We start from the raw sequence: 108913 nt of genomic DNA on the forward strand, positions 1-108913 counted from the left end.
AAATGCAGTGGCTTTTCCCTTCCTCATCTCCTCTATTTATGCTTTTCCCATGTGTAGAAAGTCCTTTCTAGCTCTCATTGGCTCACATCGTACCCGTCGCTCAGATCTGCATCCTCCTGGAAACCACCGTGACTTCGTTGACTCTCTAAAGCTTAGCTCTCTTCTGGAAGGTAGCGTCAGTCGAGGACTGATCTTCTAGTAATCACTTAGGATAAAATGCACCTGCGATTGCTTGAGAAAACTGTAATGCAAACATGACTTTTGTCTTGCAATACCTGGATGACAATGAACCTTGCTGTACCTGCAAAGTATTCTCTTAAATCTCCAGAAAGACCAAAGGATGAACAAGTTACGTTTCCTGATCAAATTAAAAACAGAGTTGTCACAGCTCATTGTTGGGGGAATTAAGTCTGTCTGCCCTGTTCGACTCCCACTGAGAGAGGACTCTTGGAAATTAGTGTTCTCTGTCCCTTGGACTTCATGTGCCTTTTTCCTTTGCTGATTTTGCTCTGTATCTGTAACGGAGGAGAACCCTAGGGGGCCCTTCCAGAACAGAACCCGCCCACCCCGACATGTCCCCTGCCTTCCTCTTGTCTGTAGAAAAACTTTAGCCTCTTAGGCCTTCCCCAAATTCTAAAGGGTAAATTTAACCAGAGAAGTGAGAAAATGCAGAAAGAAAGGAAAAGAGTCAAGCAAGAAAAAACAATAATATTTTAGCCATTAAACCAAGGGCAAGGGCTATAGATAATATTCTGAGCCATGTCTTTGAGCTGTTTTGCAGAGCCTGAAACCTCCACCAGGTGGAAGAAGTTAACTGTGTGCTGCCCACAAGCATGTAGACCCCAGACTTGTTGGAACCAGAATGTTGATGATGTTGACTCCCTGTTACCTCACCATGAAACAATCAGAAGAATGTCAGCAAACTGATCACACACCCCACGACCCTGGCCCTCACCCTGTCTTTAAAAACCTTTCCCTGAAAGCCTTCAAGGAGTTTGGGACTTTTAAACACCAGCTGCCTGAACTCTTTGGTTGGCCTGCAGTAAACGCTGCACTTTCCTTCACCACAACCCAGTGTCAGTAGATTGGCCAGCAAGTGGATCCAAGTTTGATCTGGCAACATATCCATTTGTTGTAATAAATCATAGCCATGAGTATGACTACATGCTGAGTCTTGCGTGTCCTCCTAGTGAATTATTGAAACTGGAAGTGGTCTTGGGGACCTCTAACACAAAAGGCAAATGAGCTTCAATGAGTGAATGAATAAACAAATTGTGGGGACTTCCCTGGTGGTGCAGTTGTTAAGAATCCACCTGCCAACGCAGGGGACACAGGTTCGATCCCTGGTCCAGGAAGATCCCACATGCCGCGGAGCAACTAAGCCTGTGTGTCACAACTATTGAACCTGCGCTCTAGAGCCTGTGAGCCACAACTACTGAGCCCGTGAGCCACAACTACTGAAGCCCACGTGCCTAGAGCCCGTGCTCCGCAACAAGAGAAGCCACCGCAATGAGAAGCCCGCTCACCTCAACCAAGAGTAACCCCCGCTCACCGCAACTAGAGAAAGCCCCTGCGCAGCAACGAAAACCCAATGCAGCCAATAAATAAATAAATAAATAAACAAATAAATTGTGGTACATTCATACAATGAAATACTATTCAGCAATAAAAAGGAACAGCCTGAATTGATGAAATAGCAGCAGCACCAAAGCGGCTTATAGGTGGTGAAAACCATTTACCTGTGATCCAAATTCTTTAATCTGTATCAGCTACATGGGCTGTGGCTTTGATTACCTTTGGACAAACTATAATGTTTAAGGAAGTTCTATATATGCTTCTTGCATAGCAGCACTTTCTAGACATGTTGACAGTACTTAGAGTGTGGTCCACACATAAGCCTCACCTGGAAGCTTGTTAAAAATGCAAATCTGGGGGCCCCATCTCAGAACCGTAAGAAATGTGGTTCAAGGAGGAGAGTAGCTCTTCACGGGCAATGAAAGAGGAGACAGCTCTTAAAGATACTACCATCTACCTAGAAGGAACAGGTATGATTGAATGGCTTTGTGGGGAAGGGGAAAGGGGAGCAGACGGGATCTAATGTGATTTCTGAGACCCAGACCACCCAGAACATAGGACGTTATTAGGTGATGGTATTTACCAATGTTAGATAACTTGTACAAATAGTTAAGTCAGGAGAAAACAGTAGGCCTGAAAAGAAGAGTGGGGAAGATGAGGAGCTCATCTGATGCATGTGAGGCTCCTGGTGAGACAATTATTTGAAAGATGCAGCTTGGAACAGAAATTCTAGCCTAGCCCCTAAAAGAAATTAGAGATATGAATTTTTGGGTTTTTTTCTTAGTGGTGATATTTGAAGCAAAGATGGTTGATGAAAAGCGTTCCTCTTCCCATTTGAGGGGATTTCCTATTTCCTGCTATTCCTATATTCTTCCTCTCGGGAAAAAGCTACTTTGCAACTGAGTTAGCCATGGTATGGCTAAAATTTAACTCCCAACCCAATCCATATGTCTATCCACAGGCCTAATAAGAATCTAAACATCATTATTTAGTGTTACGCTAAGCGCTTTTCTGTTCCCTAACAGACTATTTACAGCTCTATGAATGAGCTATCTGTAGCCTCCTTTTCCAGATGACAAACTGAGAGAGAGGAATATGGTGCGTGGAGCTGCTTGAAGCCACACCGTTAGTAGTGAAGTCAGAATTCAAAGCCAGGTCAGGCTAACTGAAGTCCATGCTCTTGGAAGTGCTTTACTGATGGCTTTTAATTTGTCCCTAGAAAAGATATGTTTTCCTGTTGAAATGTGTTCTCCCTTGTTTTCTCTTTTTTAGTTTTCAAATTTTTACATATCAGATGAAATTGCTCTGTGGCTCAGTAAAATGCAAGGCACTGATGACGGTACGCAAAGGGTTTAAGCTCCCCTTCGTTGATAAAATGCTCTCTTTGAAAATTTTGTTAGTTTCAGAGGCACTGAAGAATTTTTACCTTTTTAAAAAAGCGCAAACCAACAAAACATTTTAAAAAAAGAAAAAAAAAGAAAGCAAGCTTTGTCTTTTTTTGAGTGACGCAGCAGAGACCTCTTCTGGTCAAGAAGGAGAAGTCTTAGGCAGAGAACCAACTTGGAAAAGGTTAAGGTGGAGAGAACTGGTACAGGAGAAAATAGGATATGAGATAGGTTTCATAGAAGAGTTGATAGTTATGTTGGATATAAAACTCTGACAGCGGAACAGAGAGGAGTGCTTTCCACACATGTGGAGAAAAATACATGTTTGCTGTAATTTACAAAGATACGAGGATGTAATTAAGAATCATTTATAACTCCACGATCCAAAACTAATATTGTAAACATTTTGATGCACTGGCTTCCAGCATTGTTTTCTGGTCATATGCATTCTTTTTATTCACACTGGGTACACCTTGACTTTTCATCTAGTGTTCTATCACACACATTTTGCCACATTCTCCTTTTTTTCATTTTAACAGTTTTTAATGAAAGTTATATAGAAGATTACTTTATTCTTGCATCTTCTCAATTGTTTCTTTCTTATGTCTGCCCTTTTCCTTTCCTACCTGGAGAGATTTGACTTTACGTTCAAGGATCTTTTTTGTGGTCTTTGTCCAGTTTTAGTCTAGTGACAAGCACCTTGCTGGGGTGAATGCCCACATGGACAGTGCCATTAGCCTCCTCTCGCCGCACTCAGTCAGTATAGGTGACATAGTTCTTCCCGTAAGCCTGGGCTACATTGCCAATTTGCTGCCCTTTGCAGTGCCCTCGCGTAATCTGAACTTCCTCATCCTTTTGGATACGCATGGATCGAATACTGTACTTCTGTCTCAGCTCTTTGGAAAGAGGGGGAAGACATAATCTTCCTGTGAATGTGGGAGGTACATTGATGTGCCTTTTCTGGTTCTTGCTTTGATCAGAAGCCAGAAAGGGATTGAACTTCATCTTGGCTGCTGGTACTTCAGCAATGGTCACTGTTTTGGTCACATTCTTAAAAGAAGAAAGATGTTTTCTGACAGCAAGGCTTTTATTGGTAAATCACATAAAAGCCAGAGAAGTTTCAGTGAAGACTTTTGTACTGGTCCCCATGTTGCTGGGGGTCCCAGTTATGCACTGAGATGCACACAGCTTGGGGAGTGTAGTGCTGGCTCCATTCTAGCCACTGCTCACCTTCTCTGCCAGACGTCCCTGTGTGGGGTACACCTATTCACCTGCTCTTGGTGGCCCCTCAGGCTGACGGAAGCTAATCAGTAGAGGCCAAATATGATCACCTATATTCTCAGTATGTGAAAAATATATCCATTGGCATTTTTGACCCTGGAAATCCCAGAGATTTCCCAGTCACTGGGACTAACCCACCTGGGCCAAGATGCAGCATCATAATCTGCTCTCTTGCAAGGAAATTTACAGTCTTAAACTAAACCACAGTGGAATGGGGAGTTTTGAAAGGAGGAAGCCAAAGGTACAAATTAGAATTTACATTTAAGAGAGTGACATTAGATGAGGAATAATCTGAAAGAGAATCACTTCCTGGGACATAACTTAGGGGTCACACAAAATTAGAGAAAATTAAGTAGGACAGAATAATTGATACCACAGGGTGAGGAGACTGTCACTGGGCCAGACCTCACAATTAGCACAATTGGATGAGAACAATATACTCAGGTGTTTTCATGAGGCAAGAACCAAGCACTGTACATTGCTCAGTGCAACTCTTTTGTTGAAGGGTTTTTTTTTTTCAGTTTATTCCTAGAGATGTACAAAGACCCTACTCAAATGAGCTTCTGCAGTTCTAGGCACCCTTTCATAGAGAGGTGAACCTCTTCAGGATGTCCTGCAGCATTCCTATTCCTCATTGCTGTGAAATTGAGCCTCAGGTGTCACCTTGGATTTTAAATTCTAGTTGAGTGGTATAAACACAGAGAAGTATCTCGAATTTTAACTTAAAGATCTTGCTGATAATTATCCCACCACCAGCCAAATTTTGTTTTGTTTTCAATGGAAGAGAAAATAATGGAGAAATACTTGACAAGAACATAGTCCTGTCAATGCTTACTCTTGAGAAGAAGTGGGTTAGTTGGCTCAGGTCTATTTTAGAGGCAAAGTAGGGAATTACAGGAAGCAAAAATCTTCAATTTATCCTAAATAGCTTTTAAAATTCAGAACTGCTTTTTTCTTTTTTTCTTAAATTAGATGTATAAATTGTCCTCCTGGCAATTTCTCAAGTTTGGACTGAAGTGTGGGTAGAATGACATAATTATATAAATTATATTTCACAGTTTTCTTCCTCACATACCTTTATTTAGGCTCTAGTACTTGTCAGTTGAGGAGACAGATATATTCTTTTTGTTTTGTTTTTGTTTTCAATTTATTTGCTTATTTATTTTTGGCTGTGTTGGGTCTTCGTTGCTGCCTGCAGGCTTTCTCTAGTTGCGGTGAGTGGGGGCTACTCTTCGTTGTGGCGCACGGGCTTCTCATTGCAATGGCTTCTCTTGTTGCAGAGCATGGGCTCTAGTACGTGGATTTCAGTAGTTGTGGCATGCAGGCTCAGTAGTTATGGCTCATGGGCTCTATTGCGCAAGCTCGGTACTTATGGCACCCAGGCTTAGTTGCTCCACGGCATGTGGGATCTTCCCGGACCAGAGATCGAACCTGTGTCCCCTGCATTGGCAGGCGAATTCTTAAGCACTGTGCACCAGGGAAGTCCAAGACAGATATATTCTAGTATCTCTTCTAGTTCTTCGGACTGGGCTTTATGTTCTCTTGAGAACTTGGATCTAAAGGACTACGGGATTCCTTAGAACAATTTTTAAAAGGCTAGAGTTTCATTTCCAGCATGACAATGCGAGGAGCTCTTCAGACTCACTACCAAAAAAAAATCAGTAATAATTACAAAAGGACAGCCATTTAAAGTCTCTGGACGTGGTCCTGGGTGCATACAGCAAATGAAGAAATATTTATTTAATGAAATCTCCTAAAGCTCAGTGAACCCTGAGGTGTTTGATCCAGGACCCACTTCTCCCCTCTCCCCTCCCAGCTCACCATAGTGGAAACTCTACTGCAGACTGGTGCAGCCAAGAGCACAGGGTTCCTCTCCCCACAGATCCCAGGTAGAGGGCTGTCTTCCTAGGCAGGGCAGGATATCAGCATTTCTCATCCTGACCCCGGCTACCTGATTCTGAAGCTAAGTTCTATGCAAGTGTGGCCAAAAGGTGGGGGACTCCTTTTTTTTTCTGCTCAGCCCCAATTCATGGGATGGAAGCTCTGCCTTGGGCATAGAGGCTCTGAGAATACTGGGGCCCTAATTCTCCTTGTCCCAGATCATAAGGTGGTGGTTCCACACTGGGAGAGACAAGCTGAGAAGACCTGAAGCTGAAACCAAGCAGGACCCTGCAGAGCCTTCCTAGGTACAAAAGCCCCTCTGTGTCTCCCATTTCTTGTTTGTAGAAAAAGGCTTTGGTCTCCTAGGCCTTCCCAAAGTTCCAAAGAGCAGGCACAAGCAGTTATTAATTAGGGAAGTGAGGGAATGCAGAAACACAGGAAAAGCAGTCAAGAAACAATAGTTCAGCAGTAAAACAGAGGCCTACTTCCTCCTCAAGGGATATATACAACAATCTGACACATATCTTTGAGTTGTTCTGCAGGGACAAAGACTCCCACCCAGGCTGAGGATGGTGACTACATGCTGACCACAAGCATAGAGACCCCATACTGGTTGGAACCAGGTTGGTGAATAAGATTCCTGAAACACCACCCTGTTAACAACCACCAACCAATCAGAAGAAAGTCATACCCACTGCAACCCTCACCCTGAATGTTGCCTTTAAAAACCTTTCCCTGAAAGCTATCGGGGAGTTTGGTTCTTTTGAGCATGAGCTGCCCATTCTCCTTGCTTGGTGCCTACAATAAATGCTGTATTTTCCTTCACCACAACCCAGTGTCAGTAAATTGTCAAGTGGACCCTGCTTCAGTTCAGTATCACTTAAATTATCTTCCTTAATAATTTATTGATGCTTTCTTTGCTGATTTTTAAGTTGTTATTAGATGGACAGCTCTATCTTTTTCTGTAATAGTTTCCTCGGTGCTGTTATCAGATATGAACACTTGGCTGAATGAAGCATAGCTTAGACCCACTATGGTCTTTTTAAAAAAAGAAATTCTGGTAAAATATATATGACATAAAATTAATGATTTTTACCCTTTTTGAGTGTACAATTCAGTGGCGTTAAATACATTCACCCTGTCGTGTAACCATCCATCTACAGAACTTTTCATGTCAAACTGAAACTCTTTACCCTTTAAATGATAACTCCCCATTCTCCCCTCTTCTGTAGCCCTTGGTAACTAACTACCATTCTATTTTCTATCTCTAAGAATTTGACTACTCTAGGTATCTCATATAAGTGAAATCACACAATATTTGTCTTTTTATGTCTTATTTATTCACTTAGCCTGTTGTCAAGGTTCCCCATGTTAGAACATGTAACAGAACTTCATTTTATGGCTGACTAATAATCCACTCCATTACATTCATATACCATATTTTGTTTATCTGTAGGGAAACAAAATTTGCCACCCTAAAATGTCTCTGGCATGTGGATTATTTCAAGCTGAAAACAATCAAGGCCCAGAAGACTCAGGAAGAATTTTTGACCTTCCCCCTAAGTGCCTAAAGGAATTTAGATAGAGGGCCGATTACTGGAATAGAGCTATCACCAGAGATGTCTGCAAAGAACATGAGCTAGATGTGGTGGGGGAAACTCTTAGAGATCACAGGCCACCCTGTGTCCCACTGTCTCTGCAGGCTCAGAAAACATTTACCAAACGTTTACTTTTCCATCTCCATGTCAATTGCCTTCCTCCCTTAGAAGTCCCAAATCACTATTCCCAAATCCTCTTCTGTCTTTAGCTGAAGGTGGTATTTAAAGTGAGGGTTTCAGGGACTTCCCTGATGGCTCAGTGGTTGGGAATCCGCCTGCCAATGCAGGGGAGACAGGTTCGAGCCTTGGTCCAGGAAGATCCCACGTGCTGCAGAGCAACTAAGCCCGTGCTCCACAACTACTGAGCCTGTGTGTCACAACTACTGAGCCCGTGCTCCTAGAGCCCTTGCTCTGCAATAAGAGAAGCCATTGCAATGAGAAGCCCACACACCGCAACAAACAGTAGCGCCTGCTCACCACACAACCAGAGAAAAGCCCGCACGCAGCAAGGAAGACCCAACGCAGCCATAAATGAATAAATACAATTTAAAAACAAAGTGAGGGTTTCAGTCATTTGGGTGAGTTACTCAGTTTTCCTGGGCCTCTCCCATGTATACATGTTATTTAACTTTTGTTTGACTTTCTCCTGTTAATCTGTCTCATGTCAATTCAATTCTTAAGCCAGTCAGAAGAACCTAGAAGGGTAGAGGAAAATTTCTTCCTCCCCAACAATCCATTCATCTGTTGATGGACATTTGACTTGTTTCCACCATTTGGATATTATAAATAATGCTGCTATGAACATTGGTGTACAAATATCTGTTCAAATCCCTGCTTTCAATTCTTCTGGGCATATGCCTAGAAGTGAAATTGCTGGATCATAAGGTAATTCTGAGTGTAATTGTTTGAGAAACCACCATACTGTCTTCCACAGTGGTGCATCATTTTTGCATACAGTGATTATTATGTCTTAAGTTATGTGAATCAATCCTTCACTATAGGAAATTGATACTTGGATACACTGAACCAATATGGAAACATATGTCTCAGCTAAAATTGTATGATGTATCACAGAGTTGTCTACTAACACTTCTAATAACCATGCTGATTAGCTGCCGGTCTCTATAGCCTTAGGGGTGTGTGTGTGGTGTAGTGGAGCGGAAGGAAGGGTGTTGGAGCAGTCAGAAAAGAAGCAAAAATAATTCCACATCCTGCAACTCTATTTCAGTTTGGCTTTCTTGACACTGAGCTTTGGAGGGAATGAATAATAAGGGTGGAATAAGAAGGAGAGAAAGGTAGAGGAGTGTGGTAAGGTTAGATGGTAGGACTGGATCCGTCTGCTGTTTCTTAACTACTTGGTGTGAAATTAATTTCAGTGAGACAGTTTTCCTTGTTCCCCCACGTCATCTCAGATATTCTCACAGCCTATTTCCTTTCTAAGCTAGTATAATTTAAAGAGTATGCAGTTGACTTATAGCCTTCGAACAAATTGAACCTATAGGCAAAATACAAATGTACAAGGACTTAAACATTATGGGAGAGAGAGAGAGGGAGGGAGAGACTGAAATACTTTATCATTTTATTCTTCTTTCATCAGATCAGTCGCCTCCTGAAGCCATGGGAAATCACAGTGCTTTGGTACTTGGAGAGAGGTGAATGCAGAGGCATATCTGCAATTTTTATTTCTGGTGGGATTTTCTTCAAGACAACTTTACGATCTTCCCCATGGCAAAGCCTTTCACTGTGATTCAAAAACAGAGAGTCTTCCAAAGGGCCAGCATGGATCCCACATGCTTCTGCATGCTAAAAGAAAAAAAAATATGCTCTATATCACACCAAAAATCACTTTATTAGGGACTTCCCTGGTGGTGCAGTGGTTAAGAATCCGCCTGCCAATGCAGGGGACACGGGTTCAATTCCTGGTCCAGGAAGATCCCACATGCCGCGGAGCAACTGGCCCTGTGCACCACAACTACTGAGCCTGCGCTCTAGAGCCCGCGTGCCACAACTGCTGAGGCCCGCGCTCCGCAACAAGAGAAGCCACCGCAATGAGAAGCCCGCGCACCACAGCAAAGAGTGGCCCCCATTCACTTGCTGCAAATGGAGAGGACCCTCGTGCGACGATGAGGACCCAACGCAGAGAAAAATAAATTAATTAATTTTTTAAAAACCCACTTTATTAGATTGAGATGGAAGTTGCCCAATAGTTTTTCTAACTGTTCCTGTTGAGAAGGAAGGTCTAGTGGGCAGAGCAATATCCCTTTTTCAAAAGCAGTGCTCTCTCACTTGTGTCTTCCGACCAACAGGAAGAGCCAGTGGTGTGGGCTGCAGACTATAAACTTGGAGTCAGATCACTGACTTTTAACTTCACTAGTTTTGTGTTCTTGTACAAGTCATTTACCTACCGTGAGACTCAGTTTCCTCAAACATAAAATGGGAATTATTAAAGGATTCTTTGAGTGTTGAATAAAACATTCTATGTGAATGAAAAAACTTTCGCCAACTACTAAGTAAAAGAGCTACACAGTATGCAGCTGCTGCTGCACCCTGCTGCTGGATAGATAACAGCTACTTAAGATTCTCTTAGTTGTACATCTATTTCTGATTCTTTGATACTGCTGAACAGCAGTCTGGCCTGGTCTTGGGGTGCCGCTCCCTCTCTCCTATGCTGTGTTCTTGTTTTTATGTTGTTAAAGAGCTATATCATCAGGAAAAATGGTAAAATGAAAAGAAAGCATAGCTAGCATTTATTCAGTGCACATTCACTTCACTGTAATTCTCATTTAATTTTCACTTTTACTCTGTATGGTAGAATATTCCATACATCAGTCACTAATTATATTTTTTAAGTTGTTAGGAACACTGTCAACTAAATTGGAGAAGTGAAATAACAATGAAAGAATTATGCTGACTTATAGCTCTAAAGAGTAAGGGCAAGACTAACAGAAATGCTTTGATGCATTCAAAACAGTTCTTCATTATTGACTTCAACTCTAAGTTTATACCCGATAGTTCTAGTAAATGAAAAATATAAAGTCAGTACTAATATTGTCACCATGCTAAAGCTACTTAGGACATTGAAAATGACTTGATAAGCCACTAAGTTACATGAAATACAGCCCAATATTAAGATATTAGAAAGTCTTAATAACCATACAAATTTGATGTTTAAGTCTGGTATTTGAATCGTGATTTCCTTAGTTTCATATTTGTTTTCAAAATATCAGATAAAAATACATATAAAATAATCATCTCAAGGCAAATGGCAGCCTCATTTATTACATTGTATGTATGCATTTTATAAGAAAATAATTGAGCCATATTTTTGTATTTTGTATATCATATAATATTCATATTTTGTAATATCTCTGTCTTAACAAAGTACATTCTTATTCAACATTAATTGCTTATCCTTTAGAAATTTGGAAATTAGTTATATAAACACATTTCTTCCTAGGAATCCTAACATGAAATCTCTTCTTACTGATTCTTACAAAATATTATAATCTCCTTTAAAGAAACAACTTACCTTTTCACAAGTGAATGGTCAATCAATCTGAATTTGGAAAATGTTTTGAAACTATTGACTACCGAATCAGAGCATTGAGTGAGCAAGGAGTCTTATCTGTAAATCTAGCCAAAGTGTTCCCATAGCTCTCAACCTGAGTGTGCAGTACAACTGTAAAAATACACGCTCTGTAAAGAACAGACTTGTGGTTGTCAAGGGGGAGGGTGGATGGGGGAGAGTTGGATTGGGAGTTTGGGGTTAGCAGATACAAACTATTATATATAGAATTGATAAACACGGTCCTACCGTATAGCACAGGGAACTATATTCAATATCCTGTGATAAACCACAATGGAAAAGAATATAAAATATACATATATATATGTATAACTGAATCACTTTGCTGTACAGCAGAAATTAACACACTGTAAATCAACTATACTTCAATTAAAAAAAAATACATGCTCTGTACGGTAGCTTTAATGTTAATGGCGCCTACTTCTGATGAACTTAACAGCTGTGAGTTGCCATTATGTAGAGAAAAAGGTAGACACATATTTATGAAATCTTTTGGTTTATCTATTTTAAGTTTGTAATTGGGTTATTTGAATAGATATTGCTATTTAACTTTTGTTTGCAAGTTTATGTGAAGGCGCATCAAATAGTTTTTGTCAGAACAGAATGGTGGTTGTCGGGGCCTGGGAGAAGGAAGAAATGAGACAAAGGGTACAAATTTTCAGTTTTAAGAAGAATAAGTTCTAACGGTCTAATGTTCAGCACAGTGACTATAGTTAATAATACGGTATTATATACTTGAAAGCTGCTGAGAGTAGACCTGAAGCATTCTCACTGCAAGAAAAAAAGAGTCAACAATGTAAAGTGATGAATGTGTTATCTTGATCTTGGTAATCACTCCACAATGTATAGCAAAGCATCACGTTGTATACTTTAAAGGTACACAATCATATTTGTCTATTATTCCTCAATAAAGCTGAAAAAATGAAAAATAAATTTCAAAGCAGCTTTTGTAGAGTTATATATGTCTATTCACAGATATATTAAATAGTATAGGTTTTTTATTATAAATACCTATAGGAAAATACCTTCAGATTCACAATCCTGAATTTCATGTTCTGTTTCCAAGGCATTACATAACGTCTTGGGATCATCCCATGCTTTAATGAAAACCGTGGCAAATGAATCTCACCACACCTGAAGATTAGGAAAAAGCAAGAAGAAAGGATATATTGTGAGCTAAATTCAATTATTTTAGCTTCATTTTACGGAATGGAAGCAGCTGTGTCTGTGAGGTTTGGACCCTCGCAGATGCAGCACAGAGCTGTGTCACTGTTTGAGGCTCACCTAGTAGATAACCAAGCCATTAAATCCCCGAGTATCACCAAGATCAAGAGTCTGGGCTGGGTATCTGTAGCTCTAACTGCACGCTGTCCTTTACAATTTGCTCATGATGTTCATTTTGGCCTGACTTTATGGGGGAAGACAGCACACCATGACCTACCTCAGGCCTACTCATTACCTAAAGGAATCACTGGCCACTCACAAAAACCAGTAACGAATTTAGCTTCTGAATTTAGTACATGCCCTACACTCAGGTCAGACTTGCTTTCTCTGCACACACGTTGTTTTGTTCTGGAACATAAAGCTTTCTATATAGATGCCAAGGGGAAGCACAGAATTAGCGTCCTCATCTATGTAGCTCCCAGATTGAAGACAAAGAAACAAAAAACAAACAAAGAAACCACCCCAAAACCCAGAACCCTTAAGTCCTCACTTATTAGCAGGCTTAGATGAATTCTCATTAGAACAGTTGTTGGTGAGTTTAGGTAAGATAGGACAAGTGTCTTTGCCTGAAGCCATCACTGCCAGTAGTGACAGGAATTCTCATCTAGAACTTCACTAGTCTACTAGTCTAATTATGATGTCATTGCTGCCTCAGATCTAACAATGTTTTGCTAATTTCATAGCAACCCATCGCAGTTACTTTAGAAGTTAAGAGTGTGGCACTTAGAGCTATTTTCGGTGTTTTAGTACACCTTGAGTACACCATCATTCTTATCACGAACACTTAAAAAATAAGGATGCTTGCAGATATATTACAAATTTGACAGATACTAGAAAATATACTGGACTAAAGAATTATTATTCACAAATAATCACTTCAAATTAACACTATTTACCCTTAGCTGATTTTCCTCTTTACATACTGCACGTGGTTGATATGTGTCCCATTTGTTTCACCATTACTTAGACACACTTCAAGGTGTAAATCAAACTTGCCTAAACCCAAACCAATCCAACCCATTTTATCTCCTAAGATTTGAGTTATATCGCAGAGTATTTTAGGTAACAAAACTCATTTTAATAAAGAAAGGTTATGAGTGAGGATGAGCACCTAAATTACTAGGCCAGAGACATGGAGGGTTATTACTGCTAATACTCCTAGCCAGAAGGAGGAAAAATGTTAGGCTGAGCAGGAAGAATGACTGCAATGTACACTGCCTTGGTGAGAGTATTAACTGAATACACACCCGGCAACAGTCTGGAGAGAACTTTCTAGATCTGGATAGTCAGAAAGGTTTAGAGAAGAGTAATATTAATACACAAAACTTTACAGAACCTTAAAAACTGAAGCACTGGTTTCTATATATAACATTAGGATGTACTACAATCCAGAAATCTGGTTTGCAAATGTTAAGGAAATAACAATTGATGAAAACAATCTGGGAAGCGGGGAATGAGGGAGGAGCAATCCATTGAAGATGAAGTAGCCTGAGGCATTAATGTCCCTCAAAAACTGTAACTTTCACTAGAAAAATTAGCAGTATTTACATGAGTAAGTGGCATTTAGATTTCTGAATGTTGATTATCTTTCCTGATATACTATACCTTTTTTTTTTTTTTTTTTTTTGCGGTACGCGGGCCTCTCACTGTTTTGGCCTCTCCTGCTGCGGAGCACAGGCTCTGGATGCGCAGGCTCAGCGGCCATGGTTCACGGGACCAGCTGCTCCGCGGCATGGGCATGTGGGATCTTCCCGGACCGGGGCACGAACCCGCGTCCCCTGAATTGGCAGGCAGACTCCCAACCACTGGGCCATCAGGGAAGCCCTACTATACCTTTAAAATCACCTTACATAAAATAATCTCAGGGACTGTGGTGATCATTTTACAAGGCATAAAAATACTGAATCACTATGTTGTATACCTGAAACTAATGTAATATTGTAAATCAATTATACTTCAATTTAAAAAAATTCTTTAAATAAATAAATAAATGGTTAAAAAATCTCAGGGATAATGTTTAAATACTTACCTATTTAAAATGTTTCTTTCCTAGGTTATAGCAATTTTATGAAAGAACACTTGAGATTAAAAAATAAAATCACTTGAAACTCATTAAGGACTGCCAGAACTCCACTTTTATTTTTGCATTCTTTACGAAAAAAACGTAACCAATTACCATTTCCTTTTCTTTCCCTGCTTACTTAGCTTCAACATCAATGATCATGTATTTCAGAAACTACTGAAAGACTTCAAGTACACTGCTGCAAAGAATAGCTAATAATTGCTCCCTACATATTTTTGCTTAATCTATTTTGTAAACTGTAGTCAACTCCTGGAACATCTTAAGTAAACTACCTTTATTTCCTTAAATAAAAATGAATAATTTTAAACATCATGCAGATGAAACATTTTTAATACCTAACTTCCTTAACATAAGGTAAAACAGTCTTAGGCAGGCTGTCACTGGGAATTTTTTAAATGTCATGATAATTATGCAGGTATAGATCATATTCAGTATTTAACATATGACCAAGGTAACTAATAAGAGGTCAAAAACAAAGTTAAAGTTAAGCACAGATACTTCTTTGAAAAGCTTCTGATGTTTATTTACTTCTGCACAAACAACTTAAGTGGGAAGAGCCACTAGTATAAACCTATTTTTAGTCTCTATTATTAAAACTGCTTAAGAGTTCTTAGAACACAGAAAAACTAAATTTGAATGCATTTGTAATAGCTTAACAATTTAGGTCTTAGGATCTTTTAATGGAATGTTTGAAACCAATCATAATTCACTGCAAAGATAAATCAGAAAAAGAAAACAAACTTTTGAATGCTATGTTATAATGACCTGGACAAAACTGATTATCAACTAGTAATGATTAGCACATGCAATAGACTGAGAAATTAAATCCTCTGCTATATACTTTGTCAGACATGAGAAAGTTTTAAATGTTCTTATTGCATTCATCTCCCACATATTCAATTTTATTTAAGACAACAGTTCTCTCCAGATTTTTGGGTTTATCAGTGCAAAGTAAAATAAAGCAATCTCAGTAGAAATGGATTATTACAATGTTATCTTAGAAAGGCTTATTTCTCAAAATGTCCTAAAAGATGTCCAAATCATGAGAATGATCAACCTCAATGGCTTCCTCTGCATCCAACTTTGTTTCTCCGTGTCCTTCCTGTGATTCATCAAGAGAGGCCAGGGCCTCATTTGTGTCACTTGCAAAAGTCTCTCGTGATGTATCATCATCTTCTAGAAAATTTAGGCTTTTAATAGCTTGTTTCATCTTTTTTCCCAACACTTGTGTTCTTCTCTTCTTAGCAGCTTTTTTATTTTCATATTCCTTTTGATTTTCAATGTAGAAAATGTCCTACAATAAAGGAACAACTTTAGTAAACAAGAACTACCATTTATTGAAAGCCTGTTGTAAGGCAGACTCTTTATATTATCTCCATTTTCCACACACAAAAAATATTAGATTCATAATTGAACACGGAGTCCAAGATATTTAATAAATCCTCATTGCAAGTTGAGAGGATGAAGCTATGATTCAAACTCAGCCTAGTGTTAGGTCTAGGGTCCATGCTTATTATACCATATACATCAATCTATAAAGGTTTTCTAAATAGAAATATACAGTAGAAAAATCATATTGTTTAGGATTTAAATAAAATATATTTTATCACAACAAAACAAAGTCTTTGGTATAATAATTTACTAACTCTGAAATGTCATCATAACCACATGTTATATGCTAAGAAACTGGCCAGGCCCGAACTGTGTGACTAAATATGATCATGTAACCTACACAACGTAAGAAAAATTCCAGCCCTTAAACACTGCTGTAATTAACATGTGAGACTATAAATCTCTGCCAAAAACTTTTATCACAAGGCATAAAAATGATATAGTCAGCACTTGGATTCCAGGGTGCCAGAAAAAGGATTTTATAGTATGACAATATGAGAATCTTCTACTACAGGGTTTTTCAAGTATGGCACTACTAAAACTGCAAACCAAGGAATTCTTTGTGTAGCAGTCTGCTGTGTGCATTGCAGGATGTTCAGCAGCCTACCTGGCCTCTACCCACTAGCACACCCACCCCACCGCCAAACGGTGACAACCAAAAATACCCCTAGACATTGCCAAATATCCTCTGAGAGGCAAAACTGCCAGTGAATGAGAACGGTTCAAGTAGAAAATACATTTCCATTAAAACACTACATGGAAAAACAAAATAACTTCTGGGAACCTTGATACAGATAGATAAATATAATTTTAGAGGGTACAAAAAAAAAGGTCAGGGATCTAAAGAGAAGGCAAAAATGATGATGCTAATACAAAAAAGATTCAAAGATTTAAAAGAGAAGCTAGTACAGGCAGGACACACTTTCGACATCCTATTATATTCTAGGAAGTGACTCTTAAAAGCTGTAGCCAAGGGCTTCCCTGGTGGCGCAGTGGTTGAGAGTCCGCCTGCCGATGCAGGGGACACGGGTTCATGCCCCAGTCCGGGAAGATCCCACATGCCGCGGAGCGGCTGGGCCTGTGAGCCATGGCCGCTGAGCCTGCGCGTCCGGAGCCTGTGCGTCCAGAGCCTGTGCTCCGCAACAGAAGAGGCCACAACAGTGAGAGGCCCGCGTACCGTAAAAAAAAAGAAGCTGTAGCCAAGTCAGTTCCTATTACATTCTTAAAGTGCATAAAGTGTAAATCCCTTCTTGTTTATAAAAAACAATATGGAGGATGGTGAGATAAAGGGGGCCCTCTGCTTCGCTAAATAGTAAAAGCAGCACATGGAATTAGCAGAGGAAGGAACCCCGAAATGAATGCAATAAGGGAAAGCGTCAGAATATGAGAGCTTTGATGAAGAGAAGGAATGAAAGTATTTGCTAAAGAAATGAGGATGGGGGTGGAGAAGGAGGGTACATATGTGAGAAAAAAGCGCAGGAAGGACAAAAAGGGTGAATTCAGAGGAAAATGAGGCCAGCTACCAATTCCTGAATGAGCACTTTTATGTGCCAGGCATTACGCTGAGAACTTTACACAGGTGTGAACTCTTTTCATTCACACAAGAACCTTATGAGGTGGGGATTATACTTGTTTTCAGATGAGGAAAGTGAGGCTCAAGATTAGAGCCAACAGGTAAAGGTATAAAGTCTAAACTCATAAATGATTTCTTCAAATCCATATTCTTAAACCTTAAACCTTCGCAAGACTGTGATAATTCACAATTTTTTTAAGAGTCTACTTACCTTCAAGTGGAGCAATAGTAGAAGTATTTTCATTTTATATGGAAGCACATCCAAACATCTTGATAAAAACAATTCTAACTAGTACAATGCTTGGCAACACTAAATAAAATTATGAAGTTCCCCTTTTCCCTCCAAATATGGCAATCCTTATTAAAAAGGAATGTCATTCTCATGGGTTACGAATTTAAACAGAACTGGGATGACCCAAAGAAATGTCTTTGTAGCATATTATTAATGTTGTTACAACAAATGCAGACAACAGATAATCTGAGAGCAACTTTTTTCTCCCATCCATCTCTTTGTATAATTAACTCTGCAAGTTAAGAATCTGAAGTGCATACTATTTTCGGAGGGAGAACGTTATAGGTGGACTTATTAACTTTTTTTTTTTTTCTTTTAAACATAGTCAATTTTATTCTCCTTAAACCACAAAATAGAGTCTTTGGTTGTAAAAACACCACTAGCTACAGTCTTGCCAGGAGGTCCTGGCTGGGGAGGGGGCAGTTAGCTGGCAGCCAGAACTCCTGAGGGGGGGACCTCTTTAAAATGCTGACAGCCAGGTGGCGGGGCCCCCACACCAAGTCGGGGGAAGCACCCCGACCCTCTAGGAGGGCACCGGGCCAGGCCCCGGCGCCGCAGCCGCATGGCACAGCAGCTGCTGCACAGCACCACCTCCTCAGGGTCTGCGGCGCCGGCAGAGGGCCTGCCCAGAAGCACCACGGCCACCTCTCCATCCTCCTCCAGAAGACCGGGGCTCAGAGATGGCTCTGAGGACCTCAGCTCCTCAGCAAAATCTGGGGACAAGCGTCCCGGAGAGGTGCTCGTCTGGGGGCCGAGGTCTTCCCAGGGGGTCGGTGATGGGGTGGGCGTGGGCGAGGGGGCCTTGGCCAGGCACCCCAGGGGTCCCCGCTTCGCAAATTAACTTCTAACTATTCTTACTTTTTCTTTCTTCACAAACTTTGTATTGTCTAAAACAAATTATAAGGCCATATACCGAAACAAAATCAAATGAGAAAAAGTTGAAAACAAGCCCACTCAGTTCAGTTTTGGCTTCCAAGTTCTACAGACTGTGATTGTTAGCAATATAGTGACTAAAAGAATAATTATAACACCATTATTTGGATGGCACATGAAATTACCTATAATAAAATTATATCTGTCTTAGGCTTTTCCCTCTAGTAACAAAGATAGTCAATCCACGCACATACAGAAAATTTGGTAAAAAAAAACCCAGAAAAATCTTAAAAGACAAAACATTTATAATCCCTCACAACAGACCAAATCATTGGTAATATTTTGGTGCTTTAACTGCCAGTCTATTGTCCCATGCCTCTTTTTCTCTATAAATTTGTACTTTGTCGTTTTAAAAAATTCAGTTATTATTGCATTTTCTAATTTTCTTAAAATTGCTTCACAAAAATAGAGGCTACAGGATAGTTGTTTTATGAATGTCCCTATTAGTCAACATTCCCCTATTATTAGATACTACAAACGTTTCTGTTTATTATAATGCAATGTTTCTTGTTGTTCAAGATAAAAATCTACTAACATTAAATCTCCTTCTCCACAATGAGTTAGAAGAAATGAATTTCAAAGATAGGTGATTCAGGTCTTCCCTGGTGGCGCCGTGGTTGAGGGTCTGCCTGCCGATGCAGGGGACACGGGTTCGTGTCCCGGTCCGGGAGGATCCCATGTGCCGCGGAGCGGCTGGGCCTGTGAGCCATGGCCGCTAAGCCTGCGCGTCCGGAGCCTGTGCTCCGCAACAGGGAGAGGCCACAGCAGTGAGAGGCCCGCGTACCACAAAAAAAAAAAAAAAAAAAGATAGGTGATTCAGTGAAAACAGCATGGGTTTGAAGTCAGAGTCCTTCCTGTGTGATCTCAGACCTATCCTTTTTATTGCTCTGCATTTGCATATCAGGGTAATACCCAATGATAGACAGTGCCAGGCTGATGGTGAATAAATGTTATTTTCTTCTCTCCCGCTTCTGGAAATTGTCCAAGTTTAGTTGACAAACAGCTTTTCTAGACATCATTTTATTTAACTCCTTTATAGCAATATTAAATAGGCAGGACACATATTAAAGTCCTCACTTTATAGATGAGAAAATCAAGGCTGAGGGAGAATAAGCAATCTGCTCATAGTCATATAATCACTAAATGGCAAAATTAAGATTAAAACCTAGATTTTGAATCTTAGAGAATTCTTTTCATCACATCATGCTATATCTTTGAAAAGAGTCACATTTTGCTATCTAACAAAGACCCAAGAAGAATGTTCCTTCTAAGTACACACTCTGATCAGGGGTTATACTGGGGGAGGAGGGAGAACATCATTAAGGTATAAGCTCTGTTCTACCACTCAAAAGTTGTGTTCCCAAGGAAATTCACATTGTTATAAATTTATTATCAAAATAATTGTTCCAATGAGGAAAAAAGTAGTTACAGAGTAGAGATTTCAAACGTGCAACAACAGTAACATTTCCTGTAGGAATTTCAGTAACAGATTTTTTTAAAAATGACTAAAAGTGAATAGCCAGAAAAAAGAAAAAAACATTGAGCAGATGCAAAATATGCTCACATGTAGCATCAGCTCAAGAGAAAAGGTTTTTTTTTTCTGTCATCATCAGCATTACATTAGTACGGCTAAAGCACATTCCTATGACCTTTATCACCCACTGTTATAATAAAGAGAATACAAAATTTCTCAAATATTGTAGCTGTGTTGCACATGTGTACCATCTCCTTCCTATGCAAGAAGACAGTTCTCAATTTTGATCACATGTGCTAAATGCGAGTCATGTTCCTTAATTAATAAATTAAAAGGTAACTGAATTCTGAGCTGTGAAAAACCCACAGTGTATAAGATTTCCCATATGACATTCTGGTAATACAAAAATGATACTAAAATGCCTGGCTTCCAGTTTGTGAGGAATGAACAAAACAAATGTGTGAGCAGACAACAGAATGTAGTATATTCTATAAGAGAGCCATAATGGACTCATCAAAAGGTCTAAATCATGGAGAAAAATGTAGGATTAAACAGATCAAAAGACATATAACAAATGGGATGTGGAAATCTAGATAGGATCCTGATTTGGGGAGGAAAAAAGCTAGAAAATACATTCTTGGGACAATTCAGGAAATTGGAATAAGGGCTAGATAGATACTGGGATGATGCTATGAAACTGTTCTTATTTTTCTTAGGTGTGGCTGTGTAGGATATTGGGAGATGCTTGTTGAAGTAATTAGGGCTGAATGTCATGATGTTTGCTCCTTATTTCCCAATGGTACAGAAAAAAAATTGTACAGGTAAAGTAAGAATGTCAACATGTTAACCACCCCTGAACCTAGGTGAAGGATATATGGGTATTCATCCTGTTGCTTTTTCATCTATTCCACGTTTGAAATTTTTCATTCATAAAAAGTTGTAGGAGTAGAAAAAAATAATTACATGCTAAGAGACCAGGAAAAATTGCCATAAAAGAAATCTTGACCTTGGCTCTGAAAGGGAAGAAAATGAGGAGGCAGAGCTTTACCAAAGGCACAAGGTTTACTTGAAATGAGACAATGAAAAATTGGTCAGTACAAGGCAGAGCAGGTAACATAGATCAGTAGAAAATGAAGCTAGAGGCTCAGTGGGAGTTAAATTATGATGGATCTCAAAAGTCAAGGACATTATTGTTTCTACCTTAATTTGTTCCTCACTGATACTAGGAGTGTTCTTCAGGAGATTCAGGAAAACTCCACCTGGTGTTCTTCTTCGACTACCATTCTACAAAAAGGAACAGAAAAATGATCCTGTGAAGACTCTTCCAGTGAATGGTCAAAGCAACTTTTAGAGACATTCCTAAGGAGATATTAAGGTCTACAGTACCACTCCAGTTTAACTGCAGTGTCCTTCTCTCCTCTCCAGACTTCCATTTGCTCTATTTCTTTTCCCATGGCATGTATCACTTCTTGGCATACTTGAAGATACTACATTTATTCTTTACAGACTGTTTCCCTCCCACCCCCTATTACAACATAAGCTTCCTGTGTCTAGAACAGTGCCTGGCACACAGCAATAAAGAACTGTACAAAGAAAGAATGCATGCACCAAAAGAAAGTGAATTTGGACTTGCATCTTCCCAACATTCAGTAGATTTCCATTAGCTCACTGGTTTTATTACTACTGTATTATTACTACAGTATTAAAATTTTGATATAGGGAATTCCCTGGCAGTCCAGTGGTTAGGACTTGGTGGTTTCACTGCAGGGGGCCTGGATTTGATCCCTGGTTGGCGAACTAGTATTCCACAAGCTGTGTGGCACAGCAAGAAATTTAAAAAAAAAAATTTTTTTAAAGTAAAATATTGATATAATCTATAACTTCGTGCTCAACTGAATGAAAATCTAGGTACCTTAAACAGTGACACAAACAGGGATGCCAGTATATTCATGATTATTATAATTTGTTTTGTTGTTAATTTCTGGAACCTATGTTCACAGGCTGTTTCCTCACCCAGTGCTATCACTTCTAACTGGTTTCTTTTCTCTCCATTTCCACAGCATAATATTTAGTCTCTTGTGATGTTATTATTCAAATTCATGAGGAACAAATAAGAAGGAAGCCATTCAATCTTCATCCTCACCCTGTGCTGAAAGCTCAATTAAATGAGATCTGCAAAACCATTCATTCTATGGGATAAACTGCTACTGCTTGTGATTTGGCCCAACCAGAGAAGTGCTCTTTATGCCATTCTGGAGCAATGAAGTATTTTTTAACTGTTTTTTCATTTTTGCTTTCTCAACCCCAGAAGCCTCTTTAGACATTTTGTTTCCTATTCACTCCTACCACCCATGAGATTTTAATACTCACAGATATACTTTATATTTATCTGTGCTTTTTACATAACAAGATTTTTGGTTTTTTTACCCCCAAGAACCAGTTTCCAAGAATGCATGAATTGGGCTTCACTGGTGGTGCAGTGGTTGAGAATCTGCCTGCCAATGCAGGGGACATGGGTTCGAGCCCTAGTCTGGGAAGATCCCCCATGCAGCGGAGCAACTAGGCCCATGAGCCACAATTACTGAGCCTGCGCGTCTGGAGCCTGTGCTCTGCAACAAGAGAGGCCACGATAGTGAGAGGCCCGTGTACTGCAAAGAAGAGTGGCCCCCACTTGCTGCAACTAGAGAAAGTCCTCACACAGAAACAAAGACCCAACACAGACATAAATTTAAAAAAAAAAAATGCATGAATTAAATGAGCCAAAAGTAACATTTCTTTTTTTTAAAAAAAATAAATTTATTTATTTATTTATGGCTGCATTGGGTCTTCGTTGCTGCGTGCGGGCTTTCTCTAGTTGTGGCGAGCGGGGGCTACTCTTTGTGGTGGTGCGCAGGCTTCTCATTGTGGTGGCTTCTCTTGTTGCAAAGCACGGGCTCTAGGGCATGTGGGCTTCAGTAGTTGTGGTGCATGGGCTTAGTTGCTCTGCAGCATGTGGGATCTTCCCGGACCAGGGCTCGAACCCTTGCCCCCTGCATTGGCAGGTGGATTCTTAACCACTGCGCCACCAGGGAAGCCCTGAATTTTTAAATTATTAATGAAGGTTTTTAAAAGTCTGAAACACACTGTAATAATTTATAAATAAGAGAACCAACAATCAGAGACAAGGGCATTTTATTAAAAAATCACATGAAATAATACAAAAGCAGAAAGAATGAAGCAGTTAGTCTTACCATTATAAAAAGGCCACCATTTTGTTCAACTTCAGCAGTTTCCATCAGAAGTTCAATTGCCTTTTTGTTCCCAATTATCCTCACTACTCGGGCTATCAAATCTTTCTTTGGTTCCTGCAACCTGATGAGGAACAAATGAAGTAATATTAAACTTTTTATTTGTTGCAAAAAGTTGAGGAAATCTACCTTAGTCTCCAATTTAGTTCCTAGCTAGAATTAACTTCTCATTTTAATAACATTTGCTTTCCAAAATCCCCAATATTTAACCTTGGAATCACTGACATGGAAACATTCCTATCTTGGGTCACCCAAGGAGATCATAACCTCCAGGATCCACCTCAAGTCTCATAACTGGCATCTTCACTTTGCCTTATTGGATTATGGCATATTTCAAAAGAAACATGCACACATAGCAAGGGGAATGCAAGCCTAAAAGCAAAAGAAGATACAACCAGTCTACTCTCATCAAAACAAATAGCAAACATATACCATGCTTTCTAAAAGTTAGCTCTCCTAACTCTAGAGATGTCTAAAAGCTTTAAAATGGATTGGATTTTTCCCTCTTGGGCTCCCTGCCTCAGAACAAGGAAATAGCTAATATTTACCAAAGGCTTATTATGGGATAAGCACAATCCTAAGAACTATACATGCATTATATCTCAGTTAACTCTCTCAACAACCTTATGAAGCAGGTATTATTATTTTCATTTTACCACTGAGAGGTAAAAACACAGGGAGCCTAAGTAGGTAGCACTTCTGACATCAGAGCCCATACTCCATAGAGATGAAGGAGCATTAATATTACAGAAGTCTTACCAGTTCCCTAACCAGCCCTGGCTTCTTTTGTTTCTTCTGTTGTGGAAAGAGCAGTAGACTAGGAACAAAGGGGCTAGACTTTAGTTCCAGGTCTGACACTTACTAAATTTGTAACTTTGAGCAAGCCACACAACTACTGGGCCTCACTTTCCTATTTGTAAAGTAAAGGCTTTGGTTTACAAAATCTCGAAGTTCCTTTCCAGAACTCAAATTCCAAACTCCCTCAGTATTTTAAAAAAATCCAGTATGAGTATTGACAGGCTTGCCTGGAAAGTAAATACTTGTTTTCCTACTAGCTATATTACTCTTGAACCTTACCTGTTTTCAGATTTGTGACACTGTTCACTAGTGATTTAGAGCTAATAAAAAAGTAAGCAAAATTTCAACTTTTTATTTATTTATTGACCTCCCCGGGAGGCTTGCAGGATCTTAGTTCGCCGACCAGGGATCAAACCCGGGCCCATGGCAATGAAAGTGCCAAGTCCTAACCACTGTACTGCCAGGGAATTCCCAAAATTTTAACTTTTAGTATTTCTTGTTAAAAATACATGAAATGGGCTTCCCTGGTGGCACAGTGGTTGAGAGTCCGTCTACCGATGCAGGGGACACGGGTTCGTGCCCCAGTCCAGGAAAATCCCACGTGCCGCGGAGCAGCTGGGCCCGTGAGCCATGGCCGCTGAGCCTGCGCGTCCGGAGCCTGTGCTCCGCAGCGGGAGAGGCCACAGCAGTGAGAGGCCCGTGTACCGCCAAAAAAAAATAAATAAATAAAAAATACATGAAATGTAAATTTACCATACATCAAGCAACTCTACTCCTATTTATCCAAAAGAAATGAAAATCTGTGTCCAAAGATGTGTACGTGAAAGTTCGTAACAGCATTATTCATAATTTCCCAAAAGGGTAACAGCCGATATGGATGTGTGCGTGCATATGCGTGTGCGTGTAAATAAACAAACTGTTGATTCCTGCTACAACATGGATGAATCTGAAAAACACTGCAGTAAGTGAAAATAGCCAGGCACAAGAGACCCCATACTGTGATTCCATTAACGTGAAATTTCCAAAAATGCAAATTGATAGCAACAGAAAGTAGATTAGCAGTTACGTGGGAATAGGAACAGGAACTAACTTTAAATGGGCACATGGTATGAGGGATCTTATAGGGTGATGGAAATGTTTTAAAAGTGCTTTATGGTAATCGTTGTACAACTGATAAACTTACTAAAAAAATCAACACTTGAAATGGATGAATTTTACCACATGTATACCATGCCTCAATAAAATTGTAAAAAAAAAAAAAATTCATGAATGCTTGAAAGCACTCCAAAAAACCTACATGATTTAAAAGGATATGTTTTTACCTAAAGAGTTCTATAGCACTAAATGGAAAGAGTTGCTCAAAAGTTCATAAAAATCTGCAAAATTATTCTATCAGGTCTGCCCAAATTTAAGAACACCCAGCTATATTCATATAACCACATAAGCCTAGAGTTCATGCCTTGAATTAAAAAATTTCAAAAAGGAACACCATTGTCAGTGTATTTGGAATCTGTGTTATTTCTCATAAATGGAAGACAATTGGTCAAGTGCTCACTTGTAGACAAATTTAAATACTCACCTAAAAGAAATTTCATCAGCCACTTTCTCTTGAGAATCGTCCTCTGTGATCTCATATCGGCCTTTATAGTTCATTTCTAGTCTGTCTCCTAGTCTGTCTTTGACAGGTCGTTTCCTTTTGAGATGACCTTGCCCATTTTCCTCCTCCTTTGATCCCGTTTTTTTGCCACCATGCATATATTCATCTAGCTCTTTGTCTAATTCTTTTGTATGCTCTTGGGATTCCCTCTTAAGTTTCTTAGCAAGCAAATAATTGTACGTCTCGGATTCTCTGCTTCTGTCAATAGTGCCCTCCATTCCCAAGATACCAAGTTCAGTGGCCACTGCATCTTGATTCTGTTCCTGCAGCACAGCACCCCATATGTTGTTAACCTTCTTCCCTCCAGCAATAGGCGGTTTCTGGCTGCTCTGGCCAAACTGAAAAGGCTCTGGTTTGGAAGGAGTGTTAAAACATTTTTGTCGTTTGCGCTTCCAGAGAGAGCTATCATCATCTGAATCCGAAAAACTCTCCTCACTTGAATCCACACTTTTAACAGTCCGATAATGTGATACCGGAGCACACACTGTTGCAGTACTCTGGAAGGGCCTCACTGCACAGTCCCCACCTAGTGCTTTCTGCAAGTGAAAGAAAATACAATCAATTCCATAAAACACATTAACTCCACACACCATGTGCTTTTTTTTTTTGCGGTACGCGGGCCTCTCACTGTTGTGGCCTCTCCTGTTGCGGAGCAGGCTCCAGACGCGCAGGCTCAGCAGCCATGGCTGACGGGCCCAGCCGCTCCGCGGCACATGGGATCTTCCCGAACCGGGGCACGAACCCGTGTCCCCTGCATCGACAGGCGGACTCTCAACCACTGCGCCACCAGGGAAGCCCCACCACATGCTTTTTAAAAAATTATTTAGGGATTCAGCTGGACCATTTTGAAGGAGAAATGATCTTCAAAGATCTCTGAAACCAACTGAGGCCCTGCATTTCTAAAGGTCTACACGGAATTTCCTTTTTTTTTTGCCTGTGCCGTGCGTCTTACAGGATCCCTGTTCCCTGACCAGGGATCGAACGCGGGCGGGCAGTGAAAGCACCAAATTCTAACCACTAGACCACCAGGGAACTCCCTGGAATTTCCATTTTAAAAGCCACAAATTCATATTTCTATATAGCTAATACAGCACGTAGTTCTAAGACCCCTTTTAAAAAATTTCCAAAGCTTTTAATTCTCACCTTTAGAAGATTTTCAATCTTTTAAGTTATTGTCAGAATGTTTGAAAATGACATACACGATGTTACTAGCAGTTAAAACAGAACTTGTTTTCTTCCTTTCCAAAGGTGCCTGCCATGCATTTGATTACATCAACTGTCTTTATATGGTTTTGTGACTATGTTCCTTTTAGACTAGACAGTAAACTCCTATGTGTAAGAATCTCCGACAAATTACTTTTAAAACTGCAGAGTCCGTGGCATTAAGTTTACCAAGTCATGGGTCAATCTATGTAAAACAAACTGAAAGAGACTGAAAAACAAAATATTTTGGTACCGATTTCCTAAGAAATTTCTATGCAAAAGGAATCACCTTTGCTTTTTCAACTAAACATTAAACAAAGTATTTGTTAAGTTCCTAATATGTGCTAGAAATGGGGGTGGGGTATTTTAAGTCTAGAAGGTAAGTCTTCCTATTTTGAAATAATAATGGCACTAACACTTGTCAGCCATTACTCAGGCTCCACTGAATCCTGACAGCAACCCTATTACTGTCGTACTATTATCATTCCTATTCTAAGATGGGGACACCAGGCTAAATGACCTGTCAGAGGTCACACAGTGGCGGCGCCAGGATTCGAACGCGGAGACTGGCACTAAAGCCTTCTCAAAAGAGCTTGCTACTCAGTAGGGCGGCCAAGACAAACGCCTACTTAGAAACCTGGGAAGCTAACACAAAACCCAGTGCCACATTATGGCATGACGAAGCTAGGTTCCAGGGGAATATGGAAGACCAGGCCTCTGAGCAAGTGATGAACTTCATCCCTGGTCCTCACTCCCTTTCTGCTCAGCGTGCACACCAGCGCCACAGGCTGTTTGCGGGCAGAGGTCCCCAGGTTCTACATTTTCGGCAAAAAAATGCCCTTCCGAGACAACCTAGCGGCGCCGAAGTGGGGAAGCCCGTAGGTTTAGAAAACGAGGAGCGGAGCACTGGAGGCGGGGAAGAGGCAGCCGCAAGCCCGCCTCCGGGAGACAGCCCGCCTCGCGGAACCCGCTTCGCAGCGATACGCCGGGCTAGGTTCGTACGGCCTCCTATCCCCGCAACCTCCCTCGCTCCGCGCGCCGGGCCGCGGGACGCCCGCCCGCCCCTCACCCTCCCCGCCGCACCGGCTCGCGCGCCGGGCCCGGGGACGACCACCCCTCATCGCAGCCCAGGCTCCGCGCTCCGCGCTCCCGGCCCAGAGTCACCCGCCCCCCCCCGCACTCACCGGCACCTGCAGCGGCCTGTCGCTGGGTGCCACCGTCATGTCGGAATCCGAGTCAGAAAGTTGCCCATCTTCCATGTCGCCTGCCTCCTGCGCCATCTTCCCGCGGCGCGGTGCAACGGGCCGAGAGGGCACTTCCGGCGGGGCGGCGGGCTGGTCTGGCTGGCTCTGACTGGTCGGGCGCCCCCGCGAGGGGGGCTGCTCCCGCCCCGGCGGCCGGTGGACCCAGACGCCTGGGTCGAGGCTCGCAGATGTTGCGCTCGCTTAACGCTATCCTGGGAGAATGAGTCCTCTGCTGCTGCGGCACTCTGGCGCGTTCCCTACCGACCTGTTTCCGGCAAACCTAAAGATGCGCATGGATGGCAGCCATGAGGGATTTCTCCCCCAGCCTCACAACCCTCGCCTGGATGCTCTGGGCAGGCCTTCCTGCTTCCATTCTTTCTCCTCTGTGATCCACCGTGCATGTAGCTTCCCGGGGAACCTTCCAGACGGGACGTGAGGTCACCGCCCTGCTCAGACTTTCCAGGGCTCTCCTCCGCACGATAAGGCTTGAGTTCTCAGTACTAACAGCGGAGCTGCGGGTGTGTGCCTGTCTGGTGTCCCCCTCCGGCTTTCCAGCCACGCTGGCGCTGCTCACGTTGTTCCTCAGGCACCCTTTGTCCTTTCCCGGCCCAAGGGCTTTGCAGTTGCTGTTCCCTCTGCCTGGCTGACTCTCCAACACCCGACAGCCCGTTGTTGCACAGGTTATGCTGTCTCATGATTCTGATTAAATGCCACCTTCTCAGAGAGGTCTCCTTCAACCACCCTCACTAAAACAGGGTCTCTCCTGTCACTCTCAAACCCTTTTTTTTTCCCTCATGGCATCAATAGTCATATGTGTATTTTAAAAATTTTTTGTCTGAGCTCCCCACTAAAATGTCAGTTTTATTCGCTGTTGTTTCTACCTGCGAACATACAAGACTTCTTGTATGTAAAGATGGTCAAGAAATATTTGATTTTTTTTTTTTTTTTTGCGTAAAGGGGATCTTGTTATTTGTACCTTTTCCTATTCTGCTATCTACTTTAAAAAAGAAACAATATTGGGGTCCAGAGGTTGGGACTCCGCGCTTCCACTGCTGGAGGCTGGGTTCGATCCCTGGTCTGGAGATAAAATCCTGCAAGTCGCGAGGCGCGGCCAAAAAAAACAATATAGAAGTTTATCTGGACACCTTTCTATACCAGAATATAAAGATCTAGCTCCTTCTTTTTAATGACTCCCTAGTTTTCCATTGCATGAAGGTAGCCTCATTTTTTAGTCTCTGATGGTGTGTTTTGCAATGAACGTGTCTTTTTACAAACTTGTTTTATTATTTCCTTAGGATATGTCTCTAGACTGTATGGAAAAAAATGAATTTAGATTTTTGAAATGTGAATTTAATACCTATAAAGGAATTTAGAAGTCACCTGGTCCAATTTATTTTGACAACTGAAGAGAGTTTACACAGCTAAGCTAGTGAAGACCTGCGTCTTGATTCCAGGTCTCCTAATTCTTAGACAACTTTATTATTTTACCTTTTCTGCATAGAATTACAATCCCCCTACAACTGATTTTTGTGCGTGGTGTGAGGTAGGAGTACATTTTCATGTTATTATTAACATTTTACTATGTGGTATGGGAGGCAGCTAAATACCGTAGAATGCATACAATAGCCAGCCCCTCACACTAGAGACTTTCTCCAGTGTTTTCCACCAGAAGAGTTTTAGTTCTTACCTTTAGGCCTATGGTCCATTTTGACTTAATTCTTATTATCTAGCGGGAAGTAAAAGTCAAGGTTCCTTTTTGTGTGTGTGTGCCTGAATATCCAAATAATATAGCACTATCTGTTGAAAAGACTATTCTTTCTCCCTTGAATTTCTTTGACACCTTCATTGAAAATCGACTATATATATGAAGGTTTATTTTTGAGTACCCTATTCTGTTCCATTGATCTTTATGTCTATCTTTACACCAATGTGACACTTTCTTGATTACTGTAGCTTTATAACAATTGTAAAATTGTTATAATAGTTGTTAAAATTAGGTAATGTAAATTTGTTCTTTTTTTTTCCAGAACTGTTTTGGCTATTCTAGATCCTTTGCCCTTCCATTTAAACTTTAGACTCTGCTTGCCGATTCTGGTATCTTGGTTGGGATTGCATTGAATCTACAGTTTAATTTGGACATTGGGGAGACTATCTTAGCCTGATGCCATTGAATGCAGGAATCATATACTGCTAATCAATAACTCTTCTTCTTCTAAATTCTGGGCTCCTAAACCACTAGATAGGTAGTATATACCCTGGGAGAGAATGCAGTGATTAGAGGATGTGAATGGTTGGTCCTTTCTGAGAATAATTTTCCCCATCAAGTAATAAGCCAGCATTTTAGTTGCAGCATCATTTTTTGGTTAGCTTGATTAATATGAGCCTGCCCAGAGCAATAGTTAGTGTCATTCACTCATGCTCTGTTAAATCAGATTCTGAGTTTACAATAATGAAATTTTATGTGATTTCTCCACTTTACTGCTGCCTTGGGGCAAGCATGCATTATCAGATCAAATCCCTCCGCCTTCTGGCCAGCTATTGTTGAAGAACAAAGACAGCTAGTATTCATGAAGACTTCCCAAGCACAGGTCATTTGTACTTATGCTGTGACTCCAAAGTCTTTGTTATAACCACCCTATGATGCCTTTGATAAGTCATTTGAAAAGCAAAATTGGCCATTTGCTAACTTCTCCACTTTTCATAGAGAATTGGATCAAGGTGTCCTGAGTTTAGTCAGTACATTTAAATTTCTATAGGGCTTTGCAGTTTTTACATATACTTTCATGTACGATCCATTTAATTCTTTTTCAAGTAGGAAATATGCTTTCATATGATTCATTTAATTCTATCTCTTCGTGCTTTGCCCCATCAAAATTCATCGATGGTGATTTTTCCTGACCTCTTATTGGCAGGCTAAGTGAGTTTTGAAAAAAGAAGGTAGAAGAGAGATGCAATCCCTATTTTCCATATAGGCAGTTGCTGGTGTCTATCATCCCAGAACTGGTTTAGAGAGACAGCCATGAACCTCTCTTCTTAGTGAAGAGAAGGAAGTTAACATTCCTTGAGAGCATTTATGTGTTGCTTCTAAAATTTAGTGCATCTGTAAATGCCTTTTCATTTTTTGAATCAAATGGAGGGGAAGAGAATGGAAGGATGTGGTGTTAGGATACGTGTACAAAGAATCTTACTGGCAGCCCAGAAAGTGAGGAGAATTAAATTCTCCATTAAAATGTTTGGGAATTAAAATGAAGGAAATTAGTTCTTCAGTCCTAGGGGTGGATGGAAAACAGTAGCTGGGTTGTTGATAGAGGTTACCAATGCTGGACAGGGTATCCTTGCTTTGTACCACAGAGGTGTGTTTATAGTTTCATTTTTTCGTTGATGTAAATGTATGTGAGCCTGGTAGGATGCTGGGAATTGTGGAGCCATGCAAGGATGAGTCAGAGATGGTCCTTGCCTTAATGGGGAAAAATATAACATTTTCAAATGGAAGCATCATTCAGGTATCTCCAGCACTTAACTACAGTTTCTGATAGGTGCTTGATACATGCCGATTTCAACATGGTTTGTTGAAATCATTTGTGTCATAAGGATGGAACAGATAAAGCTCAAGCATGAATGCAGAGATGGAAGGAAGGGTTTTACAGGTAGAGAGAACAGCAAGGGCAAAGACACTGAGAGGAAAACACAGGCTTTGTATAGAAACATACAATGACTGTCTGGTTGCAGTGTGGAAGGCCACAAGGCAAGTCCACTTGGAATCACTGAGACACCTTATTAATTCAATTGATTTGAGAGTGTGTGTATATTTTTAACTCATGCCTAAATCATGCTGACTGAGATGGTGCTATTTCCCTTATATAGAGTAAGCCCAGTTATTGTGGAATTAGATGGAAGATGGGATGGTGGAGGGGTGGGGTTGGGGTGGAAAGAATATTGCAGGAAGAGGTGGGATGAATTGGGAGATTGGGATTGACATATATACACTAATATATATAAAATGGATAGCTAATAAGAACCTGCTGTTAAAAAAAAAAAAGTAACCCCCCCCCCCAAAAAAAGTTGCAGGAAGATAGAAGAAATGGAGAATAAAGGAAATTGATCAAAACTGTCTTTGTTCTTCAAAAGCAAGAATATGCCCAGGCAGGATATTTAAAGGGAAATGCCACAATTTAATATTTTTCATTCTTTAGAAAACTCTAATTTATAATTTAACAAAGTGGCGAAAACAAAAAATCCTCTCTCCTCCACCAAAAACCCTCCTCCTTTGGCTACTCCAGGAAACAGCAGTCACCATCACTTTGGGAACTGGTTAGAAATACCGACTCTCAACTTACCTCAACATAATAAAGGCGATATATGACAAACCCACAGCCAACATCGTTCTCAATGGTGAAAAACTGAAACCATTTCCACTAAGATCAGGAAGAAGAAAAAGTTGCCCACTCTCACCACTATTATTCAACATACTTCTGGAAGTTTTAGCCACAGCAATCAGAGAAGAAAAAGAAATGAATCCAAATCAGAAAAGAAGTAAAGCTGTCACTGTTTGCAGATGACATGATACTATACATAGAGAATCCTAAAGCTGCTACCAGAAAACTACTAGAGCTAATCAATGAATTTGGTAAAGTAGCAGGATACAAAATTAATGCACAGAAATCTCTTGCATTCCTATACACTAATGATGAAAAATCTGAAAGAGAAATTAAGGAAACTCTCCCATTTACCATTGCAACAAAAAGAATAAAATACCTGGGAATAAACCTACCAAAGGAGACAAAAGACCTGTATGCAGAAAACTATAAGACACTGACGGAAGAAATTAAAGATGATACAAACAGATGTTCTTGGATTGGAAGAATCAACATTGTGAAAATGACTAAAGTACCCAAAGCAATCTACAGATTCAATGCAATCCCTATCAAACTACCAATGGCATTTTTCACAGAGCTAGAACAAAAAAATTTCACAATTTGTTTGGAAACACAAAGACCCCAAATAGCCAAAGCAATTTTTTTTGTTTTTTGCAGTACGCGGGCCTCTCACTGTTGTAGCCTCTCCCGTTGCGGAGCACAGGCTCCGGACGCGCGCAGGCTCAGCAGCCATGGCTCACGGGCCTAGCCGCTCCGCGGCATGTGGGATCCTCCTGGACCAGGGCACAAACCCATGTCCCCTGCATTAGCAGGCAGACTCTCAACCACTGCGCCACCAGGGAAGCCCAGCTAAAGCAATCTTGAGGAAGAAAAATGGAGCTGGAGGAATCAGGCTCCCAGACTTCAGACTATACTACAAAGCTACAGTAATCGAGACAGTATGGTACTGGTACGCAAACAGAAATGTAGATCAATGGAACAGGATAGAAAGCCCAGAGATAAACCCACACACATATGGTCACCTTATTTTTTATAAAGGAGGCAAGAATATACAGTGGAGAAAAGACATCCTCTTCAATAAGTGGTGCTAGGAAAACTGGAAAGCACATGTAAAAGAATGAAATTAGGGGCTACCCTGGTGGTGCAGTGGTTGAGAATCTGCCTGCCAATGCAGGGGACACGGGTTCGAGCCCTGGTCTGGGAAGATCCCACATGCCACGGAGCAACTAGGCCCGTGAGCCACAACTACTGAGCCTGCGCATCTGGAGCCTGTGCTCCGCAACAAGAGAGGCCGCGATAGTGAGAGGCCCACGCACCGTGATGAAGAGTGGCCCCCACTTGCTGCAACTAGAGAAAGCCCTTGCACAGAAACAAAGACCCAACACAGCCAAAAATAAATAATAAAAATAAAAGGAATTCCCTTAAAAAAAAAAAAGAATGAAATTAGAACACTTCCTAACACCATACACAAAAATAAACTCCAAATGGATTAAAGACCTAAATGTAAGGCCCGACACTATAAAACTCTTAGAGGAAAACATAGGCAGAACACTCTATGACATAAATCACAGCAGGGAGGGGGCTTCCCTGGTGGCGCAGTGGTTGAGAGCACTACGGTGGTTGAGATTCACAGCAGAATCCTTCCTGACCCACCTCCTAGAGAAATTGAAATAAAAATAAACAAATGGGACCTAATGAAACTTAAAAGCTTTTTTTTTTTTTTTTGGAGAAAATAATTTTTATTATCATTTTTTTCTTTTACAAATACACCGAAGAGTCATGCAATGCTGTCAGCATTGGACGCAATCCTGGGCCACAAGTCTGCACATTCCTTTGCAACTGGTCCTGTGATGACAGAACCTTTCATCTCGCCTTTATTGTTTACTATGACCCCTGCGTTATCTTCAAAATAAAGAAACACACCATCTATTCTCTGGTATGACTTTCGTTGTCGAATTACCACTGCTGGATGTACCTTCTTTCTGAGCTCTGGTTTGCCTTTCTTGACTGTGGCCATCACCACGTTACCCACACCAACAGCAGGAAGTCTATTCAGTCGTCCCTTGATCCCCTTCACAGAGATGATATACAGATTTTTGGCTCCTGTGTTGTCAGCACAGTTGGTCATGGCTCCAACTGGAAGACCCAAGGAAATCCAGAATTTCGCACCAGAGGACCCACCACGTCCTCACTTCGACATCTTGAACGCTGGAAAGGGACAAAAAGGAAGTAGGTATAAAGGACACTGAGATCTCAACTCCAACGCCCCGCCCAATCTGGTCACGTCGAAACTTAAAAGCTTTTGCACAGCAAAGGAAACCATGAACAAGACGAAAAGACAACCCTCAGAATGGGAGAAAATATTTGCAAATGAAGCAACTGACAAAGGATTAACCTCCAAAATATATAAGCAGCTCATGCAGCTCAATATCAAAAAAATAAACAACCCAATCCAAACATGGGCAGAAGACCTAAATAGATATTTCTCTAAAGAAGATATACAGATTGCCAACAAACACATGAAAGAATGCTCAACATCACTAATCATTAGAGCAATGCAAGTCAAAACTACAATGAGTTATCACCTCACACCAGTCAGAATGGCCATCATCAAAAATTTACAAACAATAAATGCTGGAGAGGGTATGGAAAAAAGAGAACCCTCTTGCACTGTTGGTGCGAATGTAAATTGATACAGCCACTATGGAGAACAGTATGGAGGTTCCTTCAAAAACTAAAAATAGAACTATCATACGACTCAGCAATCCCACTACTGGGCATATACCCTGAGAAAACCATAATTCAAAAAGAGTCATGTACCACAATGTTCATTGTAGCTCTATTTACAATAGCCAGGACATGGAAACAACCTAAATGCCCATGGACAGGTGAATGGATAAAGAAGATGTGGGGCTTCCCTGGTGGCGCAGTGGTTGAGAGTCCGCCTGCCGATGTAGGAGACACGGGTTCGTGCCCTGGTCCGGGAAGATCTCACATGCCGCGGAGCAGCTGGGCCCGTAAGCCATGGCCACTGAGCCTGCGCGTCTGGAGCCTGTGCTCTGCAACGGGAGAGGCCACAACAGTGGGAAGCCCGCATACCACAAAAAAAAAGAAGATGTGGCACATATATACAATGGAATATTACTCATCCATAAAAAGAAATGAAATCGAGTTATTTGTAGTGAGGCGGATGGACCTAGGGTCTGTCATACAGAGTGAAGTAAGTCAGAAAGAGAAAAACAAATACCGTATGCTAACACATATATATGGAATCTAAAAAAAAAAAAAGGTTCTGAAGAACCTAGGGGCAGGACAGGAATAAAGACACAGACTAGAGAATGGACTTGAGGACATGGGAAGGGGGAAGGGTATGCTGGGACGAAGTGAGAGAGTGGCATGGACATGTATACACTACCAAATGTAAAACAGATAGCTAGTGGGATGCAGCCGCATAGCACAGGGAGATCAGCTCGGTGCATGGGGATATATGTATATGTATAGCTGATTCAGTTTGTTATAAAGCAGAAACTAACACACTATTGTAAAGCAATTATACTCCAATAAAGATTAAAAAAATACAGCAGGAAAAAAAAAAGAAATACCGACTCTCAGACCCCAGTCTGGACCCACCAGATCAAAATGTTCATTTAACACGATGGCCAGGTGATTACTCGCACATTTCAGTCTGACAAGGCCTGCTCTAACCTACTGTATTGTAGAGCCAATATTTTGCTGAAAAAAAATTCTAGCTGCTGCCGCTGTTCCCAGCCTCTTTCACCAGATGGCAGTAGCCCGTTCACTTCCTCCCAGCCCCAGTGTTTCAGGCCGGTGTTAAGCTCCAGGTTACAGCTCCGGGCTCTTGCGGAAGATCCAAATAGGCAGGGAGACGCCGAGGGAAGGGGCGGACGCTGTGGGCGGGACCGGACCTGCCCAATGGGTTCCTCCGGGTGGGGGGCGGGGCCCTATTTCAGCTGCTCCTCCGAACGCAGGCGCAGTGCGCCTCCCTGGTTCAGTATGTGGCGAGTTCCCCGTCTGCTCTGCGTGTACGTTCCAAGGAAGAGCAAGCTCACGGGACCTTTGAACAGGCCTGCCGCCTTCATGTCCACTCTGCTCATCAATCAGCCCCAGTATGCTTGGCTGAAGGAGCTGGGGCTCCGCGAGGACAACGAGGGCGTGTATAATGGAAGCTGGGGAGGCCGGGGAGAGGTATGCGGGTGTCCCGGGCAATCTCTGCGGCCTCACTTCGCCCCGGGAGGCCGGACACGCACTGCCCAGCTCGAGTCCCCACGGACGCTGTCGGCGGTTGTACTGGGTGGGAAGTTTTGAAGTCCACAGTAAAAGTTTCCTCACGTAGAATGTCTTAAAAATACCGTTAGATTTTAGGTCCCGTGTGTTATGGAGAATCGAGTTCATTTTGGAGCTGGTTGGGGTTGAAGTTCCCCCGCATACTTGAAACCGTGCCGGCAGAGTTCGGCACTCTAGTGAGAACTGCCACACGCTTAGCGGTGGAAATTATCGGAATTTTGTGCTTGACTGTGGCTCCTCACATGTGAGGTGCGCCACAGGTACTGTTTTACAGTATAGTTTTGTCTTGTCTTTTCTGAAATCCTTTGGAATGCAAGCTCGGACTTGCTGAAATCCTATCATGTTTTCATTGGGCTCTGAGCTTCCTTGAGGGCTGGGTTTTCAGCGTTTCTCTATTTCCAGAGCCTGACACCGTGCTTGACACCCAGTTAATGTTCAATAAAATGTTTTATAGAGTAGTATGGAAAGGTTAGGTTATTATCACCTAGATTTTTTTGAGAGCTGCATACAAAAGAAGGCTTTTATAAGAAAATGTTATGTAACATTCTGATAGTTTGTTGAATGAACCTGCTTTGTTAGAGGAAACACATCTTTTAGTTATCTGTGACTGTAGGAGATGCAGGCGGTTTTAATTGTTCCCCAAATCCCCCCTCCCCCATTGGTGGTTTCAGCCTTTTTTTCCTGTGGTATCCAATCATTAGATTCATGGATAAATACCCTCTCCTGAAAGCCTTTTTTAAAGCTACACCTGGGGTCTTTCTTTATAATTGACCTCTCCAGTTTGTGTGGACACAGGCCTTTCCCATGGTTGTCTAGCTTTGGCCATTTCACCCCTTACCAGAGGGTGGGCAGAGTAAGGGAGAGAGGGAATAAGTTAAACTTGTAACTTTGCTCTGTTGTTAATGGAAATAGAGGCAAAATAATGGATTACATTTAGGCTTTTGTTTAAATACCTAGTATTTAGAATGGTGAAGGTGGGTTTTGCAGAAAAGGTTGTTCTGAATGTTCAGGTCAGAAATGAAAGCTCTGTAGAGTCGCTTATTTGTAACAAGTTAGTGTAAAGGTTCTGAATTTGAATATTGTGTCTTAGCCTCTTTTTTCCCCTTTTTTTCTTCCCCCATTTGATCTGCTCCCCCAGTTTGGGATTACATTTTCTATTTATGGTGGTCGTCTTTTTGTTTTAAGGTTATCACCACCTATTGTCCTGCTAACAATGAGCCGATAGCGAGAGTCCGACAGGTAAGTGGGTTTGTTTTTTTTTTAAATGCAGAATGCCCACTGGGAGTTTGTGCCAGTGATGACGAGCAATACAACTTTTCAAAGTCAAAGAATAATGTTTCTTTTTAATGTAACATTTAAGAATATCTGAGGGAGACTGTCGATGGGGGTGTGTGTGCCCCAGAAAAGGTGAACCCTAGAGAGGACTCGGGAGGGGGTCCATTGAAGGCCATGCTTCTGGATCACCTGGGTACTTTTGTTAGAATGAATGTTTTGACCTCTTGAATCTGGGTTGGAGCCTGAGGTTCTGAATTTCTAATACACGTCAGGTATTGCTCACAGATGAGGCTCCTGGACCTCGCTTTGAGAAGCAAGGTTTTAAAAAGCACAGATTCTGACTTACTGAATTCCAGCAAGTTTTTGGAAGTGTAGGCTGTGAAAATCATTTTAAACCACAAATCTTAGGGTCAACCAGAGATTTTACAATTCTTTTCCAAAAATCTGTGTTCTTAGAAGATCATCACTGCCCTTTCCTTTACCCTTTGTCTCCCTCCAAATCTTTATTTAGGCCAGCATGGCTGACTATGAAGAAACTGTAAAGAAAGCAAGAGAAGCATGGAGAATCTGGGCGGATGTAAGTATGGAGGCCATGGCACGATTACCTACTGTAATGACGGTGAGATAAGAGACATCTGATGAGCAGGCCAGTGCCCCCTTGCTGAAACAGGAGCTCCTGGGGGCTGCAACTATCTCCTCTGCCTTCAGTAATTTGGTGATTTTAAAGGGAATAGAACTCTACTAATGTAGCATAAATTTGATCTATGAACACTTTACTCTCCAACTGAAGTTACTTGAATTTATAATTAAGCAAAGAGAAAGGAATATCTATCCTAAAAATACCTGTATGCTCCTTCTCCCTGCCAGTTTTTTCGGGAGTGAGGGTATCTTAGCAATAGGTCGACATTCCTGGCTCAAATGGCAGTGGTGGCAGTGGCCCCTCTTACCGGGCCTAGGCTCCAGTTCCTCAACAGTCTGATGAGGCTTTGAGGCCGGTTCTGCCTTCTTTGTCTGTCTCCACCAGGAGTTCTGTGAGCTGGTGTAGGGATTTTGACTGGAGCTGGGCCGGGCCACAGTGAGCTATCACTAGATAAGGGCCTAGGTCTGGAGGAGGGGAGAGTAAAGAACTGGCCTAGTCTGGATCTCTCAGGCCTCCCTCACCTCCCCCACCCTGAATATCCCTTTTGGTCTTCAGCTGAAGGCCCGAAGCAGCAGGAATATCCGGTCGGTTAACCCAGCTCTGCCCCTGGGTATTTTACTTCACCTTAGTGTGCTTTGTCTTGTAAAAAGGGGAGACCAGGTGTGCTTACCTCTTGAGTTATTGTGAGGGTTAAATGAATTAATCATTTAAAGTGCTTGCAGATAGGGGCAAACCTCCGTACCCGTGAGCTTGATTTCTAGAACCATGTGCTGCTGGGTTTGTGACTGCTGAGCCTCAGTGGTTTTTTGTTTTTCTCCTGAATCTGTGATTGCTGTGGGGAGTTGGGGAAGGGCAGACTCTCCAGGAGAGCCCTGGGTTGGATGCAGGGTTATTGTCAGCCAAGAGACCACCTCTGTGCAAAGTAGGAAGAACATCTCTTTAATTCTGGCTAAGTTATGCTCAGAGTTCCATTATATACAATCAAAAATATCCTTCAACAAAGAAAATACCACTTCCAGAAGTAAGCAGTGTGCTGAGTAAAGTTCGCCTTAGCAGGTTAGAGAATTGTGACCAAAGCTGTGTCAAATTATTTTAAGTCAGCCGGTTCCACCTCTGCGGGCCTCACATCTGCAGATACGGAGTGCTGACTGTTCTCAGCCACTCTAAGTAAGGGATTTGAGCATCCGCAAGTTTTGGAATCCGTGGGGGTCCTGGAACCAATCTCCTGTGGATACTGAAGGACAATTGTACTTTTTTTTTTTTAATAGACTTTATATTTTAGAGCAGTTTTAGGGTGAAACTATAGGGGAGGAAAATTTTTTATTCTCTGCTAGGTTCTTTGGCTGTTCTAATAATTAAATCAGCATACAGCAGATTGACAGGAGAAAAACAAATTTTAATTTTGCGTGAGGGGGAGACACAAAGATATGAGACCCAAAGGCAGTTAGGCAGTTGAGGCTTATATACCATCCTGATCTAAGGAAAGGGGTGGGGGCCCTGGGGCTTCAAAGAAGAGGAGGACAAATCTCAGGAACGTGAGAAGAGCAAGTGTTTGGTAACAAATATTTTCCCTCATGCAGATAAGTCAGATATAAAAAGTTACCTCTGGCGATGGCTCCTGGTATAGGTCCACTTTCTAAGTTCTTGTAGGCGGTTAAGGAGGTGTTGGAAATCTTTTCCGAGTCTACTGTGCTTTGACTGCCTTTAGCTCAAAATAATGCCAAAGAACATGCCAGACGGGCCCATTGTGGGGTGGCTTGAACCCCTTCAACGGAAGGATGATCAGTAAGTGTAGAGTTCCTTACTCTCCATCACTTCTGCAAGTTTCCTGTATTAATACCCTGCATTAGTGTGGTACGTGTTAATTGGTGAGCCAATATAGACACATTAGTATTAACAAGTCCATAATTCACATTAGGATTCACTCTTTGCATGTACTATTTTGAATGCTAGTGAAACTTTTGACCAGAAACTTCCATTATATGTGTGTCTTTACCCACAGTAAATACAATCTTGTTTGAAAAAAGATTTGTGTGAATTCAGGGTCTTTTCTTTCCCTGAACTGGCTTTTAGGTTAGTCTTGGCTTTGCCCGAGGGGGTGGCAGCTGGCATTGTGATTCTTTCTTTAAAATCGTGCTGTACTTTGTTGTTGTTGCTACTTTTTGAATTCAGGTTCTTACTTGGTGCCTGCCCTTTACTCAACTGGGCCAGCCTCTGCACCTAACATTCTTACTATTTCTGCTTTTACTTGTTAGACCTCTCAGTAGAGTCGGGGTGCGAAGTGGGAACGGGTGGCTTTCCTGGGTGATGGTAAAATCAGTTGGGAATCCCACTTGTTAGAATCTGAGTTAAGCAATTGAGTCCAAAGTTTAGGGAAGAAGCAGAGCCTTTCCTAACTGTGCCTCTGGACTCCTGCCATCAGGGCTGCTGGTTCTCAAACAAGAACAGACCAAAGCTTGATCCCCTCCTGGTATATACACTTTTCCTCTTGGATGCTCACTCACGTGGGGCTACTTCTGCTTGGTCCTGACCTTTCTGGATGGCCTTGCCTGTGAGGACAAACCACGGTTTCGTTTAGTTCATTTGTGTTAAACCTGGAATTTTTCAAAGGGAACTTTGTCTCCTTTTTCCTTAAAAAAAAAAAAAAAGTATGAAAAAGTAGTTATAAAAACATTTCTTTCTCTTAGCTAAAACTAACCACAGGGAACCTGGTTGGAACTTCTCACTCTTGCTTTCTTTCATGAGCTGTTTAGTCTGAATGCCACCTGTTTCTGCCTCTCTCCATCCGCTGTGTGTGTCGTCATTTTCTCCATTTCTGGTGAGGAAGTGCCAGAGATGACAGGAACTGTGAATGGGGCTCCTCTAGCTGAATAAAAGGATACCAGATACTTGGTAACTCTTTAACATGGGTGGGTGTCTTTGTAGTACTTCCCCAGGGGCTCAGCTGATACTTCCTCGGTGGTCATAGTTGTCTCCTATGGCTGCCTTTGACGCTCATTCTAAATCTAACTTCACGGTGAGGTGTGTAGGGACAAGGGCTCTCGTTTGCCATCTCAGGAGGGTCTGAGGTTATTGATGCCCCATCACGCTGGGACTGATCAAGCCCACACGGGGAATATGGCTGTATTCCTGGTTTCCCGCTCCCGCCTCACATCCCTCACCTCACACCTAACCCTGCCTTTCTTCTCATCTCTTGCTGCTCCTACTAATCATCTTGGAAGCTGGAGGAAAAAGAAAAAAAAAGCCAGGTTTGAGTGGTCTGGGATGGAATGTAGTTTAAAGCGTGGGTGGTGGTTCTAATATGTAGCCAGGGTTGAGACTTGATCAATTACCAAGCCTTAAACACTTTGAATTATATTTCTCTCTATTGCTATTTTTGTGGTCCAGACAGCCACCATCTCTTGTCTGGCCTCATTTCCTGCCTGAGTCTTTTCTCCCTCCAATCCATTTTCTATACCACATTTAGAGTGGTATTTTAAAAAGCACTGTGATTTTTCTCCCCACCATATAAAACCCTCTAGTGATTTCCCCACTGCTCTTTGGATCCTTTACATAGTCCTTGGCAGTGTGGCCCCTACATTCCTCTCCTACCTCTTTGAAGTCTTTATAGTTTTCCAGAATCACCGTGTTCTCTTGTCTTGTAGCCTTTGCGTATGTTATGCTCCCTGTCCCCCATACTTTCTCTGCCTCTTCAGCTGGTGAACACCAGTCATGCTTTAGGTCTTAGGTCTCAACTCTAAACTTATCCTTTTTTTTTTTTTTGCGGTACACGGGCCTCTTACTGTTGTGGCCTCTCCTGTTGCGGAGCACAGGCTCCAGACGTGCAGGCTCAGCGGCCATGGCTCACGGGCCCAGCCACTCCGTGGCATGTGGGATCTTCCCGGACCGGGGCACGAACCCGCGTCCCCTGCATCGGCAGGCAGACTCTCAACCACTGCGCCACCAGGGAAGCCCTCTAAACTTCTTTAAAAAGCCTCCTTCTTCCCCACCTCCTTGCCCGCAAGTAATGCTAGGCTAACACTCATAGGTGGTCCAGTTGTGCAGTCTAGCTCCATCACGGTGCTTACCACATGAAATTGTAATCTCCTGTTTTGTTTCTACCACCCTCACTCGACCATTGGCTCTAGGGGGCATGAATCGTAGCTGACTTGTTTCCCTAGTATCCCGGGGGTTAGCACAATATCTGGCACATAGAACGTGTGCAGTAAGTGGTGGTCGAAAGACTGATAGAATAAATGTGCTTAGAATAGCTATGTGTACTGAGTTGGCCATTCTGAGTTGAAATTAACCAATTTGCTAAGTTTATAAATGTGTGGGCTAAATTCGATCAAAACATTATTAAACCCATTCCATGCCTTAGAAAATACAAAGGATCTGTGCTACTTCATTTAATGTTATAATTTTTGTTTACTGTTTCTGAAAGTGTGCAGGTATCGTAAAAATGGCAAATATCCACATACAAAATGTGGAGAATGAAAGTCTCTTATGATTCCATTTCCCAGAAATTACAACTGTTAATATCTTTTATATTCCTTCAAACTTAATGCATATGGTAAGTAAACTTTTGCTTATCTTGCTATTTTTATGGCTTTTAAAAGTTTTTCCTTATAAATCTATTCTTAGAGAGTGTCAAGCATTCCATTTTATGGCTATTCCATAATAAACCAATCATATACCGATGGACATTTAGCTGGTTTCTGTTTTCTCTACTGGAAACAGCACTGCAGTAAATGCTGTTGTACCTCTACTTTTGCACACTTATGTGTATACTCAATTTCCAAAAGTAGAACTGCCTATTCAAAGCAGGGGACATTTTAAATGTTAATAGCATACCAAGCTACCCTTGAGAAAAGCTATACTAAGACATTTGGGGTACATCTGGGAAGGAGAGAGAGCGAAGAAGAGCCCTGAGCTCACAGTCAAGCTCTGGGAGGCCTCTCTGTGAGGAGGGCATGGGGGGACTGGCAGCAGCCTGGGGGGATGGGAATGGTCCTGTTAGTTGCCTTTCAAGGGAGAGGTGGAATAAATCAGGAAGAGCTGGAAGGGAGAGAAGGGGTGACATCGTAGGTGGCGAAAGTATGTCTCCATTCATGCATCACATCTCAAACTTAATATGGCCCAACCTGTACTCCACCTCCAAAAGAAAATCCTGATGCTTCTTCTGAGTTATCTTCATCCCTGTAATTCTACTTCCATCTACCCAGCTATTCAAGCCAGAGACCTGGGAGTCATCCTTAGTGCTTTCATTTCCCATACCTGTTCCATTAGTGTGTTCTGTCCATTCTACTTCCAAAATAGATTCTGAATCCACTTTTTGTCTCCCCTGCTTCTATCTTAAGGCTCAGTCACCAGTATATTTTGCCTAGGCTAGTAGAACATGTTCTTAGTTGGTCTCCCTGCTTCTACTCTTTTCCCCTCCAACTTATTCTACACCCATCAAGGCACTGATCTTAGAAAAGTTCAAGCGAATCATCTTATTCTGCCTCTTAAAAACCATTAAAGACTTCCCATTGCACCTGGAGTAAAATTCAGACTCCTTAAAGCTCCTTCTAGCTGTAGGCGTAGTGTCCTCCTCAGTCAGCCCCTCATATATGATAGGCTTTTATTTTCCATGGGTCTCTTACACGTTTTTCTTTTTCTTGGGAAGAATATTCCTATGGTTGACTTTTCCCAACCTTAGGTTTCAGCTTAAGTCTCACCTTGGAGATTTGGGTTGACAGCCCTTTAGGTAAAGTAATGTACCGTTTATCCTCCAAGCCTGCTGTTTTCTCTGTCTTAGAACCCTCTTTATTTCCTTGGTCTTTATAGCCCTTGTGGCACTTCGTAATTATTTGTTGCCTCCCCCCGCCTGTTATTAGTACCATGACTGCTGCTAGATAATAATTATTAGCTCCATGAGTGCCTCACTTATTTTAGCCCCGGTGCCTAGTACTGCTGTTGTCACATAGTATGTAGGTGCTTAGAAGTATTTGGTGAGTGAGTGGTACTATTTGAATGGATTATGGAATACCAGCTTTGTAAGTAAGCTGAATTTAGGGTCTGGGCATGCAGTCAGTTTGACCCATATGAAAATACCTCTGGGAATCATAAAGGGTTACAGGTATGTAAGGCATTCTGAGCTTTCTGGAGCCATCCCCAAAAGTTGTGTTCAATCTGAATTTCTCTATGTACTTAGCACAGTCCTTGCCTCACCAAGAACGTATCATCTGGATATTTTTTTGGTCTGTGGTATGGGTTTTGGCGCCTGCCATGTCACAGTCTTGATGGGGTCAAAACAGTTGTCTTTGATGTGCTTGTACTTTGTTCTCTTATTGCACATTTATCTAATACTTACTGTGTTATAGACACAAGCTTACACTTTGAATCAGACACTAAAATTCCACTGTTTTCTTAGATTCCTGCTCCAAAGCGAGGAGAAGTAGTGAGACAGATTGGTGATGCCTTGCGGGAGAAGATCCAAGTACTAGGAAGCTTGGTAAAGTATTTTTGTAGTAAATATACAATCCTTCGAGTGAGGAATAAGGCTGTCGTGTCCTCCTGTGTATAAGATTGTGATTTTTAAGAAGAGTAATTAATATATTTCAAAAATCTTTTCTTTAGAGGGAAGATTAACAAGATGGACAGGAAAAAGTGAAGACAATTCTTGGGTTTTAAAATTCTTCAGAAAAATAAGAACACACTTGATGAAGTTTATGAGCATCACAAAACAAACAAAATATGTTTTGATTTCCCCACCATAAATTTAATCTTTAAAGTATGAATTCTCTTGGAAAAATACGGCTTGGTCTTTTGTATTTTTAGGTGTCTTTGGAGATGGGGAAGATCTTAGTGGAAGGTGTGGGAGAAGTTCAAGAGTACGTGGATATTTGTGATTATGCTGTTGGCTTATCTCGGATGATTGGGGGACCCATCCTGCCTTCTGAAAGTAAGCAATGAAGTCAGTTCAGCTAAGAGATTTTTTATTTTATTTTATTTATTTTTAAGAGTTTCATACTCTAATACAGAGAGCTCCAAAAATTTCTCTGGCTGTGAACAGTTTGCAAAAAAGGAATTTCAGGTAATACATAGATATGATAATAACTTTAATCTCTTTACTAAGAAAGGCAAATTAAAACAGACGAAGACATCAGATTAAAATGCTTAAACTTTAAAAAAAATTTTTTTAAATTGGCAAGTCCATGGGTGAGACAGACACTCTTTTATGGGGACTTTTGGCAATGTGGATCACCAGTCTGTCTGGGGAACAATTTGGAAAAATATCTATCCAAAGAGCCTTAAATACTTAATACCAGTTTCCAGAATCTAATTGAAGTAAATAATCTGAAATGTGACTGAGGTTCATGTGTGAAGATGTTCATTGTCCTATTCATAGGAAACGTTAGAAATGGCCTACATGTCAAATCATATGACAAAAGTTGAGTAAATAATTTTGGTAGTCTATTAGCAGGCATTAAAAAAATCATGAAGTTTGCTTTCCCCAACCCCAAATTTTATAGGAAAGTTGTATTTACTTATTTTTGAATTATTTTTATTTTTTTGAAGAGGTAATATATTCATATCACAAAATTAAAAAGGAATAAAAGGGTAAAGGATGAAAAGTTTTTGTCCTCCCCACGGGATACTCCATAGTATTTCCATGGAACTATCGAATGTTTCTGGTTTCTTGTGTATCTTTTTAGAGCTTTTATTCACGTGCAGGCAAATACATGTCTTTTAGGAACATAAACGTTAGCAAACTGTATGTTCTGTTCTCTACTTTTTTACTACTTAATGTGTCTTAGAAATTGTTTCATATTATTCCAATAAGGTACTTCCTTCATCTTTTTTATATGGTTATCTGTTTGTTGTAAGGATGGCCAGTTCCTAAAAGATGGATATTTAGGGTATTTTCAGTCTTTGGTTGTTAAACTGTGCTGCGGGGACCAACCTTGTACTTAATGATGAGAACAAGGAAAAGTACCAGGGTGGAAGTCTGCCAAAGTAGTCACGGCAGAATTATTGATGGTTGTTATTGTCTTCTTTATATTTTTCTATATTTTCCAAAGTTTCCACAATGGGAATTGTGTTACATTTATAATCAGGAAAAGAAATTTTTTAAAAAATTGTGTTTTCCTGGGCTTCCCTGGTGGTGTAGTGGTTGAGAGTCCACCTGCCGATGCAGGGGACACGGGATCGTGCCCCGGTCCGGGAAGATCCCACATGCTGCGGAGTGACTGGGCCCGTGAGCCACGGCCTCTGAGCCTGTGTATCCGGAGCCTGTGCTCCGCAGTGGGAGAGGCCACAACGGTGAGAGGCCTGCGTACCGGGAAAAAAAAAAATCGTATTTTCCTATATTTTCTTAGAATATCGGGCAAATTCCCTGCTTGTAGGAAGTTAGGGGATTCTTTTCAAATGTACAGTTACTGTCTTTAATTAGATACATCATAGCGATTGCCTTTAGCCATTAGTAACTGTGTTAACTTCAGCACTGCTGGAGGGCACAGTGTGAGGGGGAGAGACGGGTGGAGAGGGAACCTTGGGTAGGGACTTTTCATGGAGTTTGGACTTTACCCTGAGGGTAGCTGCAGTACTGATCCAGACACCAAAGTGTGGCAAGCTATGGAGGGATGTTATAAGAGCTCCCCTGGCCTACTTGAGGGGAGGATAAAGACGGGAGGGGCAGAGAAGAGGAGGCAGGCCCTGCAGGAAGAGGCCCTGTGAGGCTGTACCAGCACATCATCTCCAGGGAGATTAGGGTTCCTAGACTAAGGAAGGGCCTGGGAATGAGGTGCAGCAAGTGGTGGGTTCCCTGTTTTTGCTAGCAGCGTGAGCGTGGCCAGAAAGGTGGATGGCTGGGAGCGTGACCTTACTAGTGCTTTTAACCAGGTTTTGTGAACCTTCACACTCCTTGCTCTGCTGCTTCACTGCTCCAGCTGCCTTTGATTAAAATAAGGCCCTTGTGGGATTATGGTGTCTTTAAAGTTTGTCTATAAAATGCAAATGGTTCAATTTGTATTTTCAGTTTTCCTGTATGTATGTAAAGCTTTATTTGTGCACTTCATTCGTTCAGCATTTTTATAATTATTATAACTTTTTTCCCTGTACATGAGCCACTTTGTTTTGAATTTAGAGAGGTTAGCTGAGGGCTTCATCAGAACATCAAGAACACGGCCCTGAGAGTCATGACTCCTGTGTTGTGGTCATGCCCTGCCCTTGGCAATCACATCACCTAGAACACGTCTCATCTACTCTCTGAAGTTTCCTTGTCTCCCAGATGGGACTGAAACTGCCCTGATCTACACCGAGTTCCTATGAGCAGAGGCGTAATGGATATCCTCATGGTTTATAAGATAATGTGGTAGTAATAACAGCTTTTGTTGTATGCTCATTAATGTACCAACATCCCACAGCTGTGTAAAGTGAGCCACTGCAAGGCATCTGGAGTCGCCACCTGGTGTGGTGCACCTTTGTTCTGAAAATGAAAGATTGCAGACTTTGTTCTTATTACCTTGACAGGCATGAAATTAACATGCTTAAGCATGTTGCATGCTTTCCCTCTCCTCAGGACCTGGCCATGCGCTCATTGAACAGTGGAATCCTGTAGGCCTGGTTGGAATCATAACTGCATTCAACTTCCCTGTGGCGGTGTATGGCTGGAACAACGCCATCGCCATGATCTGTGGGAATGCCTGCCTTTGGTAAGAACGGCTCATTTTCTTATCCAGTAGTTAGATAGTAAAATTAGCTATTTTCAAGTACTACTGAAAGTATTGCAAATGTATTGAAATGTTTTCTACTACTCTTTCAAGTAACATAGCTAAGTCACACCTGGTAGCTGTGAAATGCTGATTTTTAATTATTACAAATTTTACCATTGGTAAAATTTATTTTTTTTGACCTTTTTTTTGACACAGCCTTGTCCCCTGTTCCTTCCAGTTATTTCCACCCCAAGCAGGTGTACTGTAATTCAATTCTGACACTATCTGTACTCAGTGTCAGGCTCCACCTGTTTAAGGGCTCAGTCTTCCACAATACTGCCCCTACTTAAGATGCAAGCTGCAGATGTTCCCAGTCCCCGGGACATCTGTAGTTCTGACCAGCCATCTACAAATCTGGAGGTTCCTGTGAACCATTGGTTTCAGTAATTCATTAGAATGGCCTACAAAACTCAAGAGAGCGCAATATTTAATGATTGCAGTTTTATTTTAAAGGATACATATAGGGCATGGTCTAGAAGGGTCCCAGACTCAGAGCTTCCCTGCTCTCTCCCTGTGAGGGGAGGACACGTCGCCTTCCCAACCAGGAGGCTCCACTGAGCTTTGGAGTCCAGAATTTTTATGCGGGTTTTAGTACGTTGGCATGACTGAGTAAATCATTGTACATGTGATTGAACTTTAGTCTTCACCCCTCCTCCCCTCCCCATGGTTGATCTTTCTGGTGAACAGTGACCAGCACCCATCCTGATGCTATCTTGGGGGCGGGCCCACTAGTCACCTAATTAGCATAACAAAGACACTTCTCGGGAAATTCCAAGGGGTGTTGATAACAGGGTATGCCAGAAAACTGGGAGTGAAAACCAGATAGTCTTTATTATACTATACTAACAAACAGAAAACTAAGTGAACAAATAGGAGGGAAAAAAATAACTTGTGATACGTCACAACCTTCTTTTAAAAATTCGATTCTTTTTTTTAACTCAATAAAATTTGATAGTGAATTCCCAAGTGATTCTGAGGCACTTGGCCATATTCCCATTGATGCATTAAATGTTACATCGCTATAAAATATGTGATAGTAAAAATTAGCTGGGACAATGTCAGTATTTATAGATGACAAAACGGTTGCTTGTTTTTAGCTTTCCTGTTCAATGGAGGAACTTAGATGGGAAAACCAGGAGAATTGTCTTTGCTCCTTTTCTGTCTGTCCCGCTAATATGTACTGATCTTAGTGTTGTTTTCAGTTAAAGGTATTCAAAGACTATGAAAGCAAGGGCATAGTTGGGAGGATTAATGATCTGGCACCATGTTTCCAAAGGCTAGTTGTATAGTCTTCCTCAGCCCTCTGAGCCTTCCAGTGAAAGTTCATGTTGATTGATTTTCTGTTTTACTCAGTTTCCTTAATTGGCAGAGGTTAATGTAACAGTTCCTGTGATCAGTGCAGCAGGCAGGTTCAGAATTGCTTGGTGCCATTTTTCTATTTATAAAAGTTTTATAGTTCCTTTGGTTCCAGAGGCACCAAGCTGAAGGATAGATTTCTCATTTAGTTACTAGGCTTAGTTGCTTAATTGGAGAGAACTTTTTCTCACAAAGACTTCTGCTTGAAAATAAAAGGTATTTATGATTTCCACCAAATTAAACTGCCTTTTTTTTGTTTTGTTTTTTTACCCTTATAAGGAAAGGAGCTCCAACAACTTCCCTCATTAGTGTAGCTGTCACAAAGTAAGTATGTATGACTGTATTCTTTCTGGGTATGGAAGAATCTTAAAAGGGTGATTGATAGGCACTGAATTTTTAATATGACATGAAAGTGTCATATTTATTTTAGCATGGAGTTTGGATAAACTCTTTCTTCTTTGGTTGTAATAACATTTTTGTATCGTTAGGCCGTTTACAGAGCTTTTTCAGAGCCATACATTTAAGTCTTGGGAAACATGCCAGATACTGATATAAATGTTGAACTTGAACTCTTTTTTTTTTTTTTTTTTTTTGCGGTACATGGGCCTCTCACTGTTGTGGCCTCTCCCGCTGCGGAGCACAGGCTCCGGATGCGCAGGCCCAGCGTCCGTGGCTCACGGGCCCAGCCGCTCTGCGGCATGTGGGATCTTCCCGGACCGGGGCATGAACCCGTGTCCCCTGCATCGGCAGGCGGACTCTCAACCACTGCGCCACCAGGGAAGCCTGAACTTGAACTCTTAAAACATTTTTTTTTTTTGTCACTTGCAAAATAAAAACAAATCCAGTAGAGAGGAAATAGTCTTGCAATTTAGGGGCTTTATGCTACAACTGTTCAGCATGTTAATGGTCTTGATTTCTACTCACCTGATACTTTTACTGCTTTTGTTTAATAGACAGCAAAGCAGAAAGAAAGGGTTATTATATTATTCCACTGATTCTTCTGACACTATGTAAAATGTATTTCATCTTTCGGTTAAAAAAATTACTGTTTTATTTATTCCTATTTGGAAACATGACAACTCTGATTAGGTCATAAAATCAGTGTTACTAATTTATCATTCCAGAATTTAGAGAATGTATAGAAGAGAGTGCCTTCCCATGTAGGGTGACGGTGGGCCCTTGATGTTCCATCCTTTGTGTGGTCTACATTCTCTGATTTAAAGAATTGCTGGTAGAGAGTTTGTGATGGATTCTGTACATAAGAGGGTCCTTAATGTTGGAAGGTCATTTTAGGAACACTGGCTTAGGAAGTGAAAAGTCGGCTAAAAAAAGAGTAGCGTGTATTAAGTGTTTACTTGAAAGGAATATGTGATATTGAGAAAACAATATCTTTCAAGGCAATGTTGTTCAAATTAAATATTAAGAACACTGACATACAAAGCACATAAAAATGATGAGATTCCCCAGGCAATTTTTAAAAATAATCCTTGGGCTTCCCTGGTGGCGCAGTGGTTGAGAGTCCGCCTGCCAGTGCAGGGGACACGGGTTCATGCCCCGGTCCGGGAAGATCCCACATGCCGCGGAGCGGCTGGGCCCGTGAGCCATGGCCACTGAGCCTGCACGTCCAGAGCCTGTGCTCCGCAATGGGAGAGGCCACAACAGTGAGAGGCCTGCGTACCGCAAAAAAAAAATATGCAAAAAAATAATCCTTGGGTTTCCCTGGTGGCGCAGTGGTTGAGAGTCCGCCTGCCGATGCAGGGGACACAGGTTCGTGCCCCGGTCCGGGAAGATCCCACATGCCACGGAGCGGCTGGGCTCGTGAGCCATGGCCGCTGAGCCTGCGCGTCTGGAGCCTGTGCTCCGCAACGGGAGAGGCCACAACAGTGAGAGGCCCGCGTACAGAAAAAAAAAAAAAAAAAAAGTTAAAAAAAAAAAAATAATCCTTAAGAAAAAAAAATTAATGTGGACATAGTGAACTGACTTGCCAATTGTTATTAGTAGCTAGTTAAATAATATTAATTTTGATATTCGTTCTAAGTTATTTTTGCCTTGTGCTTTTAAATATTTGCTTTATTAAACCTTTGAAGGATTTGAGGTGTTCATAGGAACATGGATGATTTTTTTTAGGTAATTGAGAATATTATCTGATTTTGTAATGTAAGACAAAAAGTAAAATGATGCTAAATTGTGCTGGAATTAACCAAGGGTGCTGCAACGTCCACTGGGAGTTTTTAAAATTCAGCTAATATTCAGACTCATAAAATGACCACATATTGTACCTCTATATGTTCAGAAGGATATAGGACAGGAACATAGTTTGCTAGGAGGATAGCATCAGGTATTCCTCTTGATTCAGTGTCTTTGTAGCAGTTTATTCAGGGCAAAGGAGATGAGATCTATACTGGACAGGTGTGGAGGTTGCCCTGGCTTAAAAGCCTAATGCCCCACAGGAGCTAAAATGTCTTGTAAAAATTCTATCCACGTGGCTTTCAACCACCCACCAGGGACATACAGTTATAGGAGTCACTGCGCTCAGAGAAGGGCAAAAGGATGAGGTTTCCAGTTGTAGTTCTCAGGTCGTTATTCCAGTTTAGATTGAGTTGACCAGTCAGGGGTCATCTTTACCATGAGCCATATTGTCTAGGTAGCATTGTTGATACTCTGGCATTTATCAGGTAACTTGAGGAGCAAAACTAAAGAGTTAACCCAAGGTCAGATTCTCATGCATTAGGGGAAGAGGTTTTGGTTAACCTTTACCCACAGGCCAAAGCAAAATACCTGCCCTTCAGGAGCAGTCAGCTACTTGTACAGATAGTAGATACACCCTGAGTCCCTGGAGAGAATTGCACAGCCTGACACCTGCTCTCAGACATGACAACTGCAGTATGTGGTCCTTGATTGGGTGGAGGAAAGAAAACTGCTGTAAAGGACATTTTTGGGGACAATTGGAGAGTTTACTTCGGTATGACAATGGTATCTTTTTTATGGAAGTGGGTACAGAATTTGGATCCTTTTGAAATTTAAGTTAAGCAAATTAGAAAGTAGCCAGTAGCTTGGGATGATTGATCGAAAGAACTTTTGCTCTATTTAGGCCCATGCTCCTCAGGAAGCTCAAAATCAATGAAAGAACCCTGTTCCAGAGAAATCAGAATTACTGGAGCCATTTTTTACAACTTAAAATCAGATTTAAGTAGCATTGAACTGTGTTTCTCATTTTGACTCTAACAGCCTAAGTTGTAAGCAGACTAATTGAGAAAAAGCTGTGCTTGTCCACCTTACTTTAGCCTGGAGGGCACAATTTCCTGACTAAGAGGTTGGCGCGAAGCCAGTGGAAACTAGTCCTGAACTTCTCTGGGGTTCTGCAGGCAGGTCCAGTGCCTTCTGCTCTGTCTTCTCAGCATACTGTCTAGATTCGGCGAACCTCTTTCCCTTTTCACCCTTTACCACTTCTCTGGCTGGCTCTGCTTGGGAGAGATGCGTCAAAACCTCTCATTTGCTAATAGGAGCTATCTTTCATTTTCTTCATCTTTGTGGGTTTTATTCCATATTTCCCTTTTTATTTCTTTAACATCATTTTAGTGGATTTGTGGTGAGAAGCCAAAACAAGCCCTGCAATCAGGCTACCATCTTGAACCAGATATGTCTTCATAGTTTGGCAGAAAATACTGGAGAACAGTGATCACTTGAACTTCCTGACCAGTGCTTTAGGTGTTTTGTTTATTTCGCATGTCTTCTTTTTTTTTTTTTTTTTGCGGTACGCGGGCCTCTCACTGTTGTGGCCTCTCCCGTTGCGAAGCACAGGCTCCGGATGCGCAGGCTCAGCGACCATGGCTCACGGGCCCAGCCGCTCCGCGGCATGTGGGATCTTCCCAGACTGGGGCACGAACCCGTGTCCCATGCATCGGCAGGCGGACTCCCAACCACTGCGCCACCAGGGAAGCCCAAGAGTCCTGCTTTTTAAGTGTTTGAAAACCTCATTTGTAGTATGTGAGGAGAAATCTAGGCCTAGATATTTGAGGGATGGGAGAGAAAGTTGAAAAAAGAAAGTAGTCACGTAGTTGGAATTTATTGTCATTTTTCAAAAAATGGTAAGAAATTAAATCACTCCCTTCCTTAGTAATTGCTTTTTTCCCCTAGGATAATAGCCAAGGTTCTGGAGGACAACAAGCTGCCTGGTGCGATTTGTTCCTTGACTTGTGGTGGAGCGGATATTGGGTAGGTCAATAGTAGGCCCGGAGTGTCTTTCTGCTGAAGGGCTTGGGTTGATCAACTAGAATCATCTTTACTAGAATTTCGAAACTCGGTATAGCTCAGGAGGTGAGTGGGTTTTGGAATCATTATTGTTATGGATCTCATTGGGCTTTACTTCATTACTGTGTAGCGTCTGTTGGAGGATGAGCGAGAACTGTCTTTTTCATTGCCCAGGGCTACTACTGTAAGGTGTTTATATCCTAAAATAACACCCTGCCGTACCACTGTGCAGCCCATGGCTTCCTAACGCTTGATTTATCAACGTGCTCACTTACAAAGCAAAGCTGTGGAATTGTGCTCTGGTTTCTCACTCCCCACCAAGGACCTAGCCTCTTCTCTGGGTTCTTCAGCTGACCAAAAAAGGGAACCCTGGAGACACAGCTGCTAATTTATTGTTTTTTAAAAATCATCATGTAATTCACATACCATAAAGCTCTCTCCTTAAAAATGTACAATTCAGTGGTTTTTAGAATAGTAAGTCACAGTGTTGTGCAACCATCCCCATTACCTTATTCCAGACATTTTTGTTACCCCCAAAGGGACCTGGTACCCATTAGCAGTCATTTCCCCCTCCCCTTCCCCTGGCAGCCCCTCATTGACTTCACGCCTGTTGGTTTGCCTCTTCGGGGTGCTTCAGGTAAATGGAATCATGCGGCCTTTATATCCGGCTGCTTTCACTTGGCAGAATGTCATAGCATCTTTTCAGCTGGATCGGACTGTACTGTCTCTGAACCATGGTGAAGCTGGTTCTAGTAGCCTTGACTTTGATTAGATGGCGTTTCATAGGAGTCAGGTCTTAGAACCCTTACAGGTGTGATGAGCATGTTAGTCCCCCTCTAGCACTTTGACCGCACTATTGTACTTCATGGGCAGTCTCAAAAAGATGTAATACATGACTCCTTTTTTTTAGATAAGTGAGAAAATTTTAGAAATTTTATTTAGAAAATACAACTCCCACATAAAGAGTGCATAGTGAAGTGTTATCTAAATTGTCATTTAAAACAAATAGTCTATCCTTTGACCTGCTCTTTTCTTGTACTTTGGGCCTGCAGTCCTTCACATTGGCCTTGGAATAGCTCGGATAATAACAATAATGTGTGCAGAAGGGCTTTACACAGCAACCCCCTTGAGTGTCAGTGCTCACATGTGCTGGGCTGACCTGGGAAGCCCACATGCACTGTCTGATCACACAGTTCCAGCCCTGCATTGGTCTGATGCTGTGGCTGCCTTGCTTGGCCCACACCAAGCCCTTTGAAGCCCTGCACTATGAGCAAGAAGGTTCAGATCAGTAGTGTCTGGTCTGCATTCCTTAGAAACTGGAAATAGCACAGCCTTTCTGAGTCAGCTTCCAAGAAGGATACTTAGGATATTTCCCTACAGTCTTTAAAATTGTCTTCTTTTTTTGCATATTTTTTAAAAATTTATTTTTTATCTTTGGCCGCATTGGGTCTTCGTCACGGCATGCAGGCTGTTCATCGCGGCACATGGATTCTCTCTAGTTGTGGCGTGCAGTGTTCTCTCTCTAGTTGTAGCGTGTGGGCTCTGTAGTTGTGGCACATGGGCTTTCTCGTTGAGGCACACGAGCTTAGTAGTTGTGGCACGTGGGCTTAGTTGCCCCGCGGCATGTGGGATCTTAGTTCCCCAACCAAGGATTGAACCCACATACATCCCCTGCATTGGAAGGCGGCTTCTTTACTACTGGACCACCGGGGAAGTCCCTAAACTTCTAGTTCTTAAAGGAATCAGTTTTAAGAGACTGCAAAATAACTGGGGTGCTCGTCAAGGAACTGCTACGGTTGTATTGTCCAGTCACCCATCAGTACAAGAAGGAATATCTTCCTTAACAACATCCTTGTGGTGATTTCTGTTTACGGAGAGCTCCCAGAACGGGTTAGTCTGTTCTGCTGTATGGTTCTCCTTGTGAAAATCATTTTCATGAAGACCTTCCCTTGCTCCCTTGGGATAGATCCTTGTGTCTTTTTTTTTTTTTTTTTTAACATCTTTATTGGAGTATAATTGCCTTACAATGGTGTGTTAGTTTCTGCTTCGATCCTTGTGTCTTTCACTGACGTCTTTCCATGACAGGGGTTTCAGAGTTTTCTGGCTTGGCACCGTCGAGTGCCACCATTGCTGGGTTTCTCTGCTTGGGTGACCGTGTCTCTTCCCCTTGCAGCACAGCCATGGCCAAAGATGAGCGAATGAACCTGCTGTCCTTCACTGGGAGCACTCGGGTGGGAAAACAAGTGGCTCTTATGGTGCAGGAGAGGTTTGGTAAGTGTTGGCTTTATATCGAGCTTTTAATTCCCTCAGGTATGGATATGAAATAAAGGTTGGGTTTTTTTCCTTGTCTCTTTCCATGGAGGCACCAGCTGTGTTTATTTGAATGTCCAAGTGAAAGGAAGGGTACAGTTAATAGTGGCTTAATATTAAGGAGATAGCAGATTTAATAGCATAATTTGGAAAAGGATGTCATTCCCTCCCTAAATGACCATAGTAGAATCATATCAAATGTACTTATCAATTTCTATCAGACTGGTTTGGCAAATAAAAAAGAAAACTGACATTTAAACAGGACCAGTGAGAGTACAGGACCTAGAATGAATGTTGTGTAGAAGACTTACATCTGTTTTTCTCTCATTTCTGTTTCATGCATATATGACTGAAAAGGGCTGTAAGACATAGCTTTGTATGCTCTACTTTATGGCTCATTAAAGAGGTTTTCTGGGATAATATTTATGGTCAATTTTTGCCTATTTTGCTGATTTAGACTAACCCTAGCATAAGGTGAGATTCGAATAGTTAATCTGTCAGCTATTTTGCTATATGGGCATTGCTTTTATAAAGGAAGTTTACAAACTATTAGAGCTAATAAACATGGTTGGCAAGGTTGCAGGATACAAAAATCAATTGTATTTCTATACATTAACAACGAGCAATCTGAAAATGAAATTCATAAAACTTTCATTTACAGTAGCATCAGAAAGAATAAAATTCTTAGGAATAAATTTAACAAAAGAAGTATAAGTCTTTCACACAGAGTACCACAAAGCATCATTGCAAGAAACTTTAAAAGACCTAAATAAATGTAAATACCTCCCATTTTCACTGTTTGGAAACAATTTAATATTATTACTGCCCAAGATCAGTACTGTCCAAGTGATTTGCAGATTGAATGCAATCCCTTTCAAAATGTCACTTGGCTTCTTTGTAGAAATGACGAGCTGTTTCAAAAGATCAGGACTTCACTGGCGGTCCAGCGGTTGAGACTTCGCCTTCCAATGCAGGGGGCACGGGTTTGATCCCTGGTCGGGGAGCTGAGATCCCACATGCGTCGCAGCCAAAAAACCAAAACATAAAACAGAAGCAATATTGTAACAAATTCAATAAAGACTTTAAAAATGGTCCACATTAAAAAAAAAAAAAAAAAAACTTAAAAAGGGCACACCATCAAAAAAGTGAAAAGAGGGCTTCCCTGGTGGCGCAGTGGTTGACAGTCCGCCTGCCGATGCAGGGGACGCAGGTTCGTGCCCCGGTCTGGGAGGATCCCACATGCCACAGAGCGGCTGGGCCCATGAGCCATGGCCGCTGGGCCTGCGCGTCGGGAGCCTGTGCTCCGCGGCGGGAGGGGCCGCAGCGGTGAGAGGCCCGCGTACCCCCCCCAAAAAAAAAAAAAAAAGTGAAAAGAACAACCTATAGAATGGGAGAAAATATTTAGAAATCCTTTATCTGATAAGGGATTTATGTCTAGAATATATAAAGAATTCTTACAATTCAGTAATATAAAAGACAACCCAATTAAAAAATGGGCAAGCATTTGAATAGATGATTTCTTCAAAGATAAACAAATGTCCAGTAAGTATGTGCAGTGGTGCTTAAGATCGTTAATCCTGCTTCTCCCACTAGAAGATACTGTCCTCCTCCCTATGCCTCCTTTTAACTCAAAGCGGTAGTTTGTAGTTCTCTTATAAGTAGTACCATTAGTAGGATTACAATTTTTAAATGATGCATCTGCCTGTCTTAAGTTGTAGGTGCTTTTCCTGGAGGGGGTTGGTGGTTTTGAACATGGTTAGGGAGCACATAGAGAATTGGAAGGATATGGAAGGTACAGATGGAATTGTCAGATCTTATGGTTATACTGTATTGGGAAATTGTCATACAATTTTCCAAAGTGACTGCACCATTTTATACTAACTGGAGTTTTGGGGGATATAATTTTAAACTTAGAGAAATTCCAAGACTAACTCAAGGAATTCCCATATTCCCTTTAATGAGTTTTACCAATTGTACCATTTTTAAAATCACTTTCTCTCTACCAACACACACACACACACACACACACACACACACACACACACATATTGTGAGAGCATATTTTTGAACCTTTTGAGAAAATTGAAGACATTGTATTCCTTTACCACTAAATGTGTTTTGTGTATTTCCTAAGAACAAGGACATTCGATCATATAACCATGATACAATTATTAAAATCAGGAATCTAGACATTGATGCGATGCTCATGCTTTTTTTTCCCCTTGAAAATTTTTTAAGAGTTACAGTTTATTTATTGTCATGCTGTTTGTTTTTTTTTGTGTGTGTGTCATGCTGTTTTAAATCAGAAAATAAATTAAAACAATTGGGATAGGCTATGATTTGAGGCCGTGTAGCTGTGTGCATTAAACAATGAAATAGGAATTAATTTGTGTTTATATATGTTAAAGGGAGAAGTTTATTAGAACTTGGAGGAAACAATGCAATTATAGGTAAGGCTGCCTTTTCTTCTTTGTTTGCGTGATTTCTGTTTAGAATATCTTCAGTAGCCATCCTGTATGTATAGAACTTGTGTAAGAACTCATCCCTTTTATGTTGTGTGTCCCATGCTTAGGAACTTTCCTTGTGAGACAGGACACATGGTTTGCAGGCAGAGATAACTAGGAGGGAAAGGCGTTCATGTTTGGAAAATGTTACCTGAGGCTTAGAATCTGTGTATGAGAGTTTCTAATGTGTCATTGTTTCTTGTTTTCCTTCTGTTTTTTGAAAACTGGCCACATGTTTCTCTAGAATAAATAAGTAAGTAACTCTATGTGACCTGCTGTTTCCAAAAACATTAGTTCGTCTTCAGTGGGGTATTGAGTGCTTTTACATTGGGAAGGAACACTTCCTTAAGGCATTTTATCATTTACCTATAGTCTTGGAGATTATTTAATTCACTTTTTCACTGGTTTGACACAAAAGGAAATAGTCTACCAGCCTAACTTCTGGATAATATGATGAACATCAGTTGGTTGAGACTTCATAGAATCATGAATTTTATGCTAAAAACTTGCTAATTGTATATTGCCATCATTATCATCATGTTTAAGTGCTTATGTGTTTGTGGGGTACACCAGAAATATAAAAATTATATGGTGAGGGGTTTGTTTTGGATGAACTTCTGATTTCGTAAAAGAGAGAGTTGATTAGAAAATATAGTTAGCGTTTATTGATCAGTGGGTATGTGTCAGGCACTGTGCTCAGTTTTTTCATGTGCAATATGTCATTTAATCCCCACAGTAATCCCATGAGGTAGATGCCTTTATTAATCTCATTTGAAGGTTACACCCTGAGGCTTAAAATGATTATGTGCCTGAAGTGACAGAGCCAGCATTTGTATCCTCGCAATCAGACCCCAGAGCATAGCTCTCTTCCTAAAACTCCTTACTATCATCCATTAGTACCCCAGATAATGTTATCCCATTTTATGGATGAGGAAACTGAGGCTTAAAAAGTTAAAATAACACGATGAAAAAGTGGTGGTGATGGATAAGAGCTTCGGTCTGTTTGGTTGTGTAATCCACCTTCTTAACCATCATGCTAGTCTGAGAATGCGCTTAGACTGGACAGGGGAAAATTGAAGATATAAGAGGGAATTGGGACTGTAAGTTTCTGGAAGGGATAGAAAGGAAGGAATTATAAGTAATACAATGGATCGATGGACGGGTAACCTTGTAAAGACTATGCTAGTTTTTTCTTTGGAGGGCAGAAGAGGAGCAGGAAGGAATAGACAAAAGTAGAGAGCAGTCTGAAAGTGATTTTGCACTGATCTCTTCAGAGATGCAGAGGAAGCAGGAAACGGCCTTGTGTGTGATCACTTTGAGATTTTCCTCGAAGTAAAGGGTGAAGTCGTCTGGAGCAGGACTAAAGGGCTGGAGGGGTTTGAGACATTTGAAAAAGCTTCTGTAGCGGGGAGAACAAGAGGCATTTTAGGGAGTGGACTGATGCAGATGAGGGTGCAGAGGTTGTTGGAGAGCTTGGTTTGATGGCGGTAATAAATCAGAAGGATCCCACTGACTTCTCTGTGGGCCCAGGGAAGCTGCCATCTAAATGGGTGGTGGGGTTGAGACTGGAGGCAAGTAAGACTGACAAAGACAGTGGTGCTTTTAGAGAAGAGACCACATGAAGGTGCAGAGAAGGCTCAGTCAGCACCAGAAACTTCAGAGAGGTGAAAGATGAAGAGGTCAGAGGAGGGGGAGCTCATTGCTCTCTTCTCATATCATTTTCTTTGGGAGAAAAGTTGCCTCTGCGGTATGAACTTGCTTATTTTACAAGGATAGTTCTGGCGTTCTCTCACTGCGCTTTCTAAAGGCATCATCTTATACCAGTTAGTAAAGTACCTTGTCTGCCTACCTCACAACACTGATGGATGTGTTTCTGCTTCCCTAAGCTTTTGAGGATTCGGACCTCAGCTTAGTCGTTCCCTCAGCTCTCTTTGCAGCTGTGGGGACAGCCGGCCAGAGGTGTACCACTGCGAGGCGCCTGGTGAGTGTTTCTGCGTGGGCACGTGAGAGCGTCCTCTTCTTCCAGTGCTGCTTTTCAACACATTGTACTGTTAAGGAGGTGTAGTAGAAACACTGCTAGAAACGTGTATTCCCTGGATGTGGTTGGCAAGCACGTGGCCCTGCTGCTCTGTTCTGTGCTCCTGGCAGATGCTGCTGGTCAGTGAGGGACTCTGCCTTACCTCCCCAAGCTGAACGTGGTCCAGTCCTCGTTGACTGGAGTTGGACGTGGGTGATGAGACCTGCTTTCAGTCCTACACCTAGAACAATGTGGACAAAGTCCCTTGTCACTTAGAGAATAAAACAAGATAAACATTTGAAAAATTCACAACTATTTGCTAAACGGTAGACAGTCTTAGCTGTCACGTAAAAACATTTTAAGTAGTAAAATATTTTAAAAAATTAAAAATTTTTGGCTTATAGGTCAAGTCTTAGATTTGACTTGATGTGACGTAGTTTATTGGAAAGTAAATATATGTGTGTTCTCTATATAAGTGTATAAGTCTGCATGCATATATATAGGACACATTAATATTAAGTGCATGTGAGGAGAGTGGTTTCGCTTCAGTGTTCGGGGTTTGGGAAATTTAATCTCCACACTTAGATTTGAGCTGGATTTTAAAATGTTTTTGTATGAGGTACAACCTTGATTTTCATGACTCATACTATTGAAAAACTGGGCCAAACCAGTTTTGATTAGGTAGAAAATTTGGCTACAATTGCCTTTTTAAATTATTATTGTTGAGTTTTCCTCCTGTAATTAAAAAAAAATAATAAACAGTTTACAATTGAATTATGGAGGAATTGGCTTTGGGTTTTTCCTCTTACCCACAATGAGTATGAACAAATTCTTTATAAGGTTGACATAATCTAAATTAATTAGAATAGATAAAAATATAGAGAAATTAAGCCTTTACCTTTGCCATAACTTTTCATATTCACTTTTTCCTGTATTTTACAATGAATGAGTATCTTTCCTTTGTTTTTATATTCCTCAGTTGACGTGGTATGAATTGCGGTATGAACTTGCTTGTTTTGCAGGGATAGTTCTAACGTTCTCTTACTGCACTTTTTTCTTTTTTCTATTTATTTGTTTATTTAAATGTTGCTCTGCGGATTTAACCGGCAGAAACCCAGAGCCTGCACTTTCTAAAGGCATCATCTTACACCAGCTAATAAAGTACCTTGTCTGCCTACTATGATAGAATATCTAAGCTGCGATGTTTGTAAAGTATTTATAATTTATTGAATTTGTTCACCTTAAACATTTATTACCTTAAGGCTAAGAAGGAAACAGGGGTACTCCAAAAGATTATAATCTTAATTACATGGTAACTATGAAATGACATTAAAGTCAAGCATTTCTTTATTTGGTCAACCTTTATTTTTCCTTTGTGTTCTGGAGCAAATATACATAGCCAGGCTTTATATTTAGTGTCAAATATTGGAGGATACTGTTAGTCATAACCCAAATCAATTTTTGTAGGGACTGTAGTGCTGTACAGAAAAATCCATTCCAGTACTATGGACCTCTCTGATTTATCGTTGGCCCTCTGTATCCATGGTTCTTCCAAATCTGCAGATCCAACCAGTTGGGAACCATGTAGCCCTGTAACATTTACTGTTGAAAAATAGTTTTATACAGGTGGACCCGTGCAGTTCAAACCCATGTCGTTCAAGGGTCAACTGTATAGATCAGTACTGTTAAGAAAAATTGAGGGAATTCCCTGCTTGTCCAGTGGTTAGGACTCTGTGCTTTCACTGCTGAGGGTGCAGGTTCAATTCCTGGTTGGGGAACTAAGACCTACAAGCTGTGCACCACGGCCCAAAAAAAAAAAAAAAGGCTGGGGGAAAAGAAATTTGTGCATTTTTAACAATTTCGTACATTTATTTGTGCTATTTAATAGTTCATTTATATGTACTAATCCCTTGAATGTTTCTTTTTTCATTTAGTTTTTACATGAAAGCATTCATGATGAAGTTGTTAATAGACTTAAAAAGGCCTATGCACAGATCCGTGTTGGGAACCCGTGGGACTGTGAGTATCTGGTTGATTCCAAAGATGTTCCTTTTTGACAGATGGTGTTATAAGAGTTTCTGATTTTCTACTTTTATTTTTTTCCCTTTCCTGAGAGGCCCGAGGGAATACAAAGCAGTGTATTTTGCATTTGGGGTGACACGTCTGCTCCTAGTTTAGGATCTCAGTGCTTGACGTGGGCCGGTGGGTGAGCTTGGGAGATGGTATTGAGATGGGATGAGTTTGAGAAGCTTTTCCCTCTTCACTTCCCTCCTCCCAGATACCACCATCCTCCCTCATGCAAGAGTCACCTGCCTGACTTTTCTGCTTCCACTTCTGTCTTCCACCATAACCAAAGTAATTTTTAAACATGTAATTAAATAATTCACTCTCTTGCTAAAAACACTCATCACTGTTTGACTAAAACTTGGATGCCTTTTGAGACCCTTTTTGCAAGCTCACAGTCTTTTGTGATCTGACCCCGGCTGCGTCCCCTTCTGGACCCGCTGTGTGCCATTTGCCCCGTTGCTCCCGGAGCTCCAGCTTCTCCAGCCTTCTTTCAGTGCTCTGGACATTCCAGGCTCTGCCCTGCTGGAACTGCTCTTTGCCCAGTCCTTCCCACCTCCTCACTGAGGCCTACCTATATCTTCCTTCTTACTCTGTCTCACGGTCACCTTTAACGCTCTGCTTTCTGACAGCCATACAGAGGGAGCATCAGCCTCTTCCCCTTAAATTGTTCACCGACTGCTGGTTCTGTGAAGTTCTTAGAGAATGATCACCCTGTAATAAGCAGAGCCTATATTTTTACTGCAGGACTCTGATGAATTGATAGCTCGTTCCCTAGATTTGGCCCTCCGTGCTTCTGTATAGAAAGCTTATGAGGACCCAGCCATACCTTCTTTTGTGCATATCTTCTGTGGCTGCTTTTGCACTACATTGGCGGAATTGAGTAGTCATGGCAGAGACCACATGACATGCAAAGTATTAAATAGTTACTGTCCGGCTCTTTGCAGAGAAAGGTTGCTGACTCCTGCTCTCAACTGAGGGGGTATATGAAGGGATTGGTCTGTTCATTGGGAAAGCTGTTTAATTATAAAATGATGTCAGTTAGGGTGAAATGAAGAGCATTCTTTTTTCTTTCCAGCTAATGTTCTCTATGGGCCACTCCACACCAAACAGGCAGTGAGCATGTTTCTTGGAGCAGTGGAGGAAGCAAAGAAAGAAGGTGGCACCGTGGTCTATGGTGGCAAGGTAATGACAACTTGAGATCAGGAGTGACAGGTTCTTTCTTTTCCTTTCGCACAAGCAGGGCTCTGGGTAAATTGATGAAGGGTGCCTGACTGCCACTTTTCTTTTCTCCATCCCTTTTATAACGGGGAAATACATATTTTAAAGAATGACAATGTAACATGAATGGAAAATTTCTGGAAAGACACAACTCAGAGCCAGGGTTGCCTATGAATTGAGTCCCTGGGAATTTGTATGGAAGGGAGACCTCTTTTTCATGGTATGGAAGACTGTATTTAGTGCAATTTAAAATCCGCATTTAGGGCTTCCCTGGTGGTGCAGTGGTTGAGGGTCCGCCTGCCGATGCATGGGACATGGGTTCGTGCCCCGGTCCAGGAGGATCCCACACCGTGGACCATGGCCGCTGAGCCTGTGCTCCGCAACGGGAGAGGCCGCAGCGGTGAGAGGCCCGCGTACTGCAAAAAAAAAAAAAAAATCCACATTTAGTAGTGATTATTAAGTCATTTAAGGCAGTGAATCAAAATAAAAAACATACCAAAAGCATTTTTAACACATATTACTATTGTCGATGAAAAATTAGTTGATTTAAGAAAGAAATGGAAATTTTTATTTGAGCCAAATCGAGGATTATAACCCGGGAACAGCACCTCAGAAAGCTCCGAGAACCGTTCTACCTGTTAGAAGTCAAGGCAGTTATATAGGTTTTTTAGACAGAGGGCTGTACATTGAATGACGTATCTTTGACAGTTTACACAATCTAGATCTAAGCATCTAAGCGTCATCATGGCCCCTTACAATATAAGGAATGCTATCTTTTAAGGAGTTGTCTTGGTGGTGCTAGGAGAATGTTGCTGTTTATGGTTGAGCAGGTATTTCTGCCAATGGGGAGGTTTGGTTGATGCATGATACAGATACACAGTGCACAGTTGAGGGGAGAGAGGAGGCCATAGGGCAGAGAAAGTTTTTGATGTTTAAATTTTTCTTGTCTTCCCATAAAATATGAATTTCATTTCACACTATATTTGTTTGATTCTTGAGATGTAGATTCAAGGCGTTTTCTTCATGTATGATAGGAATTGTCTTCATCCTTGAATAAGCTATACATATAATTTATTATCTACAATTTATTTTCACTTCTTTAAAAATCACTGAAAACTGAGTCTCTTGGCAAAGCTCTCTGAGAAGCAGAATCCTTCTCCCTAGTCTCTCAACGTTGACATACCCACATCTCATTGGATAGAGATATGTATGTGTATTTGTACTTTTTGTTACTTACCTTGAGTTTTTTTAAGCATTTTAACTTAATCTTTAGAAGTAGCTCTTTTTTCCCCTTTGTATAATATTTACTTAAGTTACATAATGCAATATGGTATTGTAATAACAAATACAGCTGCCACATACAGGGTTGGGAGTAAATACAGATGACTCTTGGTAAACGTACAGCTCAGAGGGTAAGAGCAGAATTACACAGTCACCCTGGAGAGCTGACCACCAGCCAAGCAGCTTGCTGCAGGCATCAGAATATTTTATAGAAGTTAAGTGGAGATGAACTAGTAATTTGGTTATGTGGAGGTTAGTTAGGAGAGTGTCTATAGTATACCCTTTTAGAGCTTTTGATTTCTGTATTAATATGTTAGTTTGCTAGGGCTGCCATAGCAAAATATCACAGACTGGGTGGCTTAAACAACAAATTTGTCTCACAGTTTTGGAAGCTGAGTCCCAAATCACGGTGCTGGCCGGGTTGATCCTTCCTGGTGAGGCCTCTGTCCCTGGCTTGCAGACGGCCACCTTCTCTCCATGTCCTCACATGGCCTTTCCTCCCTGCTTGGAGAGAGGAGGTCCCTGGTGTCTCTTCCTCTTCTTATGAGGAATTATTTCTATCTGATTAGGGCCTCACCCACATGACCTCATTTAACTTTACCTCCTTAAAGGTCCTGTCTCTAAATTTAGTCGTAATGGGAGTGGGGTGGGTTTAAGGCTTCAACATAAGAATTTGGGGGTGTGGGTATGGGCACAATACAGTTTGTAACAGAACAGGTATAGATTACCTCTTAAAATTATGTGAAGTTAAAAATAACCACCAGCGTTTTTTCCCTGTAACTTGGTCATGATGCACGGCACAGCTCTCTATCCTTGACTCCTTTATTCTATTTTTTTTCTAACCAACTAAGTTAGAACCAATAAGAGGCAGAGAAAATTTTCATTCATGATGGGAGGTTATTTTGGAGAAATAATTCACTTATAAATGGTGTTTATTTTTTTTTTCTCAAAATTATAAACAAAGATGGTATCCTCTGACTTCAGGAACCAGAAAACAAAATGCTCTTGTTTTTATTTCCTTTCTCTACTGCAGGTTATGGATCGCCCTGGAAATTATGTAGAACCGACAATTGTGACAGGCCTTGACCACAACGCGTCCATTGTACACACAGAGACTTTTGCCCCAATTCTTTATGTCTTTAAATTCAAGGTAAAAAACTGGATTCCTTCTCTCTTTTCTCTAGTTCAACATTGAAACAAGTGAGAAGACTAGGAGAAAATAAAGGTATATTAAATTTCAGTCGGCCTTTAGGGAGGTTTTAGAAAGTCACTCCGATTAGTAAAGATTTGAAGGTCAAGGACAAACTATGATGAGATGAACACTTTCAACAATAGAGCATAAGCTAGCTTCCAGGGGAATTAAGACAAGTAGAGGGCCAACATTGAAATTTATGGAGAACATTGCCCTCATCACCTGTATCAGCTGTGTTGATAGACTATGAAGTCAGCTTCTGCACAAAAGGGACGAGGTAGTTTGATAGTCTGAGTGCTAAGTATCAGTGGACAAAATGAGAAGATACAAGGGCAATTTGTAGACATACAATTACAACTTGTATCAGAGGACAGGCTGTGGAGGTTTTAACAGATAAAGGTAACTAGAGGGTCTCCTTCCCAGCCCGTGACAGGCCCTACCATGCCAGCAGATGTCTAGAGATTGAATCAAGGCTTGGCTGTGCCATGATTAACAGTTGAAGGATGATGAGATTTATACCTTGTTGCAATTATATGATTGCACTAATTAAAATCTTGCTTTAAGTTGTCTATTATTGTTTCACATAATGTGACTACAGAGTGTAATTTCATGTTTTGCCTTGTGTCTGTGTTTGACTGTGAGTTCCTGAGCAAATCATTTAGCCTCTCTTGCCTAATCTGTACATTAGGGATAATACAGAGCCTGTGTCATTGGGTGAGGATTAAATGTATAAATGCATGCTCAGTGCCTAGGTCAGTGTGTTGCACATAGTAAGAGCTCAGTAAATAACAGCTCTTATACGTAGTGGCTTGAATGGAAGAATGTTCTCATGTTTTTCTCAAAGTTCAGGTAAGGGGAAAATCCCACAAAGCACTGTACAAGATAAACAGAATTAGGAAGATGTTGACTCCTTAGTTTCCTTTTGTGCACTAAAATTATACTGGTAAATTTCACGAAATGAGTGAAATTTACCAGAAATGAGTTTACTATTAGTCAGTTTGGACCAGAACAGTGTGTATCATCTAACAGCTTCCAATGCCTGTCCTTTTAGAATGAAGACGAGGTCTTTGCATGGAATAATGAAGTAAAACAGGGACTTTCAAGTAGCATCTTTACCAAGGATTTGGGCAGAATCTTTCGCTGGCTTGGGTATAACTTTGTCTATTTTGAAAACTTACGTAAGTCTGATTTATGTGGTGAATGGACTATAAAAAAAGAAAATGAAACCATCATAGGTGAAAATATTTTTTTAAATAAATTTACTTATTTATATTTTTAAATTTTGGCTGCGTTGGGTCTTTGTTGCTGCACGTGGGCTTTCTCTGGTTGCAGTGCGCGGGGGCTACCCTTCATAGCGGTTGTGGTGCATGGGCTTTTCATTGCGGTGGCTTCTCTTGTTGCGGAGCATGGGCTCTAGGCGCACGTGGGCTCAGTAGTTGTGGCTCGTGGACTCTAGAGCGTAGCCTCAGTAGTTGTGGTGCACGGGCTTAGTTGCTCCGTGGCATGTGGGATCTTCCTGGACCAAGGATCGAACCCATGTCCCCTGCATTGGCAGGCGGATTCTTAACCACTGCGCCACCAGGGAAGTCCCCTATTTTATTTATTTATTTATTGTTTAGCATTGAGAGTCTTAGAGGTTTTGTTTGGATTATTTATTCATTTGTGTATATTTGTTGTGTGTGTGTGTGTGTGTTTTTCCTTTTTATTTATTTATTTATTTTTAACTTTCACATGTTTTGCTTTCACTTTGCCTCCCTTTTTACACACAGCCCCAAAGGATCAGACTGTGGCATTGTAAACGTCAACATTCCAACGAGTGGGGCTGAGATTGGAGGTGCATTTGGTACGTAGAGAATCCTTTCTCCTTTTTCATGTTGGCCAGTTTATTAGTCTGCCGGGGCTGCCATAACAAAATGCCAGACTGGGTGGCTCAAACAATAGAAATGTGTTTTCTCACATTCTTGGAGGCTGGAAGTCCAAAATCAAGGTGTTGGCAGGTTTGGTTTTTCCTGAGGCCTCTCTTCTGGCTTGTAGATGGCCGTCTTCCTCCTGTGTCCTTGCATGGCCTGTTCTCTGTGCACGTACATCCCTGGTGTCTCTTTATCTTCTTATAAGGACATTAGTCTTATTGGCTTAAAACCCCACCTTTATGACTTCATTTAACCTTAATTGCCTCCTTAAGGGCCCTGTTGCCAAATACAGCTAGCCACGTTCTAAGGAATTGGAGGTTGGGGCTTCAACCTATGAAATTGGGGCAGGGGAACACAATTTAGTCCATAACAGGTGGCAAAGAAAAAGCACTAGTCTTTTAGAAAAGTTTGACCAAGACACTGAAATAATAATCTTATCTGGTCTGACATGCTCGAGAGAGCTTATGCTCTATATTCAGAGTTATTGTCCAAGGTCCTACATTTTATTCTCAGATGCAGCATCATGTTAGAACAGGGGCCCTTCAGCTGAATTATGTGAACTCCTGAAATGGCATCTGTTTTCTTGGGAGACGCTTGAAGACCCCAAAAAGATTAAGAACCTCTGCTTCAAAGCCAGAAAATTTCACATGAAAATTTCTGGTTTTTATTTGCAAAGTGGGCATAGTAAATATTATACATTATCTTTTATCTTAGATAAAATATTGAGTTGTTTCTTTTCATTAGGCCCAGCTCCTCTTTTCTCTTAATGAGCCTGGGGCTCTTGATGCTTAAACTTAGTAGTAATAGTAAAAGTTTTTTTTTTTTTTTTTTAAAAGAGGCCTTCCCAACAATCATATATTAACTTATTAAAAATTATCCAAAATATAGTAAAAACAGATTGCATTATTTATATATATATACACACACAGAGAAGTAAAACAAACATACATTAATACCTGTAAAATTTAAATAATTAGAAGCATTTTTTTGAAGCATCCTTTTATGCATTTTAAAGCAGAGGGCAATTACTATTCAGCGTACAGACATTGATAAACGTTCCTGATTTCAGCTTAGCTGTTTATCTCTGTGCTCCACTATTAAGTGAGTGTCTGCTCCTTCTGTAGGCCCTCAATCCCTGTTTGCCGCCCATGCCTTCTCTCTCCAATTGACTCTTTTATTTCAGCCTTTACAGTTCATTTCTAAAGTTTTTAAAAAGTCTCATTAATGGAAAAAGCAGTTCTGCCCCATACTTTGCTTTTCCTCCTCCTTTCCCGGAGGCAGCTACTTTGAGATTCTTACTGAAGGAAAAAGGAAATTGACCTTTGAATTTACTTCAGTTTTTCTAAGTAATGTGCTTTAACTGCTCTTTCACAACTTTAGACATTATGTACTGACCCTTTGTTATCATAGATTAACTTTCTTAAACCCTCCCTCTCTTTTCCTGTGAGCTGTTATTGCACAGGGTGAGGTCTAGAGAAAACGAGATACTAAGTGTCTGGCTCCTAAGTCTTCTCCCAGTGTAGTCACAGAAGATGTGCTTAATTCTTCCTGCATCGGATTGTGACAACATATGTGAAACACTGTCTACCAGCAAAGCATAGAGACTCAGTACCCAAGGCTTTTATTGGGGGTCGGTCACACAGGCAACCTCTGCCTAAGCACCCAAATTCCAGACTCCCTGAAGGAAAGCAGGTATTTAACATAAACCACATTGTTTGCTCAATGAGACAGTGTAGGGGACTGTTTAGCCTACAAGTTTCCAGATGCCAGTAACATTGTAAGCAGACCTGCTATGTCTTTTCTGCACAGATTGTAAGTTTTTTCTCAGCCTTTGGAAGCTATAACTTACTTGTCTTCTGGTTTCCATTACTGTGGTTGAAAAGCCCAATGATTTCTGGTCTTTTTTTCCCCCATTTCAAAAAATTTGGGGTCTGTTATTTATGTCTGATGTTCTGAAATTCTTCAGTAATATGCCTCAATGGAGATCTTGGTAAACATTTTTGTTGGACAGTCAATGGACCAGTAATTGGCCTTAACATTGGGACTCACAGTTTTTAGTTCTGGGAAGTTTTTGATAGTTTTATTTTGTTTTGATAGTGTTTCTTTGACAATTTTTTCCCTTTGATTTTTCTGTATTTTAATTTCTAGAACTAGTATTTGAATGTTATCTGTTGAAGAATTATCTAATTGTGTTATTTTTTCCCCTCTTATTTTCCATCTCGTTAGTCTTTTGGGGAGATTTCCTCAAACTTTTCTTCAAAACACTTCTATTGTTTTTTTCTCCTCTGCTCTTACTAAAAACGATACTAAGTGTCCTTTTGTTTGTTTGTTTTTGTTTTTGTTTTTTGCGGTACGCAGGCCTCTCACCGCTGTGGCCTCTCCCGTCGCGGAGCACAGGCTCCGGACGCGCAGGCCCAGCGGCCATGGCTCACGGGCCCAGCTGCTCCGCGGCATGCGGGATCCTCCCGGACCGGGGCACGAACCCGTGTCCCCTGCATCGGCAGGCAGACTCCCAACCACTGCGCCACCAGGGAAGCCCCCCTAAGTGTGCTTTGAGGGCACGCTTTTAAACAGTACCCTTTTCTTGTTTTATGGAATCATTATCCTTTTTGTAACCTTTAAAAATAATATGACATTTAAACATTATAAAATCAGTTTATGTATAACGTAGAAAATAATATACAGATAAGCATAAATGGGAAAATAAAATTACATTTCCACTATTCAGAGGTTTCCACTCTTAACACCTTGGTCTAATGGTAAGTTTTTTTTTAAGGTGCTTCCTGACATTTCTGTTTTTTTGGTTAATTCCTTTTACTTTATTTTCCAACCTAGTTCCCTTTTTCCCATTTGGTTTGGTCTCTGTCTTTTATCTGTTTGTTTGCAGAGGGGATACTCTGGCTACCTGTTGGTCAGGTGGCTCTGGTCTCCTGGTGTCTTCATTTCTGTGATCCTGAGTAGGAGCCCACTCAGAGGCACTGCGCAAGATTCATGAGCTGCTTGTGTATTTCTCTAGGAGGAGAGAAGCACACTGGCGGTGGCAGGGAGTCTGGTAGTGATGCCTGGAAACAGTACATGAGAAGATCTACTTGGTAAGGAAAGGCTTTGGGAAAATGGTTTGGCTTTACAGCCTCTGGAATGTGCTTCCACAGTCTCCTACTGTCTGTTCTGTTCATGCAATTTCTCTTGATTTTATGTTTCTAACATTCCACAGCTCTCCCCTCCCAGAGCATCTATTTGGTGCTATTATTTTCCTACCCATCTTTCCAGCTTCAGCTAGTGCCCAGCGCCTGACTGTGAAACCGTCTCGGTAGTGGTTCCTGTCTAGAGACAGCACAGGAGCAGGACAATTGGGGTCAACCAGCAGGAGAAAGTGGAAGAGGCTGTCCTTTCAGTTTTTTTCCTTGGGTACAGTTACCACCCCTGCAGGCTGCCAGGGCAGTAGGACATGGAGGTGGGCAGGTGGGCTGCGGGCCTGGCTAGCGAGCTGGGGGATACAGCTCTGGGAATAGTGAGCACAAGCTTTGAAAGTGGATTAGCACGTTCACCCAGCCCAAGGGTAGCTGGCAAGGGAACCTGTTGCTGGGACGTTCTGGCTAGGAGCTGCTTTTTATTTGTTTTCTGTTTTCCCTCCCTCTTGGGTAGAAATCACTATCCAAGAGCGGTAAAATGGTGTGTGGGGTCAGGCCCATGTCGTGTTAGGTTGTAGAAAGAGGAGCACAGGGTGAGGAACCCAGGACACCGTCTGTCTCATTTACTGCTTCTCACTGGCTCTGGAACCTCTCGGGGAGGGGGGTTTCCTACACCTTCGCTCATTGTCTCCTCAGCAACTTCCTGTCTGTTAGGAATTTTTTTTTCCCCTCCAGCTTTATTGAGGTATAATTGACAAATTAAATCGTAATATATTTGAAGTGTGCAGCATGATGATTTGACATACACATACATTGTGAAAAGATTCCCACAATCAAGTTAGCACATCCTTTACCTCACAACAGTGTGTGTGTGTGTGTGTGTGTGTGTGTGTGTGAGTGTGAGTGTGAGAGAGAGTCAGAGTGAGAGAGAGAGCGAGAGAGAGCGAGCGAGCTTAAGATCTACTCTTAGCAAATTTCAAGTATATATCAGGAGTTTCTGAGTTGCTTTGGCTGTGGCTCCTTTACTCTCAGACACATGCATGCTCTTTGTCTGATTCCCATTTGTTGAAGTCAGTTATGTTCCTTTTACTTTTCTTGTGTACTTGAGATCTAGGGGACCAAGCATGTAGCTGCAGCCTTTTTGGTATCCATCTGACGGAGACACTTCCTCTCAGGAGAAAAGCCAGATGACTGACTAAGAGGGAATCTTTTATTTTCCAAATTATTATAGTTTTATTTTATTTCTATCAGAATGGGAATATCTGTATTTTTCCTCCTAATTCAGTACAAGTTATTGAGAGACATAAAGAAGATGAAGTTATAATCCCCATATTCTTGTGCCCTGAAAACCATTACTAACACATATGCTGTGTGTCTTTCTAGAATTTTGTATTTCTCGTATTTTTTCTTTTATAAAACTGGATCTATACTAATGTTTTTTGTATGCTAATTTTTTTCTTCATTAACTTATAACTTGAATATTTGACCTTGTTAATATATGCAGATCAGACACATTTTTTTAATGGCATAAAATTTCCTCTATTACGTGTATACTATCCATTTAATTTTGTTCATTTTTCCCCTCCCTTAGTACCATCAACTACAGTAAGGATCTGCCTTTGGCCCAAGGAATCAAGTTTCAGTAAAGTTGCTTTCAATTGACATTTCAAGTGTTTCAGGCATTGTTGCATCTCTTTCTTCTGAAGAAGACGAAGAAAATTACTATTTGCCTTGAATCAATGGATCATTTTGAATTTGACAGTGGTTAATCCCTTATGCTTCTGAAGCCTAAATCAAGAGACTTTTTTAAAAAATAAAAATTTTCATGACATAGCCTTAAGTAATAAAAGATAGATTCGATGGATTTTTATGTTACTAGTAGTTACTGATTTTTTTAAACTTTAGCATTATTTTTATAATTTAGAAAAATATAATGCATGCCATGGTAGGAATTTGAAAAGTACAGAACATAATAGGGGAAAAAATAGAAGTCTTGTCAGGAGGTGCAGGAACGTCTCCTGAGCAAGTAAAGAAATCGGTAGCAAGTATTGATTCATGTCACCCTCCTCAGCAGATGTTGGAAAGGGTGTGATTGAAGGGAGTGTCCCTTGTTTATGGAGGAGCATAGCACAGTATCCCTGTGGAACGACTTGCTGTTTAAGATGTCTGAGGGCATTCATCATTATCACAGCTTCTCTCGCTCAGGATGGCTTGTGTCACCACAGAAGAAATTTGGGGGGTGGATGGAGATTTTGCTCCTGCCCTACCTAGAACGTGCACCTGCTGACGACTGTGTGGAATTCTATGCAGAGCACACCTGGATTTCTTATGCAACCTCGGACCGTCGTCTTTAGCTGTTAGGCTTCCTTAGTTGCCCTTAGGTTTGTTGTCAGAATAACCAAGTGTGTAGCAGCATGTGTTCGCAGTGGACTCGGCATAGTTCACTTTTTCTTTCCTGGGAGTCCACGTCCTTCTCTTCAGAAGCTGCCCGGGAGCTACTGGAGTGATTCAGCCCAGGGCCCTGTCGAGCTCACGCTGGCTCCTGCAGTTCTGTCTTCCTGGCAGCCTTCACTCCCCTGATGGGTAGCAGCCACCACCCCGTCGACTCCTGCCAGACTGGACTGGGACAGAAGACTTGCAAGAAGATGACATCTGTAGATGACCTGATGTGTCAAGATATATGGAGAGATGTAGACACCTGGCAAAGAGTTTGGGGTTGAGTTATGGCAGAGAAGCAAGCAAATGAAAAAACCAAGCAATTATAAATTTATCAGGGAAGGAAAGGTATAACATGTTCCGCGGCCCAGCTGTGACTAGTGTTCACCCAGGTATGCTGTTGTCAACCTTGAATATTAAGCCAAACATGGACGATAGGCCTTCTGAGAGCATGTTGGCAGGAAAAGTTCAGGGTTTGAGGTAGGTCAGAGAGGCAGGCAGTTTATGTTCTGTAGTGGAAAATCAATAATGCCCAAAATTACAAAAGCAAGAAATAGAAACATAGGCTTATAAAAGATAGGGAGCTAAATTCTGAAAATATCATTGCTTCAGGAGAGGGCAAATGGGGGGTGGGGCATGGAGACAGGAGGGATTATCTTCCATAACAAGTCTTATAGAGCTATTTGACTCTTTAAATCAAGAGAATGTATAACTTTGATTAAAAATTCAAACCAACAAAAAAATGATGTCGGAGAATCAGGTGCTTGGAATCCTAGGCTTCCTAACCCCCTTTCCACCACCCCTCTCCCCAGCACACACAAACTGCACACTTGTGAGCTTCCCCTTATTCAACTAGGGACTCTAAATATCTCATGAAAGGATTGTGCTGAAAGCCAAGTTTCCTTCCATGTGTTGAAGTACAAAATAGATTAAAAGTATATGTGTATCAATACAAGGTTAATACAAGCAGTTGCCTAAGAAAATTACGCAGTTTGGGCATTTGTTTAAAAAAACCTTGCTGTGGTTTTTCTTTGTAAGTCACAACGTTAGGTATTGTAGCCCTGTCTTTAGTGTCTATAATAATGTCTGAAGAAAATAGTAAAGCACTATTTAAAATGTTTTTAGAAACCATGTAGTAATTGGCTATTTTCATTTTGTGAAATTGAGATTAATTTCGATTGAAATATTTTTTTATATCCTGTTTTTTCCAAGCATATTATTTTTTAACAAGTATTTCGAAACACGAGCTGTGTTGGTGTTTTTTCAATTTTTACATTTATAATTTCTCTCCAATCAGGTATGTATTCTCTCCAATGAGGAGGCTCTCCATCCTCCTGTGTATTTGCTAAAGCCATGCCATGGTGGCCAATATGGAATAATCTCTAGTACACTGGTGAGAGGGGGACCGGCAACTCTAATCTTAGGTATGGAAGTCAAGTTAAACTGATTCTGAAAGCTTTCATTGAAACTAATTCACAAATTTTCTACAAATGTTTCTAGCAACAAGGACATTTTTTGTCATGATGTTTATTAAAAAATTTTGGCCTTACATGTCCCTCTGTTTTTTACTGACTTAATGAAAGTTACTTATTAGTATTTTTAACCACAGAAGTTAAAATTTACATTTGTGTGTGTTATTGCTGGCCATGTGATTTAAGGTGCTGGGAGTCCTGTACTGCTGGTTACTGGTTACACTGAGCCCCTTGTGACTGTCTGCCCCGCCTTGCCTGCATCCGGTGTTACAGCCATACTGCCAGAGTTCCCAGCTCCCACAGTGGACCTGAGTGGCTGTGATTAGCATTCCCACTGTATGGGATGGTAATAACGCCCATCCCAAACAACTGTAAAGATTAAAGGAAAAAATTACAAAAGTAATATAGTGCCTGGCAGTGGTAAGAGCTCAATAAATGTTGTTATTGGGGTATTTTGCACTTTTAAATATTGTCTATTTTCCTAAGTGAAATTCAGAAGCATTTTTCAGGTTTCTGAAAAGCGAAGTTCTTTGAGATTTTTATCGGGATCATAGATTTATAAATAGGAAAGAATCAATTTACAATACTCCTGTTTTTTAAAATCTAGGTATATGGTATGTACGTTGAATTCAAATACTTAAGATGCGTAGCAAAATTATTTTAAGTTTATTCCTATATGGTTTATAATTTTAGTCATTGTCAATTGGATTTCTCTCATGTGTAAATTATCGCAGAGGCCATTTATTTTCCAAGGTAGATTAGCTATGAAAATAGGAACACAGATCCAATAATTCCTCAGTGTTTGCTGTTTGCTGGTTGAAGGCTTTTTCACTGGCAATTCCAGGGTTCTAGAAATCTGGCCAGGAATCATACTATCAAATTGTCTTCATGGTGTTGACCTGTAGGTGGTGCTGTTGGTCAGAGCAAGCGCCTCAGTTGGGCAGGGCCGAGAGTTGTGTGGACTCTGCTCTCCAGGAAGTCATCGTGGAAAAGGTTTTGCGTTCAGCAGGCAGATGTGCTAAACTCAGTGCCCCATTCTTTTTTTTTTTTTAAACTGAGTCTCCTTTTTTTAAAAAAAAAAATTATTTATTTTTGGCTGTGTTGGATCTTCGTTGCTGTGTGCGGGCTTTCCCTAGTTGGGGCGAGCTGGGACTACTCTTCCTTGTGGTGCGCAGGTTTCTCATTGCGGTAGCTTCTCTTGTTGCGGAGCTCGGGCTCTAGGTGTGCGGGCTTCAGTAGTTGTGGCGTGCAGGCTCAGTAGTTGTGGCTCGAGGGCTCTAGAGCTCAGGCTCAGTAGTCGTTCACAGACTTAGCTGCTCTGCGGCATGTGGGATCTTCCCAGACCAGGGCTCGAACCCGTGTCCCCTGCATTGGCAGGCGGATTCTTAACCACTGCACCATCAGGGAAGCCCTAGTGTCCCACTCTTCTGAGCTGCTTTCCATTCCAGCACCACTGGTTACCTGCCTTCCCTTCTCCCGTCTGATTACGCGGATCATTTCTCCTGCAGTTGATTACTATGCTCAAGTAAACCATGAGCCCCGAAATATCAGAGAAAAAACGATGGCTGTAATCAGAGTAGTGTCTTTTAAATTTAAAATATTAAATAAGTTTTATTTTCCATCCACTCCGCCCCTCCCCACAGTAAGCATGTATGTGAGGTTACTCCATTTTTTAACAACTCCAGGGGACATTGTGTTTTACTCACCCATGGTCCAGGCACTTCTCAAAGCACTTAAATATAAACCCATTTAATTCTCATAACAATTCTACAAAGTAGGTATTATGATCCTCATTTTACTAATAAGACAGGTACAGAGAGGGTAAGCAACGTTGCCCAGGTCTTACCGCTGATAAATGATGGGCGCTGAAATTGGCACCCAAGCAGTCTGGCTCCAGGTTAGCGCTCTGGTGATAGGAACTGCAGTCCCTGAAACTGTGGAGCTCTTACAGTGCCCTCCTTCCCTGCCTGCCTGTTTCTCAATCGCTGATATTTCCTTTTTCCTTTTGTATTCTTCTTTATTTTTGACATAATCACGAACTTAAAAATGGAACTTTTCCCCCCTAAACTGAGAATATGTTGTTGACCTGATTCCGCAACAACTCCAAATACTTTAGTGTATATTCCCCACAAACTACATTTTCCTACATAACCATGTACAAGCATCAAAAGCAGGAAATTGATGTTACTGACATTCTAATTCTTAGATCCATTCTCCTGTCGTTTGAGCCAGTAGAGTCCTTTATAGCAAAAGGAGCCATGCTGTCATATCTCCTTAGTTTCCTTTAGTCTCTCCTTAACTTTTATGGCCTTGATACTTTGGAAGTTACAGACCACTGACTTGGTAGGATGACCCTCAACTTGGTGTTTTCTCATGATTAGGTTCAGGTTGCGCACCTTTAGCAGTACGATTGCAGAAATGGTGCCGTATTCCCCTGAGTCCCATCAGGTGGTGCATGATTCCGTTTTGTCTATTATTCATGTTACCATTGATATCTTGACTAGAGTGGTGTCCACCAGCTTTTTTCATTGTAAAGTGTTTCTCCTTTGTAAGTTAATATGTCTTGTAAGGAGGCACTTTGAAACTATATGTTCAGTTCTCCCTCAAACTTTCCATTTATCCACTTATTTGTCCCTGTTTTCCTATTTTATCCAGTAAGTGATAATCCATTTATTTCATTCCTTATTTGATGCTCAGAATGTACTTTGATGTCCCTGATTTGGCCAGCAGGACTCCCTTCAAGCTGGCTTCTGTGTTCTTTGGATGTGTCCCCATTCTTTGGGCGCTTCTTTGCTATTTGAAACAAGATGTCTCAGGTGGTTCTTGTACTTTTCCTTCTCCAGCCCTGGAATCAGCCATTTCTCCCAGGAGCCCTGATTCCATTTAGTCAAGAACTGTATTTAGGAGCCAAGATCTGGTGTACGTATGCCTATTGACATGAAGATGTCACTGCTCCCAGGTCCTCACAGAGGACAGAGCTGGGAAATACATGTACAGTTGACTTTTTTTTTAAATAAATTTATTTTTTATTTTATTTATTTTTGGCTGTGTTGGGTCTTTGTTGCTGCCTGTGGGCTTTCTCTAGTTGTGGCGACTGGGGGCTACTCTTTGTTGTGCGCGGGCTTCTCATTGCGGTGGCTTCTCTTGTTGTGGAGCACGGGCTCTAGGCACTCGGGCTTCAGTAGTTGTGGCACATGGGCTCAGTAGTTGTGGCTTGCGGGCTCTAGAACGCAGGCTCAGTAGTTGTGGCACATGGGCTTAGTTGCTCCACGGCATGTGGGATCTTCCTGGACCAGGGCTCTAACCCGTGTTCCCTGCATTGGCAGGCAGATTCTTAACCCCTTTGCTACCAGGGAAGCCCCCCTACAGTTGACTCTTGAACAACAGAGGTTTGAACTGCACTGGGCCACTTACACTGGGATTGTTTTCAATGTCATTACTACAGTACTACAAAATCCATGGTTGGTTGAACTTGCAGAATTGGAACCTCGTTTACAGAGGGCCAACTATAAGTTTATGCGTGGATTTTCCACTCTGCAGAAGGTCAGCACCCCTAATGCCCGTGTTGTTCAAGGGTCAACTGTACACACAAGTATGTCTATATTTACTTCCGAATCTGTCTGCTTATACTGAGAGCCAGGAGTTCACATCAAAACTTCCACATCCAGCCCAACATTACAGGGTTCATTTTGGTTTTTTCCCTTTCAATATTTGCAGCTCTTATCTCTGATAGTAAGAAACTGCCTCTCATTACCCTTGATGTACTTTCTCATTGGAATAACCTGTTTCCCACCCTTCTGAGGACGCCTCCCTGACCTTCTGGTTCTGAGGGTGCTGGTCTCATCTCCCGCATGGATGTCCTCCTCACCCACCTAATGGCTTTAGGCCTGAACTGTTCTGGAAGAAATGAGGTAGAGAAAGAGGAACTGGCCTTTCCTTAAATGTAGATTTTTTTGTCAGAATTAAAATGTTACTTGACTCTCCCCCACCTCGCTTGTTTGTCTGGGAGCTGAGCTGCCCAGGGGTTCAGCCGGATAAATGGGTGGCACAGGTCTGGGAGGTGGAACACCTGAGTTCTAGGCACAGATCTGCTTCTAAGGGGCAGGATGCTCTTAGAGGAGTAATCTGACCTCTCCGTGCCCTAGCTCTCTTGTCTGCAAAATGAATAGTCTGGACCAAATCTGAAGTAAAAAAATTGGTGTCCGTGGGCCGCAATCGGTTAAGTGGTTGAGTCATCCTTGGGAGTTAGCTTTCAGAAAAAATCAAATTTAAATTTCTTCAGATGGAGGCTGTACACGCCAGTTAGCTACAGGTGGGCCACAGCTTGGATGATCTTTTCCAGTTTCACACATCTCCTTCCAGCCCAAGGATGCTATGGCTTTATTCTTTAGGCTCTGATGAATCAGGCTTGCCCAACTCTAACCCTTCTTGGCTAATGACAGTGTTTCTACCACGAAGAGCGAAACAGCCTATAGACTTCCAATAAGGGCCCTGCTATTATTTAGGATATGATTTTATCTCCTCTAACAGACTACAGAGAATGAAGGCTCAACAAGGTAGTTTGTCTCTCCTATTTAATAGTCCAGGTGTAAGTAGTCCAGGGTGGACTGGTGACCCCATGGTGTCTGGGCCTTAAGCTTCTTCTGGTTGCTGTTCTGCTTGGTGAAGATGGCTCACTGCTACCACCTACATAATTAGGGGAGGGCCCTCTTCCACTTACAGGTGTGACCCAGAAGTTGCATACCTCATTTCCACTCACATCACATTGGCAGAACTTAGTCACATAGCACATACTATATAGCCAAATGGGAGGTTGAGAAACAAACCTTTGTTTTTGGGAGCCGTGTACTCAGACAAAACTGGGGTGTTCTATTATGTTGAGAGAGGGAGAGAGGACAGAATGGATACTGGGGGAAAATTAGCAGCTTCCACCACAGTATTTGTTAAAAATATTCTCCTCCTCCCACTGTCTGGAATATCCTCTGTCACATGTCCTTTTACTTCCTTATGCTATCTGATGATCAGCCAGTTAAGAATTCATTTAGATTCTGCTATCATTTCCCAGGGCTATCCGTTATTCATCCCTTTGGTAAAAAAAATAGAAGTAATCAGCTTCCAGAAGCAACCAGTCAGGGAAATTTCAAAATTAGTTAGGACAGAGTGGGAGGTGGAAGAAATACGTTTGGACAAATGAGACAGTTGAAGGAAGGGTTGGCAAAGATTGGCAATCCTGTAGGGAGCCAAGAGGCCAAATGGAAAGAGTGGGACCTAGAAAAGTCAGTGCTGGTAAAAGAGAAGTGGGAAATGGGAGAGGGGCTGGGTGGGAACCAGATGTGAGCTTCCTCTGCATTACCTCTTTGCTCCATTTTTCTACTCTGACTCAGTGGATTCTTAATCTACCACAATGGGGCTGTCAGAAGAGCTGGATTCGATTCCCAACTCTGGACCGTGTAACACTGGGAAAACCACATCTCTTCTAAGGCCCCCATCTTCCTCTGTAAAATGGGCATAATCTTCCTACCATACTTCTTTTCCCAGAACCATTGTAAAATACAAATGCAATATCGGATACAAGAACTTTCTGGGTAAAGTGTAATAGACACCTGGTATTATTGGTTGAAATGATGGAGCTCCCTGTGTTCTGTGTGGAGCTGTTCTAGGCCTGGGCCAGCCCAAGGGCTCTGATTTAATTAAGAGAGGCTTAGTGGTCTGGACCGATGGGGGACTGATGGGGGTCAGCCCTGATTCAGAGGTCATTCCTTTGGCAAATAGGGTCTGGGGGAGATGACATAGTCTGGGGGGTTAGCCCCTATTTGGCAGGTCCAGGACCTGGGCTATTAGAGTAGACACCTATCTGGAAAGGAGGAGGGGGAGATGGGCATGTCTCAGGTGTATGGTCAGAGAGAAGCATGTTAGGCTGGGCTCCTGTAGCTGTGGTGGGATCTCCAGTGCTTTCTCTGATGAGCTCAGAGTCTCTTTAAGGAAGTCTTAGCCCAGGACGTTTGAGAGAAACCCAAGAACCATGACTGGAACTGGTTTGATCTTGGATTGCAGTGAGCCAAATACCATACCACTGAATTTCTCTCCTTTTGACCTGATTTGAGCTGGTGAACTCCTATTCAAATTGTTCCGCTTTCAGCTGCGAAAATCTTCTGAGTGGAAAGAGGAGACATTTTCTCCAGTTTAGGGATCATTTAAGTATGCAATTAACATGAGGACATTCAGCTGTGAGCCAGGAAATGCGCTTCACTCATGATCTCAAACAGAGCCTGTGAGCCTCATGTTCTGTGAGAAGCTTTGCCCGTGTCCTTTTTTGGGGAGGAGATGACACATTGCCTTATCTTTTCTGGGGATAACATGAGGGGCCAGTGTCTTAGGGATACATCTTGTCTTATTTCAAATTGCAACTTGGAGAATCAGATGTTAGTTTTATACTACTTCCCTCAGAATTAACAGCTTTCATTAAAAAAATATAACAAACTGTGTTAAGAATAACCAAGACAATTCATTGAAGGTTTTTCTTTCTTGCCTTGAAGTAATGATCTGCCCCAACTTAAAAAAAATCACGCATAATCATTGCAATATTTCGTGGTGTTTTAAATCCAGACTCTGTCTACCCAAAACAGAGTGATCAAATGATTTTAACCTCTTGAAATGGAAAAGAACCTCTAAGGAAAAAGTACCAGGCTTTCTACAGCTTCTGGGCCGTAGACTCTGTGGGAACGACCCAGTGAATTTTTATTCCCGCAGTTTGCCCTGAGCAAGGAGTCAAAGAGAAGACGTCTTCTCACCTCTGCCTACCTCTGCCTTCGGCCTTAGTTGCCAAGTAAGTGGCAACTCATTCCAGTATCTCCTGTGAATACAGGTAAGCTGAGCCCGTATTCCCCATTTGTATTGTTTGACCTCTACACATTTACCAAGGACTTGCTCGTGACCACACTGCCTCCTTTCCTCCTTGAGGGATTTCATTTTATTCTTTCTCACAAAAGCTCAGAGCCACGCTGGCTGCGGCTGCTATGGCCTTCCCGGCAGCACTCTCCGCCTGGCCTCCCAGGGCTTCCCCACCACAGAGGGTCCCCACCCCCATCAAGATGTCACAGCCTATGTGCTGCTCAGGCTGAGTGACTGGAGTCACGACATCCCCTCAGTCCTGGGTCTTTATAAAGAACCTAGTCAGTGTGTTGTCCTCTTTCTCCCCCAGCAGGATTCATCTCTGTAAAGTACATCCTCTGAAGAAGGGAAAAGCCCAATTGTTCCCTCTAAATTGCCTAAATGACTTGAAGGGCTTGGATTTTTAGTAGCTTCCAGAAACAAAAAGGGCTTTTTAACTGGACAGACCATTTCCTCCAGCGAAATCTCACTGGCTGGCCTTTGTTTACTATTAAGCAACATAGGGCCGCCGCTCTGTGGCTCACAGTCAAAGAATCACTACAGGAAATTCGCTTCCGGGTTACTATTGGACTTATAAGGTCTACTTCTGGTTTGTTATTTCTTTTCCTTCTGTGTTCCTTAACAACCATAAGGAAGGTTACAGAAAACTTTACATGATCATCCTCACCCCAATGTGAAATTGACTGCTCCCTCTTTTTGCACCCCCATGGTTATGATGTACCTGTAATTTTTATTTATTTGTTTGTTTATTCTTTTGGCTGCATTGGGTCTTCGTTGCTGCACGTGGTCTTTCTCTAGTTGTGGCGAGTGGGGGCAACTCTTCATTGTGGAGCATGGTCTCTAGGCACACGGGCTTCAGTAGCTGTGGCACGTGGGCTCAATGGTTGTGGCTCGAGGGCTTAGTTGCTCCGCGGCATGTGGGATCTTCCCGGACCAGGGCTCGAAGTGTCCCCTGCAGTGGCGGGCGGATTCTCAACCACTGTGCCACCAGGGAAGTTCCTACATTCCATTTTAACCAAGGGCAATAAATTGTGGAGAAGTGACAAGATGAAGGAAAAGGGTTTGGGCTTCTAGGCGTAGTAAATTGTGGGATGCTAAGTATACGGGGGAAACATGGAAGACAAGGGTTATCTAGTAAGGTTTAGTTTATGCAGACTCATCTGGGTGCTGTCTCTACCTCTGGTGATAAAGGTTGTTCTTTCCTTCCGGGTATGAGAGAGGAGGACACCTTCACAAGTCAAGTTAAGCTTTTAGGCAGATGGGGGATGGACAGAGAGCTTTTCCTGTGTCTGCTTTTTCTCAACTGCCTTCAGCTCAAAAGAATCCTTCTGCCAAAGTGGCATATTTTGGGGTGGCATATTGTGATCCCTTTCATGTTTTTGGTAGAATTTGGATGTAGTAGAGATGGCTCATTTCCTAATCCAATATCCATCCTCTCCCTCTTGTGGTGGCATGATTGCCTAGAATAAAGACAGACAGCATCTTCTAGTCTCTTGCAAAAAGGTGTGGCCATGTGTGAAAATAGCTTGGGTTCCTGAGGACTTTTAGGTGCAGGTCTGGACTGCCAACCCCTAGGCTTTTCTGAAACAGAGAGATAATCTTCTATCTTGTTTATGCTGTTGTATTTTTGGCATTTTATTACTTGCAGCCACACCTAATTGTAACAGGTATGTTGGTTTAACATTTGCATTTCCGAGGGAAAGATTGGGAGTAGAAACCTAAATCTAGCTGGGATGATCACAGAAAACCATGCCAGTTAGAGGTGTTCTGAATCTTATGACAGCCTCAGCTGAGGTTATTTTCTTTGGTAATTTATTTCATATTTATCCACTTACCAATGTGGATCATGTCCCCTCTTTCCTTCTTAGCCTTTGGATTAGAAATATTAATAACAAATTAGTATATTAAATGTTGACATATTGATGTGTCCTATTAGGCTGAAAATAGCTGTGCACTGACAACTGGCAACAAAGAAGTCTGATATACCCATCTTAGTATTTTTCACTCTTAGGCATAAGAAAAGAGCAAGCAATTCCTTTTTTTTTTTTTTTAAGGTTTTCCCCTTTTATATTTATGTCATTGGAAGCATTTTCTGTTTCCTGGTGTCCTTAACAGGATTTGAATTTCTTTACTACCTAGTCTAATTTAGCTCATATGAATAAGAATTTCTTGACAATGGTAGGTTTCCTTATTTTGTGAACTAGTTGTTTCCTATATAGACTGGTTGTCTAAACTATGTTTCACTTACCTTAACCATAAAGGAACAAGGAAATTCTGTTGTTTTTCAAGGAGTGGTGGCTATGGTGACGTGCAGACAGTGTGGAGGGGGCAGTCTGTGAGCTATACCTCTAGATGAACAGGTTTATGAGCCATGGCTCTATGAGAAAATGCTTTCCCTTCAGTTTTAAGTGAGTAATATGTTTTTTCCCCCCATTAAGCTCAGACAATCATGAAGTTAGGAACTTTCTCAATCTAATTGGAGTCATGAAACATTAAAATAAGAACTTTTACCTCTGCATGCCCCTGCCCCAAAAGCAGATTGGGTCATCAGGTTGGCCGTTTTGGGAATTGTTATTGTTAATCTCTCTTTTGTCTGTTCAGTTCATACACCCCAGGTACAGAAGCTGAGACGGTGGAGGAGCCAGGCCCTCCTTCCTTCCAGCAGGAAGGAGGTTGGCACATGTGACAGACTTTCCAGGAGGAGGGAGGCGAGGCCAGTGTGGTTGGTATGGAGTGAGGCAGGGGGTGTGGACTGAGACCCGTGGTGCACACTTTCATGGACTTGGAAGAGAGCTGGAATTCTGTCCCATGGGACTTTAATTATATATGTAGTTTTAAAAGCAAAAATGGAATAATTCTGTACCCATAATCATTTGTGACTTATTCTTTGAAATTATCTATACCTGTGTTTTGGGTCCATAGTCTTTCTGATGCACGAGTGTCCTTACCTAGGTAGCCCTAGCCTGTTTCCTGCTCCCTTACTGCCTTTGTAAGAGAGAGAACTAGTCTAGCTTTTCCTACCAATATAAAACAAATTAGGAAAAAGAAAAGCTGCCACTTTCCTGTGTATGCATCTATGAAAGTAGTTCCCTGGAACTGAGTAAAAACCCACAAATGGGCATTTTCCTGATAGGAAAAGATTCTTTTTTGTTACTGGCCTGTCTCCTGCCTTCTTTGAAGCCCAGACAGAGGATAAAATTGAATTTGTACACAGTATGTTTTTTTTAATTTTTACTTTTGGCTACGTTGGGTCTTCGTTGCTGCACGCTGGCTTTCTCTAGTTGTGGCAAGCGGGGGCTACTCTTCAGTAGTTGTGGCTTGCGGGCTCTAGAGCGCAGGCTCAGTAGTTGTGGCGCACGGGCTTAGTTGCTCTGTGCATGTGGGATCTTCCCGGACCAGGGCTCGAACCCATGTCCCCTGAATTGGCAGGCGGATTCTTAACCACTGCACCAGCAGGGAAGTCCTGTACACAGTATTAATACCGTTAGTTAAATTGTAACACCTTAAAATAACATTATCTATCTGCTCTTATTTTCTTCAGAATCACACATAACTCGGTATTTAGTCAGAGTGATACTCTGATTTCTCTGAGAAATTAATATGCCCCTCTGCCCTTCAGCTGGTATATCAGTGGGGCATTTGGGGAGATAGTCTGTTTGCCTTGCATCACTAGGCTCTTTTCTTGTCATTGTCACTATTGTCAGTTGATAATCACCAAAAGGGACACAGGGATTATGGCATGTGCCAGCCTGGGACATGAGTTGCTTTCAGAGTTTCAGCACTGAGAATCTCAATATCCAGTCCTGACTAGTCAAACTTCATAGGCTCAAGTGAAAAAGACAATGTTTTGAGAGGCAAGTGCAGCAAAAATGACTGGCGTATTTTGGGTGGTACTTGATGGCAGGTTTACCCAAGACAAAGCAAACAAACAAAATAAGCCAGGGATGTTTTTTAATAGGTGGGTGATTTCCCAGGGTTTTCACAGGTGTCAGAGAAGAGAAATTCTTTTCAGGTTTGTTTGTGCATTGGAAAGCTTTGCTTGGTTGATAGTGAGAAAAAGACACCTCCACATTCTCACACACACAGTCTGAGGGGAAAAACCACTCACAATCCCCACCCAGCTGGAATTCCCCACTTGATCCACTTTTTGGTGAAACCTGAGATCTGAGATGGGACAGCTGTTTCCAGCTGTAGTCTCAGGAGCCCAGTACATTCCGTGATTGGTGTGGACTTGTTGGGGCAGGCGGGGTGTGGCCACATGCACTGCAGATTCAGCCCAGGTTGCGATTTAGAGGATTTGGGAGCAGTATTCTTGGCAGGTATTTTCCTGAATTATCATAAGGAAAAAAACCCATCAAATCAATACAAAGAGGTTTTTGCTTTTAGTGCATTTTCTTTATAGAAAACCTAAGCTTCCTGGTTGTCTGTCCCATGTGGAAGGAGTAAGACATTTGAAATATATTTTATTAAAGCAATCTGAGGCCCAGAAAGAAGACAAGAAACCTGCCATTTGTAAGATTCAGAATCTCGGGAAGCGGTAATTCCCAAGTGGGCGCTCTTGGGTGCAGAATCTGAATGGATGGATGGAAGCCAGAGTGTGGATTTTCTCCACTGAACGGCTTCCAAAAATGCAGGAGACTCTGCTTAGCTGGGATAACTTAGAAGCAACGCCCACTAACAGGAAACTCACCACTAGAAAAATCCAGGGAGTTTTCACTTGAACACTCTAATGGATTCTTGAACAATTTAATGGATTTATACTCCCAGGAGACTCTAAAGGAATGGGAAGTTTGGGCCCCTGGAACTCCTGTGTGTGAGGCTGAAATGAGGAGCAGCTTTGGTTCCTTACGTCTTTGATTCCAGGGCACTGGGTGCTGGCTGTGCAATCCCGGCCTCAGAGGGAATTAGATGAGGGTCCCTGTGCTGCTGCAGGAGCCAAGGGTGCCCGCACTGACCTCCAGAGCTGGGGCCGGACAGTAAGTGGCAGGCGGACACAGTTCAGCCCGAGATGAGATGGAAGGCCCCGGGCAGCCCTTGTGCAGCATTTGTTGCCAGGGCTTTCAATTCTGTAGTCCCTTCTCTGAAAAAGAAACCTTTTCTAGAAATGTTTACTTTTAGGAAGTAAACTTAGGGTGGTGAGACATGTTTCCAAGCCTACAAAGAAAAGCCTCGTCCAGTGATACAGGACTATTTACCTGGTTTGTCATTCAGAGTTTGGTCTCATTTGGTCTTAGATAATGAAAACGTATTTCAGATATTCTAAGATTTGAGGAACCTAATGAAATAGTAGAGTTTACTAATGTTTTTGTGCTCTTAAAAAGGAATAGTGACCAGACAGAGAACAGACTTGTGGTTGCCAGGGGAGAGAGGGTGGGATGGAAAAAAAAAAAGAGTGGTAATTTCAATTATCCCATATTATGGGCCCAGGAGTCATTCTGGATGTGTAATTTTTTAGATTGCCCTATCTAGGCTTGGGAAATAATCTCCTAATTTGTTCGTTTGTAAACTTATTAACTGTGCTTTGCTGGACATCTGTTTAAACTATTATAACTTCTTTTCCTTGAATGCTGTTTTCCCAGTGAAGCATGTGTAGTTGTCTGTTAAAGACAATGTTGTGAACTTTGGAGAGTTTCTGAAGGTGCAGAAAATGTGAGTTTAGACAGGAGACAGCCTAGCATAGTGGTCAGCAGCATGGCTTCTGGAACCAGAGCATCAAATCCCTGGCTCCTCTAACTAACTAGCCCTGACCTTTGAGAAGTTACTTAATTTCTCTGTGACTCAGTTTCACTACCTATCAAATGGGGTGGGGGACGTGGTGGCCACTAGGAGGTGCTTTGCAAACCTCCAGCTGCAGAAAGCATAACGGACCACGGGCCCCAGCCACTGTGCTCTGACATCCGTCACCGAGGTTCCCTGAGGCCAGGGGCCCACGGCTGCTCCTAGCCTACCGAGCGTGGCAGGGATATGGGGCAGACCCAATCCTGGGCCACATGGAGCTCCTTTGTTTGCCACTTTGAACTAAGGTCTCTTTGATGGCTTTGCCTAACCCACCCTTTGTGATGGTTCCAGCCAATGTTCTCTGCGTTTCCTCTCTGGGCTCAGACTTACATTGTGGTCTGAGGTCTCTCCTGGCCTGGTCTGGCTCCCAGCCTTCCTCCCAAAGTGAGGTGGGGCCTGGTTGGCCTCCAAGCTATGTGCCAAGTTCAGGGCACCTCCCTGCTCTGGTGTTGGCACCCACAGGGCTGGTAGAAGCCTGGGTGATCCAGAGAGGGGGACCCTCTCAGTGGGGCGCCTCTGCTCTCTTTTCTGCTGAGTGGACACTGCCTGGCTCCCCAGCCCTCACTGTTTCCTCTCCAGCAACACCGTTTCTCACTTCCTTTGCTCTTTTTGTCTAATCATCTTCTGTTTCCCCACTGCTTTATGGCCTTTATACAGAGAGCCAGGCCTGGTCATCAGAAAACCAGAATGCTCTTTCTCTTCTGATAAACCTCCAAAAGTTGTATTTCTAGTTATTCTTCAGGCTGTTTCTCTCTCTCTCTTTTTTTTTTTGGATTTTGATCTATATATATTTTTAAAAATTTTTATTGAAATATAGTTGATTTACAGTGTTGTGTTTCAGGTGTACAGCAAAGTGATTCAGTTATACATATATATATATATATATATATATATATATATATATATTTGTGTGTGTGGTACGCGGGCCTCTCACTGTTGTGGCCTCTCCCGTTGCGGAGCACACGTTCCGGATGCGCAGGCTCAGCGGCCATGGCTCACGGGCCCAGCCGCTCCGCGGCATGTGGGATCTTCCTGGACCGGGGCATGAACCCGTGTCCCCTGCATCGGCAGGTGGACTCTCAACCACTGCGCCACCAGGGAAGCCCTATATATATTCTTTTTTTTACATTCTCTTGCATTATCAGGTATTACTGGATATTGCACATAGTTCCCTCTGCTATACAGTAGATCCTTGTTGGCTATCTATTTTATATATAGTAGTGTGTGTATTTTAATCCCCAAATCCTAATTTATCCCTCCTCCCTTTCCCCTCCCCCCACCCTGGGCTGTTTCTCTTTTTTAATTGTTTGGTTTATTTTCGCCTCTTTATCACTACTGCTTGCTTTCTTTGAACTATCAGGGTCTGCGATAGTCTTGTTGCTTGAATTCTGGAGGGTTGAAATCCGGATAACTGACTGAGGTGATATGAGTGAATTATGTAAGAGTAGAAACTAATGGAGCAAATGAACAATTTCATTGTTATCTGGGAGATGCAGAGAATCTTTTAAGCTCAAAACAAAATGTCCTGGATGCTTGGAATAGAATCTGGATATTTAAATCTTATGTGTTAGGACCAGATTCATATGAGATTTTTGATACCAGTAATACATGAATTGATTTACATTTCCCTAAAATCCAGAAAATAATAATTTCAAATTACTATGTGGACATCAGTTAGTTCTTATGAAAGATAACTTTGTAATGAATTTGCTCCCCCCTTAAAATAGCAGCCTTCTATGTGCATTAAACTTCATAATACTGATGCAAGTTACCAGTGGCAACACTATAATCACAAATACTGCTTATACAATTGAGCTTAAACTTCAGGTCTCAGTAAAATCATAGGATCATTGCACTAAATGAATTTTGAAAGATTATTGGACCCAACACTTTGCAAAGGCAAGTTGTCCCAACAAGATCAAAATCAAACTTATTTCAAAATTTCTGGAAGATGTTTGCATAACTTGACGCAAAATGTAAATTCTTATTTAACAAAAAATGCAAACTGAGTTATTTAAAGAGTGGTCGTATTAATCTTGTCCATGTAATGGTTGGTTTGTGACATATTTGATGCTTAATGAGATATGATATAACATGAAGTCTACAGTAATTTTAATTTTGAGAGTCTTTTGGAATTAGTTTTATTTTCCCTAGTGGTTATGAGATTTTTCAAAGCTTTGCAGTCTGGGGGTTCCCTGGTGGCACAGTGGTTAAGAATCCGCCTGCCAATGCAGGGGACACGGGTTCGATCCCCAGACCGGGAAGATCCCACATGCCACGGAGCAACTAAGCCCGTGCACTACAACTACTGAGCATGCGCTCTAGAGCCCGCGAGCCACAACTACTGAAGCCCATGTGCTAGAGCCCGTGCTCTGCAACGAGAAGCCGCTGCAATGACAAGCCCGTGCACCGCAAGGAAGAGTAGCCCCCGCTCGCCGCAACTAGAGGAAAGCCGACGCTCAGCAACGAAGACCCAATGCAGCCAAAAATACAAATACATTTATTTTTTAAAAAAAGGCTTTACAGTCTGGATTTAGGATAAACTCATGAGGCATGGCATATGGTAGAGGCAGAGGCTGGGATTTTGAATCAGAACACCTGGATTCAAGTGTGTTTCCCTGCCATTTAGTCCCTTGGGAAAGTCATCTAGCTTCTCAGAATTTAGATTCCTCATCTGTAAAATTTTAATACTATATGGGAATGAATTTTTTTGGCCAGACTTTTCTGTGGCTTGAAGGCATATTATATAAAAAAGAGCTTTGTAACAAGTTCCTGTTACTATTTGCGTGAGGAAGACAATGTTCATATAATTTGTCACTCATAAGGAGAAACCTCGGGTTTGTTTTTAATTACATTCAATTATGAGGTGCTCAATTCCAACAGAAGTTGATCTTTTTTTGGGAGGGTAGGGCACATCAGTCATTCTGCTCTTACAAGTGATCCTTAATCAAGGAAAAAAAAAATCATAAAGGGGGACTTATGCATATTATATTCCTGGTAGGTGAGGCTCAGCCTCTCTTCCCATGATGCCATCAACAGCAGCAATGCCAAGCACTCGGTGACCCTGTTACTGAAACATTGTGCTCGTTATCTCACTGACTGCTGCCAACAAACCTGCAGAATTGTGAGTCATTATCTCGATTGCAGGCAATGTAACTAATGCCAAAAAGATAGGGAACTTTGCCAAACCTCATTATTAGTAAGTCACAGAAGAAAAATTTGAATGTAGAGATTTGAGTTCCAGAATCTATGCTCTTAACACTTATAACTGCCTTTGAGATCACAAGTCACTGGGTTTAGGAATATTGTCATCATGGGTATCTCTCTTTTCCAAGAACTCCTGGGAATATCAAGAAGGTCAGTGCCCTTTGGCTGGGCCAGTTCTGCTCTAAAAATGCAAAATTCTTCTTGCTGTTGTTCTACTGGGTGAATGGCATGAATTTCTGTGGACTTTACTTGACATTGTAGAGGAGGGAAAAACTTTTCCTCTACCCTCTTAGGTTTAGTCTATGAGACCTGCGAATTAAATTGATAAACAGCATCTTCACAGGAGAAAAGCTATACAGATTTTACTGATGTAAATAATTTTACCTGTATGAGGAACTTCACAGAAAAAAAGTGAAAACCCCAAAGAAGCAGTTAGACTTGGAGTCTTATATACCTAGCTTAGTAGGAGAAAGGGAAGGAGAGAAAAGGCATTCAGGGGAAAACAAATGAAGTTTTGGAAAGATAAAGGGACCCATAGGAGACTAGATGGAGGTATGCTAGTCTTGCAACAATGTCTGTTTGGGTGTGATTAGATTAGAGTTCTTCTCAGAGAGGGGATTTATGACAATTGAGTTCTTTTGGGAGGCTCTGCTTTTTGGTAGATAAGGGATTTCAGGGACTCAAAAGCCTTCAGTGCAAAATAATTTTTATGCCCAAATGGGATGGTATATTGTGATCCCTTTTAGTATGTTTGACTGAGAATGAAGTTCTTAAGTTACCTAATAAAGTGATATTTAGAGTTATTATCATTTGGTGCAATCTATGAAGACGATCTTATTCACTTCGTAGCTGGTAAGCAAATTCCTTGTAGGGGGGACTTCATCTTTGTGGAGGCAATGCATGAAGCACCCTTGGGGACAGAAGGTTGGCCTCCAGGCTGGAGAGGCTGGCTGGCTGGAGGCCCTGCTGCCTGTGGTGTGCGCTTAGGAAGGTCACATGGTGTGAGCAAGGACCTCTGCAAAGGGCAGACTCTGAGAGATCAGGGGAGAGGAGGAAAACCTGTGCGATACCACAAGTCTGGACAGTGCATGATGAATGCTTTCCCTGGGACCCCTCAAATTACCACGTTTATATCAGTACATTCATATGCCCAGAAACTTGTACTGGATCTTTTGAGGAAACCAATGAAGACAGTGGTATCCAGGTCACCAGCACCCACAATCAGAGAATTGGCAATACAGGTACCAAGAGGAAGTAAAAAATGGGGGCAGTAAACATGTCAAACAGAAAAATACATCCTTTTGAGCAAAAACTAAATATTAAAAAAAAATAATAAACCACTCATGTGATGGTTCATTTTGTGTGTCAGCTTGACTGGACTAAGGGATACCCTGATACTTGCTAAAACGTTATTTCTGGGTGTGTCTGTGAGGTAGTCTTGGGAAGAGATGAGCATTTGAATCAGTAGACTGAGTGAAGTAGATCACCCTCACCAGTGTGGGTGGGCAGCCAATCCTTGGGGCCCAATAGAATAACAAGGCAGAGGAAAGGCAAATTTGCTCTCTGTTTTTGAGCTGTGACATCCTTCCTCTCCTGCCCTTGGACATTGGAGCTCTTGGTTCTCAGGCCTTTGGACTTAGACTGAATTATATTACTGGCTTTTCTGGTTCTCCTGTTTGCAGACAGCATATGATGGGATTTCTTAACCTCTAGGACCACAAAGTAAATCTCTTATATCTGCATATATCCTATTGGTTCTGTTTCTCTGGAAAACTCTGACTAATAAAATGCAGTAGGCCATATAATATACCTTAATAGATTACAAAAGGAACAGTATCATCCAGACTATGTTATCTGACCATAATTGTCAATAACTTAGAAACCAGTAACAGAAGAATAGCTTAAACATCTCATATGTTGGAAACCAAATATTATTAAAGAAATCTTAGCTTTAAAAAAACTCATAAATTTAAAAAGAAGCCCAAATTAAGAAATATTTGGAACTGAGTGACATGAGAGGTGAGGCAGTTACAGATAGGAACCCTCATGGCTGAAGTCAGGTTGACCTAAACTTCTGAGGTGCAGGAAGGCCAGAACTGTCATAGGTGTCTGGACACTAGAATCAGCCCGCTGTTAGAAAATTCCGCAAATTTTTTTGTGGTGTCTTTAGGATTTTCTATACATAGTATCATGTCATCTGCAAACAGTGACAGTTTTATATCTTCCTTTCCCATTTGGATTCCTTTTATTTATTTTTCTTGTCTGATTTCTGTGGCTAGGACTTTCAATATTATGTTGAGTAAAAGTGGCAGGAGTGGGCATTCTTGTCTTGCTCCTGATCTTAGAGGGAATGCTTTCAGCTTTTCACTATTGAATATGATGTTAGCTGTGAGCTTATCCCATATGGCCTTTACTATGTTGAGGTATGTTCCCTCTATGACCACTTTGTGGAGAATTTTTATTTTAAATGGATGTTGACTCTGTAATGGCCTGTATGGGAAAAGAATCTTAAAAAAAAGTGGATATATGTATATGCATAACCTATTCACTTTGCTGTACATATGAAACTAACACAACATTGTAAATCAACTATACTCGAATAAAAATTTTTTTAAAATGTATGTTGAGTTTTGTCAGAAGCTTTTCCTGGACTTCCCTGGTGGCGCAGTGATTTAGAATCCGCCTGCCAATGCAGGGGACATGGGTTTGAGCCCTGGTCCGGGAAGATCCCTCTTGCCACGGAGCAACTAAGCCCATGTGCCTCAACTACTGAGCCTGTGCCCTAGAGCCTGCGAGCCACAACTATTGAGCCTGTTTGCTGCAACTGCTGAAGCCCGCATGCCTAGAGCTCGTGCTCCGCAGCAAGAGAAGCCATCGCAATGAGAAACCCACACACCACAATGAAGAGTAGATCCCGCTCACCACAACTAGAGAAAACCTGAGTGTAGAAACAAAGACCCGACACAGCCAAAAATAAATAAATGAAATGTTAAAAAATAAAAAAAAAGCTTTTCCTGCATCTATTGGGATAGTCATATGAATATTATTCTTCAGTTTGTAAATGTGGTGTATCCCATTGATTGATTTGTGGCTATTGATCCATCCTTGCATCCCTGGGATGAATCCCACTTGATCATGGTGTATGATTCTTTTAATGTACTGTTGAATTTAGTTTTTAATATTTTGCTTAAGATTTTTGCATTTATGTTCATCAGCGATATTGGCCTGTGATTTTCTTTTTTTGTGGTGTCTTTGTCTGGTTTTGGTATCAGGGTGATGCTGGCCTCGTACAATGAGTTCAGAAGCATTTATTCTTCTTCATTTGTTTGGGATAGTTTGAGAAGGATAGGTGTTAACTCTTCTTTAAACATTTGGTAGAATTCAACTGTGAAGCTGTCTGATTCTGGACTTTGTTCCTTGGGAGTTTTAGTACTGATTTAATTTTGTTACTGATAATAAGTTTGTTCATATTTTCTATTTCTTCCTGATTTAGTCATGGGACGTTGTAGATTTCTAGGAATTTACCCATTTCATGTAGATTGTCCATTTTAATGGTGTGTAATTGTTCATAGTAATATCTTATAATCCTTTGTGTTTCTGTGGTGTTGGTTGTTACTTCTCTTTCATTTCTGATTTTATTACCTGGGCCCTCTCTCTCTCTCTCTCTCTTTTTTTAATGAGTCTGGATAAAGGTTTATCAATTTTGTTTATCTTTTCAAAGAATCAGCTCTGCATTTCATTAATCTTTTCTGTTGTTCTTTAGTCTCTATTTCATTTATTTCTGCTCTGATCTTTATGATTTCTTCTACTAACTTTGGGTTTTGTTTATCCTCCTTTTTCTAGTTCTTTTAGGTGTAAGGTTAGATTTTTTTTTTTTTTTTTTTGCAGTACGTGGGCCTCTCACTGTTGTGGCCTCTCCTGTTGCGGAGCACAGGCTCCAGACGCACAGGCTCAGTGGCCATGGCTCACGGGCCCAGCCGCTCCATGGCATGTGGGATCCTCCTGGACTGAGGCACGAACCTGTGTCCCCTGCATCAGCAGGCGGACTCTCAACCACTGCGCCACCAGGGAAGCCCAAGGTTAGATTTTTTACTTGAGATTTTTCTTGTTTCCTGAGGTAGGCTTGTATCACAATAAACCTCCCTCTTAGAATTGCTTTCGCTGCATCCCATATATTTTTGGATTGTGTGTTTCCGTTTTCATTTGTTTCCAGATATTTTTTTGATTTCCTCTTTGTTTTCTTCAGTGACACATTGGTTGTTTAGTAGCATATTGTTTAGCTTCCACGTGTTTGTGTTTTTTGCAGTTTTTTTCCTTGTAGTTCATTTCTAGTCTCATACTGTTGTTGGTGGAAACTATATTTGATATGATTTTAGTATTTTTAAATTTACTGAGACTTGTTTTGTTGCTTAGCATGCAACCTATCCTGGAGAATGTTACGTGTGCACTTGGAAAGAATGTATTCTGCTACTTTTGGATGGAATATTCTATATATAGCTATTAAGTCTTTTGGTCTAATGTATCATTTAAGACCAGTGTTTCCTTATTGATTTTCTTTCTGGATGATTTGTCCACTGATGTAGGTGGGATATTAAAGTCCCCTAAGATTATTGTGTTACTGTCACTTTCTCCCTTTATGTTGGATAATATTTGCTTTATATATTTAGGTGCTCTTATGTTGTTGCCTATATACGTACAATTATTATATCTTCTTGTTGGATTGATCCTTTTGTCATTATATAATGTCCTTCTTTGTCTCTTGTTACAGTCTTTGTTTTAAAGTCTATTTTGTCTGATATAAGTATTGCTACCCAGCTTTCTTTTTGTTTTCATTTGCATGGAATCCCTTTTTCCGTCCCCTCACTTTCAGTCTGTGTGTGTCTTTAGATCTGAAGTGAGCCTCCTGTAGGCAGCATATATATGGGTCTTGTTTTTGTAGCCATTCAGCCACTCTGTGTCTTTTGATTGGAGAATTTAGTCCATTTACATTTAAAGTAATTATTGGTAGGTATGTATTTATTGCCATTTCGTTAATTGTTTTCTGATTGTTTTTGTAGTTATTTTTCCTTTCTTCTTCTTTTGTTCTCTTCCCTAGTAATTTGATGACTATCTTTAGTGTTATGTTTGGATTCCTTTCTCTTTTTTGTGTGTGTTTCTATTACAGATGTTTGGTTTTGGTTACCATGAGGCTTATGTATAGCAATATACACATATATATGTGATTATTTTAAGTTGATCTCTTTTTTGTTGTTTATAGCAGCTTTATTCATCATTACAAAAAAATTGGAAACAACTAAGACATCCTTCAATAAGTGAATGGATAAACACATTGTGGTACAATGAAATGATAAACACATTGTGGTACAATGAAATACTATTCAGCAATAAAATGTAATGAGTCTTCAAGCCATGAAAAGACTTGAGGGAATCTTAAATACATATTGTTATGTGAAAGAAACCAGTCTGAAAAAGCTACAATACTATATGATTCCAACCATATGACATTCTGGAAAAGGCAAAACTGGAGACAGTAAAAAGATCATTGGTAGCCAAGGGCTGGGGAGGGAGGGAGGGAGGAAAGGACAAATAGATGAAGCACGGGGATTTTTCAGGGCAGTGAAATTATTTTTTATGATATTACAATGGTGAATATACAACATTATGCATTTTTCAAAGCTAATAGACTGTACAACACAAAGAATGAACTCTAATGTAAACTATGAACTTTAGTTAAAAATAATGTATCAATACTGGCTTATCAATTGTAAAAAGAAAAAAAGGTGAATTGTGAAGCATTATTTTTTCTTTTTTTAAATTTAATTTATTTTTTATATAGCAGGTTCTTATTAGTTATCTATTTTATACATATTAGTGTATACATGTCAATCCCAATCTCCCGATTCTTCCCACCCACCCCCTGACTGTCCCCCCTTGGTGTCCATACATTTGTACTCTACATCTCTGTCTCTATTTCTGCCTTGCAAACTGGTTCATCTGTACTATTTTTCTAGATTTCACATATATGCGTTAATATATGATATTTATTTTTCTGACTTACTTCACTCTGTATGACAGTCTCTAGGTCCACCCATGTCTCTACAAATGACCCAATTTCATGGCTGTTCATGGCTAATATTCCACTGTATATATGTGCCACATCTTCTTTATCCATTCACCTATTAATGGGCATTTAGGTTGCTTCCATGACCTGGCTATTGTAAATAGTGCTGCAATAAACACTGGGGTGCATGTGTCTTTTTGAATTATGGTTTTCTCTGGGTATATTCCCAGTAGTGGGATTGCTGGGTCATATGGTAAGTCTATTTTTAGTTTTTTAAGGAACCTCCATACTGTTCTCCATAATGGCTGTATCGATTTACATTCCCACCAACAGTGCAAGAGGGTACCCTTTTCTCCACACCCTCTCCAGCATTTGTTGTTTGTAGATTTTCTGATGATGGCCATTCTGAGTGGTGTGAGGTGATACCTCACTGTAGTTTTGATTTACATTTCTCTGATAATTAGTGATATGATTAGTGACATTCATGTGCCTCTTGGCCATCTGTATGTCTTCTTTGGAGAAATGTCTATTTAGGTCTTCTGCCCATTTTTTGATTGGATTGTTTGTTTTTTTTAATATTGAGCTGTATGAGCTGTTTATATATTTTGGAGATTAATCTTTTGTCTGTTGATACATTTGCAAATATTTTCTCCCATTCTGAGGGTTGTCTTTTCATCTTGTTTATAGTTTCCTTTGCTGTGCAAAAGCTATTAAGTTTCGTTAGGTCCCATTTGTTTATATTTGTTTTTATTTCCATTACTCTAGGAGGTGGGTTAAAAAAGATCTTGTTGTGATTTATGTCAAAGAGTGTTCTTCCTGTGTTTTCCTCTAAGAGTTTTATAGTGTCCAGTTTTACATTTAGGTCTCTAATCCAGTTTGAGTTTATTTTTGTGTATGGTGTTAGGGAGTATTCTAATTTCATTCTTTTATATGTAGCTGTCCAGTTTTCCCAGCACCACTTATTGAAGAGGCTGTCTTTTCTCCATTGTACACTGTTGCCTCCTTTGTCATAGATTAGTTGATCATAGGTGCGTGGGTTTATCTCTGGGCTTTCTATCCTGTTTCATTGATCTATATTTCTTTTGTTGTGCCAGTACCACATTGTCTTGATTACTGTAGCTTTGTATTGCAGTCTTAAGTCTGGGAGTCTGATTCTTCCGGCTCCACTTTTTTCCCTCAAGATTACTTTGGCTATTTGGGGTCTTTTGGGTCTCCATACAAATTTTAAGATTTTTTGTTCTAGTTCTGTAAAAAATGCCATTGGTAATTTGATAGGGATTGCATTGAATCTGTAGATTGCTTTGGGTGGTATAGTCATTTTGACAATATTGATTCTTCCAATCCAAGAACATGGTATATCTCTCCATCTGTTTGTGTCACCTTTGATTTCTTCCATCAGTGTCTTATCGTTTTCTGAGTACAGGTCTTTTTTTTACCTCCTTAGGTAGGTTTATTCCTAGGTTTTTATTTTGCAGTGGTGAATGGGATTGTTTCCCTAATTTCTCTTTCTGATCATTCGTTGTTAGCATACAGGAATGCGAGAGATTTCTGTGCATTAATTTTGTATCCTGCAACTTTATACCAAATTCACTGATTAGCTCTAGTAATTTTCTGGTGGCATCTTTAGGATTTTCTATGTATAGTATCATGTCATCTGCAAACAGTGACAGTTTTACTTCTTCTTTTCCAATTTGTATTCCTTTTATTTCTTTTTCTTCTCTGATTGCCGTGGCTCGGACTTCCAAAACTATGTTGAATAATAGTGGTGAGAGTGGACATCCTTGTCTTGTTCCTGATCTTAGAGGAAATGCTTTCAGTTTTTTGCCATTGAGAATGATGTTTGTTGTGGGTTTGTTGCATATGGCCTTTATTATGTTGAGGTAGGTTCCCTCTATAGCTACTTTCTGGAGAATTTTTGTCCTAAATGGGTGTTGAATTTTGTCAAAAGCTTTTTCTGTATCTATTAAGATGATCATATGGTTTTTATTCTTCAGTTTGTTAGTATTTTGTATCACATTGATTGATTTGCATATATTGAAGGATCCTTGCATCCCTGGGATAAATCCCACTTGATCATGGTGTATGATCCTTTTAATGTATTGTTGGATTCTGTTTGCCAGTATTTTGTTGAGGATTTTTGCATCTACATTCATCAGTGATATTGGTCTGTAATTTTCTTTTTTTGTAGTATCTTTGTCTGGTTTTGGTATCAGGGTGATGGTGGCCTCGTAGAATGAGTTTGGGAGTGTTCCTTCCTCTGCAATTTTTTGGAAGAGTTTGAGAAGGATTAGTGTTAGCTATTCTCTAAATGTTTGATAGAATTCACCTGTGAAGCCATCTGGTCCTGGACTTTTGTTGTTGGAATTTTTTTAATCTTTTCTGACCACAGTGCTATGAGATTAGAAATAAATTACAGGGAAAAAAACATAAAAAACACAAATACATGGAGACTAAACGATACGTTACTAAATAACCAAGAGATCACTGAAGAAATCAAAGAGGAAATCAAAAAATACCTAGAGGGACTTCCCTGGTGGCTCAGTGGTTAAGAATCTGCCTTCCAATGCAGGGGACATGGGTTCAAGCCCTGGTCTGGGAAGATCCCACATGCCACGGAGCAACTAAGCCCGTGCAGCACAGCTACTGAGCCTGTGCTCTAGAGCCCTCAAGCCACAACTACTGAAGCCCGCATGCCTAGAGCCCTTGCTCCGCAACAGCAGAAGCCACTGCAGTGAGATGTCCATGCACCGCAATGAAGAGCAGCCCCTGCTCGCCACAACTAGAGATAGCCAGCGCATAGCAATGAAGACCCAGTGCAACCGTAAATAAATAAATAAATAAATTTATAAAATAAAAAATACCTAGAGACAAATGACAATGAAAACATGATCATCCAAAACCTATGGGATGCAGCAAGAGCTGTTCTAAGTGGGAAGTTTATAGCAGTACAATCCTACCTCAAGAAACAAGAAAAATCTCAAATAAGCAATCTAAACTTACACCTAAAGGAACTAGAGAAAGAAGAAAAAACAAAACCCAAAGTTAGAAGAAGGAAAGAAATCATAAAGATCAGAGCAGAAATAAATGAAATAGAAACAAAGAAAGCAATAGCAAAGATCAATAAAACTAAAAGCTGGTTCTTTGAGAAGATAAAATTAATAAACCTTTAGCCAGATTCATCATGAAAAAGAGGGAGAGGACTCAAATCAATAAAATTAGATATGAAAAAGGAGAAGTTACAACAGACACTGCAGAAATACAAAGCATCCTAAGAGACTACTACAAGCAACTCTATGCCAATTAAATGGACAACCTGGAAGAAATGGACAAATTCTTAGAAAGGTATAACCTTCCAAGACTGAACCAGGAAGAAATAGAAAATATGAACAGACCAATCACAAGTAATGAAATGGAAACTGAGTTGATGATCTCTTAAGTTCAAACACATTCTAACAACATTGCAATTTTATCTCCCATGCTTAATATTTTTGACATCATTCTTTACATCCTTTTGTTCTGCATATCTCTTAACTACTTACTGTGGATAGAGGTGATTTTACTACTTTTGTCTTTTAACCTTCCTACCAGCTTTATAAGTGGTTGACCTACTACCTTTACTGCATGTTAGCCTTTATCAATGAGATTTTTCTTTTCATAATTTTCATATTTCTAGTTGTGGTCTTCTCTTTTCCAGTTAGAGAACTCCCTTTAACTTTTTTTGTAAAGCTGATTTAGTGGTGCTGAACTCTTTTAGCTTTTGCTTGTCTATAAAACTCTATCACTCCTTACAATCTGAGTAGATTGCCAGGTAGAGCATTCTTGGTTTTACGTTTTTTCTTCTCATCACTTTAAATGTATTGTGCCACTCCCTTCGCGCCTGCTAAGTTTCTGCTGAAAAGTCACCTGGTAGTCTTATGGGAGTTCCTTTATATGTAACTAGTTGCTTTTCCCTTGCTGCTTTTAAGATTCTTTACCTTTAATTTTTGCCATTTTAATTGCAATGTATCTTGGTGTGGATATCTTTGAGTTCAGCTTATTTGGGACGGTCTGTGCTTCCTGGATCTGGACTTCTGTTTCCTTTCCCAGGTTAGGGAAGTTTTCACCTGTTATTTGTTTAAATAACTTTTCTGCCCCTCTCTCTCTCTTTTTTCCTTCTGGGATCCCTATAATGCAAATATCAGTACACTTGATGTTGTCCCAGAGGTCTCTTCAACTATCCTCATTTTTTTTTAATTAATTAATTTATTTCTGGCTGCATTGGGTCTTCGTTGCTGTGCGCAGGCTTTTCTCTAGTTGCAGTGAGAGGGGGCTATTCTTTGTTGCTGTGTGCGGGCTTCTCATTGTGGTGGCTTCTCTAGTTGCAGAGCATGGGGTCTAGGCACCCAGGCTTCAGTAGCTGTGGCTCGCGGGCTCTAGAGCACAGGCTCTGCAGTTGTGGCGCATGGACTTAGTTGCTCTGCAGCATGTGGGATCTTCCCAGACCAGGGCTTGAACCCATGTCCCATGCATTGGCAGGTGGATTCTTAACTACTGTGCCACCAGGGAAGCCCTATCCTCATTTTTAAAAATTATTTTTTCTTTTTTCTGTTCACCTTGAGTGATTCCACTACTCTTGTCTTCCAGTTCACTGATCTGTTCCTCTGAATCATCCAATCTACTGAATCTGTTTTTCTTTCTGGTATATTTTTAATTTTAGTTACTGTATTCTTAAGCTCTGTTTAGTTTTTCTTTTTAGTTTCAAACTCTTAGTTAAACTTCTCACTGTATTCATTCTTTCTTTTCCTGAGTTTGTTGAACATCTTTATGATCATTACCTTGATCTCTTTATTGGGTAGATTACTTTGCTTAGTTCTTTTTCTGGGGCTTTTTCTTGTTCCTTTTTTTTTGGAACACACTCCTCTATCACCATTCATTCATTCATTCATTTATTTATTTGTGGCTGCCTTGGGTCGTTGTTGCTGTGCATGGGCTTTCTCTAGTTGTGGCGAGCGGGGGCTACTCTTTGTTGCGGTGTGCGGGTTTCTCATTGCGGTGGCTTCTCTTGTTGCGGAGCACAGGCTTTAAGGCGTGTGGGCTTCAGTAGTTGTGGCTTGTGGGCTCTAGAGCGCAGGCTCAGTAGTTGTGGCGCACGGGCTTAGTTGCTCCGCGGCATGTGGGATCTAGTTCCCGGACCAGGGCTCTAACCCATGTCCCCTGCACTGGCAGGCGGATTCTTAACCACCATGCTACCAGGGAAGCCCCTGTCACCACATGTTGCCTATTTCTCTGTTTTTATTTCTATGTGTTCGGTGGATCAGTTACATTTCCTGACCCTAGACCAATGTCCTTATGTAGGAGACATCCTATGGGGCCCAGCAGCACGCTCCCTTCAGGTCACCAGATTAATATGCTCTAGGGTTGCCCCCTATGTTGGCTGCATGGGCCCATCTGTTATGGTGTGGCTGACTACTGTTAGTGCCCTGGTAGGCAGGGCTGGCGCCTGGTCTGGTTGGCTGCCAGGCCCTGCCTCATACAAAAGCTGCTGGCCTGCTGGTGGGGCAGGGTCATGGCATTGCTGGCTGCACATCTCAGGGAGCCCTGGGGTTGGTGCTGGCCTATTGGTGGACAGGGCTGGGTCCAGGGGCAAGTGGGTTTCCAGGACAGGTGCTGACCAGCTGGTGGGCAGATAAGCCCTGATGCTAATAGGCTGGAGAAGACTCCAAAATGGCACTTTCCAGGACCAGTGTCCTTGTCATAGAACAGGCTTGTCAAAATGGCTGCTGTCAGTATTTATGTCCCTAAGGGGAGTCCCATTTGCCTCCCGCTGCTCTAGGAAGCTCTCCAAGATGAGCAAGTGGGTCTGATCAGGCTCCTTTCAGATTACTGCCTCTGTGTTGGGCCTCTGAGCATGTGAGATTTTGCATGAGCCCTTTAAAAGTGGAGTTTGTTTCCTATAGCCCTCTGGCTCTCCCAAAAGTAAGCCCATCTGGCCTTCAGAGCCAGTGGTTCTGGGGACTTGTCTTCCTGGCGCAGGACCCTGGGTTGGGGAGCCCAATGCGGGAGCTCAAGACCCTTACTCCTTTGGGAAAACCTCTGCAGTTGTGATTGTCCTTCTGTTTGTGGATTGCCTATCTAGGGATGTGGACCTTGACTATACTGTATCTCCACCCCTCCTACCAATATCATTGTGGTTCCTTCTTTATATCTTTGGGTGTGGAAAATCTTTTCTGCTAGTCTTCAGGTTGTTTTCATCAATAGTTGCTCTGTAAATAGTTGTAATTTTGGTGCACCCATGGGAGGAGGTGAGCTCAGGGTCTTCCTACTCTGCCATTTCATCTGAAGCTAGCAAACTTTTAACCTTCATTTAGGCTCCATGCAGAAATGGAAGATCTAGTTCTGATTGGAGCCAGTCATGTTCTTTCCTTCCCTGGATAAATCCTTCTTCTGGAGTGTACAATTTGATATAGAGATTCTTCTTCTGGAGACTACAACTTGACATAGTTGGATTACCACCCAATTTAATACTCTGCCTCTCAAATGTAGAAATGAATCAATTGCTCAGAAAGGTTTACAGTTGCTTCATATGACTACCAGTCATACAAGTGGCATGATTATATGATTACATGACAGTGAAAGAACTGGCAAAACTCAGAACTTACTGCTGCAGATTTTAAATGTTTGCAACCTAAAATCAAAACCATAAAATTAAAGAGCATTTAAGATAATTAAATATATACCTTAAGTAGTACTAACAAGATAGAGCCCATACCTATTTTAGTTACCAAAGTTTAAAAAAATTTATGGGGAGATGTAAGTAGAAATCACCCAGTATTTCATTCCTAGTGAATCCCTCTTCCTCCTTGTTATTTAGTTTTCTTTACTCCAGGGTGGCTTCTGGATTTACACAGCATTTTATTCTGTTCAGCAGCCACTCGGATTTGATTGTGCAATCAGTACTCTGCCTTCATTTTTCTTCTGTCAGAGGTAAACTACCTCTGGAGCAAAAAAATTGGGTCACAAATGCTTATCTGTAAAGCTGACAGCATATCACATCCTTCACACAATGTTACAGAGATCAACCGTGTCAGAGCCCCAGCATCATCATGTGACTGCTGTTCTTATTTCTTTGTTTACCAAGAAATGGCTTAATTTCCCCATGGGCCGCTTTAACCCTTGAATGGAAATTGCCACAGCCTTAAAAAGGAGGGAATGTGCAGTGGAAGGATGTACATTGCTCACTCACCACTGTTCTCCCCTAAAGTGGTCAGCAGAACCATTCAATGCCAAGCAATCTAGGAAATTTCTTCACACCCCCCTGACAGCTGACTGGCTTGGACTGACTTCCTAACTGGGCATCCACTTAATAAACAGCAAGTCCAGTGCTGATGGGGAGGCAGACCAGAAACTGTGAATATCTCTATTTTTTCAAAGGGCAACTCTAAGAACTAGAGTCCTTGTTCAATCTAAAAGAGCCCATTCAGATTTTAATCTTTAAGTAGAGAATAAATATTATCATGAAGTTTTGTTCTGGGTTCAACCTCACAAACTTCCCCTCACCAAGGATGCCCCAGCTGAGTGCGTAACCTGGCAACAGCCTTCCATAGAGTGTCATTCCTCTGTGGCCATCCACTTGGTGGCAAGACTATTGCTTGGGACCTCTTCTAGCATGGAGGGGAAAGATTTCTCTTTGGAATAGATTTGTGTCCTAGATATTGATCTGCCTTCCTTGTCCATAATGTTTCTGCCTTACCATCACGGTGACTTCGCTATGCACCACATTGCTTCTGATCAAGAAGCTCATTTCACAGCACAAGAATTTCAGTAGAGGGCTAGTGCCCACAGAATCCACTGGTTTTTACCACATACTCCCTTGCTTAGCAGCTGCTGGCTTAATAAGACAGTGACATGGCCTCATGAAGGCCCTGTTAGGCTACCAGTTAGGAGAGACACCCTGAAAGCATGGGGTTTTATTTTACAGGATGAAGAAACCAATATATGTGTGCCTCTCCTATAGGCATGGGTCCAAGAGTCGAGATTGGAGTTAAGAGTAGCTTCCTTACACTATTATGGCTAATAATCTACTTATGGGAGTCTTGCTTCCCATCCCTGCCATTTTGAGCTCTGCTGGTTTGGAGGTGTTGGTTCCTAATGGACAAATGTTTCAATTGAATTGGAAGCTAAGACTGCCAACTATTTCTTTTGGTTTATTAAAGCCATTGAACCAACATGCAACCACCACCACTACCACCACCACAAATAAAAACAAAGGGGAGTGGGAAGGAAGAAGAGAGAGAGAAAAAGGCTCTGGAAATTCAGACCCTTCAGGAATAAAGATTTGGGTCACCTCACCAGGTAAAGAATTGTGACCAGCTGAGGTTCTTACTGAGAGCAAAGAAAAGATGAAATGGGTAGTGGAAGATGGAAGAAGATTATAAATATATCTTTGCGATTAGTTATAGGAATGAAGACTAGAGCAGCTATGCATATTTTCTTCCTTTCTTTGTGTATATATGTGTATGCATTTGTATGATATGTATTATAAATTCGTTTATAGTAACAATTTTCTCTTTTCCTTCCCTTTTTTATTATTTTTTAAAATTTTATTTATTTATTTATTTATGGCTACGTTGGGGCTTCATTGCTGCGTGCGGGCTTTCTCTAGTTGTGGCGAGCGGGGGCTACTCTTTTTTTTTTTTTTTTGTGGTACGCGGGCCTCTCACTGTTGTGGCCTCTCCCGTTGCAGAGCACAGGCTCCGGACGCGCAGGCTCAGCGGCCATGGCTCACAGGCCCAGCCGCTCCGCGGCATGTGGGATCTTCCCGGACCGGGGCACGAACCCGTGTCCCCTGCATTGGCAGGCGGATTCTTAACCACTGTGCCACCAGGGAAGTCCCTCCTTCCCTCTAATATTCTACTCAAGTTTTGTTTGAGGCTAACTTTACAATTTAGTCACTAGAGGATAGAATATTCAGATGGCACTGTGACCAAATTTGAGGAATAATTTAAAATAATTTTATTAATTTATTTTAATTATTTTATTTTTAATTAAAACTCTTTGGGGAACTTTGAATTCATTATTTTTCCCATTCTTGGTCCAATTACATCTAGAAATGGCCCCTAGATTATAAGACCAGGAGACAGGGCCAGGCACCAGGGAGAGGAGAAGGAGGCAGCTGCCAGTGCTGGAGACCTGGGGAAGGGGCCACTCCTTCTTCAGGCAGGAGTTAGGACAGGTACAGGTGCAGGATTGCCTCTGACGCTTCAGCTAGTTGGCTGCCTTCCTCACACCCTCCCTGAGGGCAGGGGATGGGTCACTGGGATCTCCCTGAAGCAGAATGTGCACCCCATCCTGGTAACCCTGCAGAGCTGCAGCGTAGGTGCTTGCCTTCTCCTCCCGCAGCCCTGGGTGATGAGCTCTGTAGCTTGGCTCAGAAAGGTGGTGGTGGGCCCTCCTTCCTTTTCCTCTCCCTGCCTTCCTGTTTCCCAGGGTCCCTGGTGCAGCCTTTAGGACTCTGCATCAATACCAACTCACTTATGCAGGTAGGACTGAGGCCTGAGACTTCTTCCTTGGAAAAGGGGTCCAAGAGGGCAAGTTCAGCCTTGGTGTGCAGGGCTCGGCAGGGGCACGGGACGCCTCCTTGGTGCTCCCACAGTTAAAGATGGCAGGTCTGGATGGTGAGGGCGTGGCGTGGGGGATGGTCCGTTGGCACCTCCAACACGTCGAGGCCCCTCCTCTCCACGCCCCTCCTTTCTGCAGGGGAGCCGCTGGTGCAACCAGGACACATCATGGCCCCAGGGCCAGGTCTCATCGAGGGGGCGGTATGGGGATCAGAGAGGCTGGCAGGATGTGCAGGTCCCTGGACACTTCGGAGGACCGTGTCACCTCCCCACCCCCGAAGAACTCCTTGAGTTGGGGGCTGTCGAGCGCGGAGATGTGCACCGTGAAACGAACCAAATCCTCAGCCCCCTTTCGAGGCTTCTTGATCACCGAAGCTTTGAACCGCCAAACACCTGTGCGCGGGGAGGGGCGGGACCCGGGGGAAGCAGGGAACTCGTGGAGGAAGCGGAAGAGGTTGGGTGGAGGTTGTAGGCCGGGTCTCCAAGCGGCTTGTGGAAGTTGCTGAATCGCAGAGATGGATACAGCCAATGTTGGGACTTTACAGCGAATGTTGGGACTTTGCATCTCATCATTTTCAGGTAAGGATGAGACTGTCTTCCTTTCTATGAAGTAGAGTCGTGTCTCGTTAGAAACAGAGTTGTGTTTCTTGTTGCGTGAGAGTTCAAATATGTATAGAAAGGGTGTGTATGGGGCTTCCCTGGTGGCGCAGTGGTTGAGAGTCCGCCTGCTGATGCAGGGGACGCGGGTTCGTGCCCTGGTCCGGGAAGAAACCACATGCCGCGGAGCGGCTGAGCCCGTGAGCCATGGCCGCTGGGCCTGCGCGTCCGGAGCCTGTGCTCCACAACGGGAGAGGCCACAACAGTGAGAGGCCCGCGTACCGCAAAAAAAAAAAAAAGGACAAGAAAGGGTGTGTATGGATGCTGCGTAGCCCACGGGGTGGCTAGTAGCCAGTATTAAGGGATTCCCCTTAGCTTGAAGCCCTCCCTTGTGATGCTAAGGTTGCAACACTTCAAACCGTATTGATGTTTTGCCAGCTGTTCCCTGTTAGATTCCGCTAACAAGGGGCCCTAGAGAGAGACTGCGCTGAACGGGAAGAAGGGATTGCTCCTTTCTGTTTACTCCCTCAGAGCTGCTAAACTTCTTCCTGTTACAGTGAGTGTCGCCTTATGCTCACTTCTTCGGCTTGGCACTGGCAGTTTCTTTCTGGAGCAGCAGCTGGATCCAGTTTGCAGTTTACCCAGCATTTGCAGAACCAGGCTCATTACGCCCCCTCTGAGACATTAGCGCCACCTGACGTGCCCCTGCTGCAGAGGGCAGAGTTTCAGCTCCACCCGGCCCCTCCCCAGCTTTTAAGCTTGGGTAGTTTCAGCCACCTGGCTCTTGTTCCCTCCAAACCTGAGTTTGCTACTTTCCTGCTATCTTTGTGTTCTGATTC

At 41.7% G+C, this 108913-nt stretch overlaps 4 protein-coding genes and 2 pseudogenes across 5 annotated transcripts; 1 reads left to right on the forward strand and 5 right to left on the reverse strand.

Annotated features, from left to right (window-relative positions):
* Positions 1 to 3529: 3529 nt before the first annotated feature.
* Positions 3530 to 3965, reverse strand: LOC101280164 (60S ribosomal protein L26-like; annotated as a pseudogene).
* A 5219-nt stretch (positions 3966 to 9184) lies between these two features.
* Positions 9185 to 14147, reverse strand: TEX43 (testis expressed 43). The gene is made up of 3 exons (XM_004279859.3): positions 13021 to 14147; positions 12332 to 12440; positions 9185 to 9523 (listed from the first exon to the last, which is right to left on the reverse strand). The coding sequence occupies exons 1-3, from the start codon at positions 13104 to 13106 to the stop codon at positions 9314 to 9316; spliced, it is 405 nt and encodes a 134-aa protein (XP_004279907.1). The 5' UTR covers positions 13107 to 14147; the 3' UTR covers positions 9185 to 9313.
* A 495-nt stretch (positions 14148 to 14642) lies between these two features.
* On the reverse strand, positions 14643 to 28538 carry PHAX (phosphorylated adaptor for RNA export). Its single transcript, XM_004279858.4, has 5 exons — positions 28407 to 28538; positions 25942 to 26555; positions 23508 to 23628; positions 21478 to 21561; positions 14643 to 15907 (listed from the first exon to the last, which is right to left on the reverse strand). The coding sequence occupies exons 1-5, from the start codon at positions 28500 to 28502 to the stop codon at positions 15638 to 15640; spliced, it is 1185 nt and encodes a 394-aa protein (XP_004279906.1). The 5' UTR covers positions 28503 to 28538; the 3' UTR covers positions 14643 to 15637.
* Positions 28539 to 34551: 6013 nt separating this feature from the next.
* On the reverse strand, positions 34552 to 35101 carry LOC101279666 (60S ribosomal protein L23-like). Its single transcript, XM_049707279.1, has one exon. The coding sequence runs from the start codon at positions 34968 to 34970 to the stop codon at positions 34620 to 34622; it is 351 nt and encodes a 116-aa protein (XP_049563236.1). The 5' UTR covers positions 34971 to 35101; the 3' UTR covers positions 34552 to 34619.
* A 1724-nt stretch (positions 35102 to 36825) lies between these two features.
* Positions 36826 to 76021, forward strand: ALDH7A1 (aldehyde dehydrogenase 7 family member A1). Of its 2 annotated transcripts, XM_004279856.4 has the most exons (18): positions 36826 to 37048; positions 38333 to 38386; positions 38934 to 38999; positions 45457 to 45537; positions 45864 to 45987; positions 48607 to 48739; positions 50435 to 50479; positions 54293 to 54370; positions 56580 to 56677; positions 59125 to 59166; positions 61107 to 61201; positions 63172 to 63256; positions 64380 to 64486; positions 66837 to 66953; positions 68047 to 68144; positions 68765 to 68838; positions 71922 to 71997; positions 73628 to 76021. In XM_004279856.4, the coding sequence occupies exons 1-18, from the start codon at positions 36857 to 36859 to the stop codon at positions 73680 to 73682; spliced, it is 1620 nt and encodes a 539-aa protein (XP_004279904.2). In that variant the 5' UTR covers positions 36826 to 36856; the 3' UTR covers positions 73683 to 76021. The 2 variants fall into 2 exon arrangements, 1 of the variants encoding a protein (XP_004279904.2); XR_004476862.2 differs by lacking the exon at positions 68047 to 68144 and having other exon boundaries at positions 73628 to 73683.
* Positions 76022 to 106463: 30442 nt separating this feature from the next.
* LOC101272966 (sorting nexin-15-like) lies at positions 106464 to 108239 on the reverse strand (annotated as a pseudogene).
* Positions 108240 to 108913: the final 674 nt, after the last annotated feature.

Source organism: Orcinus orca, chromosome 3 (genome assembly GCF_937001465.1).
Source record: "Orcinus orca chromosome 3, mOrcOrc1.1, whole genome shotgun sequence".
NCBI lineage: Eukaryota > Metazoa > Chordata > Mammalia > Artiodactyla > Delphinidae > Orcinus > Orcinus orca.

Coding starts and splice junctions, on each gene's coding strand:
- LOC101279666 (XM_049707279.1), bottom strand. CDS start 34,970: ATGACCAACTGTGCTGACAACACAGGAGCCAAAAATCTGTATATCATC.
- TEX43 (XM_004279859.3), bottom strand. CDS start 13,106: ATGGCTTCAGGCAAAGACACTTGTCCTATCTTACCTAAACTCACCAAC. Junction 12,441..13,020: donor TCATCTAAGCCTGCTAATAA/GTGAGGACTTAA, acceptor CCTAATCTTCAG/GTGTGGTGAGATTCATTTGC. Junction 9,524..12,331: donor TCAGGATTGTGAATCTGAAG/GTATTTTCCTAT, acceptor TTTTTCTTTTAG/CATGCAGAAGCATGTGGGAT.
- PHAX (XM_004279858.4), bottom strand. CDS start 28,502: ATGGCGCAGGAGGCAGGCGACATGGAAGATGGGCAACTTTCTGACTCG. Junction 26,556..28,406: donor ACAGGCCGCTGCAGGTGCCG/GTGAGTGCGGGG, acceptor TTTCACTTGCAG/AAAGCACTAGGTGGGGACTG. Junction 15,908..21,477: donor TCAGTGAGGAACAAATTAAG/GTAGAAACAATA, acceptor CCTTTATTGTAG/GACATTTTCTACATTGAAAA.
- ALDH7A1 (XM_004279856.4), top strand. CDS start 36,857: ATGTGGCGAGTTCCCCGTCTGCTCTGCGTGTACGTTCCAAGGAAGAGC. Junction 61,202..63,171: donor GTACCACTGCGAGGCGCCTG/GTGAGTGTTTCT, acceptor TTTTTCATTTAG/TTTTTACATGAAAGCATTCA. Junction 68,145..68,764: donor AGAATCTTTCGCTGGCTTGG/GTATAACTTTGT, acceptor TTTTACACACAG/CCCCAAAGGATCAGACTGTG.